Raw genomic sequence first — 135,404 nt, 5'->3', positions numbered from 1 at the left:
GGACACAGCACTTGACATCAGGCTAGGGGTGAGGGGAAGACAAGCAAAGTGGAGATGTGGGGGCATGGGCAGCTGCTGGTGGAGGTGTGGGTTGAAGGGGACACTTCCACTGGACCCAGGCTGCCAGGTGCAGCAAGCCTGGGCCACTCGTGGCCAGGAGAGACCATACCTTTGCCCTCTGCTCCGCGGCGGGAGCTGGCTGTCACCAGAACCACAAGGGAGTAAAGCCCCCCCACCCCGTGCGCCCCCACAGCCTGGCTGCAAGCGTCCAGGAGAAGCTGCCCCCTGCAGCGCTGTCCTGGGGGCAACTGCACTGGGTGGCCCCGCTCAGCTAGTGAGCCCCACGTGGTCTGGGGGACGGTGGGGTGACCATCCACGTGGGGCTGCGGTCCTGTCTGGGAGCCAGCTGGGGGACACTGTGCCCTTCTCATCTCCTGCCTCAGTTTGCCCAGAAGCCCCACTGCACCTGAGCTCCCCGGTCCCGCTGTCACCACAGGCAACCGGGGGTCTCCCCACCCCCAGACCAGGCCTCCAGCCCTCCCCCAGCACTGCCCTCCCCCCAGCTCATGGGAGGCTGAGGAGGTCACTCCCAGGTCACTGCCTGTCAGGGCTGTCATGATGGGCCTGGGGGCAGGCGGCCCTTCCCCCCACACGCATTTATACAGTACCCTGGACAAGTCTAATGGGGCCCACAAGGCCAGCCACACAGCCAGGGACATTAGGGTGGGCACAGCGAGGGAATCTCTACCGGGGGTGGCTTGCCAGAGGGAGAGAGGCTCCTGCAGGCATGGAGGACACGGGGTACTGTTGGTCAGAGCTCACCCGCTCAGCGCACATCAGTGTGGGTGGCCCTGGCCACAGCAGTCTGCCCTGCCAGGCAGAGCCAGGTCCTACCTCTGTGAAGACAAGGGACAGCACAGTGTGGGTGGTCACAGCAGAGCCCTTATGGGAAGACTGCGCCTGGGTGGAGAGAGGCCCCGGGCGGGGTGGACGAGGCTTTGGACAGTGCCATCCTGGGAGTAAGAAGGCAGAGATGGCCTGGGGAAGGAGCATCTCTCACCCCACACACTGGCCTCTTGGGGCCCGGGCACTGACCTAGCTAACCTTTGCCCTCTCACTAGACACAGCCTGGGAGGTCCTAACTGGGGTCCCCAAAGGGGCAAGGAGCTACCCTAAACGGAGACCCGGCCCTCACAGTGCAGGCCACCTGCCTTCCTAAGAAGAGGGGAGGTGCTTCCGCGGGTGTCCGAGGCCGGCAGGGGGCACCGCAGCCAGCCCTGCAGCCTGCCCCTTCTTTCTGTGGGGGACGCCAGCCCTTCCTTTCCTGGCCACCTTTGTGTTTGCTGAGGCAGGGACAGGACTCTCCCTAAGCCTCCAGGACAGGGTGGCCACCTGGGTGGTGGGAGAGGGCCCGGGAAGGGGGTCTTGCCAAGACAAAGTGCCCTGCAGGAAGTGGCTACTGGCCTAGGGGTGGTTCCCTGCAACCCCCAGAACCACCCTGTCCCCAGTGTGCACTTCGTCAGGGATGTCATCCCCTTGGGGATGGGGACGATCCTGGCAAAGAAGGGTGCACAGGGCACCGGGAACCACAGGGCTGTCCCCCAGGGCAAGAGGGGACTCAGTTACCATGGGCTTGAGACACACGCAGGTGGCTCCGGGATGGGCCCAGGAGGTGCTGCCCTACGGCTGAGCTAACCAGGAACACGACTTCAAACGTCAGCAGACAGGCCAGAGGGCTCCCTGCAGGACCAAGAGCCAGGCCTAGCCTCTTGGGGCAGCCGCCCACTGCCCACCCCTCTGCCCCAGAGGTCCCCCTCACTGCTCACTTTGCCTCCCTGCAGGTTGCGGCCTGTCACCTGCCAGAGCACTGGCCAGGATTGTGGGTGGCAGTGCCGCAGGTCGAGGTGAGTGGCCGTGGCAGGTGAGCCTGTGGCTGCGGCGCAGGGAACACCGCTGTGGAGCCGTGCTGGTGGCAGAGAGGTGGCTGCTGTCGGCTGCACACTGCTTTGACATGTGAGTCCGGGCCCCCGCACGCTGGCACTGTCCACACCACTGCCTCCCCTTATGGCCGGGATGCCTGCCTTGCCATGGGCCTCTGCCGGCCAGGTCACCACTCCCCAGGGCATCCGCTGGTCCACACCTGGCGCGGCAGAGCCCATGGGGGAATGTCGCGCTCACTTCTTTCCCTCCCCTTCCACCTTAGTGCCCCTCCCCAAGAGGACCTCTCCCTGGCAGGGTGATCAATGGAGGTGAATAGTGCTCCAGAGGGGAGGCCCAGCTCAGGACACGCCCCCCCAAGGGACTTGGCGTCAGAGGGGACAAGCAGGCTGTAGCAGGGGACCTCATGGCCCCCACAAACCCCCTTCAGAGTACCATTTTGAAAATAGGTCCACCCTGTGGGAGCAAACAGTGGCTGACCACATTCCAGGTGTGGGTTCCCCTTCATCTAAAAGGGAGGGAGCACTCTGGCCCCATTTCCAGAGGAACTGCCTTTGGGCAGGTGTGGGGGCACGGGGACACCGCAGAGGCAGGGCTGTGCACCAAGATCTGGGCCGATGCCTGTGCTGGCGCATCCCACAGCTACGGGGACCCCAAGCAGTGGGCGGCCTTCTTGGGCACGCCATTCCTGAGCGGCGCCGAGGGGCAGCTGGAGCGCGTGGCGCACATCTACAAGCACCCCCTCTACAACCGCTACACGCTCGACTACGACGTGGCGCTGCTCGAGCTGGCAGGGCCGGTGCGCCGCAGCCACCTGGTGCGGCCTATCTGCCTGCCAGAGCCCGCCCCGCGGCCCTCCGAGGGCACGCACTGCGTCATCACCGGCTGGGGCTCCGTGCGCGAGGGAGGTAGGCACGGGGAACAGGGTGGCAGGGCTGGGGGCGGCTGGCCAGGCGCGGTCCGCACCGACCCGCCCCCACTCCCCTCGCAGGCTCTATGGCGCGGCAGCTGCAGAAGGCGGCGGTGCGCCTCCTCAGCGAGCAGACTTGCCGCCACTTCTACCCGGTGCAGATCAGCAGCCGCATGCTGTGCGCTGGGTTCCCGCAGGGCGGAGTGGACAGCTGCTCGGTGAGCGCCCCAGGAGGGCGGTCCCACTGCCACCCCACTCGGGCATCCTTCCCCAGGGTCTTGACCACAAGGACGGGCAGGCAGAAAGAGCCCATCCGCAAACACCCGCCAACAGTACCAGTGGACCACCCTAGTGTGGAACCCATTTCCCAGATGAGTGAAGCTCTGAGGAAGCCACTCACTTGGAGTCATTCCTGTAGTGGTCTGTTGTTCAGGGGTGCCCAAGTCAGATGGGCCCTCCCGTGGCCTAAGGGCAGACAGGGAGAGATTGGCCCGAGTAACCCTCTCTTCTCTCCCACAGGGTGATGCTGGGGGACCCCTGGCCTGCAGGGAGCCCTCTGGCCGATGGGTGCTAACTGGGGTCACCAGCTGGGGCTACGGCTGCGGTCGACCTCATTTCCCAGGTGTCTACACTCGGGTGGCTGCTGTGAGAGGCTGGATAGGACAAAACATCGAGGAGTGACCACCATGTGGCTGTCCAAGCCCAGGACGTTAGACAGGGAGGAGGAGACACTGTCCACCCAGTCTGCAGAGAGGATGCTGGGTGGTGGGCAGGCAGGGAAGGAGGGAAGGGTATGGGGGGCAACTGGACAGTGTACTTTGTTCCAATAAACACAGCCTCTTGCCCCTGGCTCCGCACCTCCATGGCACAGGAAAAACCTCATCCCGTCCTTTCCCAAAGGTGCAAGGGAGGGAAATAAGCCCTAGAGAGAGGGGCAGCTCCCTTACCTGGCTGTGGGCCTCACGTGTGGTGTTTGGCAACGCCACCTATGAGCCAGCAGCCCAGAAGCAACAAGGGGAAGCGGATGCCCCCAGGAAGCTGAGGTCCACTCTGAGCAGGGCGCTCAAAGGCATACGGCTTCTCCTCCCACATAACCCTCAGGAAGGAAATTCATGGGATTTTCTGTCCCTCAGTCAGCAATTTATTGGCCCATCCTCAAGAGACCACAACTTGAGTGGGGCCTGACCACCTCCCACCGCACAAGAGGTCCAAACAAAGGATTCTCGGCCCAGGAAAGGCGGCTAACCTAGGTACTCCGAGAGAGAGGCCGTGGACTCCCAGGCCTCGGGAAGGGCACAGACCCAGGTTGCACTCGCTGGCAGAGGCACACCTCAACTGTCCCTGCACTTCGCCGCCCTCATAGACCATGGGCGGTATGCACTGTTGGCTCCCGCCTCGGAAAGCACGTTGATGGATATGAGCCCGGGTGGGCGACTCCCGTGGGTGGACTCCCCGGATGGTGACGTGCCTCCTGATTACATATTGGCTCGTTCCCGCTGCAGCCGCGAGTTGTAGGCGCGGGACACGGTGTTCCAGGCGTCCATATAGCGGTCCATGCACATGGCGATGCACTTCTGGGGGCGGGGAGAGGACGCAAGGCTCGGTTCTGGCCGTGTGTGCAGCGGTTCACCCGCCCCAACTCTAGGCCATAGGGCTGCAACGGCGCACGCGCAACAGCTCCGGCCCCCCACCCCCACCCCGCGCACGCGCAGACGCCTCGCCACCCGCGGCGGGACCCGGAGATCCCTGATCCGGACCCCCGCACGGGGTCTCACCTGCTCCGAATTGTCCAAGGAGCCCCCCGGCTTCCCAATGCACTTCCGGAAACACTTGTCGGTCATCCTCTGTGGACACACGGGAGGCCTCAGTCGCGACGCCACTCCGGGGCACCCCCAACCCCGGCCCCGCGGGCCCCGTACCTGAAGCAGCTCCTGCGCGTTGGCCACGGCAATCTGCACCTTCACCTGCTCCATGATGAGCCCCGGGTCCAGCTTCCCGCCGCCGGAGCCCCCGAAATCCGAGCCGAAGCCGCTCTCCATGGCTTCGCCGTCCACCCGGCCGCGGCCGCGCGCGCCGACCCACAGCCGCCGGAAGCCGGGCGCCCAGGGCACCACGGGAAACGGAGCCCGCACCGTAACTCCCACAAGGCCGCGCGATTCCTACGCGCACGCGCGGGGGCCTAAGTCCCAGCGTCACTCCGCGTCCAGGCCCCGCCCCGGCCCGCCGCGCCTGCGCACCGCGCGGTGGGCGTCAGCCGAGCCCCCGGGGCTTCAAACAGCCGAGAGGAGGTCTGCGCGGCGGGCGGAGTCACGACGGACGCTCGCCTCGGTGGGCCCGACTCTGCGCTGGTTAAAACCAGTGTTTATTGGAGAATCGTACAAAAGTCACCGGTCACAAAACGTGCGTCGCAAACTAGTGGAAGGGGACAGCAAAGCCGCACATTCGACACGCAGCTCAAAACCCAGCCACGCACGCCAAAGGGCGCGCGTCTCCCGGAGTCCACGGCCCAGCCCCAGAGGGCGAGGCAAGCTGTCTCCCAAGAGCGGTGGCCAGGTCCGCCGAGGGCTCAGCTACAGACCACCTCCTGTTGGCCCGGGGTGGGCATTGGGCCAGTCACGCACCTGGGCTCCAGGAGCCCAGGACTCTGCCTGGCGCCCACCCCCTCGGGCGGCTGGCTCCAGCAGGCGGCCCTGACAGGCAGTGAGGCCGGCAGCGCGGGGCCACGGCAGGACAGGCAGTGGTGCTGGGCACGGACAGCAGCCTGGCCTGCCTGGACCTTGCGAGGAACTGTCAGTGGTCACCACATGTGTGGCCAGGAGCTTCTGAAACCAGGAAAGCTGCACGGCTCCGCAGCAAGCGTGGCGGGCACTGGTGCTCTCCCTGCCTGGGGCTCAGTTCCCAAGGGCAGCCAGAGCCAATGACCAGAGAAGCACCACACTTGTCCAGACTGTAGGGCGGGGCTGTTTTGTGTCCCACCGCTACTTTCTGGGGACAGCGCATGAACGTGGCTCAGCATCAGTGTCTGAACTCCAGCTGCACTTTCCGAGGGAGGTCAGCCATGTGAAGGATGGGGTGCTCATGGAGACAGGTCCCCCACCCCATGCCATCCCTGGGAGGATGGCCTATCTGACTGTCCTGGTGGCCCTGGCAACCTGCGTACTCACAAATGTAAAAAAATAAATATCCATTAAAAAAATAACGTGCCTATGAGGGAGTAGGCGGGTGTGACTGTAGAAGGGGCTGCTGGGTGGGCAAGGCCAGGCGTGGGACTCGGCCGTGGAGACAGGAGTCCATTTTCACCTGCATGTCTGAGAAACATTTCTTCACAATTCACCAGCTCGGCATGGTGCACATGGGAGGCAGCAGGGGCCTCCCCCCAGACTCTGGCCAGGAGGCAGACCCACGCTCCTGTGGGAGGGCTGGGAATCTGCTGTCCTGCACTCAGCTTTCTAACACTCATGACCTTTGCTCCCGAGGTCAGCCGTGTTGACCAGTCTTGGGAGTGTCCTCCTTTCCTGCCCTGCTAGCCCTGCAGGATCAGGGTGGCAACTGGAAAGCTTCAGAATTGAGGCCCAGAAAGCCAGGTCGGAGAGTCCCAGCCTGCTGCCCACAACAGGACGGAGGCCAGACCAGCCCTGCAGGCCCTGGCTATGCCAGAGTGCGCCCCCAGCCCCAGGCAGCCCCTACTTCAACGCGCTCAACGCAAGGATGGCTTCCAGGTGGCTGAAGTGGAACCACCAAATCTTGATGTGACAGTGACAGTGCCCCCCCCCCAACCAGGTCACAACCTGGATTCTGAATTTGGTTTTTAAAAAGCGTTCAAGAAACCCTACAGCTATAGAATCCCTGCAGTTTCACATTCTGTCCACCTGAGCCCCCAGCGGTGGTTTCTGTCCCCCCTCAGGCCAGGTCCGCCACAGCACCCAGGCCCAGCCCCTCAGCCCCCAGGGTCCCCGGGGGTGGAAGGCCGTGGGATGGCGAGGGTGGGAGTCTGAAGTGGCAAGGTGTGCCCAGGTGAGGTCAAGGCTATGCTGACCCGCGTGAGTTGGCAGTTTGCTTAAAAATCAGCTAGAAACAGACCAAAGACTAAGGAAAGCCAATGATAGAAAAATAGTTTTCAGTGGCTCTGGGTGAGGAACAGTGTGTGGATGCCGAGTGCTCCGTTACATCAGGCAGCAGCCCCTCGAGGTGGTCCGTGGGTCCCCCTGGGAGGAAGGAAGCAAGGATGGCAGTCATGAGGCCCATCCCGCGAGGCAGGCCTGGCTGGGCTACCCAAGGAGGCAGGGTGTGCTACCGGTCCCTATTTCTAGAACCTTCCATCCCTCCACTACCCTGAGCTACACACGTCCATGTCCCAAACCAGAGGTATTTTAAACGAGCACTAACTTGGCTGCGACTCTGGTGCCAGGCATTCTGCAGGCAACTGGCACCTGAGCCAGGGGACGTGAGACACCCATGTCTTGGGGACCCCACAGCCAGCTGCCCTGATGTCACAGAATTTGCACAGCGGGAAGGAGGCAAGAATACCACCCCAGCCCTGCCTGGGTGGCTGCACACCAGGGGATGGCGGGATCCGGGCCCTGCAGCCCAGCAAGCATGTGAGTGCACGCATGCGTGTACCCAGGGGCTCTGCCCAGGCAGCAAGTGGGCACAAGGTCACTACCTGCTGGTGGAAAAGATCCTCCTCGCCAAACTCGGCTTCCTCTTCCTCTTCCTCCCCGTTCTCGTTCTCCCGCACCACAGAAGACTGCTTCACTGCTCTTGTGGCCACTTCCTGCACCAGATGAGGACCACCAACACTCAACACTGAGGCCGGAGTGTCCCGTGTGACCAGGTCACTGCTGGGCTGCAGCCTCCATGCCGCGGGTATGGCCCCGAACTCCACCCCAGGACTGTGGCCCGTGGAGGGCAGGTGGGGGACGCGCGGTGCACCCCACCAAAGGCTCACACCCACCTCTCCATCGGCGTTGACCAGTACAGTGCGGAAACTCTCGCCCGAGCCCCAGCTGCTCTGGCTCTTCCACACCAGGGTGGCGGGGGGGCTGTGGGCCACCCCAGCACCAGCTGCCCACACCTGTCAACCCAAGAATGCCCTGCTCAGTCTTCTGGATCTGGATGTGGACAGCACCTGGTGCCCAGCCTGAGGCCCTTCAGTGCCCGAGCACTGCAGCCTCACTTGGGCTTGCTCATGGATGGGGGTCCCCTGTGCCCACCAGCCCAAACAGCCAGGTCTCAGCCCTGGCACCTCTCCACGACCCGCAGCTGACCCTGGGGCAGAGCTGGACCCTGCAGCACCCAGACGAGGCTGCTGCCAGCCTCCCACCTGCCCCTCCCTGATGCACCTACCGTGACTGTCTGGCCGGCCCGCAGGACGTACTTGGGTGTGAACTTGTAGGCGATCTCATCGCCCTCGAGGACCTGCCTCTTGATCCTCCAGTTCCCCAGGGACTGATCCTGGAAGGGACACACACACAGGTGACCCGCAGGCCACCAGTACGCGGCACAGGGCTGTGCCCTGCCCAGCAGCTCACCTTGTCCGAGTTGTTCTTGAGCCTCACGAACCTGCCCTCCAGGTCAATCTCCTCGATGCTGACGCTGCCGGTGGCCGAGGCCTGCTGGGCCAGGCGGAAGCTGCTGCTGCTGCCCGAGCCAATGCTGCCCGAGCCAATGCCACTTGAGCCGCTGCCTGGGGGCTCCTCCGCCTCCAGGCGCCGGCGCTTGCTTCGGCTTGAACGCCCAGCTGTGGACATGCTGCTGCTGCTGCTCGAGGTGGCCCGTGAGATGGTGACCCGTGAGGAGGGGCTGGGAGACAGCTTCAGCCTAAGGGTAGTGTGGAGAGGTATGACTGGTGGCCCGGAAAACGCCAGGCCCAGGATCCGCGACCCCCTGCTCCTGCCGCCCACCTCTCCTCCTCGCCCTCTAGGAGCTTGCGGTAGGCGCTGATCTCCATGTCCAAGGTCAACTTGACGTCCAGCAACTCCTGGTACTCGGCCAGCTGTTGCTGCATCATATTACGCATCTCCATCATCTCCTGCTCCTTGGCGTCCAGCATCTTCAGGAACTTCTCCCGCTCCCCAGTCATGGCCCCTTCTAGCTCTCGGATGCGGTCCTCAGCAGCACTGGCCTGGGAGGGGCAGGTGGCCAGGTCAGCCCAGCCTCTTCTGGGGCTGCCCCTGCTGGGACAGCAGGTGAGCAGGCCCCCCAGCACAGTGGGGACAGAGGCTGGGCTGTAGAACAGGCTCCAAAGCTGGCCCGGTCAGCGCTTAGCACTCAGGGCTGCCCCCACCCAGCCTGGCCCCAAGGCAGGACACAGGACACGGGCCTTACCTGCTTCTGGAGGCTGGAGAGCTGGTAGCTGAGGGACTCGACCCGCATGCGGGCCTCCTTCAGCTCCTCACGGGCAGCGCTGGCCGCCTTGTCATTCTGGTCAGAGCTCAGCTTGGCATGGTCCAGCTAGGAGAGACGGGAGGTGAGGCCGGGGATGGGGAGATGGGGAGGTGAGGCCAGGGGCGGGGGTGCGGGCCGCACCTTGGCCTGGTAGGTCTGCTCCAGCTCCAGGCGGTAGAGCCGCACGTGCTCGTCCTGCTGGCTGCGCAGCTCCTCCAGGGCCTGCGCCAGGCGCACGTCGTACTCCTGCTGCCGGCCGCTGTCCACCTCCACCAGGCGCCGCTCGTGCCGCCGCCGCGTCTCCCGCACCTCCTGTGTGGCGACAAAGCCTGCGGTCCTACAGCACTGTGGCTCTGAGGTGGCCACCGAGAGAGAGCCCAGGAGGAAGGCAGGGGCCCAGGGGAGCAGCCCACACCCCAAGCGCCAAGCCTGAGTGCTTAAAAGTGCCCCTCTCAGGTCGAAGGCCAGACCCTGGCTCAGGGTAAATAAAGACAGAGCTGGGGTGCAGCTCGCTGTGGACTCCCCGTGCCCCGTCTCTCCCTCACCAACCTCAGAAGCTCCAGGCGTCTCCCTGCTACTTGTTCACAAATGTTCACAGGAGCAGCCCTGCTGACCACCAAAGAGTGGACACAGCCCAAATGGGCATGGGTGGACGAAGGGCCACGGTGTGGCCCTCCACCTGAAGCGTCACTCAGCCACAAGCAGGAGCCAGGTGACACGGCTGCACTGCACATGGGCCGAGGACCTGGTGCTGAGAGCCCGACAGACAAGTGACAGAGTCAGAGACGGATGTGGACTTGTAGGCGCTGGGCTACGAGGGATGGGGGATGCTCATGGTCTGGGCTTCCTTTTGGACTGATGGAATGTTCTGGAATTAATGGGAAGAATTGATTCTAAAAACACTTATTCTACACTTTTAAAAAAGGTGAACTTTATATCACCTGGGGATCGCTTCTCTTTAAAGTCGTTCTTTGACAGTAAAACAGATTGTCGGCTGGGCTCAGCGGTAAGGAGCTGGCCTAGCACCCGAGGCCAGAGCCACGCCCGCATCCAGCTCAGCCTCGGAGGCAGCGGCAGGGGATGCAAGTCCTGGCTGGGGGATGGCTGGGGGATGGCTGGTCCAGTCCCCAGGACCCCCCAGCACACAAAAGACCACGAATGGCTCGAGCCAGAGGCTGGGCCTCGCCAGAGGCCGGATGGGACACTGGCAGCAGGCCCAGCCAGGCATCTTCGCTGGCCACACCAGGAGACCTGCCCGGGCACAGGGTCGAGCCCTGGGGGCTGCTGGCCTACAGGGACCGTCTGAGGGCGCCCGGGCAGACACCCACCTGCACCCGGTGTGCCCCCTCCTCGGCGCCCCTCCTGCGGGGGCCCTTCCCGGGCGCCTGCGCGGCTCCCCTGCGCGGCGTCTCCCCAGGTGTCTTCGCGGCTCCCCTAGGGGGTCTCTTCATGGGCCCCCTCACAGGTCCTCCCACAGGTCCCCATCCGAGTTTACTCAAGGACGCCTTCCCAGGTCCCCTCGGCGGGTCCCTCAGGGGGATCTTCCCAAGGCCCCTCAGGAACCTCTTCACTGCTTCCCTCAGGGGTCTCTTCACGGGTCCCCTCACGGGCTCGGGGTCCCTCATGGCTTTCTTCACGGGTCCCCTCACGGGCTCGGGGTCCCTCATGGCTTTCTTCACGGGTCCCCATACGAGCTCGGGGTCCCTCATGGCTTTCTTCACGGGTCCTCTCATGGGCTCGGGGTCCCTCATGGCTTTCTTCACGGGTCCCCATACGAGCTCGGGGTCCCTCATGGCTTTCTTCACGGGTCCCCTCACGGGCTCGGGGTCCCTCATGGCTTTCTTCACGGGTCCCCTCACGGGCTCGGGGTCCCTCATGGCTTTCTTCACGGGTCCCCTCACGGGCCCGGGGTCCCTCATGGCTTTCTTCACGCGTCCCCTCACGGGCCTGGGGTCCCTCATGGCTTTCTTCACGGGTCCCCTCACGGGCTCGGGGTCCCTCATGGCTTTCTTCACGGGTCCCCTCACGGGCTCGGGGTCCCTCATGGCTTTCTTCACGGGTCCCCTCACGGGCTCGGGGTCCCTCATGGCTTTCTTCACGGGTCCCCTCACAGGCTCGGGGTCCCTCATGGCTTTCTTCACGGGTCCCCCTAAGAGCTCGGGGTCCCTCATGGCTTTCTTCACGGGTCCCCTCACGGGCCTGGGGTCCCTCATGGCTTTCTTCACGGGTCCCCTCACAGGCTCGGGGTCCCTCATGGCTTTCTTCACGGGTCCCCTCACAGGCTCGGGGTCCCTCATGGCTTTCTTCACGGGTCCCCCTAAGAGCTCGGGGTCCCTCATGGCTTTCTTCACGCGTCCCCTCACGGGTTCAGGTTCCTTAAGGGGTTCCCTTGCAGGATCTCTCACTGGCTCAGGGTCCCTCATGGATTCCATTGTGGATCCCCTCACAGGATCTCTCACTGGCTCAGGGTCCCTCACAGATTCCTCCATGGATCCCCTCACAGCCTCAGGGTCCCTGATGGATTCCATCACGGGTCCCCTCACAGCCTCAGGGTCCCTGATGGATTCCTCCATGGGTCCCCTTACGGGCTCAGGGTCCCAGATGGATTCCTCCATGGGTCCCCCAACATGCTCAGGGGCGCTCACAGATTCCTCCACGGGTCCCCTCTCAGGGTCGCTCACGGATTCCTTTGCAGGTCCCCTCACAGGCTCGGGGTCCCTCATGGATTCCTTCGCGGGTCCCCTCACAGGTGCCTTGAAGGGTTCCTGGGGGGATGTGGGTCCTCCCTCAGGTCCCCTCCTGGGCGTCTTGAGGAGTCCAGGCTCCCTCGTGGCTCTCTCCACAGGTCCCCGCACGGGGCTGGCTCCCACGCAGGGCTGCGTGGTGACTGGTACCCTCGCTGGGCCTGGCCGGAGCCGGGCACGGTCCCTCAGCTGCACAGGCATCCCTTCCTCTGGCAGGTCTTCCCGGCAGTGACCACCAAGTGGCCCCGCCCGGCCCGGCCCAGCCCAAGGATTCCAGGGGCTGTGACAACACAGTGGGCTCTGTGATGGTGGCGTCTGCAGAATCCGGGGGGCCAGGCCCTGCACCCGGGCCCCACCCCAGAGGACACAGGAGCCTGGCTGATCTGCCTGAGGCCCCCTGTCCCCAGTGTCCTAAGAAGCCAGGAACCACGTTAGGAGGTGGTGGGGAGGGGGCAGGTGGCTGGGCGGGGAGAGGGGCCCTGGGGTGGGTGAATGGTGGCCCCCAAAGACGTGTGCGCTTTCCGACCCCCAGGGCCTGCGCCATGCCTTGGGTGGCAAGAGGTCTCTGTGCAGGACCCAGGCAGCAGGTGGGTTCTGGTCCACTCGGGGCCTCAGTCCAACGACAGTGTCCTTACAGAGCGAGGCGGCGGCCGGGGGCGGGAGGACTCACCTCCTCGAACACGCTCCTCTGGAAGTCCAGCTCCTCCTGCAGGCTCTGGCAGCGGTTCTCCAGGTCCACGCGCATCAGCGTCTCCTTCTCCAGCTGCTTCTTAGCCACGGCGTGACCGTCCTCGGCCTGAGACAGAGTGGCGGCTGAGGACGTGCTGGTTGCACCTCCCGCGGAGCCCCGGCCCCGGGAGCTGGGCCTACCTTGGCCAGCTGGGCCCGGAGCTCGGCCGCGTCGCTCTCCAGGCTGCGCTTGTCACTGAGGGCGGCGGCCAGCTCCACCTCGCTCCGGTGGAACAGGGACTCCAGGTCCTTCACGCGGCCCTGGGCCACCGAGAGCTCGCCTTCCCTCTTGCTGGCACTGCAGGTCAAGAGGCCAGGTGAGCCAGGGGACAGCGTGGCCACGCAGTCACAGGGGACCTGGCCCTGGCCTAACCCCCACGGGACACGCCATGCCTCTCAGGGCTGGTGGCGGGCAGGCCACGCAGAGCGGCCCCCACCACTGGAAGCAGTGGCACTAGTGTCCTTTCCTGGGAGTTCTGGGCTGACCGGGGAGTTCACGGGAACGGGGGACGCGGGGTCTTGCCGGCGCCTGCCCGGCTTGGACATCAGGCAGCGAACACCAGACCTCAGACACGGGAGTGCCTGTGGCTTCTGAGGGCTCTGGGGACACCCCGGCTGCGCATGGCTGTGGGGAGGAGCCACTCTCACACCGCGATCCACCGGGGACTCCTCCTAGGTCTCTGCTCAGAGGCCACAGGAAGCCACGCTAGGAGGGAGGCCAGCCCTGGGGACGGTGGGGCTGGGCCACGACCGTTTCTGGGAGAAGAGGTTGGCCTGCAGGATGGAGCAGGGCCAGGCGGCCAGGAGCAGAGGAGTCGGGTCTGGAAGGGCAGGTCCCGCAGCCCGCTGCAAAGAGCAGGGTTCTGGCCATGGCGGCAGCCCCTCCTCTGAGCACCAAGGGGCTGACGCAGCTCCAACCAGGTACAAGAGCTCCCTGGGGCCACCAGGAGCCGGGCCCACTGGTGGCGTCCTCCGTGAGGCCACCTGCCTTTGTCACCATGGATCTTTGGCAACTGATTTGTTAGCAGAAGAAAAACACCAGACCAAACCTGTTAGGAAGGTGACTGAGTTTGGGGACAGTGACCAGATGAGTCGTGATCACTGAGGGAGGCTGGGCATAAAGCTTGAGGAAACTGCGGTCAGGGAACGGACACCCAGGTCAGAGGTCAGAAGTCAGGCCCAGGGTATTTACTATTTGAAAGTAATTTTTTCCTCCAAATTAAGGTGAACTTCACATACTATAAAACTCAGTGTTGCTGCTGCAGTGCTGGGGACAGAACCCAGGGCCTCACGCACACCAGGCAAGGGCTCTGTCACTGGGCAGCACCCTGGGCCAAGATTAGAGGTTGAAGTGGACAGTCCGGGGGCCATGGGGTGGCTCCTGGGTGGTGCAGACCCCTCCAGTGTGCACCACGCAGCCCCTAGGAGTTCCCAGAGTGCCCAGGGCAGAACCAGGCCTTGCAGGCTGGGAAGGGGTCTCCCTCTGCCACACCCAGTCCTTCTATCTTAGGGGCCTAGACCTTGTGACCCTCCAGCCTCAGCCTCCTGAGTGGCTGGGATGGCAGGCGTGGCCACTGCACCTGGCTCAAACCTGCTTATTAACCACAAAGCAGGCTCCCTGGAGGTGGGCAGCTTGATGGCCGCCCAGTGTCCACCTGGGGTCAGCTGCCAGCTGAGGGACGGGTGGGATACCAAATGGAACGTGCAAGGTCCAGGTGATCTGTCCTTGCTCATGCCTGAACTCTGGCTCGTGGTCACTGGGAGGACTCAGAAGGTCCCTTGGAGCCCTGGTTCCTGGGCAGGAGGGTGAGGGGTGCCTGGGCCAACCTGGAAGGTGACCTCTCCTGGCAAAGGGACACCATGAGGAGTAGGACTGCCCACATACCACTTACGGGGCCCAGGCACCACTGGCCACGAGGCCCCGGTGACTACCTGCGCTACAGTTCAACCTGGACATAACACGGGCTCTCAGGCCACCAGCTGCCTATCCCCAAACCAGGAGGATGAGTTACCACCAATTCTGGGGACACCCAGATGAGCAACTCCCTCCAGGAGGCCACATGACCCTCCTACCAGCAGGGAGCGGCGGAAGCCCACAAGTGCCTCTGAAGCTGACCCAGGCCTGGGGCAAAGCAGGAGGACAGGACCGCAGCTCTGGGGGGAGCAGCTCTGGGGGGAGCAGCTCCGGGGGGGAGCACTCTGGGGGGAACACTCTGGGGGAACAGCTCTGGGGGGGAACAGCTCTGGGGGGGAGCAGCTCTGGGGGGAGCAGCTCCCGGAGGGGAGCACTCTGGGGGAGCACTCTGGGGGAACAGTTCTGGGGGGAGCACTCTGGGGGGAGCACTCTGGGGGGGAACAGCTCTGGGGGGGAGCAGCTCTGGGGGAACAGCTCTGGGGGGAGCACTCTGGGGGAACAGCTCTGGGGGGGAACAGCTCTGGGGGAACAGCTCTGGGGGGAGCAGCTCCAGGGGGGAGCACTCTGGGGGAACAGCTCTGGGGGGAGCATTCTGGGGGGAGCACTCTGGGGGAACAGCTCTCGGGGGAACAGCTCTGGGGGGATCACTCTGGGGGAAGCAGCTCTGGCGGGGAGCACTCTGGGGGGGCAGCTCTGGGGGGAGACACCCCACGGGTCCTGCTCAGAGCACTTGGGACCTGTGGGTGGTGACACAGAAATGCCTGCAGAGCCCAACTCCACTAAGAGCTGTCAACTGAGGGAAGTCAAGCCCCCCCACCCAAAAGCCCAGGGTCACACGCCCGAGGCCAACAGGACCTTGTGACACAGGGCCTGTCCTTGCATGTCCCGGGTTTAAGTGAGGCTGTGCACAGCGTGCTGCCTGTGTGAACACCAGGAAAGACCAGGTCGCCTCAGCCCCCCACTCCAGCTTCAGCCGCCCAGTCACCCGCTAGTGTCCAGGCCACAGGCCAGCCCCCCGGCCCTCCTACCTCTTGTGCACCTCTTCCAGCTCCGCGCTCAGCTTGCCCATCTCGATCTGCAGCCGGGCACGCTCCCGGGCAGTCTCGTCCAGGGCCCTGCGGGCGTCCGCCAGCTCCGACTCGTACAGCGCCTTAATGCCGCTCACCTGCGAGACAGCGCACGGTGGGGGGAGCGCAGCGCAGCGCCCAGGCCCTCAGCTGCCCCAGGCGCAGCACACCCGGCAAGACAGCGGCGGCCAGGGTGCTGCCCCACGTCACCCGGCTCACGCGGGGCCCAGTGCCCTGTCGGGCAGCAAGGGGCAGACTCTCCAGCAGGAAAGGTGAACAGCTAGGGCCCAGGAGCCCCCCCACTGTGACCCCTTCTGGAATGATCTGTCTCCCCTCCCACACCCCAGCTCAGGGGACAGGTGGCGCCCAGAGGCCCTGGACTCACCTATGCCCGGAGCACCACATGCCCAGAGGGAACCTGACCCACAGCAAAACAGGCCTCAGCCGGCCTCCTGGGACAGCGATACTCGAGCCCCTGGGCAGCAGTCATGGCCACGTCACATACATTTTTCACATTCTCAGCTTCCAAAATCCAAGAATTGGGGGAACACCTGACCAAGGGTCTCCCCTGGGCACTGTGGACAAGGGCCCAGGTCATTCTCTGAGGTGCCGTCCTGGGCACTGCAGGCTGCTGAGCAGTGCCCCTGGCCTTCGTCCACCCCGTGCCAGTAACTCCCCAATCATGAAAGCCACCAGCGTCCCCCAACCTGGTCCTGGGTCCCACTGCCCGAGCTCGGCACCACTGGTCTGACACCACACTGCCTCTTCTCCAGAAGTACCTGGCCACAAAGCCACTCTGCTGCTTTGCGGGGCCTGTGTCCCCCAACACGGGAGGACATGGGCCCTGTTAAGGTCTGGAGGTGAGGGGTCCCCCAAAGCTCACGTGAGACTGTGCTAGAAGGTTCAGAGGGGACACGATGGGTCATGAGTCCCTTCCCCCATCAGTGTTCTCACCCCAACTGGGTGACCTGGAGGCGGGGTGAGGCTGAGGAGGGGGCCCCGGGTGACCTGGGTGGGTCCTGGGTGCACCTCGGGGTGCATGTCTATCTGGAGAGTGGACTCTCAGGCCTCCTGGTCAGCACCGAGCCGCGTCCCTCCCACACTCCCCGCCCTCCCCCGCCTCCCGCCCACCCAGGGACAGCGCCTGTCTGTGGACTGAGACCTGTGAAGTCCCGAGCCGGGGTCCCCTTCCCCTCTCAGTGTGCCAGCCTTTCGGCCGCAGCAGCACAAAAGCTGACAAGACAGGCCCCTCTGGAGGCAGCGGGCCACCTTCCTCGTGGCTGCGCGGGTGTCCGCAGGCTGGGGTCCTGGCTAGGCACTGGCCCGGCCTTCACGGTGCCTGGGACCAGAGAGCTCTCCAGACGAGCACAAACCACCAGCAGGCCAGGGAGGGGCAGGGTTCCTCCAGGCTGCCTGAGCCAGGCCACCCACGCCATCCCTAGAGGGGGCCTGTGGGGCACTGGGTACACAGGCAGGCTTCTGCAGGCAGCCACCTCAGTCCCGTCCCAGCCCTGTGAGCCAGGGGAGCAGAACTGGCTGCCTGCGGGCCCTCGTGCCCTGTCCCCTGCTGCGCACGCGAAGCTACGCGCTGATGTGTTCCGAAGTATGTGAGCCCGACCGCAGCGAGCTCCACCTCACACCCGCCGGCCGGCGGCCGCGAAGACTGACAGCCACAGGTGTGGGACGGGCAGCTCCCCGAAGCCAGGGAGCCCCTGACCCAGCAGCCTCCTGCCCCACCGAGGGTGCACCTCCCAAGGGAGAGCACCCGCCAGGAGACCCCCCAAGTGCTCGCTGGGCAGCTCTCACAACCACCAGAGCCTGAGGCCCAGGCGTCCACTGACAGACGGGCAGATGGCCCGTATACCTGGAGCGTCCCTCGGCCACAGGCAGGAGCAAAGTGACAAAGCTGCAGCATGGCTGGACCTGAAGACCTGGTGCTCAGTGACAGCCAGATACACAAGGCCATGGTTGTGACCCAGTGACAGGAGACACCAGGACAGGAGAGTCCAGAGGCAGGATATGTGTGGCCTTTGGGTACAGGGCTGAGAAGGCTGGCTTCTCCTTGGCGTGAGGAGCAGGTCCTAGAAGCCGGCACTGGAGGCCGGGCGCAGTCACACCCCCTGTGCTCCCAGCGGCTCGGAGGCTGAGAGTTCCCGCAGCCCCAGCAGCTCAGGAGGCCCTGGGCCCCTCAGTGAGAGCCTGACTCCAGACCAAGAGTGCTGGGGTGCGGCCCAGCGGCTAAGGGCTCCTGGATTCGACACCCAGGACAAAAAGTAAGAGACCTGGTCACTGAGGAGGGCTGTCCCTGGGCGCTGGGACACAGCCCTGCTCACCTGGGCGAGCGCACACGCAGGGCTGCGGCACAGCAGGACCGCGCTTGGCTTCAGCCCACGCGGCGACCTCGGGGCCGTGCTGTGGGGTCAGACAGAGCCAGGCTGCTTGGGGCTGAGTGGACTCTGAAGGCCAAGCTAGGGCACCCAGGACACCCGGGGAGGACTGACGGCAGCAGCTCCAGGCGCCCCCCATGTCAGGGTGGCCAGGCCCACTGCCCAGACACAGGAGGACCTCCTCCAGACCCCTGGGCTCAGGGCATGTCAAGTCTGCGGGACATGGTGTGGGTGACAGAGCACGCCCACCCTCCGAGGCTCTGGCCACCCTCTCCCTGCCTCTGCCCAGAGGCCATCTGGGGCCACCCTCAGCTCCTTCCCGGGAGCTAACTTGGAGAATGAGCTCTGTGTTGACAAAGTGCCACTCCGGCCCCAAGCGGGCACATGCACAACCCTGCTCTCTGCCCCCAACCCCACCTCCCAGCCCAGGGGTGGTGTGACAGGACACCCAGGGAAGGGTGCTAGGTTAGGTACCCAATGTCTCCAAAGGCCCATGTGTTCAAGGCCTGGTGCCAGACTGGAGCTACTGGGAGCGGGTGGAACCTTAAAGGGTGGCCTAGTAGGAGGTCTGAGGTCACTAGGGACCCCTCCTGTCCTCAGGCTGGAGTGACGACACAGGTGTGCTGCCCAACCCCAGGAGCCAGACCACCCAGCACGTGCGGGACCCTCAGAAGGTGACCATGTCTTTAGGAGGCCCTCTCCTCAGGCCTTGTCACATGGCGGAGCTGGCACACGGCATCAGCGCACATCACCTCTGTGCCCACACTGCCCACTGGACCGCCCCAGTCCTGCGCTCCCTCACCACTCCCAGGGCGTGTGGGCCACCAGTTACCAGCAAAGACCAGCTCAGCGCTGGGCACACCAGCAACTTGGACATGCGTGTGTTTAGACTTTTGATAACTTTATTCATCATGGGTTTTCAAATTTGGCTTATTTTAAAAAACATTCTACCAAAATGTTATCTACCTCACCCAACGAGCGAGGGCAGCCTACAAACCCTGACCCATCCTGTTTAGGGCACCCAAGACGAGTCTGGGAAACAGAAGAACCCAGGAGATGTGATGCCCCGGGGCATGTCAGGTCTAGACAGGGCTCTGGGGCAGAAACGGGCATGGGGAGGGGTCAGAGGTCTGCACAAGCACGCTGCCTTGATGAGGCCATCTCCGCCCCACCTGCTTGGACAGCCACAGGAGACCTGCACCTCTCCAGGGGCACAGGGAGCCCCCTGGGCACAGGGCTCTGCTGGCTGTCCACTCGGCATCGCCTGCAGTGGCTCCACCCTCAGCCACAGCTGAGTGGAGGAGATGGAGGCCATATGGTTGGCCCGACCTGCAGGGAGGGTGGGAACAGCCAGGAGGGTGGGAACAGGTGCGCTCCTGGCAGGGCCACCCGCCCCCTGCCCTGGACACCAGGACACTGGCCATTTGACTTGTCTTTCACGGGATCCTGCCAAGCTTGAGGAATCCCAGCAACTGTGGGAGCATGCAATGGCCCGAAGGTGGGGTCCAGACAACCCAGTGGGCTTTCTTTCCCTGGGCAGCATGGACACAGGGTGGCGCCCCTCCGCTGGAGAGTCACTGGAGACCAGCCCCAGTCCCCCAGCAGAACACGGGGCAGGCCAGGTGGGGGAGAAAGCCCAGGCCAAGTTCCTCCTAGCTCCTGCAGCACCGCCCCCACATCTGGGAACCCCACACCTGCACAGGCACGGGTTCCCCTACCCCCCAGCACCCCGAGATCCTTCTCCAACAAACTCTGATCTGGAGCCTGCAAGGCCAGGCGCATGTGGCCACCCATAGTGGCACTGACCACTCCACCAAAACAACACCAACCAAGGCAGCCCGGGGCAGGTCCAGAATCCACACCAAGCCCAGCACTGGTTTCTGTAAGGACAGCGGAAGGTGTACACAAGGTGTGTGGGCAGGAGGGCTCAGGCACCTCACAGCCCTGCCTGCCAGCTCCTACAGCTCTGCAGGCACCCTCAGGGGACGCCCAATCCCATCTCCTCCAGGTCTGAGTCTGACACTGTGGAAGGCAGTCCTGGTCTGAGCAGCATGGCCCCCCGCTGTGACAACCTCTGGTCCCGGAGTCTGCCAAGCTTGCCCTGGAGGCAGCCTCCACCAGGTGCCAGGAGCTGCAGAGGCAAAGCGGGCACGCTGCATGGCACCCCAGTACTCCTTGGTGGGTCCACATCCTTTGGACCCCACAGGACCGCCCCCAGCATCCCTGCAGGGGCTCTACCAGCTATAGTGTGACAGGGGCACTATCAGCCCCAAGCTCTCCCCAACACTGCAGCTGGTGCTAAGGATGAGGCAGCGTGTCACCCCCGCCCTGCACAGCGCCTCTTGCTCCCCTTTACAGGACTGAGAAACAAACACCAAAGCCACACCTGGACACTGATGGCTGGATCAGGCTCCCTCGGGTAGAACTCCAGTGGGGGCCAGCACAGCACTTCCTGTATGCTTGCCAGACCCAAAGGTTCGTGGGACAACAGAGGTCCAAAGACAAGAGACAGCTGCAACCCTGAATGCCAAGCCACTCTGCCAGGCAGGAACCAGGCTCCTGTCCTGAGGATAGCATGTGCTGCCCAGGCGGTGGCCCTGCCAAGTTGGGACAACTCTGCCCCCACTGGACAGATGGCAAAACCAAGGCTCAAAGAGGCTGAAGCCTGTCCAGTCATGCAGATTAAAAAGCAGGTGCCAGACATGTAATCCCAAGCAACTGGGCAGGCTGAGGCAGAAGGACTGCCTGTCTGAGCAACTTAGGGAGATGCTGTCTCCAAAAGAGCTGGGGCCTAGTGGGAGAGCACTCGCCTGGCATGTCTAAGGCACTGGATTCCAACCTCAGCACCACATAATAAAGGCATTTGTGTCCATCTACAACTAAAAAAGATTAGGAAAAAAAGAGAGCGAGCTAGGGATGCAGCTCAGCAGTCTGTGGTCAGCACCTGACCAACACATGAAGGCCCTGGGTTCCATCCCCAGCACAGGACGGGGAAACAAAAGGGAACCTGGATGGGCAGCCCAAGGGTGGCACCACCACCCTTCCAGCTGCCTCCCCCCACCAGGCAGCTTTTTGTGTTTCAGCATCCCTGCCCCCGGCTCCATGCAGCAGAACATGGGTATACATGCCTCCGGGCACTGTCCTGTGTTCTCACTTCATTCTGTAAAACACCTGTTGTGGCCCCACTAACCACCACCCCAGGGGAGGTAGCTCCCAGAAACTCACCTTGCCCTAACCCAGCTTCCCCAGAAGCCCCCCACTTCACCCCCTCTCCAGAGAGGGAAGGCAGGGCCCCTGGTAAATCTAGGCTTCAGTGGCAGCTCTCAGGATGAGACCCTGGGACTCAGGGACCCAAACCTCGGAACAGAAACCAAGTAGTGGGTGCTGCTCCTGCCCTCTGTGTTGACTTGCCCTTGGACTGCGAATGGTGGATGGGAGGGAGAAAAGAGCTTCCAGGGGATGGCAGGGGACAGCGTCCCCACCCCAGGACAGACCCCACCCAGGACCCTGGAGAGACAGCCCTCACCACCCCCAGGGCAGAACTCCCAGAGCCCAAAGCCTCCTTCTGGGTTGGATGGACACCCAGTGCCTACCCCTCCTTCCCAAGCCCCAGGTGGTGCCTGCGAGGCCAGTGCTGTCCTCCAGGCCAAGCTCCGGGCCACCCAGATTCCCCATGGGACCCGGGGAGTTCCCATCAGAGCCCATTCCTCAGATCCCCACCCCTCTGCAGGCCCACCCACTCCAGCCTCCCAGCTCCCACCCCAAGGTCCCTCCAAAGTCCCTGGGCTCCGGGACCACTGTGGAGCCCCCCTCCAGGTCCCAGAGGCCGGCCGCCCCGTTTCCCCCGGAGAGTGCAGCGCCCAGATTCCTCCTGCACACCTGGGTCTGCCGGGCCACCGAGGTGGCGCTGGGGCGCCAGGCCGCCCAAGCCCCCAGGACCCCTCCCTGGAGGGCGGCCCGGGCTGCACCCCGGCCCCGCGGCACCTGTTGCTGGGAGTCCCCCGACGGCCTCCTCCCCGGTGCGCGGTCTGCTCTCTGCCCCTGTCCCTCAGGGACCCCTCAAAACGCCCCTCTCACCAGGGGCACCCCGGACCACCGCGGGCCGCAGTCGCTCCCGGCCGCCCGGTCCCCCGAGACCCCGCGGCCCGCCGCCCGGTGCCCGCCCCTCGAGCTCCCGCAGGTCCCGGAACAGCCCCGGCCCGCACCGCCGCGAGGCCCCCCGCCCCGGGAGCCGCGTACCTCGCGCGTGGTCACCTCCTCCTTCTCGGAGATCTTGAGCAGCAGCCGGTCGTTCTCCAGCTCGAGCGCGCGGACGCGGTCGATGTAGTGCGCCAGGCGGTCGTTGAGCTCCCGCAGCTCCTCCTTCTCCTGCAGCCGCGACAGGCGCGTGGGCGACAGCGGCGTGGCGGGCCCGCCCGCGCGGCCGGGCAGCGGCGAGGCCATGGCGGCGGCGGCTCGCGGCCTGCGCGGCTCCCGACGGCGGCCCAGGCTCCGCGCGCTCATTCAATCCGCGCCGCGCAAGATGGCGCCGCCGCCGCCCGCGGCCCGCCGCCGCGCGGGGCCCGCCGGGAGTTGTGGTCCGACCGCCCCGCGCGGGGCCCGCCGGGAGTTGTGGTCCGACCGCCCCGCGCGGGGCACGCCGGGAGTTGAAGTCTCCGGGCGCCGGGAACCCGAGGGCCGCGCTGGGAGTCTCCCGCCGGCTCCCTCGGGGGTTTCGCTGGAAAGACCGCCGGAGGCCTTCCTTAAAGAGCCACTCCCGCAAAACGGGTGGACTGGAGCAGTTCACGGAGGTGCGCTAGGAAGGCCAAGAAATACTGCATGTTCTCACGTGCGGAAGCGAAAATAGCTGGGCCAGTGTCCAGCGCTCCTGGCCGGTGCCGAGGCCCAGCCGGTACTGGGGAGAGGGGTCACTGAGGGCCAGGGGCAGGGTGGCGAGGGGCAGAGGGAGGGTGAATGGCCAGCACAAAGACAGGGGCAGTTGCACCGTTTACAGGGTGCATTTTATGGAGGACTTGGAGAGAGGGGCCCGGACGCCCGACGCGGAGGGTCAGGAGGCAGGAGGGGGCCTCCCGGGCCGGCTGGGCAGCTCAGCAAGACTATCTCCGAATAAAAAGGGCTGGGCGTGTGGCAGGGTGGTGGAGAGCCTTGGGTCCCATCCCGGGTACCAGGACCTGATGGGATGTGGGGTGCGCCTGCATCCAACTACCACGTGGCAGCCCGCCAATGTCTACAGTTCTTATGCGGCAACTCAAAGCCACAGGGGAGCCACATCCAGCCACCAAACCCACCTCAGCCACTGTGGGACACTGGGCTGCTGACTCCTGCCGGGTTCCCCACCGGTCTAGCCTTACTACCTCACTGGACTCCGGAAAATTGAGGTGGTGAAGGAACCCCACAAACATGCTCAGGGGAAGAGGCCGGACGTGAAAAGCCACAGGTCACAGAGTGCCATAGATAGAAGAGCCCAGCAAGGAGGGCACAGAGCAGGACGCCACAGAATCCAGTGGGATGATGTCATTGGCTTCTGCCAGCAGCCATCTGAATAGAGAGGCACCTGTGAGTAGAGGCCAGGGCCTCTGTCTGCAGAAAGGAGGCCCTGGTGGGTGCAAAATGACTCCCTTGCGGGGTCCGAGCTAGGCGGCCTTTTCAGGTTGACTGGGCCCTGTGGGTTGGTTGCTTGGAAGCTCCTGGGTTTGGGGGAAACGGGCTGATGGGACGTGCAGTTTGGTTGTGTGGCCGGGTCTCAGGGACCCAAGGCGGGAGCTCAGTCCACAGCCAGGGCCTCTGCAGGCGTGACTTGGGAGGTCAGTCTCCACAGTGGGCTTTCTCCAGTTGTGCGCTGCCGGCAGGGGCAGGGGGTGGGTGAAGGGGACCTGCCCACAGTGGGGTGTGAGTGGGCTCCACCTGTTGGATGGCAGAGCCACCTCCCTCCTGCCATGACAAGCAAAATGTCTGTCACAGTGCAGCGGTCCCTGGTGTGGACCCTGCAGATGACACATTGGGAACCGGACCCCGCCCACCCAGCCCTCCGAGGACACTGGCAGGCTGCGCTTGGTGCCCCTGTCCCATGGTCTGAGTGACCCCTCGTCCCCTCCCCACAGGGCCAGGCCTTGGAGGCGGGCTGCGCCCAGGCGGACTCCAAGTCCCAGGAGGCACCACGGAGGGCTGCGGCCTTGGTGTTGGGCAGATGGTGCAGCTCCAGCACCTGCCAGGGAGCACAGCTGTCCCCAAGGCGGGTGCCCACACCGGCAGGTGCCGGCCCTGGTAGACGCCTGGCCCAGTGCCTCTGCTCCAGGCAGGGCTGAGTTTTGGCGCCAGATTTTCAAAATCCCAGGCCAAGGGCTGCTGCTGGTTCCTCGCCGGGATCGCCTTCCAGGATCTGAATTCCGGAGCCCGGAGCTCTGGGAGGCCTGGATTCCGGCATCTGGATTTTGGAGGAGTGGATCCTGGATCTGGTGTAGACCCAGGCCTTCATGCGGAAGTCCTAGGTCTTGGGGTTCCAGAATCTGGAGTCTGGGTCTTGGGGACCCTGATTTTGGAGCCTGGAACTGTGGGAAGCCGTTCCCACAGTTACCTCCCTGGCTGGGTGTGAGGCGCTTAGACACACTGTGTCAGAGCCTTCCCCACCCTGTCTGTGTGGGGGTGTGCCTGACCACTGACCTCAAGACCAGTCACTGACCCTGACCTGGGAATGTTGCCCCCCTCGACCTTCATTGGATGGAATTTTCCTCTGAATTTTTTGTTCCCTAATAAAAGCTCACTCCCTGGCGTGTTCCCCCTCTCTTGCTGGCCTCTTGTGTAAACCTCACTACCGCATGGAGTGGCTGGAGGCAGGAGCTGGGAGGAGCCGTCTCTGAGCTGGGCAAATAAGGTAACGAGAGTCCTGTCTCTTTAATTTGAACTCACTAGTTCATTTCTATGTCTCGAACCTCTGTTATGAAGCTAGCGTGCTGGTCGCCTGGCTGATGGAACCTGGATTCTGGGGTCTGCCTTTGGGGGGTCCAGATTCCGGAGCCTGAGTGTCAGAATGCAGGAACCTGGGTTGGAACCTGTAATCCCAGGTGCAATCGGAGGTGGCCGAGGCTGGGCTGGTGAGCCTGGAGGGAAGTGCCCCCTGTGTGGGGTCAGAGAGGCGGAAGAGCGGGACACACATGATCAGTAGCCAAGCATGTGGCAAGCCGAAGGCGGTTCGCGTGAGGAAGAAAGGCAGGGACCACCTTGGGAGTGTGCGACGGGAGCAGGAGAGGGGAGGACATTAAAGGAGGAAACACGCGTGCTGCCACACCTGTGTATCCATCAGCTGGTGCTGCATAACAAGCAGCCCCCAAGACACACACACGCCCGCGGTGGTCCTGGTCAACAGGGTCAACGGGAAGGGGTGAGTTCAGTGCGATAAAATTTTGAGAGGAGAAAACGCATTTCTCCTTAGAGGAAACTGTCCTGTTCATCACTGTTGCTGGTCTCTGGGCCTCATTCCCACGCTTCCCGGTATCGCAGCGTGTGTGTGTGTGTGTGTGTGTAGGAAAATGTGAGCGTGGGTAGGGCGGGTCCCCGCTGAGCTCAGGCCCTGGGTAAGGGGGCCGACCCGAGTGGCCGAGGCAGTGCACTCTTATGTCGCCCGCACAGGGGTCAGCAGGAGGAGCAGCTTCGCTGGGCCTGGTGGCTCGGGGCTGGCCCCACTGTCCACACTGCTGCGGGACGTGCTCCTGGCCAGGCGCTGGGCTGAGAGCTGCCGCCCTCGGGGGCCTTACCACCTGAGGAGAGGGTCTGGGGAAGCCCTGGCGTTGGTCATTGCAGGGAAACCCACCCAACCCACCCAGAGTTCCCCGTGAGACCAGGCCACCAGCGGGGCCGCGGGCAGCCCCAGAGACTGGACGCAGGAGGATCATCCCCTCTCAAAACAAAATACTAGAAGGTGCTGGGATGTGGCTCGGGGTCGGGCGCCTGGGCTCTGTCCCCCTCGGGACAGAGATAAAAACAGGTGTTTAGAGTCTCACACCTCCGGCCACGGCGGGGGGCAGCGTGTGGAGTCAGAGCCTCCGGGACACGGCGGGGCGAGGGCGTGTGCACGCGTGTGTCTGAGTGCATTCACGTGTGTGCGTGTGTGGAGGTGCATGTGGGGGGCACACGTGTGTGTGCGTGTGTGAGGACTGGGTGTGAACACAGGGACTCATGCGTGCTAGGTAACAGCCACCACTGAGCTCCACGCCAGCCCGTTTTGGGTGCAGTGGCCCAGGCTGGCCTTGAACTGGACCCTCCTGCCTCAGCCTCCAGCATGGCCTTGAACTGGACCCTCCTGCCTCAGCCTCCAGCATGGCCTTGAACTGGACCCTCCTGCCTCAGCCTCCAGCATGGCCTTGAACTGGACCCTCCTGCCTCAGCCTCCAGCATGGCCTTGAACTGGACCCTCCTGCCTCAGCCTCCAGCATGGCCTTGAACTGGACCCTCCTGCCTCAGCCTCCAGCATGGCCTTGAACTGGACCCTCCTGCCTCAGCCTCCAGCATGGCCTTGAACTGGACCCTCCTGCCTCAGCCTCCAGCATGGCCTTGAACTGGACCCTCCTGCCTCAGCCTCCAGCATGGCCTTGAACTGGACCCTCCTGCCTCAGCCTCCAGCATGGCCTTGAACTGGACCCTCCTGCCTCAGCCTCCAGCATGGCCTTGAACTGGACCCTTTCTCTTTTCATGAAGCCACCAGGATCCGATGGGGGCTCCACACCAACCACCTCAGTGACCTTGTCCAACCCTCATCGCCCCCGGCCACCTCTGAACACTGTGGTCAGGTTGAAGCTCCTCCCTCCTGACCACAGCAGACTGGACTCCCGCTGTGTTTCCGAGGACGCACCCTGCTCAGACCCACCGAGTCTGAGGGCAGGGCACAGCGGATGGCCCCTCTCCAGTGCCAGGGCAGGGGGCTCTCTGGCTCTAGGGAGAACCAGCCCTTCCTTCCATCTGGCCTTTACCTGGGTGGACGAGGCCCACCACTCCAGGGAGGCCCTCCCCAGTTACCGCGTCACCTGAACCCCTCGCCGACACGTCTGGAACCATGTTGGACCCAACTTCTGGGCACCCGTGGCCCAGCTGTGTCGACTCAGGGAGGGTCGCTGGACCCTGCTGGCCACAGGAGCACACCGCGTCCCCGTCCCGGAGTCCTGCCTGCCTCGTCGTCTTGGAGGGATTTTACAAGTGTGGACAATACAGGAGGTTCCCGCCCAGCCTCCCCAAGGCTGGCCTTTGTCCCCAGCTGCTGGGAGGTGACCTCTAGGCCCCAGGAATGTCCCTCCTGAGGGGTATGTCTCTGTTGGCCTGGAGTCTGTGGCCTGGGATAGTCCCATCTGACAATAGGAGGAACAAGGGTTGGGGCCAGGCTCTCTGGGGACCAGCCTCCAGGCAAGAGCTCAGCCAGGCAGGCTGTGTGGAGGCCGGGGCTGGGCTTCCCTGCTGGGGAGGACTCCTGGGGACAGTGACCAGACGCTCCCCCGTGGGACCCTCCCGGACTTGGCTTGGTGCCTGGCCTTCCTTGGTCAACTGGAATTTGTATCCTGTAGCCACAATAAAACCGTGAACATAGATGGACCATTTTTTTGGGTGCTGAGAGGACCTGAGGAGTGGTCATGGGGTCTGTGAACTCGGTCAGCTGCGCTGAATGGAGGGCCCAGGGAAGCCCTGGACCTGTCTGCAGAGAGAGACCCTCCGACCAGGCAGTCGGTCAAACTCTGCACATCCACAGAAATCCAAACTGTCAGCTGAGCATGGCAGCCCCACGTCATTCCAGATGCTCAGGAGGCTGGGGCGGGAGGACGACACGTAGGAGGCCAGCCTCAGCAATCTGGGGAGACCCTGTCCCAAAATAAAAATGGCTGGGGATGTAGCTGAGGGGTGCAGGGCTTCCAGCGTTCTGGGTTTCATCCCCCATCCAGGAGAGAAACAAAGGAAAGAGGAAATAGAGGCAGAAGCCGGCTGGGGTTGGCTCATGTGCGAGGAGCTGGGTTCCATCCTCAGCGCCCCATAAAAGTTAACTAACTGAACAAAGGTGTGGTGTCCCACTACAACTAAAAATATATTTTAAAAAGAGGGCTGGGCTGGGGCTCAGGGGCAGAGCGCTCGCCGAGCATGTGTGGGCCCTGGGTTCGATTCTCAGCACCGCATCTAAATAAATAAAGTCCATTGACAACTAAAGAAATATTAAAAAGAAAGAAAGAAAGAAGCCGGGCACAGTGACACATGCCTGTCATCCCAGCTCCTGGACAGGCTGAGGCAGGAGGATCTCGAGTTCATGTCCAGCCTCAGCAACTGTCTCAAAAAGAGAAGCCGGCCCGTGGCCCACGCCTGCCATCCCAGTGGCTCAGGAGGCTGAGGCAGGAGGATCTTGAGGACTGTGCCTGTGCGGAGTGGAGTCCATCCTGGCATCCTGACACCTATAACGCAGTGTCCTCTGGACTCTGACCAGCTGTGACATTGTCCTGCTCTCCTCGCTGATGGGTGGCTGGGTCCCTCTCCGACGCTGTCCCCTGGTGTGCCTCTCCCTCCTCTAGGTCTCCCAGGGACCCTGTAATGCCTGCTGGGACCTGGAGTGTGTCGGGACTCAGCCTCGGGCCCCAGGCACCCGGCACGGAGCAGAGGGAGGCTGGGCGGGGCTGCCTGCCCACAGAGGCTCAGCCGTCACTCTGGTGGTTTCAGTGCTCAGAAGAAAAACCAGAGGAAGAGAAGCGCCGCAGCTCGGCAGCAGGAGGCCCGCTCACCGCCCAGCACCAGAGGACCCCAGAGGAGCCGGTGTGAGGGCCAGGTGTGAGGGCCGGCCAGGGGAAGGCCACGGTGGGGGCGATGAGAGGACACCAGCCAGGACACGGAGGACGCATCCGAAGGTCTGCAGCGTGCCATATTTCTGGAGGGCGCATGGAGGAGGGACTAGGCACAACTTGGCTTTTGGAAGTGGCTGTGGCAGGGAGAACCAGGGGGTGGGGGTTAGCTTAAGGGTGTCCAGGGAGGGAGGGGGGACTTCAGGTGGCCACAGAGGGGAAGGCATGAGGAACACCTATGCCAAAGCCATTCTCAAAACACCATTTTGAGTGTTCCTTCCCACCACCTGATTTTCCCATGAAAAGAAGGAGTTTAGAGAGGTTAAGTCACCCACTCAAGGACACACAGCCCAAGGTAGGGGAGGTAGGAGGGTGTCCTCAGATGTCTCGCAGCGCCCAGGCCCCGCCAGCCACCCCGCCACCTGGCATGCTGCTCCCACCTCCTCCCAGCCCTTCCTGCCTTACAAACGTCTGGACCTTCACAGGATGAGTCACCCCCACCCGGAAACTTCTCCTTGGGGACAGGAATCTCGTCTTGTTCATTTGTACAAGAAAACATGAGGTCATAGCCCACCCTTCCCTACTTCAGACTTGCCAGTGGCTTCCTGGCCACACCCCGAGGCCCACCCAGGCCTCCCCTGCAGCCCCCCAGGCTGGCCCCCTTCTCCTCCCTCCCTCCTCACCGGGTCTCCAACACAACCCGGGCTCTCCTGCCCCAGGGCCTTTGCGCAGCTGTGCCCAGGGCTGAGAGTATTCCTCCCTCAGAGCCTCTCAAGCCTGGATTTCCCGAGCCACCAGGTCGAGCTCAAATGTCACCTTCCCAGAGGGGCCACCCTGACCCCCTTGAAGGAGCCCCATGCCCCCCAGGAGTACCACATTGGAGACACCAGGGTTCCTCAGTTCTTTGTCTTGCAGATTCAAAGAAGGAGATCCAGGGCAGGAAGGGGCAGGGAAGCAACAGGATCCACCAAGAAGGGCAGCCGCGCTCCTCAGGGAGGGGTCCCGAGGAGGTGGCCAGGGTGGCCAGGGTGGCCGCGGCACCTGCCATCTAGAAGTGTACATGGTCAGGTTGGAGGGGACCGAGGTGGCCTGACCGCAGGCTGGAGGCTTCAAAGAAGGGGGTCTCTGAGTCCAGTCGCAGCAGGACCCCTGTGTCCTGTCCCCTGTCCAGTCGGGGGCTGCTGGGGCCACTTCATCTCAGCTCTGGCTCCAATAGCGCCTGGGTCACGAGCGGCCACGCACTGCCAGCTCCTGGGGTGCTGGGCCTGTCTGCCGACCCCCTTCCTGCCCTGCTCAGAAGCTCCCGCCAGGGTCTGAGGTCAGGTGGCGCCTCACGTGGACGGCCCCCAGCAAGGAGGGAGGAGCCCACTGGACGCCCTGAACATCGGGACCTTCCAGAGACGCTGCCCACGTCCGTTTTGCAGAAGGGCCATCGGAGGCACAGTGAGGGCCACACAGCTGGTCGGCAGGAGCTGGGACTCAAGCCTGGGCGGGCCCTGCCCTGCCACGTCCTGACACTGTCACCCCAGGGCATCCCTCCCGTCCGGGTCAGCGCCGGCTGCTAGGAGGCCACCCTCCCAACTCCGCAGCCTCCAGACCCAGAGTGACTTCTCACGGCTCTGCAGCCAAGCCCAAGGTCAAGGGCCTCCCACCCGGTCCCACCGAGGGCTCTTCCTGGTTGATGGCCTGCTGGTGTGTCCTCGCAGCAGCCAGCTCTGGTCTCCGTCCCTCTTCTTAGAAGGACACAGGCCCGATCCTGAGGACTCAGCCTCGGGGCCTCGTGGACACCCACGTCCCTCTCCGGGCACCCCGGTGTGGATCTGGGGGACAGAGGAGGACGCTTTCCTCCTGTGAGGTGGCGGGCCTCCACCTCTGCAGCCCCCCTCCAGCCCCAGCCGCCCAGCTGCGGGCACCCTGCCTCCCCCAGCAGGTGCCATCTGTCTAGCAGCGGCACCCTCAGCTGGGCTGGGTGGCACAGGCCGGGTCTTACGCACCAGGTAAGAGGAGAGAGTACTTCTGCGGGGGCACCGTGTCAAGGGGGCCCTACAAAACTCAGCCAGGACGGTGAATATTCTTTTTTAAAAAAAGTATTTTCAGGGGGTGGGGCTGGGGCCCAGGGGGAGAGCCCCCGCCTGGCACGGGCGAGGGCCTGGGTTCGATCCTCAGCACCACGTAGAGACCAGTAAGTGAAATATCATGTCCAGCGACAGCTGAGAGCACTTTGGAGATATTCGTTTTAGATGTTGATGGACCTTTATTTTATTTATTTCTATGCTGAGAACCGAAGCCAGTGCCTGGCACAGGCCGGGTGGGCGCCCGGGCCCGGTGGGCTCGGCCAGCGCTCTGCCCCTGAGCCCCACCTGGCCCAGGACCCCTTCTGAGCTCTTCTCATCCCACCCGCTGTGCCAGCCCCAGGATCACACAGGGGCCGCGGTGGAGGGGCTGTCACTCCTGTGCCCACACTCACACACCATCGGGTTTTGAAAGAGGCTGAGCTGCTCCATTTTAGCAGCAAGAGATTTCAATTGCAAGACTCCCATTCAGGTGGAGGGTGGGCTTCGGGTCCCAGGGGAGACAGGGTGGCCTCTCGTCGGGCTCCCAGAGGCATCTCAGGGCCGAGACTATGGTGAAACCTCTGGGGGGTGGTGACAACTCCACCCCAGGATCATGCTGTGATGCAGAATTTTCAAAAGTCACCCTGAGGGCTGGGGAGGGCTCAGGGTAGGGCTGGTGCTGGGTGAGGTCCCAGGTTCGCTCCTCAGCACCCACTCGGGGAGAACACTCAGGGCTGGGCTCGGCCGTAGAGCACCCGCCTAGCACGGGCGGGCGGGACCCGGGTTCGAGCCTCAGCACCACATAAAAATAAATAAAATAAAGGTGTTATGTCCACCTACGACTAAAAAACAAATATTAAAAAGAAAGAAAGAAAAATTCACCGTGAGGACCAAACTTCTGTGCCCAAGACAAGTGCCTGGCTGGCTTTGCCCCCACACCGGCCCTGGGTCTAACAAAACTTTATTCACAAAAGCAGGCATCCAGGGCTGGGGATGTGGCTCAGCGGTAGCGCGCTCGCCTGGCATGCGTGCGGCCCGGGTTCGATCCTCAGCACCACATACCAACAAAGATGTTGTGTCCGCCGAGAACTAAAAAAAATAAATATTAAAAATTCTCTCTCTCTCTCTCTCTCTCTCTCTCTCTCTCTCTCTCTCTCCCCTCTCTCACTCTCTCTTTAAAAAAAAAAAAAAAAAAAAAAAGCAGGCATCCACAGTAGTCCAAAGCCAGCCAGTGCCACGGAGGGACGAGGTGGTCCTTCCAAAGGATGGAACCCTGTCCTTCACCCTGGAGCAGAAGGATGTCCTGGCCGACGGGCCACATGGATGAGCTTCCAGGTGTCCTGCGGATGACCCACCAGAGTCACAGAAGACAGCACTGTGCCTCCTCTCCACCGGTGGAATAGGAGACTCCAAGCGGATGGAAAGGCCGTTCAGGGTCCAGGGACTGAGGACAGGGCATGAGCGATGAGTCTGCAAGGCATGATGGGAACGCACCTACCTGCACAGGTGTGGCTCAGAGGGAGGGCACTTGCCTAGCAGGCACAAGTGGGTAGAGCTGGTGACAATGGTCACACAACATTGTGACCGTATTTTTGGTATGCCACTTTGCACTTAGAAACGGTTGAAATCAGGAATGTTCTTATGTATATTTTACCGTAATCGTAACAGTAATGATAAAGATTCCCAGGCAATAGTTTGCATATTCGATTTTTTAAATTACTGCATCAGCTGGGAGCGGTGGCACCCGCCAGTGATTCCAGCGGCTCGGGAGGCCGAGGCAGGAGGATTTCAAGTTCAAAGCCAGACTAGCAACAGGAGGCGCTAAGCAACTCAGTGAGCCTCTGTCTCTAAATAAATAAAATACAGAATAGGGCTGGGATGGAGCTCGGTGGTCGATGCCGCTGAGTTCAATCCCTGATACAAAAAAATAAAAAATTTTTAAAAATAAAATAAAGTACTGCAGGGACTGGGGATGTGGCTCCAGCGGTAGCGCGCTGGCCTGGCATGCGCGGGGCGCTGGGTTCGAATCTCAGCACCACATACAAATAAAATAAAGACGTTGTGTCCACCGAAAACTTAAAAATAAATATTAAAAATTCTCTATTAAAAAAATAAAATAATAAAATAAAACACTGCATCTTCAAAATAGAAAATAGGCGCCTCATGCCATAGTCCCGGGACCCTCTTCACCTCCCTCACCCCGCCCCGCCCTTCCGGCTCTGCGGGAGCAGGGTCCTCGGTGGCCACCAGGTGGCGCCCTCGCGCCTCGCCGCGCGAGGGACATTTCGCACCCCCGCGGTGGGCGGCGCGGAGGCGGCGCGATGCGTCAGCTGGACCCGCGGGCCGCCGAACCGAGGGAACCGAGCCGCCGGGCCGAGGCCAGGCCGGAGGATGGCGGGGGAGGGGACGCAGATGTGAGTCACTGGGAGCCCCCGAGGGGCCGTGGGAGACAGTCCCACGCGGGTCTGCCCGCCTAGCTCGTGCAATGCCTGGCCCGCACGGTGGCTCCGACTGCGCTGCGACAGCCTCTCCAGGCCTCGGCTTCCCCTTTTTCCCCGCTCCTGGATCAAATAAAGACTCTGCGACACAGGGAAGGGGTCGGTTACACACCACGCCTCCATAAGGGCCACCTGGGGGCGAGGAAACGAAAGTGACCATCATCACTGCGACCAAGTCCCAGTCACTGGCGTGCAGCGCAAACCAGAACCGCGCTCGCCAGGCCTTCTCCCGGGCCCAGTTTCTCCTCGCAGGCGGGTGGCGAGACGCGGTCAGAGGGTGGACCGAGAGGCGGCCGGCAGGGGGCGGGATCCGCCAGCACAGCGCCTCCCCGCAGCGCCACCTGCGCCTCCCACGCGCACCCCACCCTGAAACTTGCCCGGGGTGCGGAGGGGGCGCCCGGTCTCTTCCCCTGGGTGCCCAGGGCTTTGCAGCCCCTGCAGCTGGGGACTTCCAGGTGCTATCGCGACCTCCAGATGACATTTATTGAGCGCCGTGTACCCTTCAGGCTCCCTCCAGCCCCATGAGGCCGGTGTGCATTGATTCTTAGGGGACAGGTGGGGACCAGAGGTTGCCTTTGCAGCCCCCGCTTTTGTAGAGGCCTCCTGAGAACTACCAAGCTTATGGGGTGCTTATTGTATGCCCGTAATTTTACACCATGCACCCATGAGGTCGGTGCCGCTTTCCCCAGAGAAGTCAAGTCACCCTGGGTGTGGGGTACCCACGGCCCGGAGAGACCCACCTAATGACCTCCTGGGAGGGATCAGTATGCAAACTGAGCCCCTTCCCCATGCGATCCCCCAGCACAGCTTGGAAAGGCTCAGGCCGGGACTCTCCGGGGATAAGGAGGGGATTCCAGGTCCCCCCCCGCGCCCCGCCCCGCGAAAGTCCAGGCAGCCTCGCGCGCTGGAAATCCCGCGCGCGCCCCGAACCGCGGCGCGGCTGCCGGGAAATCAGAAGAAAACTTCTGTTTTTTTTTTCTTTTCTGGCACTCGCGGGCTCCCACCCGGCTCCCTCCTCCCAGCTCTCGCCCCCACGTGGGGCATCCTAGCGCAGCGCTCCGCCCCCTCCACGGCGGCGGCCAACCGAAGCGCTTGCTGCTCTGGCCTTTGTTTTTCCGCCAATAGAAGGGAAGAGTAGTCTCGTCGTGGCCACGCCCCTGCCTTACAAGGCTATAAAAAGCGGCGCCGGTGGCCGCGGGCTCAAATCGCCAAGCTAGGGTGCCGAGCGTGGATCTTCAACCTCGTGGATTATTTCTCGCTGAGGACTTTTGCTGTCTTTTCTTCACCCATTTTTACTGAAGGAATTCTTTTACTTCCCGAAGTTCTTGGACAGTTCCGGCTCCGTGGGAAGGTTTTGGGCTCTCTGGCTCCGGTTTTGCAATTTCTCCTTGGGATTTGTCGTGGGGTTGCGTCCACTGTGGATTATAACTGCAACATGACGCTGGAAGAGCTCGTGGCGTGTGACAATGCAGCTCAGAAGTAAGTAGCTGGGGCCCCGCCGCCTGAGGGGTGGACTGTGCGGCGGCGCTAGGTGGCCCGCCCGGCGCTGACTCTCCTCTCCCTGGCTTCAGGATGCAGACGGTGACCGCCGCGGTGGAGGAGCTGTTGGTGGCCGCGCAGCGCCAGGACCGCCTGACGGTGGGGGTGTACGAGTCAGCCAAGCTGATGAATGTGTGAGTCAGACCCCCTTCCTGGGCTGGGTGCAGTGGGGGCGCCCCTCTGCTTTGCAGTTCCCTATGCCCTGTCTCAGGGCTGAGACTTAGCGAGTGCCCCCCCCCACTATGCATTCGGGGTTCCTCTGCTTTTTGGGGGATAGGAGTTGCAGCGTCCTGACATGACAGTGCATGGCTTGCAACCCCCCTTTTGAACGTCCTATTCTCCATATTTTGATTCGTGCCCCCCTCCCCAGTCAGCATGCGGATGCCAGTCTCCACGTCCTGTAGTTTCTCTTTGCTCTTGCAAACTCCTCGTGCTTGGTGGCCTTTCCATGACCCTCACTTGACTCTCTTAACTCCCTCAGGGACCCTGACAGCGTGGTCCTATGTCTCTTGGCTATTGATGAGGAGGAACAGGATGACATCGCCCTGCAAATCCACTTCACTCTCATCCAGTCCTTTTGCTGTGACAACGACATTGACATTATGAGGGTGTCCGGCATGCAGCGGCTAGCACAGCTTCTGGGAGAGCCCACTGAGGTGCAGGACACCACTGAAACCCGGGACCTGCACTGCCTCCTGGTCACGGTGAGCTGGGTCCATGTTTGTCAACAAAGTCGGGCTGACCAGTCCTGTACCAGCTCAGGGCTCAGCCATGCTTGGCATGTCCCGTGGGCAGCCCTGCCCTGGCCTCATCACCCAGGCAGCTATTTTGAGCTGGCCTGTTTTCCCCAAAGGGGCCCCAGAGAGGGAGTCTCCCCATCTCCTCCTGGGGCCCCCACTAAACCATTCCTTTTTCCTCCCACAGAGCCCTCACTCAGACACCTGGAAGAGCCACGGCTTGGTGGAGGTAGCCAGTTACTGCCAAGAGAGCCGGGGCAATAACCAGTGGGTCCCCTATATCTCTCTCCAGGAGCGCTGAGGCCCTTCCCAGCATCAGGACCTGTTGAGTTGCTGCCAAAAAATAAAACACATTTGACCCTCCCCCCCAGAACAAATCCCCCAGAACCACCCACCCCATGAGACCATCGGGGGCAGAGTCACTGAGACTGAGGACCAGGAGGGGGAGTGTGCGGCCACCCCGGCGGCTATCCAGGAACAGCGCCAGAGGTGGCCTCGAGAGAGGAGAAGAGGGGACCCAGGCGAGCAGGAGAGGGGACCCTGGACCAGGTCTCCTGAGCAGAAGCTGGAGGGGGAGCTGCTGCCTCCCCCATCGTGGAGGACCTGGACTCTACACTGCAGGGTTGGGTGAGACTTATTGTCCCCCACCCTCCTTGAGACTGTGGCTGATATCTGCAGAACGTGGCTTGCAGGGCTGAGGGCCCACACCCTCGCGGGAGCTAGGGCTGATGCCACGCTGTGCCCTTGAGCTCCCAGGTTGCGAGCGACAGAGACCATCTGTTACGTGCACTCGTTACTCAACCACTGAGAGACTGATGCTCAGACAGATTTTTATTTCTTTGATGGCCTTGTAATAAACTTCTCAAGCCTCTGGGTCCTGGTGTGTATTTTCGGCTTCTGCGAAGGAAGACGGCCCCGCCCCCCGCGCTGCGAGCCGCGGCGCCCTCCCGCCCCCCGCGCACCAGGAAGTGTGACTTAGTCCCCCTTAGAGCTCCCGGCTTTGCAGGAACAGTGCCTCTTCTCTCTGCAGCAGGCGCCACCACCCAACTCCAGCAAATCTTGGCCTTTTTTTTCCCTTCTACCCTGTAGCAATTAAGAGACCGGTTTATTACGAAACCTGGCCGCCGTGCCACCGCTGGTACCGGCCGTCCTGGAGCCTGGCCGAGCCCTGGGCGCACTGACGCACCCCGGGGCGGGGGGGGGGGAGCTGGCTGCAGCCCCCACAACCCAAGGTCCGGAGGAGTCACTGGGGCACCTGGGACCACACAGCGAGGTGGCCCGAGCTGCCGACTTGTCCCCACCCCCAACCACCCCCCAGGGTCGTCTTCCTCGCAGGGCGGCCTCTTAACTTGCACCAAAGGAAAAAAAATTTACCCAAAGTAAAATCAACAAGGAGAAAAGGTACCCCAGGAAGTCGGCCTCCGGCCCGCTGGGCCTGGCCGCGGGTGCGCTTTGCCTCCCAACCGAAACTGCCAGCCGCCGCCGGTCCTCCCGGGCGACTCCCCCGCCCCGGGGCGCGCCGCCCGCGCCGGCCTGGGTCCTCGCGCCCCGCGTCTTCAGGGAGCGCGCGGGCGGAGCGGGGAGGCCCGGCCGCTGGCCGCGACCTTTCCCCAGCCCGGCGTGGGCGCCGAGGAAAGCCCCGGCGGTCCCCGGGAGGAGGAGGGGGAAGTCCTGGCGGAGGAGCGCAGGGGTGGACGGAGCCGCGGGAGGGCAGCGGGGTCCGGCCGAGGGGCGGGGTGGGGGGCAGGGGAGGGGTCCCTGTCGGAGGTGCAGGCGGGGAGAATGGAGGTGAGCCTTCCAGAGCCTGGGGGCAGCGAAGCCGGGGACCCGAGAGGCAGGGGGTTGGGGGGACCCCCAGAAGCAGCCAGTGAGCGAAGGGGACCTGGGGAGAGGGAGCAGGAGACTGAGAGGCTCCTGGGGGCCTGGGAGGACTGGGGTGGAGGGTCGGCGGTCCCAAGTTCCACGCTTCCCTGCAGGCCCCGGTGGCTGACGCTGCTGGCTCCACCTGTGGCGTGGAACCCGCCCTGTCCTCCCTGACCCTGGCCTTGCACAAGGGCCCTGTGACCTCTGACCCTCTCACCCTGGGCCTCCGGTGGTCCGATGTGAGCACCACCTCAGGACCCCAGCGACATGTGGGATAGCTGGGCCCCAGGGGTGGGACCCTCAACCAGGGGCAACCTCTCAGGGTCTTGGTCTCCCCTCTGAAAAACGCGGGCAGTCATTTCCCACTTGACTATTGAGAAAGTGAAACCCTCCTTCTTTGACCAGCTTCCATATTTCATTCCTTCTGTGATCCCTGCCCTCAGCAGGCAGAGTCACACCGGCCCAGGCCACGCTGCTGGTGTTCACCTGCCACCACACCCGTGGGTTCCCAGAATCACCCTCTATCCCCGTGGCCGCTGGGAGTTGGCAGAGCCTGAATGAGCAGGAGAGGGCAGCCTTCGGGGCACCATGAGCGTCTCCAGACAATATTTTAAAAATTCAAATGAAGGGGGAAATCCGTGGCAAGCAAAGTTTCAAAATTAAAAACCAGGACAGGGTGAGGATTCCCGGTCGGTCCTCATGCCTGGGATCCGGCCCCCACACTGCTCGGATCTGCCTTGTTTTCAAGTTTTGGCGTTTTGTTCCACCACTTTGCAGAGACGGTGAGGCTCTGAGGCGGACCCCCGGAAGCCCCCAGCTGTCTCCACCGCCCCCAATGCAGAAGCAGAAGCACAGCTTTCGGGGTGAATTCTCTCCTCATTGCTACCTTACAGTCACTGTCATCCACACACTGTCCCATGGTCCTCCTGCCAACCCCACGTGTGGCCTGTCCCTTGAGTTAATGACTAATGATGGTGCGCATTTCTTAACTCCTCCCCAGGTGACCCCAGAAGCCCCTTTAAACTTGACTGTGGTCCCAGGAGGAAGATGTTGTCCCATTTCCTACCAGACGCTGAGGCTGGAGTGGAGGGCCACAGGCTGGCCAGGACCTCGGGCTCCCACCCGGCTCCGCTGGAGGTTAGCCCTGGCCAGGCTCCTGCCCTCAGGACGGGATGCCGGGAGACCGTGCGTGTTCTTTGGCAAACAGGAGCGAGACACAGGCACACAAGCCCGGCTCATACTGCACAGGTAAACGCACACCGGCCCCCACACGCCCACCCACACACTCCAGGCAGAGAGTTCCAACTCCAGCTTCACCCATGGCCTTGGGCAGGTGACTAACTCACCTGTCTGAGCTCACGCTGCAGGTGTGTCAGGGACACGGCCTCCCTTAGCACAGGATCCTACAGATGAGATGTCCACACACGAGGCCGTGTGCATGGACACACAATCACACGTAGTGGACACATGCATCAGCACAGGGGGACTCCCTAGCCGTGCCTGAGCCGTGTGTGTGCTTCTTGGTGTTTCCCTGACCCCCCTCCAGGGTAGCAGGGGTGGCCTTGTGGACACGTCATGAGGCACACATGGTACCCACATCCCTGGGCCAGGCAGGGGGGGGTGAGACAGAGCCAGGTGGAGACCCTGGAGGACACCTTGCAGTGGATGGCCTCGCGGGCCTGCTGTGCCCGTCACCTGTTAGGCCTTAGTGACCTGCAGGGTGTAAAGAGCACAGCGTTCCGAGAGGCACCGCGGCTGGACGGCAGCTGGATGAGGAACGATGGCACTGCACAATGTGTGACACAGACTCCAGCCACTTACAAGGGGAGCTCAACACACCCATGACCTCTATGTCCTGGCAGGGACGGACTGTTCTGTCCCTAAGGGACACATGTTGGCCTTAGAGTGCTGGATGCTGGCCATCTCCATAACACCACCCAGCTCGGAAAACGTGACCCTGTGGAGGTGACAGTCGTGTGACCTTGGCAAGCGGCTCCTCCTCCTTGGGCTTAGTGTCCTTCCTAGGCAATGGGGATGCGGATCCCTGGGCCCGCTCCTGGGGGTCGTGAGCATTAATTAAAACACGTCCCACACTCAGGGCGGTCCATGTTGGCTCTTCTAGGGGGGCAGAGTGTGGCGGCGCCCGGGACTTCCTAGCTGAGCACAGGCCTGCCTGTCTCTGTCCCTGGGGAGGGGACCTTGCAGCTGCACGGGGCACACCGGGCCTCTGGGAGTGAGCCCTGGCCTGGGCACTCCTGACCAGCGGTGTCTGGGGGACACCCACAGGAGGGGCAGAGGTGCCGTTGTGTTGTGTAGAGAGCTCTGATTGCCCTGAAGGCTGTCTGTGTGTCCTGGGCTCTCGGCCTGGGGGCCTCCTTACACACTCCTCACCCATGGGCACAGCACCCACCAGAACTCAGGCCTGCAGATGATCACGGACACACACACCACCACACCCCTGCGTGAGCATCCTGTGGCTCCCAGTTCCAGAGCCAGAAGTCCAAGGTCAAGGGGCAGGTAGGGCTGTGGGGAGACTCTGTCCCCGCCCTCCCCCAGTGTCTGTGGCCTCAGGTGCCACCTGGCTTGTGGGTGGCCATCTTCTCCCTGCGCCTCAAGCCCACCTGCCTCTGCATGTGATGGTCTCAGGGTCCACTGTCCACATCCCTCCATTTGGGGGCAGTGCTGGGGTGGACCCCAGGGTCTCCCACCTGCCAGGCCAGCACTATCCACTGAGCCACACCCCAGCCCAACTTCCCCCTCTTATGAGAACACCAGCCATATTGGGGTTCGGGTCCACCTGATGATCTCATCTTCCTTAAGGTGGCAGAGACGCAGTCTGTGTGAAGTCACGTGGTGTCAGAGCCCTGACTCCTCTGGCGGGATGCAGCCCACCCGCAGTGCCCTGGCACGCACCTGGCACGCGCCCCCAGCCGCTGCTGAGACGTCCCCTTCAGCAGACCTGGAACCCCACTGTGGTGCTCTTTGCTGTCTTCCTGCCATGGCACAGACCTTGGCACACGGCAGGGGCTCAATGCACACTGAAGGGATCAGAGGTGTCCTCTTCGCCCTGCCAAACACCTCCCAGGGGCTGGCCATGCCGGCCCCCCAGGCCCCGCCCCAGGGAGGCATGGAACAGAGTGGCCGCTGGGCCGCCACTGGCCAACCAGGGTGAGAGGGCTTGGATCCAGGGACTCTTCACCCACCAGCTCTAGCCCCCATGTTTGAGAGCTGTGGCTGGGGTGCCTGGTCCTCCCACTTGGGACTCACATGGAGGAGTCCCGAGATCTTGCCTGTGAGAAAGCCCTACCCAGGTGGAGGGATAGGGAGCTGTGGGGGGGGGGGCAGGGAATCACCCAGGCTTTGTCCAGGGTGGCCAAGGGGACATGGCATCTCTCTGTACCCCCAGGTCCATCCTCAGACTCCCGCGTCCTCTGCAACTTTATTATTATTTTTTGTTTGTTTTTTAACTCTTTTTTTAATAATACTTTTTCAGTTGTGAATGGGCCTTTATTTTATTTATTTATATGTGGTGCTGAGAATCAAACCCAGTGCCTAGGCAGGTGCTCCACCACTGAGCCACAACCTCAGCCCCTTAACTATCTTTTAAAAATATATATTTTATTTATTTTTACATGTGGAGCTGAGGATGGGATCCGGTGCCTCACACACGGAGGCATGCGCTCTGCCACTGCTGAGTACCAGCCCTGTTTGTGACTGTTTCTGAGGTTCTGGGGTGGAACCCAGGGCCTGGGGCATCAGACAGGCATTGACCACTGAGCCCGCTCCAGCCAGCTGTCCTGGGCCCTGGGCAGTGGTTCTCAGGGCCTTGGGCACACTGCCATCTGGCTGGTTGTTGGTGTCCCAGGGATCCACGGATCCACCTCTGCTGGACGCAGCTCCCCCTTTCTAGGGTGCAGGGGATCCAGAGGACCTGGGAGAGCCTTTGGAGGATCCCCACACTGTCCTCTGGCCTTCTCCCAGGTCCCTCCCTCCATGACCCTGCACCAAGAGTCCTCCTGGCCTTGAGGGCCCCAGAGCCCCCCCAGTTTCTCAGCTCCTAGCTACTGTCCACGGGTCCCCTCCAAACCTCTCTCCCCCATGGGTGCGCACTCTGCTAGATGTCCTGACCCCAATGCTTGACCCTGGGGTAGGGAGGCAAGTTAGGGTGTGGTTGGGTGTATTTGAAGGAAGGGGGGCCTTGGAAATCTGCAAGGAGGGACCTCATAGACCAGTGTGGGACCCCAACCCACAGTGTGGTGAGGTCCACAGGATGGGATATTGCACCTGTGACAAACAACTGTGCAATTGTCCAGGGACCCACTCCCACCAGGATTGCTTCCAGAGACCCTGAATGGCCCCCAGGGGCACAGAGGCCAAGGGCTGCCTCCTCTGCCCAGGGATGCTGGGAGGTGCAGTCCCAGCCACACCGGAGCTGTGGGAGGAGCCGCAGGGGGCTTCCTCTGGCCTCCTCCCTATTCTTTCTCTGCATTGTTCCCACCCCACCCACCCCACCCACCCCAGCCTCCTGGGGCGGCTGTTCCCAGGCTCTGGGGGTGAGGGGCGCTGCAGGACAAGAGGCAAAGAGCCCCGTGCACTTGGGTGTGCCAACTCCAGACGTGAGTGCACACGTGGGAGCAAGCCTGTGATCACAGGCGTGCGGCACGTGGGGCGGTGTTTGTGCCACCTCGCACACAGCTGGCGCCATGAATGCCCATTGGATGGCTCCACGGCGTGGAAGGGCAGAGTTCAGGTCTTACAGGGAGGGCCCGCGGTGGAGCTTCGGGTTTGACTCTCCTCTCTCCCACTGACTGGCCATGGCAACTCAGCAGGCGTGACTCCGTTTCCCCATCCATAAAAGAAAAGCCGAACGGTCCTCCCACGTGGCGAGGTGAAACCCGCGGGAACCTCGCTGCACCTTCCTCCACCGCACCCTCTCGCCGGGCACTCCGGGGGAGGAGCGGGCAGTGACCCAGGCCCTCCCCAGCAGGACCCCGGCTTCCCCGTTCCTTAAACTGGATAATTGGAGACAGAGGCGGTTTGCAGGGTCTTGTCTCCTAGGTTCCCCACCTTAGGAGCCCCCCCCCCCCCGACTCTCACCAGCGCTTCCTCTGGCGCGCCCTGGGCGCACAGCCTGTGCGCTCCGAGCCCCCAGCGCCAGCTGCTGACCCCCTCCCGTGCTGGGCTGTACCATCCTCCCTCTGGTGCCCGCCAGGCGTGGTGTCTGCGGCCGCCCCGCCGTGGGACGGGGTGGGGGGGTCCGCGCCGGCAGCGGCCCCGGCGGCGTCTCCCTCCCCCAGCCCCTGGCGGCGGGCGGCCTGGCCGAAGGCGGGGCGTCTGCACAGACCCTCCTTTTGTGAGCGGCGCCTTCCCCGGGCGGCCTGGCGCGCAGGGCCCGGGCACGGCGCCAGCGCCCGGAATAGCCTCCCTGCCCCGACGCCCGCCCAACGCCCCGGCGGAGCCGCCTGACCTGCCCGGCCAGGCGAGGGGGGGGGGGGACCGCGGCCCCGCGGCGCGGAGCCCCGGTTCGTGCTCAGCTGCACGGTGCTGCGGCCGCCACCTAGAACCTACTGTGTGCAATGCCTCTCCTGCGTACTAACGCCCGCTGTGTGCAGACCCCTGAAGGCGTGCAGGACCCACTGTGCACAGTCCCTTTCTAGCATGCAAGGCCTATGTGATGCAGACACCCGCATAATTCATGCAACACCTACTGTGTGCTAGCATCCACCGGTAAACAAACTTCTGCAGAGAGCAGATGCTCTCAGGCATGCAAACACCTAGTGTGCCCAGACCCTGACATTAGACTCTCAAATGACTCTGAGGGAGACGCCCTGTACTTTCAAACAGCCTCCCCCCTCTCTGTAGGCTCACGTGGGTAAAGCCCTTGATGCACGCGCACCTGCATTCTGACCTAGTCCAACAGCACACATTTCTAAGTTCAATGCTTATTGTGAGGCTGGGGCACAGTTCAGCAATAGGGTGTGTGCTTTGCATGCATGGGAGGCCAAGTTCAATGCACAGCGGGGGAGAGGGCACTTTACTGCGGACCCCCAAGCCTGCACACTCCTGCTGTGCCCAGATATTCACTCACCCTGTGGAAGTGTGCGTGTGCCAATTTGGGAGGGGAAAAGGATGCAGGGCATTACCCCCTCCAAGGTGCCTTTCTGTGTGCCTCAGTTTACCCCATGTGTGCAATGTGTGTGTCCAAGCCCTGTGAAACTTGACCCCCAGATTTGGGGCAAAAATACCTGGGACACACATTCAGAATCTCTCCTGGCTCTGACTTTGAGGGGCTTTGAGGTGTAGGAACTGGGGGACTGAAGACCCCTCCTCCTTGTGGGTGTGGGAGGTAGACTCAGGCAAGCAGGGCTGGGGGCTGGGCTTCTGGGGCCTTCCAGGAAGCCCAGGGGGCAGGTGCAAGGGCAGGCAGTCTCCATCGGCAGGGTGCCAGTCCTTGGCTTCCCTGAAACTGGGCACAGCAGCTGGGAGAGGTTTCCGGCCCGCCCAACCCCACCTGGCCCTGGGCACTCTCGAAGATGGGCTGGGCTGGTGGGCTGGTATCCAAGGAACAGCCAGGCCCGGCCTGCACATGCCCGTTGCACCAGAGCCACAATGGAACTGTGCACACACATTTGTGTGTGTGTGTGTGTGTGCATGTGCAGTCCCACGAGCCATGCTGGTGTCAACGCTGCCCCCTGCACACCAGCGTGTGTGCTCATACACGCAGGCTCACACTTGTACGTTGAATATTAAACACAGACAATGGGGGTGGGCATGTCCACCCACACATTCCACAGAACAGATACTTTTCTGCTTTGCTCACTGAGTCTCTAGTGCCCAACAGTCCATGGTTGGTCACTGTTTGTCGAGTGGACAAGTGTGTGAATACATGGACATGTCAATTTGCAAGTGTCTACGGAATGTCTGTTTTGCACCAGGCACTCGTACATCCGTGGAAAACCAAAAGATCCTTGGAACTGATGTCCTGGACCGGTGGGGAGGGGCGGGATGAACCACATCTGCACACACCTGTGGGTTCCCTGGTGCGTTGGTCAGGAAGCAGCTGGCTTCACATGAATTCACTCACCTGCAGAAACGAGAGCCAGGTGTCTGCAAGCCTCCTCCAGGGTCAGCACACACCGTCTCTCCTCTTCTCTCCCTCTCCTGGTCTCCCCTCCTGAGGCCACAGGGTGTCCAGGCCTGTGTTTGGAGGGCTTCCCAGGCATGGTGAGCCCCACGCCCCTCTCTGTAAATATTTTCCATTATTTCAGATTCTCCTAGGATTTAGACTGTGGCCTGTAGAAAGCTCCAGACAACATAGAGTCAGGGCTGGCCAGCTGTGCAGGGTGGGGACCCTTGGAAAGGGGTGCCAGACACCCCCAGAAACCTTCCATTTCACAGTGAGAGAAACTAAGGCCCAGAGAGGGGAGGTTCTTCCTGTGTAGCTGGGGAGGGAGGAGGCAGATCATGAGAAACAGATGCCCCAGCTTTGTCCACATTCCCTGCAGCCAGCAGCAGCAGGTTCCCATGGCCACAAGGGTGGGGACAGGAAGGTGGGGGACCCTGCTAGGAGGAGGGGGTGGGGCCATCAGGGTGGGAGGAGGGGTGACCTGGACAGACCAAGAGACATGCTCCGGCAGCTGCCAGCAAAGACCCAGGGTGGGATACAGTCACATTTGGTCTTCCTGCAGTAGATGCTGTTCCCTTCCTTCAGACGGAAACCCTGCCCTGCTGGCATGTGTGTTTGTGTGTTGTGCAACTGTGTGTTGCATGTGTACATGCAGGTGCAGGTGTGTGTTTTTGCATGAACGTGGGTATATTTGCGTTTGGGGTGTGTTACTGTGTGTCTGTACTTACATGTTGATAGGTGCCTGTGGGCATGCATATATGTGAATTTGTGTTTATATACATGTGCATTGTGTGTGTGCACCTTTTATGGGCTTGTGTGTTCCTGTGTTTGTGGGTTTGAAGGTGTGTGGTTTACTGAATGTGTATTGGTGTCCGGGAGAGGGATGCTCCAGGACTCTGGGTGTCCCAGGTATTTATGCTCCCAATTTGGGGACCTAGTTTCATGGGGCTTGGACACACACATCACACATGCACATCCACAACAATGGCAACAATAAGGAGAGCCCTTGTGTTTTTGCTCTTTTGCTAAGTATCAGGCATTTTTAAAAACACCATACACTTGTTTGTTTTAAAGATAGGTTTATTAAGGCATAACTCATAAATTGCAAGCTCACACTTTAAAGTGTACAACTTGATGAGTCCTGACCAACGTCCACAGGGAGACCCATCACAGTCAAGAGGTGAGGGCTTTCTATGTCCTGCAGTCCCCTCCCTTCCCTTGGTAGTGTGTCCCTTCTGGCACCCAGCCTCTGGCCACCACTGACCTGCAGTTCAGCCTTTTCCAGAAAGATAAGCAGAATCACAAAGTGAGTAGTCTTGCTTTTCTCCCTTCCTCCCCCCCCCCCTTCCTGCTGAGCTGGGGAAGGAACCCTGCTGGCAGGCATGCTACCAACATGTCACATTCCCCAGTCTGTATGCAGCCTCTGAGTCTGTCCTTCCACTCAGCATAATGCATCGGGGACTCTTGATATTGCAAGTATCAAGTTCTTTTTTTTATCCTTTAAAAGAAGGGTAAACTTCACATAACATAAATTCACCTTTTAAAATGTACAAGTGCAGTAGTTTTTAACACAGTCACAGGGTTGTGTAGCCTCACCACTGTCTAACACCAGAACATTCCATTACCCCAAAAGGAAACCCCATTCCCAAGGGCAGCAGTCACGTGGTCCTCTCCCCCAGCCCTGCATCCACCAGTCCACTTTCTGGGCTGGACGTTTCCTATCAATAGAGTCACACGCTGTGGCCTTTGGGATCTGGTTGGCTCAGGAGATGTCTTCAAGGTCGCTCTGTTCCCCGTCACAGTACTTTTAAAGAGAATTCTATTCCATCCATCAACCTGGACCTCGGTTTACGGGCTCACCTGAGCACAGAGGTTTGGAAAGTTCTCGGTTTTCCGTGAGGAGGAATAGAAGCTCTATGGGCATCCACGCCAGGTCTTGGTGTGGACCGAAATTCTGATTACTCGTGGATAATTCAGGGCGTGGGCTGCCAGGTCCTCGAGGACTTGATGGGGTAAGTACTATTATTAGACCCATTTTATTTATCAGGAGACTAGCCTGCCACATGTCCGTCTCTCGCTCACACACACCAGACTGGGCCACCATCCCTCGCCTAGTCCCTCTAGGACCCGCGCGGGAGCCCAAGGTCTCCTTCCCACAGGCAGCACCAAGGTCGTCCTGGACCCCACCCAGCGCGGCGTCCCGCCCCACAGCCCGGGCACCGACAACCGTCGCCGCAGGGGCCTGGAGACCCAGACGCGCTGCAGACACTGCGATTTGTTCATCTTGCCAGCCAACCCGTCTCGTCCTGACGGTAATTAGCTCCCAGACTGGTGGGGAGACATGCACAGCCTCCCCGTCATCGCGACGGCCCCACGCCCACAGGCCACGGGCACCTGCAGGGAGACCGTGTGGGGCCGGGAGAGCAGGGTGTGGGCCGGGCGGTCCCCTGGGCCTCCTCCTCCTCCCAGCCCTGCGCTGTGCGTTCCAGGGGGCTCGTGCCCCGGGGGTCCCGGGCCTGGCACACGCAAGCCCGCGAGCTCGTGCAGGCCGACACACGCCAGGCACGCCCCTGCGTCGGTGCAGGCGAGGCGCGCGGGTGTGCACGCGGGGGGTGGGAGAGCGCGGCGCACGCGCACGCGGCTGGAGCGAGGACGCCCCGCCCTCCGCCGGCCCCGGCGCGGGCCGGAAGACCTGCGGCGGCGCGCGCTGGCGTCACGGGTTTCCACGGCCCCCAGCGCGGGGGCCGGGGTTCCCTGGCGCAGGAACGCCCGTGACGGCGGCGCCGGCCTGCGTCGGGCGCGCGGGGGGCTGGACCCGGGCTGCGGTGACGTCAGCCCCTGGCGTTAGTGGAGCCGGCCTGCGCGGGAGGGAACTTGGAAAATGAAAGTGACACTAACTTATTTGTAGTGACAACACGTGAAGAGCGCTTAGGAGGGGGTCTGCCGCGATGTGATTCCTCATTCACGGGGAAACTGTGGCCCAGGCACTGCCACCCCCCCCCCAGCGCCTGCCTGGCACAGAGTCGGGCTCAGGTCTCATCTCCGCAGGGTGTGGTGACCAGAGGTGCTGCATCCTTCTTCTAGAGCTCTCTGGAATCCAGACCCCCCACTCCCCGCTGGTCACCCTCTCTTCTGCACAGCCAGGCACAGAGAGAGCCTGTGGGTGTCCTGTGCCACCCAGCCAGCCGGGAGCTGAAGCCAGTTCTGTCCACACTGTGGGTCTCGCCCCATCTCTGGCCTCTGTGGTGGCCAGAGGCGGTGCCCGCACCCGAGCTGCCCGGCGGGGTGTGCCCACCGGCTGCCTGAGTGCGGACGCCAAGGCTAACAGACTAAATATAGCCTGGGAGGAGGCTAGACCTATTTTTAGCCTGGGGAGCCTGGGCCCTCCGGTTTCCCAGGTCGGCAGCCCAGGGCCTGGACCTGGCGTTAGGAAGAAGGGGCGGCTCCACTTTCCGGGGTCCCCACCTCCTCTGGAGCTGGGTAGCCCAGCCAGGCTTTCTGCGCCACCTCCGCACCCCAACGCTGGGAGGAGGGTGGCGGGGAAGGTCACAGAGGGGCCTGGGTGTTGTCTTGCGGAGGGGTGGCACGCCGCCACCTCTCCTCAGCCGCCCCTCTCCTGCTGCCAGCCCGCGCTGGCCTTTTGTGGGGCTGGGAGGCTGCCTTCTATTTTGGGAAGGTGCTGGAATAATTTCCCTGGCTATTTTTAGCCAGTTTGGGGATTCCTCCACCCTGGCTGCCCGCCCCGCCTCTCCACCTCCTCCCTGTCCTCTGGCTCCTCCGGCTGACCGGTGGCTGGCCTCCCACAGAACCGGGCTGGCCCGGACAACCAGCCTGGGGGCAGCCCCAGGGTGGGGAGACCCCCAGATCTCTCGGTAGAGGGAAGGGAAGATTTAAAGGGCGTGTCCTTGTTCCAGGTGAGTGAGATGTCCGGCCTCCAGGAATCCGTGACTGCCTCACACCTGACTTCTGCCTGGGGCCGGGTGGGGCTCTCAGAGCCTGACCTTTCACCTCCTTTCTGGGTTGTCACGTGTCTGCCTGCTGAGAAAACATCTTAATCTTGGCACGCATCCCTGGATTGGGGGTTCGCATGGCCCCAGTGGGAAGAGCTGCACCGTGAGGGGAAACTGAGGGCAGAGAGGGTGCTGGGGGCGCCCGTGGGCTCTCCCTGAGGGTTTCATTCCTATGCACACTCTCCCCCTTAACAGCTGGATAACCTTGGGGCAGCTACTTCACCTCCCTGGGCCTCCTTTCAGGAAACAGGGTGACAGTCACAACCCAGTGAGTCTGCCAAGGCACAAGCCCTGGCAGTGGAGGGGCTGGTCCCAGGGAGGTCGCTGAGCGAGGTCTGGCCGCAGCTGGGGGGCCTCCTTCCTTCTCATCTTCTGCGAGGCCGGCAGAGCCACCCCAGGTTACAGATCAGGAAACCCAAGGCCTGGACTGATTTCAGAGGCCCGGGGTCTCATGACAAATGACACATGGGAGGCCAGGCTCCTGACTTTTTTGGCTCTGACCCACGTTTCCAGAGCTGCCTTTGTGTTCTTCCTGGGCCTTCTGGCACTCACAGATGTTTTCTGGGTACTGTATGAGTGTCCTATGGCTGCAGTAACAAAGCCCCACCAACTCAGTGGCTTCAGATAACATGAATTAATTCTCTTACAATCTGGAGGTCAGGGCCCATAACCGATCTCTCCAGACGAAAAACCAAGAGGTGGGCAGGGCTTGTCCCTCCTGGAAGCTCCAAGGGAGAGTCCTTGTCCTTGTCCCTTTTTCCAGCCCCTAGAGGTGTCCATATCGCTGAGCTCCTGGCTCCTTCAGTCTCTGATTCCGATCCTCCTGCTCTTACCCTGCCTTGATGTCCTCACTGTGTGTACTAGGTCTAGGTGGCCTGCTGAATTTCTGCCTTGCCCTGATCGGACTCATCATGTGGGCTGGCTGAAGCTGGCTGAATAGGAACAGCGAGGCCACCAGACTAGGTCTGACGTCACCAGGATCTCATGTGCATGCTGGGTGGCCCCTGCCCTGATAGTGGACAAGTACCATGATGGTGACTGGTGAGGTCCACAGTAGGAGCGCAAAGAAGTGGCACCTAAGGTCCGGGGAATCCATGAGCTTCCTCCCCTTTATGAGCCTTTCTCTCCCCTTCTTTCTTTTTTTTTTTGCCTACCTCTGAAACCCCCGACCCTTACAGGGCGGGAAGCTGATTTGCAAGTTTATCTCCCACTTCTCCTTTTCTGGGCCAAGAATAAAATTCTCCTGCTCTGCCCAGTCACGCTGGGCCTCATTCCTGGTTCCACAATCTGAGAGGGAAAGGACCCAGCCTTTAGGGTCCCAAATTGCAGCAGATTCTGCACGATGGTCGGGAGGCTCTGTCTGTTTCAGTCTGGAGGCGTGGCCACCCTCGGCTGGCGGCCTCCAGCTTGAGAGTGGGTATTTCAGTGTCTCCCAGCCCCTCTCAGACGGACCCTCTGGCCTCCCTCTATGAAGACCGAATTGTGAAGGGCTTGGGATTTCCAGGAGGCAGTGTGAAGACTCCCCCCACCCCAGAAACACCTGATTCTTGTGATCAAGTCAGGAAGATTTCAGACATGCCAGAGTACTGGGCCTGAGTTTATGAAAGAAATAGGAAAAGGGGGCACTCTCAGGGAGAGAGCAGTCCCCGCAGAGAGGAGGCAGACAGTGTGCTTCCCCTGCACTTCATTTTGTTGGGATCCCAGAGAAGTTTCCAGGGCATCCAGGTCCACCTCTTGACTTCTGACCGATAGCAAGATGACATCAGACTCTCAGGTCCCCGCTGCCGTGACAACTGTAGGGTGTTCGGGGTTATTTTGGCCCATGCTGACCAGTTCTAATTGGATTCTTAACCAGATTCCTAGAGATTTTATGGTTAGGAGGAATTATCCTGATCTCCCTGAGTTTTGGGATCTGGTCTGTGAAGAGTCACAGAGGTCTGCCCCTCCAGGGTCACCTGGGATCCTCTTGTCAACACCACTTGGGCCTGCATTTCTCCTGCAGATAACAGGTCGTTTGCCAAGGAATGTGACATGGCCTGTCCACTTCAGCCAGGCAGGGCTGCAGGTCAATTGCTTCTTGGAAAAGGAAGTGGGCAGGTGTCAGCACAGTGGGCCTGTTTCATAGAATTACTCCCTTAACCTAGAGTTGCCACCCCTGACGGCTGACTGTCCCCATCACCATGATGAAATTGGCCCCCGGAGAATTCAAGATGATCTCCATCTCAGTGTCCTTAACTTAATCCCATCTGTAAACATTTTTCACAGGTTCCATGGATTAGAAATGGGTGTCTCTGAGTGACCTGAGTCTGCCTCAGCCACCTTCTTTCAGCACCCTGCTGGGCGCTGCCAAGAGGAACAAAGCCCGAGGGGTGCCTGCTGTCCTGGAGCTTCCCTTTGCAGGACTGAGGTCAGCATGGACGTGTGGTCACATAAGGGACAAATGCTTACAAGTAGGCTCCTGAGTAAAATATATTTGAATCTTGAAAAACAAGTAATTTTGGGTGTGCCATGTAATATTTAGAAAATAACATAGTTTAATATGCCCATGTAATATTTGAACCACACCAAAAATAGCAGAATATTACTCCAGTGTGCGTGGACCACGTTATAATTTATCATGGAAGGGATCTAATTGTAAGTAATGAATAAGCTCATGGACTGGATGAAAGTGGGTGTAGGGCCTGGTGCCGGGGTGCACGCCTGCAATCCCAGCGGCTGGGGAGGCCGAGGCAGGAGCTTAGCCATGGTGAGGCGCTAAGCAACTCAGTGAGATCCTGTCTCTAAATAAAATTCAAAATAGTGCTGAGATGTGGCTCAGTGGTCAGTGGAGTGCCCCTGAAGAAAGGAAAGTGGGCGCAGGTACAGAGGCACCCTTCTGGTTCCATTCTATAGCCCCCAGAATACGAAAGGCTCCGCCCCTCTCGCCTGCACATCCACCTTAGCATCCCGGGCAGTGGACCAATCAGCAGCCGAGTCTTGGCGCCAGGTTCTGAGGTCCCACTCGCCCCCTCTCCCGGGGCCTTCTGCGCAGCAGCACGGGGCGGAGCCTCGTGAGGGGCGGGGCATTGCTGAGGTTTCCCGGGCGGACTCCGCCCCCTCGCCCCTCCAGTGGCCTTAGGCCACCGGGCTGGGCGTCCCCAGGCCCCAGCCCCTGACTGCTGGAGTGGCCCTTAGGCCACCGGGCTCCCCCTCCCTCAAGCGTCCCAGGTCAGGACTGTTGGCCTCTCGGCGTCCCCAGGCCACATCCCTGGCCTCTCAGGCGTCCCTGGGCAGGGTCTGAGGCCAGCCTGGGAGGCAGGCAGAGGTGCCAAGACCCAGCCAGGCCCCTTCGGAGAAAGGGGCCGGGTCCTCTGGCGGCCAGGCCCTGGTTTCGCAGAAAGGAAGCAGGACGCCCTCTGGCCAGCGCGGGCTCTTCGGAGAAAACAGCCGGAAGCCGAGGAAGCGCTGGCCGGCGGCGCCTGCAGGAGGGTGGGCTTGTGCGCCTGCAGGGCTCCTGGGCTGCCCCTTCCCCGCGGGGGGCAGCCACCTTTGAGGCTGGCAGGGGATCTTTGTCTTTTAAGACCTGTTTTCGGGGTGCGGGTTGCCTGGGCAGCTGCTCTTCTGTGCGTGGGGAAGGGTCCAGGAGCAGATGGGATTCCTGGGTGGATGCTCCTGGCGCGCAGAGGAGAGTGAGGGTCGGCATTCCTTGGTGCTGGCCGCCCGGTGGACGTTGAGGACACTGCAGTCTGAAGACCTGGGCCAGTTTCCCTGATGCTCGTGATTGACTTTGTCCTTATTAACTGCCTCTCGGCAGCCTGGCAGCGTCAATCATCTCCCTTTTACAGACCAGGAGACAGGGACCGAGCCACGCGGCTGGCCGTCCAGGGGCTAGGTTGGTGGCACGGCGGCCTTGCCTGTTCCTTTTTGATTTTGCTGCCTCTTGGGCGCAGAACTTCAGGGGCGCCCAGTCCTGCTCCCGCCTCCTCCTCCGCCGTCCGCGACAGTGGGCAGACGGTGGGCCCTGGTCCGGGACCAGCACAGGCAGCTCTCCCGGGCTGAGGTGTCTTCTGGAGTAGGGAGCTTCCCAGAGCTGTTCCCCCAGGGTGGCCAGGAAGGAGACCCGCAAGAGGGACCTCTCCCCCTCACTCTGCTCCCAGCTCCAGAGGTGGCCAGGAAATTCCCTTGACCCGAGGGATGGGACTTTGGCTCCCCCCCAGCCAACCTGCTGCGCGTCTTTCTGATGGGCAGCCGCCGCTCTGACCCCTGGAACGTTGGGACCTGGCCTAGAAGACTGTTTTCCAGAGGTGGCTCCCACTCCCACTGGCTGCAGAACCCCCAGCTGCCCAGTCGGGTCCCTCATCTCTGAGGCTGGGTGGAACTGGACCTCGGCGTCGGGGTGGCCTGCGGGGCTGTTGCCGAGGACTGGAAGGGAGAAGTGAGCGGATCAGGACCCTGGACACCTGTGGGTGGCCCGGCCTCTGCCTCGCCCTGGCCGGCCTCCGTGCAGGCGGGACAGCCTCTTGGCAGAGAGGGGCCTTTCTCAGTCTGGGTTTGGAGCTCTTCCCAGAGGGGTAAATCCCGAGGAGAAGGAGGGCTCGCGTCACCCTCTCCACTGAGACTCCCGGTGACAGGGCACTGGCCCGCTGCTGCCTGGGGCCCCTCCAGGGATCTCTCAGCCTGCCCCCTTGGCTGCCCAGACGCCACACCTGCCCTGGCCAGGAGGGACGGGAACTGGCCGCAGGAGGGTCTGAGGAGAGGGAGGCTCCCCCGAGGGATGGAAGCTGGCGGCCGGTCCCAGGGAGTGCACACTGACCCCGTCAGGGAGGCCACTGGACCCCCCCAGGCCTCGTCAGGCCGGGCCTTCTCTGCCCTGCGGGGGCAGCTGTCCATTCTGCGGCGCACAAGCCCGGTCCACGCTCCCGTCAGGGCCCACTCGTGCTGCTCCTCGTCAGTCGGCCCCGTGGATACCGGCCCGTGTCCACCAGGACAGCGAGCTCAGGAGCCCTCTGCACTCCTCCCGTTCACCCTCTCCCTCCTCCTCCCCAGCCCTGGCCACCACAGACCCCTTGGCCACCACCCTGCCTTTTCCAGGAAGTCTTGAGGTTGACCGCCGCGGAGGCCTTCCCGTGGGGTCTGCCTCTTCTGTCTGTCCAGCTGTCAGGCCCTTCTGCCCTCCTTGCCCGGGGCCTCCCGCCCTCCTCTGACCCCGAGTGCTTGCTTCCCCCTGCATGGGCCCTGGAGGACATGGGGCTCCAGTGTGACACAGGACGATTCCCTCGGGTGCTTCATGCCACCCGCTGAGGTCCTGTCACCCCAAGCCGCAGTGCTGGACTGGGATGCGCAGTCTCTGGGCAGTCTCCCTTCCCACGCTGCCCGCGCTGGTCTGCCCTGGTCTGCCCTGGCATTCGCAGTGCGCGGGGCATCGCGTTGCGGGCAGCCTGGGTCCGCGGCCGCCCCTCCTCAGGCGCTGGCTGCACGGGGCTCCTCCTCGCTCCTTTCCTTGCTGTCCCTGCCGCTGACACCTGGGTGGCCCCTGGAAAAGCTCCCTGGGGTCAGCCAGCGCGAGAGGCGTCCCAGGACGCTGCAGCCTCCAGTCCCGGGCTCCCCTGCCCGAGCGTGGGTCCCTCGGTGGACCTTGGGAGAGCCTCTGCTTCCTTCTGTACCCAACATCGAGGTGCCCCTCTGTCCACTGGCCGCTCGGCCCTCCCCACCTGGTCCAGAGCTCTCCTCTCCCGGCTCTGTCCCCAGACACCAGCCTCTGGCACCGCCCTGGGCCTCCTGCCCAGCCCTGACCACTCTGAGGTGCCTTATCTGAGACGCTGCGTGTTAACTGCTTCGGTCCACTGTGACATGTCCCCATTGTCCTGGGAGACATTACACAAAGCCGCTCCGAAAGCTCGAAGGAGGTTTTGGTGGGTGTGTGACCTGTGAGTCACTGGGCCGTCCCAGGCTGTGCTGTCATCGTCCTGAGATGCTCCTGGTGTTTGGGAAGGGCCCTGCATTTCATTTCCTGTGGAGCCTGTGGACCAGGGGCCACCACTAGATGAGGCCCGTTGCCTCCTGTGGAGCTTCTGTCCAGCTGTGCATGGAGCACATGGGGCTCCAGCGGGGACTGGACCAGGTCACAGGCACAACCTCCTGCCCCTGGGCATTGGCCCTGCACTCGGCAGACATGCTGGGCAGTGCAGGGTGACCCCTGCTGCTGGGGAGCCAGGGGTCTGTCCTCCCCTCGTCCCCACCCACCTGGCCCCGGATGCCATCTTGGGGAGTCTGTGGGAATGGGTCCCCAGGTGAGGCCAGCGGCTCACTGAGCCAGGCTGACCCCCCCACGCCCTCCCACACCTGCCCTCCCCCCGACTCTGCTGTCCAGGTGGACCCCCAGACGTGGACCAGCCAGACTCACCCAGGGACAAAGCACAACCCTCCCTCCGGCCCTGCCCCTAGGGAACCAGGCTGCAGCCCCCGACACCCTCAGGCAGCCCTCACTACCTGCGGATGTCACCTCATGGGACAGAGGGGACTCTCTGGGTGGAATTAAGTCAGGGACGCCGAGATGAGTCCGCCCTGGTCATCAGGGCCCAGGGTCACCACAGGGTCCTCCTGAGAAGAGGCGGGAGGGTCCGAGTCAGAGCCGGCAAGACGCGGCGCTGCTGGAGGTGACAGCTGCAGCGTGGAGGGACCTGAGGACCTGGTGCTCAGTGAGAGCCGGACACACGGCCACAGGTGTGACCCAGCGGCAGGACACGTCGGGGCAGGACACGTTGGTGGGTACAGGGCTGAGGAGGGGTGCCGCCCTCGACCAGCGCGGGCAGCTGAACCAAAGGTCACTCGAGGGAATCTCCTGGACCTGGCTTACCTTAGATGGGGCTCCTGGCCAAGAGGGGCAGGTCACAAGGACGGCGAGTCACGCCCCCGGGCTGCGGGAGGCCACGCCGGCGCACAAAGACACGTGCTGCTACTTGGAGGATCTGGGCATCGCCTTGGGCCACTCCGAAAGTGACCGACAGAGCCTCCTTCAATCATGGGAAGGAAATGCCAGTCATTCAGCATGACAGCCCCCCACAGAGGGGACTCCTTTGAGGATGATGGATTGTTCTAGAACTAGACGGTCATGATTTCATGACAAACTAAATTTTTATTTTTAAATGTGTTTTGGTACCAGGGATGGCACCCGGGGGCACTTAACCACGGAGCCACATCCCCAGCCCTTTTTGTTGTTTTGAGACTGGGCCTTGCTAAATTACTGAGGCTGGCCTTGAGCTTGGGGTCCTCCTGCCTCAGCCTCCTGAGTTGAAAGGGTGACTTTTACGTTTTGTGATTTTCAGATTTAAAATCATGAACGTTTTGAAGGCTGCACATACCCACATCTATGACTGTAAGTCACAGTGAAATAGATCACGGCTGCTCTTGACAGTGCGGCAGGTCAGTGTCATGAATCGCCCACCCTCGGAAGCAGATGTTCCTGGGTGCTCACGGCGCACTTCCTAGGAAGCCCTCACCTCTGGAGGTCCCTGGCAGCAGGGGACAGCCCATATCCCGCCTAGCAGGCAGGGAACCCGACAGCTTTTGTTAATCTGGATGAATTTTGAAGCAAAAGGATATCATTTCAGTCAATTATGAATCAATACTGATTTTTACATTTATTTTTGGTGCTGAAGGTGGAACCCAGAGGTGCTCTACCTGGGAGCTACCCCTCCAGTTTTATTTTTTATTTTGAGACAGGGTCTCAGTAAATTGCTGAGGCTGGCCTTGAAAACTTCTGATCCTCCTGCCTCGGCCTCCTGAGTTGCAGTGATCACAGGGCTAGCCACCATGCCTGACTGGTAAATGCTTTTGCATGTGTTCGCTGCACATATTCTGGGTCTGTCTCTTGAATTCTTAGCCTTTTCCTTCTAATTTGTAGGAACTGGTTTTTTATTAGGGTAAAATAAGCATGATGCAAGATTTATAGGCAGAGCTCAGAGTCAGCGAGCACAGTCACAGGGCTGTGCAGCCAACCCCACCACCACCTCCAGAACTTTCCACCTCCCCACCTGAGCTCTGCCCCTCCAGCACTGACCACGGCCCCTCCCAGCCTGACTCCTGCCTGCTGCTTCCTGTCTGTGGATCTGAGACCCCAGGGATCTCTTGGGTGGATGCTGCAGCCTGTGTCCCCTTACAACTGGCTCTCTGCACGGGGTGCCCCGTCCCCAGGTCTGTCCTTGTCCCTCCCTCCCCTGCCGAGCGGGGGCTCCCTCCTCGGGAGGGGACACGTGTGCCCACTCAGCTGTGGATGGACATGGGCTCGCTGCCCGTCCTGTGGTGGCGGTCTGTGGTCCAGGCAGGTGCCGTGGGTTCCGGGCCCTGCTCCCCACACCCGCGAGGGCAGCTGCCGCGGTCTCCACTCTGAGCTGCCGCCCGCCTGTGACTGGGAATCGCCTTCAGGTAGTGCAGTGCGCCAGCGTGTGACACAGAGAAGCTGCTCCCTGCTCCGTGGCCAGAGTGACCTGTGTAGATGGTACTGTTCAGCCTCACGGGTGACGGTGGCTCCCACCCGGCCTCTTGCCCAGGAGTCGGTCGGACTTTGGCGTTGAGAGTGGGGTCCACGGGTCACGAAGCGAGGGGCAGGCCGAGGACCTTCCCACCTCCTGCGCCCCAGGAGAGCGCTGCCCCCCACCCAAACCGGAGCCCCCGTGTGCAGGTGTGCAGATCCTTAAATAGCCCCTGCCGCAGACCCGAAAGCCCCTGGGGCCCCAGGCCACCTGTGTGCACCCAGCGGTGACTGGAGGGGGTGGCCAGGGAGGGAGAGGGAGGAGCCGAGCCAGGGGAGAAGCACTGGGGCCTTTATTGAGTGAGAGTCACTCTGGACCAGGGTTCCACAAGGCGTCAAAACAGGCGGAGGGTGGGCGTGGCACAGCTGGGGTCTTAGAAAACAGAAAGAGACCACCCACGTCCAGGGGCTGGGCCGGTGGAGCTGCTGGGGACGAGGGTCTTTGGGGCATTTGGCAACAGAGTCCAGACGGGAGGGGCTGGGACCACCCGAGTCCCCTGGCTTCGGGACTGGGCCTGGGCGGCTTGGCAAGCCGGGGGCAGAGCTTTGGCTGGCCTGTAACTGTCCTGTTCCCGGCTCCAGCCGGGTCTGAGGTCCTGTCCTGTCCCGTCCCCCAGCTGGGGTGGCAGGCCTGGGTCAGTTAAGGACCAGCCGGAGGAGCTGGGATGAGCTGCCTGGGGGCCCAGCGTCTGCCTGGAGGAGGCCGCTGCTGGACCATCAAAGGGACAGGGCAGAAAGACGGACAAGCACCTTCTGCCATCTGCCATCCCTGGAGGCCACTTTGTTCTGGGGTCACCTTTGGGGACTGAGATGGCCAGGACCGCTCAGATTCCCCAGGTGGGGACTGGACGCGGATCCTGAGGTCAGCGACCCCTCTGGCGGGCGCCCTCGCCGGCCGGGCACCCTGGAGCAGGCCGGGAGACAGTGCCCGCTGCTCCCGGGCGCCTGCCCTCTGGGTGGGTGGGCCGAGGAACCTCCCCAGAGCTCCTCCCCGACGCACGCGAGGGACCTGAGGTGCCCAGAGCAGTGCCGGGGACGTGTCCCACGGGGCGCCAGCGGCAGCCCGGCTGCGAGGGAGGCTGTCCTGGAAGCTCGGGAGTCACCTGCAGGGTCAGGAGAGGCCCCGGCTCAGAAGGAAGCTGAGATCCTGCCGGTCGCCACCTCCCTGAGGCCCAACCTGTGGGCACCTGGTGACCCGGCTCGGGGACAGGGCAGGGGCACCTGGAGGAGGAGGCGGGCAGATGAGGAGCCTGAGTCAGGCAGCCCGTGCTTCCCTCCAGGCCAGAGCACATCCCGACCCTGTGAGGCCCTGCAGGGCTGGGCGCGGGGACCCGCTGGCCGGAGAAGCCTCGTGTGGCCGAGCCCGGAGGCCCGGTCAACCCTGACCCTCCGCCCGGGGCGTCCCGCTGCCCAGCCTTTCCCTGGGGTTACGGCTGTGGGCACGTCGCGTGGGCCTAGGCTCGGATTCCCAGTGCCCGTCCTCTGCCCTGGCGGGGCGAGTGGGGGGACAGGGGTTTGGCCATGGGGGGCTGCCAGTGCTGGGGCCCGGGTCGACTGTCCTCCTTGGAGACTGGTGGCTGGGGACCTGGACAGTGGGGACAAAGGAAGAGGCCGGCCATGCAGGGACAGACACCAGCTCCAGGGTTAAGGCTTCTTTTTGAGAGAAATGGGTGAATTGTTCCCAGTGACCCAGGCGGTCAAGCGGGGGCCGGTCTCCCCCAGGACACAGCCCTGCCCTGCTGCCCTCGAGAGGTCGCTCTGGGGCCTCTGCCGCCCACCCCGGCCCTGGCACTCTGGCACTGGCCCTGTCCTTTCCCGCCACCTGTCGGGTGGGGCAGAGGCCGGCTGTCCTCTTCTGGCCCACCACAGGAGTGGGCAGCAGACCCCGAGCCCCGGCCTCCTGGACCAGCCATAGAGAGCCGGGAGCTGGACAGGCCTGCCCTGCGCCTGTGCCCTCTGGGAGCCGCGGGGAGGTACCTGGAGGGCCGCCCAGGCCCCCCGCCACGTCTCCTGACCTGGGTCCCACCCAGTGACCTCTCCCTCATCCCCCGCCCCAGGAGGGGGCTGCCTGGGGAGGCTGCGGGCCCTGCCCCACTGGCCTGCAGGGGCGGCCGGGCGGGGACCGTCCTGGCGGGCGCCCCGATGTCTGTCGGGTCACAGGGGCAGCCTGGTGGGTTTTCTTGGCCCGGCTCCTGGGCCGGTGCTGTGGCGGGAGGCGGCCACTGGAGGCTCCTGGGCCCAGGGCCACCAAGGTCCCTGCTGCTTATCACACAGCTCCCGAGTGGCTGCAGGGTGGCAGGAGGGTGCCCCGCCCCTGACACCCCAGCTCCCCAGGCTGCGGGGAGGCAGGCGCACGGGCCCTACCTGGGTCTCCCTCCCTCCCACCCAACGTGGAGAGCTGAGCTGCTGCTGCCCGCCCCGGGGCCACAGGCCTGGCCTCCGAGGTCACTGGACGGTGCTTCCCGGGCACCGTGCAAGGGGCTGCACCCACCAGGCCCAGACCCCCAGCCTGCACTTCTGTCTGAAAAATGGCCACATTGACTGGGGAAGTGAGGACGGTCCAGGGAGCGCCACCGAGCAGCACAGCGCCCCACAACCACTCCCCACCTCAGATCCCCAAAGCCCGTCTGTGCCGGGTGGGCCCCCAGGGACAGGGTGGGGCCGAGTAGCAAATGCCACACAGGGAGTGACATTTGGCATCACAGGGTGCGTTTCACAGACGAGCCCCTCCCCGCCCTGGAAGTCCACCTGTGCATCCTCCCACAGCTCAGCTTGGGTCAGCCATGAGCAGCGGGTTTCAGCGTGGGGAGTGACACTGTTTCAAATGGAAGGGAGGAATATCGCCCCCAAATCTCATGTCAGCCTCGTCCCACCCCAACTTGACCTCTGCTCGTCACACGAGGCGCATCCCGGCAGCCCAGCGTGGACTCTCTGCAGACGCCCCACTTGGAGGGAACTGCCCTGTCCGCCTCCCCACTGAGCCCGTGACACTGAGGGTCCTGGACCACCGCTGGCCGCGGACTCAGGCCCGCGTGTGTTGGCGACAGGCAGGGCTGTGCGTCCAGTGTGGCCTGGAGGGGCCGCCAGCCCTGCGCTTCTCAGGCTCGGGTCTGGGCTGAGCGCGGTGGTGGTGCGGGCGCTACAGGATGGTGCAGGGCTTCTTGTCCTTGAAGGGGTTCTCGGAGGCCGGCACGCCCACCAGCAGGGGGTCGGACCTGGCGTGCTGCTCACAGTAGCTCATGAGCTCCGAGGACGCTTTGGAGACCTGGGTGGGCAGCAGAGAGGGCCGGTCAGGGCCAGCACACGGCCTGGCCACGACACCGGGGAGCCACCCGCAGGGGCCAGGCGGCAGCTGTGGTGAGGGACCCGAAGACCTGGCGCTCGGTGAGAGCCAGACACACGGGCCACAGCGTGTGACAGTGACAGGAGGGTCCAGGACAGCAGGGTCCAGAGACGGGACGTGGGCTGGGGGGGATGGAGGCTGCTTTGGGGGTCAGAGTTCTGGAACTGGACAGGTGACAGCTGCATGACACCGTGAATGAATCCAATGTCACCAAAGGGCTGGGTGCACTCAGCAGAGGAGCGCGCCCAGCCTGCGTTGGCCTGGTCCCACCCCGCACCGCCACAGAGAGGAGGTCCCAGGGCGAGGTCTACGCGGGGTGACTTTCCCCGTTTTACTTTGTTTTGTGCCAGGGATTGACCTCAGGGCCCTGACCACTGAGGTCAGCCCTGTTTTGAATTGTATTCAGAGACAGGGCCTCACTGAGCTGCTTAGCGGCTCACGGTGGCTGAGGCTGGCTTTGAACTGAGATCCTCCTGCCTCAGCCTCCTCCTGAGCCCCTCATCCGGCTTTTTACCATGTTTTAAAAAAAAGATTAAAAATCAGCCTCACAGATAAAGAGCTGAGCATCCAGAGGCAGGACTGGGCTGTGAACAGAGGGACCAGGGAGACGGGCCTCTGGACTCAGGCCACACTCAGCCACCCAGGGAGGGATCTCGTGGTGTGGGCACGACCCCGTGGGTCCTGTGGGTCCTTTCTGAATTGTGTCTTTCTGTTGCAGCCTGAAGCCCCCGGGGCCTCCGTGACCCTGACGGGGCTGGCCCTTCTGGTCACTGCGGGGACGTGCCTCGAGGCCACGCTCCCTGTTTCTCTGTCTGCTTCACTGTGCTCCCCCCAGCAGGGCTGCAGGGCTGGGCTGCAGGTGTCCCGACCAGTCCCCAGGATCGCGTCCGTCTGTCCTGGATCTCGGCCTGGTGGTGCTGTGACTTCAGGACCCGGGACCTCCCAGGCTCCTATTCTTCTTTGTTTTAAACAATTGCTGTGTGTCTGGTCCTGAGGATGGAACTCGGGGGGGGGGGGGGGCTGAGCCACCGAGCTGCCCTCAGCCCTTTCTAGTTTCTGAGATGGGCTCTTGCTAAGTTGCCGAGGCTGGCCTGGAACTTGCCCTCCTCCTGCCTCAGCCTCCAGAGTCACTGGGTGACAGCTCTGCGCCCTGCACCCAGCGCGCAGCCTCTGGTTTCTGTCTGGGAGGCCTTCCGCCTCTTCTCAGTCCTCGCCTCCCTGGGACCTGGAGAATGCTTGCGCCCCGTCCCCGGAGCCTGCTGGGACAATCTTCTAAGTCGCCAGGGCTGGCCTGGACCTGGTGATCCCCCTGCCTCGGCCTCCAGAGCGGCCGGGGTGGCAGGTGAAGCCACCGCGCCTGCTCTGATGATCCTTCCAGTCACTGACGCTGAGGGAAGCAGGGGACCCTCCGTGGTGAGGGTGGGCCTGGGCCAATCAGCCGAAGCCTGGAGCCCCTGGAAGGGTCCTGCCTCAGACCTCCCCCCAGCCCTGAGCTCCGGCCTGGCCGCCCACCCTCGGGCCGGCTCCTCGCAGCCTCTGAGGGCGCCACACAGGCGACGCGGCACTGCTGACTGCAGGACGCCACTGACACCCGTGTCCTGACAGCGTCATCCCGCAGGATCCAACTCCTCGCGAGACCCCAGGCGGAGGCAGGCGGGTCTGGCTGCCCCCTGGCAGCCTGGCTGCTGGCCCTGCTCTGGCTAGTGCAGCAGGCGGCTGCAGCTGACCCTCCAGGGCCATGCTGGCCACAGGGCCTGTGTCCCGTCAGGCCTTTGGGAAGTGCCCCACGGTGCTCTCTGCAAGGGGGACGCAGGTTTGGGTGCAGGCGCCCCTGAGAACTGCCACTGTCCACCTGCTGGCCAGCATGGCCAGGGTCGGCACCGGGAGGCGTGGGCGTGAAATCCACCTGACGCGCTCCCCACCCCTGAGCGTCCCCACCAGGCAGGAGTCGGGTGACAGCACAGGGCTGGTGGCCGAGACCCAGGGCTCAGTGAGAGCACAGGCCACGGCGTGACCAGTGACCGCAGAGGCCAGAGGCAGGATGTGGACCTGTGGGTGCAGGACTGGGAGGGGACAGGGGCTGCACGTGGGGACAGGCTTCAGATGTCCCGGAACTGGACAGTGGCAGCTGTGGCCTGTCCTGTGGCCCCACCAATGGCCACTGAGTTGTGCCCCGGGGACAGAGCAGACTCTGCCCCATGGACAGGCCTGGACGCCCCGTGCACAAGGTCCTGCTCTTCCCTTAGAGGAAAGGCAAAGCTTCCCAGAGGCAAAGCTGACCCAGCGGGGGGCCACCTGTGGGTGGGGCCGCCTGCCCCTGTCGGGTCCCATGCCGTCTGCAGCCACGGACGCCACGTCTTCAGTCACATCCGCTGCTCTTTCTGCTGTGAAATGGAAGCTCAGAGACCTGGAGTGTGTGGCCCCAGGTCACACAGCCAGACGCGGGGGCAGAGCAGACCTCCACCCCCTGCGGGGCCCAGGGGCCACACCACCAGCTGGGGTGTCCCTTGTCCCTGGCTCACCTTGATGCGCTCGATCCCGGCTTCGATGCGGAGCTGCTCCACCAGCTTGCGGGCCTGCGCTGTGTTGTTGGTGGCTGACATCATCTGCCATCAGCCCGGGCCAACGTCCAGGAGCTGTGGGGACAAGGGACGTGAGCCAGCTGGCCACGCCCAGGACCACGCCCAGGGAGGAGAGGCAGGAGCCCCTCCCAGAAGGCTGCCCGCTGCTCCCTGCAGAAGAGCTGTCACGGAGGAGGGACACCATGGGGACAGGGTCAGGCTCTTCTCTGACCTCTGCCCTGCTCCGGCGACCCCTGGGCACTGTGGACATGGCGGGTCCTCCTCGGGGGCCTCCTGGCCCAGCAGCTGCCTCTACCCTCCGGGCACGGCTTCCCAGCTGTGACCAGGCATCCCTGGTCAGCAGAGTGGCCCCTGGGGCAGGAGGTCCCTGGGCCTGCTCCCCTCCCCCCTTCCCTCAGCGCACCCCACAGGGAACTGAGTGTCCCCAGGACGCAGCACTGGACGGCTGACCCCCGCCTGTCCTGGAGCCCGATGGGGCAGGCCCAGGTGGGGAAGGGAGGGCTGGCTCTTCCGGGAAGGCGGCCCCGGGGCGGGCTCCACCAGCAGCTCCAGGCACCCGCTGAGGTCCCCGGCCGGAGGGTCCACTCAGCTCTGCAGGGACGGCCGGGCTTGGCACGGGGCCTGTGCGAAAGGTCCTGCTAGTGTCCTGGGTCTGCGGCCCCAGGTGGCCCCAGGGGCTGTCCTCGCTGGCCCAGGAGCCTGGCGCGCAGCACCCCGCCCCGGGCCTGTGGCCGCAGTATCTGCCGCTCTTCACGGGCCATCTCCAGGGGCTCCTGCCCAGGGACCCTGCCACCGCACAGGCCACTGTCCTGTGCCTCCTGATGACATCGGCAAACGCCTGATTCCAAATGAGGTCCCACTGGGGGACACGTTGGGGGGACACTGGTCACCCCAGGATGGCCCCCTCGAGGGAGGGGCCTTTTGCCTGAACAGAAGACCCCAGTGAAGCCACCTCAGCCTCCCCAGGGAACCTCAGCCAACCAGCTCAGGGGGACACCAGGCTGTCCCCACCGCACCAAACCACACCTGTCTACCTGGCAGCAGGCCTGGCGTCTGTCCCTAGGAATGATAGGGATGTAATATAGAAGGCACAGGAGGGAGGGGGAGGGAGGGGAGGGGGAGGGGAGGGGGAGGAGGGGAAGGAGAGGGGGGGAGGGGAGGGAGGGGGAGGGGGAGAGGGAGGGGAGGGGGAGGGGAGGGAGGGAGGGGGAAGGAGAGGGAGGGGGGAGGCGGAGGGAGGGGGCGGTGGCTCTGGGCCCAGGGCTTCTCGGCCTGCTGAGGTCAGTCCTTTGCTGTCACAGGGTTGTGCTGGGGAGGCCCTGGGCGGCCAGTTCCCCCCCACACACTTCTGTTCTCTCTCCTCTTCCTTATTCAGAGGCGCTGGGGATGGCACCCGTCCTCACGCAGCCAGGCAAGCTCTGCCCCGAGCTGCACCCAGCCTTCGGTGTCATTTGTGAGTCTCGCTGTGCCCAGGCTGCCCTGGATGGATCCATCTTATTTATTGGCTTATTCATTTATCTTTACGATTTTTTATGCTTTTGGTACCAGGGCTGGAGCCCAGGGCTGCCTAACACGGAGCTGCACACCAGCCTGGATCGTTATTGTCATCCTCGTGGTGCTGGGAATCAAACCCAGGTGCTCAGGGAGGCTAGGCCAGCCCCACCACTGAGCACCCCAACCTCACCGGTTCTCTTCCATTCTGAGACAGGGGCTTGCTAAGTTGCTGAGGCTGGCCTTGAACTTGCCATCCTCCGGCCTCAGCCTCCCCAGCCGCGGGGATTGCAGGTGTGGCCACTGTGCCCGAGACCTCATTTTAAAATCACCTTGGTAATTTTGCGCTCATTGGGTTTTACGTGCAATTTTAAGTGATGCCAGAGCCAGTCTCTGTCCCCTTGCAGAGATCAGTGGGTCCCCACACACATCGCTCCCTGAGGGTGGCCTGGACACAGCGCAGATCCTTTGCCCTGTAGGACGGTCCTCCCAGGCTGGCCTTTACCCTCACCCTCCCAGCCCAGCTGCGTCCCCAACATCTAGAAAACGCTACTTTCTCCTTTCCCACACTTCCGCCATCTCAGGACACTGTGTGAGGGGAAGGAACATCTGGAGTGTGGCCTTTGGGGACTGGCGCCCCCAGGCTGCTCATTTACAGTGCCGAGTAGTACTCCACTGCACCGCAGATCAGGGGCCAGCACCCCCTGCGGAGGACCTCTGGGCTGGGATGAGACCCCTGGGTGCTGAGGCCACGCCCAGCCCTGGGTCTGCCTCTCGCCTGTCCTGAGTAAAGCTGTGTGACATCTGTGTGGTGCCCACAAACACCTCTGCGCCTCTGGGACAGACGCCGAGGAGTGGAATCTCTGGGCCACGCGGTGAATGTGTGGGTGTTTTTATTTAAGAAACTGCCCAAGTGTCTTCCGGGGTGGCTGGTCGTGCCCTTTGGTGGTCCCCCAGCTGCGGGGACACGGCTCAATCTCTGATCTGGGAACGCCCGTCGCCTGTTTATTTAGGCAGCAAAAATCCCACTTTTCCATCCAATTGTTGTTTGGTAAGCGCTGACCCAGGGGTCTCAGCAGGGTGACACTGTCCCAGGACCACGGGGCCACACCTGGGGACAGCGTGGTGTCACACTGCGGTGTCCTGCCTGCAGTCGCTGGGGCTGGGATGCTGCTCAGGACCCACCCCAGATGTCCCTGCTGTCGGTGGGGACAGGCACCACAGGGCCTGGGGGTGGGCGCCCCTGGGTGCTGGGCATCGAGGCCAGCTCCCTCCCGCCCAGTTCCCCTGGGCAGATACTGGCCAGGGGGCTGAGCGAGGCCAGGAGGCTGTTCCCAAGTGAAGGCACCTCCAGGTTCCCAGAGACTCCGGGTGGGGGTGGGGGAGGGAGAGCCCGGCCCCGCACTTCCTGTGTGTGTGTGTGTGTGTGCGTGAGTGTGTGCACAGTGGCCACTCCTGTGAGCGCGCACACACACACACACACACACACACACACACACACACGGACGTCTGTGCCCCTGCCCCTGCAGTGCCTCGGCAGGCGGCCAGGGCCAGGGCACGGCCAGGCAGCTGCTGAAGGAGGGAGAAGGGCCCTGGGGGAGCCCGGAAGGGGGACGTGCGCTTGGGGTGCCCAGGACACGCACGGCCACACCTGGTGACACAACCACACACCACACACTCCCAGGAGGCACAGGCCGCCCCTGGCTCTGCTGGACGCCCCTGGTGGCTCTGCCCAGCGGCTGCCCGGGGGCAACAGGCCTCCCTCCAAGGCTCTGCTGTCAGGGGGACGTGTGACCCTGGGGCAGTGCGGCCTCCCTGGTCTGGGGCTCTGGTGCGGGGCCTGCTGCTGCGTGACGCCCTCCCTGAGCCGGGCCTGCGGCTGTGGCTCCCGAGGCCCCTCTGGACTGGCCAGCACTCCAGCAGGCGGCACCCTGTGTGTGCGAGGGCGAGTGTGCACGTGGCCCCAGGCATCTGCATCTGTGTGTGTGCGCTTATGGGCGTGACGTGGGCGCGTGGCACGAGTGCCGTGTGCACAGCATCTGTGTGTGTGCGTGGCAGGTCTGTACGGGGTCAGAGCGGGTCAGCGCGCTCGTGTGCACACACATGGACGTCTGTGTCCCTGCACCACGCACCTGAGGTGTGACTCAGACGCCTGCATCGGGGCCAGGCATGCTGCCCCTCCTGACTGCCCGCTGCGGCTGGTGTCACCGGCCACCCCTGACTCAGGACAGCCATGCCCCCAGGGACGGGCACGTGCAGCCTGAGTCAGCAGCGCGTTCCTCACCAGCTGCCCGGCCCAGGCACGTGATGGCCGGGCAGCCACCTGGCCAGGCCTGCCTGGGCCTGGTGGAGCCTCTGAAGGCCCCAGCAGTGGGCAGGGCCTCAGGGCCGGTGGGAAGGGTGGAGCAGGGCCCACGGGGCCAGGCCAGGGGTCAGCAGGGGCGCAGGCTCCTGACTGTGGCCTCCGCCTGCCCGACAGACGGCTCAGGCTCCCTCCACCCAGGGCTGCTCTCTAAAAGGAAAGCTCTGACCAGCGCTGCTGCCCGAGGCTGGCCTCGGGGCAAAGGGCGGGGAGCTGCACCCCTCAGGCCTCCACAGAAAGGCGAGGTGCCCGCCCAGGGCCCTGACCACCTAGAGCAGCAGTCCCGGCCCGGACTCCAGGCCCAAGCTCACGGGGCGGGGGTCAGGGCCAGCAGCACGCAGCCCCGCGGGCCCTGGGGGTAGAGGGGCCTGTGGGCCCGGCGGGTCATGGTCCGGGGCGGCCGGTTGCTTTGGGGCTGAGCAGTGTCCCTGGCCTCCACCCACAGCCAGGACCCCGTCCCCATTGAAGTTTCACCCGGAGCTGCAGAAAGAAAATGCGGGGCCCAGACCAGATCCCCCACGATTCTGTCACCGAGAAGCTACGCTGGAGCCACTGTGCTCCAGGCCAGCAGCGGTCCTGGGTGGACATGCGCCAGCACGACGGAGCACCAAGGCAGCGGCCAGGACACGGCGCGGCCAGCGCACCACAGGGGCCCTCTGCACGGCTGACCAGAGGCTGAGGAAGATGGGCACAGCAGGCCAGGGGCCCGTCCCGCCGGCCCCCCGCGCCCAAGCTTACCAGCTGGGCCATCCCCATCCCGCTGCAGACAGGCTGCGCTGACCTCCCTGGTCTCTCACAGTGACCTCGTCTCTGCTGTCCGTTCTGGGGTGGACCCCGGGGGCAAAACCAGAGGCTTCCTGGAAGGCACAGGGCCAGGCACCCAGCAGGTGCCAGCACGGTGGGCGGGATGGAGCATAGCGTGCGGCCACCTTGGGGACGGAGGCCCTGCAGGAGCCACTGCCCCTCCGGCCCACGGCTTGGGTTTCCAGTCTCCGCTGCCCACGGCCAACTGTGGCCAGAACCACTCCAGGAACCCCCAGAGCAAGCCATTCCAGCTCTGTCCCCGCTGGCCGGGCCTCTGTCCTGCGCACTGATCAGCCAGCTCATCTCCACGCCTGGCCCAGGAGCCGCGCTGGGGTCAGGCACCCGCAGGGCCAGGTCGGGCGATCCGACCCTGTGGGCGGCTGAGTGGGAGGAGAGGGTGGCGGGTGGAGGCCCCAGGCTGAGCGGGGTTGTCACCAGCTCCCTGCAGCCGCAGGGCCTCGCGGGTCACCTGCAGCTGCACAGCCACAGGTTTCGCCGGCACAGATGGCGGTGACCGACACCGTCCCCTGGTCCCCAGCTCACCCCACCTGGCCTCTTTGCAGCTGGCCGGAGACTCCCCTCTGTCCTCTGTGGCCTCTGCAGGAAGTCCACACAGGGAGTGGCCTGGGCACCTCTGGCCACCCGGGTCCCCTGTGCCCCCTGGGGCTGCCTGGGCCCTTCTCCGGGCTGAGTGGCATCTGCCGTAGGAACGGAGCACCATGGGAGTCCAGTCACCCATGGGGACAGGGTGGCTTTCAGGTTTGTGACTGTGAGCAAGGCGGGGACAGACACTCAGGTTCAGGCGGCCCTTGGGCTCCCATCTCCCTGGCTGGACGTGGGCAGGGTCCCGGGGTCCCGTCCACGGCGTGTGGGAGGCCAGGTGGCTGCCCAGTTCCACACTCTGGTGGGCAGAGACCCACGGCAGGGCTGGAGCCAGGTCCCCAGGTCACCCACAGTGTGGCCGGCTGTCCAGTGCCCCTGGGCTCAGTGTCCCTCACCACGAGATGTTCAGGGTGGGACAGGGATGGCCCCAGGCAGACCAGCTGCGCTGGCCAGCCTGGACAAGAAGGCGGCCACAAGGTGTCCCCTGACCGGCCACAGCCTCTTCCCCTCCAGGAGCCTGACAGCCGCTGGTGAGCCCTCAGGGCAGGGCTGGTCCCCAGGGCCGAGGTGCAGCTGCTGGACCACAGGGGGGGTCACAAGGCCTGCCAGACCCTGCCTCCAGGCCACACGCAGGTGGCTGCTGGCCCTGCAGGGCCCCTCTGGGCCTGGGAGACACTAGGGAAGGAGCCGCTTCCAGGGGACTTGGGGGACTCAGGCTGCACGAAGCCCACCAGGACCTGACCGGCCCCCGCTGGGCTGGAGTGTGGGACGGTCCAGCCGCTCGACCACCTGGTGCTCAGGGAGGCCCTGTGGGCCTAGGGGCAAAGGCCGTTCCCAGCCACCTGGAGCCACCTCACCCTCCCCTGCCTCAGCTGCCCCGGGGCCCCTGAGCTGTCCCACAGGGACGCAGACTGGCCACATCTGGGTCAGCTGTGAAACAGAAGTGAGAGGCAGCCCCGGGGCAGAGGTCTGTCCCGGGCAGTGGGGGCCCAGGGTCTCAGTGTGGTCTTCGTGGCCCTGGCCAGCACCCGAAAAGGGGCGAGAACCCCACCCGGCAGGGGGATGGGGCCGCCGCACGTGATCCGGGGGTGTATCCACTATGACCCCCCGGCATAGTGGCCACCGCTGTCGGCTTGGGTCCCGTCCACGATGCTCTTCCAAAGTCCCCACACCGATGCCCCATCACGCGCCGCCACCCGCGGGCACACTGCTCCACGCCAGCTGCTCCAGGTCCGCTCAGAGGCACCGCGTGGCCTGACCGTCCCTGCTCCAGCACGGTCAGCGGTCCTCCCCAGCCTCTTTCACGACTTGTTTTGAGACAGGGTCTTGCAGAAGTTGCCCAGGCTGGCCTCCAACTCCTCCGGCCTCGCTCCCAGCTCTCTGGGCGGCGGGCGGGCATTGCCACCCTTAGTAACTGGGAGACGCCGCTGCCCAGGGCCCAGCCCGCCAGCGGCTCCAGAGGCGGGGACCCTGGGGCTGGCGCTACCCTGGGGCTGGTGCTGCCCCGGGCAGCGTGGGCCTGAACCCTGCCTGGGTCCACCCAGCCAGAGGCCAGCGGCCACGAGGACGGGCCTCTGCCCTCCTTCAGAACCCGTGACGACCACCAGGCACAGGCACCGCTGCTGCCCAGAGTGAAAGCGAGGTGACCAGGCCATCTGCACCCAGTGAATGTGGACAGGCAGGTTCCCAGGGCCACTCCCTGAGCTGCCTGGAGGCGGGGGCGGGCGGGGCGCCACGGCCCACCTGGCCTGGGGACCTGGACCCAGCGCAGGTCCTCGAACACCAGGGAGCAAGAAGCCACCAGAGCCAGAGACGGCGCCCGGGACCACGCACCCAGTGCTCTGGGAGGTCCCTCCCTCGCGTCCTCCTGAGGACGTGATGACGCGTGGCCCAGGGGCTGCAGGTCCCGTGACGGGGCCAGGAGCAGCAGACCCGGCCAGCCTGGCCCCAGGACGAGCAGGACGTGTCCCAGGCGCCAGTCGCCCAGCGCCCTCCTCAGGGCTGAGGGCGCCACTGCTCCCTGAAGTAGAGGCTGGTCCAGAACTGGAGGCCACAGGACTCCCGGCTCCGCCCAGAGAGGGACGCGGGGACAGGCCCGCCTTTGCCTTGACCAACCTCTCCCCAGGCTGCCTTGGCCACCAGTGGTCAGCTAACGCCACAGTCGCTGAGGGCAAGGGGGGGATCCTGACAGAATGTGAGGCTCCTGCAGGAGGCCGGGAGTGTGTTCAGGGAAGGAGGACGCCCAGGCTGCCTCCCCACGGAGGGAGGGCTTGTCTGAGGCCCTGTGGCATGGCCACCCACCCCACCAGGTGACAGGCGGCCCAGGGCGGGAGCTGCCGCAGCCAGGGCTGGCGGGAGGCGGGAGGCCGGCAGCCCTCCAGGGGCCGGGATGGGCTCCCAGTCGCCTCGAGCCCCACGTGGGGCCTCCACTCTAGAGGATGGCCTCCCGGGCCTCAAATGATCTCTCGCTAAATCTGCATATCCAACGTCCGACTGGGCGGGGTCAGCACCGCGGGCCACCCACAGAGTGCCACCCACTGCCTGACAGATGGCACTGAAGCGCGAGAACTTGAGGAAAGAAGAGGAAGTGGGTGAAGGGGAGACCCCTGGGGTCCAGAGGGCACGAGGGGAGGGGGGGGGTGACAGGACAGGGCGATGGCCACAGCGCAGGGCGAGGGGCACAGAGTCAGAAGCAGTGGATGGTGGTGACTGGTGACCGACAGCCTCGCGCCCGGGGTTCACGGCCACCAAGAGCCTCACGCAGGACCTGGGCTTACCAAGGGGCCCAGGGGCCCAGATACTGTCACAACACTCATGTCCCCAGGTGGGCGGCGCCCAGCACCGCTGTGGACTTGGGGCCCCTCCAGAGGACGTGGCTGAGAGCCATTGCCAAGGAGGAATGATGCATTGAAATTTCCTTGCCAGCGCACCCCATGTTGCTTAGAGGAAGGACTTGCCTTGGATTTGCAGTGACATTGCATGTGTGTTTGAGAAAGGTGACCCTGCTCAAGGACCAGGGTGGATCCTACTGGATTAGGGCAGAACCAGGTTTAGGGTGTATCCTGCTGGGAATAGGGAGTATCCCGCTCCTTGGGTTTAGGGCGGTTCCAGGTTTAAGGTGTACCCTGCTGGGAATAGGGCGCATCCTGCTGCCTCAGGCACCCCGATCCTTGAGTTCCCATTGGGATTCAGAAAGTACTTGGGATTCAAAGCCTGGTGGAGTCCGTGAATTGGTGGCAGAACTTGGATTTCCCCAGATCCTGTTTGTAGAGGCCGGTGTGTGTTCGGGAATAAAGAATTGCTGTTTGAATCTACAAAGCTGTGAGTGGCTCGTGATCTTGTGCCCAGCCAGACTGCCCCAGACGTGGAACACCTGAGGAACCGGGCCAGCCCTGCTGCACCAGGCCTTTCGGGGGACAGACCAGAGGAGCCCCACCGGTCAGCACGGGCCACCTGTGCCTGGGCGTCTCCCGGAAGCTGGCTGCACCCAGACGCAGCTGCCGAGGAGAAGCCCTGCTCTTCCCTGGACGAGCTCTCCAGGAGACCTGCCCCGAGGAGGCCACCCCTCAGGCCACCCAGGCTTGGTGTGTTCTTTTCCTTAAGAATTGTCAGCGGGCTGGGCTGGGCTGAGCAGTGGACACTCGCCTCGCCCTGTGAGGCCCCGGGTTCCCCTCGGCACCGCGGGTTGGGGACACAGGCCGCGGCACCCACAGGGGTTCTGCCGCCGAGCGCAGGGGACCCGGGACGTCCTCAGGAAGAGTCACAGCATGGCTCTCAGCAGAGCCTGCCCCGTGTCTGGAGAGCCAAGAGCCCAGGTGCTGGGCCTGGGGTAACAGGCCAAGGTCGCGGGGACCCCAGGGAGGCCTGGGGACACACCCCGCCCTGCCCCTGGGCTGCGCGTGGCCGGGGCTCTCGGAGACCTGGGTTTTCCCCACGACAGAGAGCTCTTCCTGCCACCCTCTGCCCGGGCTGCTCACCGAGCTCCGTGAGCCCCGGCTGCTGGACAGGTGCCACGGCCCATCAGGGCACCTCCGGTTCCCTGCTTTCCTGGGCGAAGCAGGGAAAGTCACGTCCTGCTTCTGTCCTGGCCGTGCCCGGGTGCGGGTGGGGAGAGGCGGGGCCAAGGGCAGTTGGATTCTGGGTCTCAAGGGTCAAGATCCCTTTTTCTTGGCAGAGCTGGGATGGACCCAGGGCCTCCACCCAGAGCCACGCCCCAGCCCCGGCCAAGATTGTTAGACTGCTGGGTGCCCCCATGGCCCAGAGGGTGGGCGCCTGGCCTCCAGGTGCCAAGACCTGCCGGGTGGGCTGTCTGGCACCCTGGGGACAAGCCAGGAGGCAGGCGGCAGGCCTGGACAGTTCTGGCTTTGCCGAGACTCGAGGCTCTGGACCAGGCACCCAGAGAGGCTCTGGCCAGCTGGTGTGGCTCGGCCCTGCAGGGCCCACAGCTCAGGGCGCTGGCCAGAGGCAGGCGGCCCCTGGTCCTCCAGACCTGAGGAACACAGGGCTTCTCTCTCAGGCCCGTGAGGCCACCTCCACCCGCGGGGGTTCCCAGGAAGCAGCAACAGCCAGACACTGGGACAGAGATGCCGTCCCTGGATTCCAGGCATAGCTCTCATAGCGGGAAAACGCCTCCCCTCCGCTGCCGGCTGCCTCTCACAGGAGAGGGAACGTGAGCCCAGAGTTGGCGGGGCGGCCAGGACAGGAATGTGAAGAATGTCCCGCCGGGCAGCCCAGCGGCCGCGGGAGGGAGGGGCGGAGGGCAGGGTCCCAGCTGGCCGCAGAGGAGGCAGCGGGCAGGTCCCAGCTGGCGGACAGCCCTCCGCAGGCTGCAGGCTGCACCAGGCTCTCCCGGGCACTTCCTGCCAGGGACGGGCTGGGGCCGCGGGTGTTCAGCTCCGGCCCAGCGCAGCGTGGGGGCAGCTGGCCCCGGGCAGGTCCAGAGGACCACTGCCTCCTGCTGAGACAGACCAGGCCTGGGGGTGGCTGCCAGCCCCCTCACAAGGGTCCCAGGTGGGTGACGGCAGGGGCTCCCCGGGCACTGGAACTGGAGCTGGGTCATTCTCAGGGTGGGTCCTGGGCCCTGCGGGTGCCGAGCAGTGTCCCCGAACAGTGTCCGCGGCCAGCAGCACTCCAGGCCAGGGCAGTCCAGAATTGACACCAGGGTCCCCTGGGGGCAGTCGCTCGGGCCTGAGCCACCTCTCCAGCAGGGACGCGCCCCTTCAACGCATCGCCCTGCGCTTCCTGTGAAGGAAAGTCAGGGACCCGGGGACGGGGCCTGGGCTCCGCTGTGGGGTCCCCAGCTCGGGAGGGGCCTGAGCCAGCAGCACAGGGAACTCGCGCCTCCTGAGGGGCGGCCTGGCAGCTCACAGGTTGTCACGACCCTGGGCAAGGGCATCACCAAGGGCCCCTGGCAGACGCCCCGGGCAGACGCACACAGTGACCCTCCCCTGAGTGTGGCCCTGGGGCAGGCCCCCAGGAGGCGGAGGGGCTGGTCAGGACGCCTCGCCGCTGCCCCTGAGGGTAGGGGAGCCCCTGCTCGGGAATTGGGGAGCCCCCAGGAACGGGGAGCCAGCAGAGGGAGCCGGTCCTGGGCCCAGAACCAGGAAATTCTGGAATCGTCTGAATGGACTCAGAGGATGACCTCACGCACCCAGTGAGTGGGCGGCACAGACCACCTCTCCACGGACCTGGGGAGACCCTGGGCACAGGACCCGGCCTCACGCCCGATGCCAGGCCTCCAGAGCCGAGGGCCACCAGCCCTGGTGTGTGGGCTCTGCTCTGCAGTGTGGACGGTTGGCGCCACGGCTGGCACAGATTGGGGTGACGTCACTGGGTGTCCCCACTGGGGAGGCACTGAGGATGGAGCCCAGGCCTCGCACATGCCAGGGAAGCGCTGACCACCAGGCTGCACCCAGCCCTCAAGGGCTGGCCTGGACCTTGCGGTCCTCTGCTCAGGCTCCCGGGCCACTGGAATGGCAGGCGTGGTCACGGCGCCAGGCGGGGGTTGGCATTTTGCCCCGGCGCCCTCCCTGGGCTCGTCTGGCTCACGTAGCGGGACAGCCCGCGGCTGGACGCCACCCAGCCCCCAGCCTGTGTGGCCCCTGCCCCTGCGCAGGCCCAGGAGCAGCTGTGGCACTGACTCCAGGGCAGCTGCAGGTGACTTCTCCATCTGTGGCCGCGGTTCGGTGCTTCCTGAAACAGGCTCCCAGGGTGACGCGTGCCTCCCAGGGTGACGGGTGGCCCGGGAAGTCGCCTCACGTGGCCGGGCTCCCTGCTGGTGGTTTTCTGCAGCTGCCCGAGGCCTGCTCTGCCACCTCCCGGGCGATGGTGCGGCTGCGTGTCAGAGAGGGCGCTGGGGAGGGGACGGGCAGCAGCGACTCCCCGTCCTCAGGGAGCGGGGCTGCGTTCACCTCACTTGGAAGCTTCCAGAAGGTCGCTCCTGCCCGCCCCCCAGGCCCTGTGGCCTGCCCCGCCCAGCAGCCAGGGGACAGCCAGGCAGGGACGCGGAGCCCTGGCCGTGGAGGACACTGCTGCGGCCCGGGGTTCGGGAACAGGGGCCAGCTGTCCACCCAGGACGAGGTCCACCAAGAGGGGTGCAAGGAGGGGCGGCGGCGCCAGGGGTGGCCAGGAGCAGTTGGCCCCTCGGGCAGCTTCGGGGCAGCCGCCTGGGGCATGGAGGGCCACCTTCTCCTGGGGCGCGGGGTGGGTCGTCTGGCCAGCAGTTTCTGACCTGGTCATGCACTTTCCCGGCTCTTCCTGGGCAGCCCCAGGCCTACCCCAGGGACTGGACATGTGTGTCACACCTGGGGTGGCAGCCAGGGACCTGCTCAGCACCCTGCGTGCCAGGACCCACTGGAGAATGGCCTGGCCCCAGCGTCCACAGCGTCCAGGGGAAACTGTGGCCTAGACTCTGCGACGGTGCCCCTAGCACCAGGAGCAGGCGCGAAGGTGACCCGAGAGAGCCCCGGAAGGCACCTGTCCTGGTGGGTCACCTGGAGCTGCCACACCCTCTGTTCCCAGCCTGCAGGGCCACCAGCTCGAGGCCACGGAGGGGCTGGTGCAGAGCGCGGGCACCAGGCGGGCATCTGAAGTCAGTGCCCAGGGCCGTGGGGACCTAGAAAACTCCCCAGCCCACAGGCGGGTGCTCAGCACCCCCGGCCCCGCCCACACCCAGAGCCTGGGGATCCCGTCCCGCAGCGTCTCCAGGGTCGCAGTCCAGGGGCAGGGTGTGGGGACGGTGGCCTGGTGGGGGCCGGTGGCAGTGGGTCTGGATTCAAGGGGAAACTGGAGAACAGTCCTGTGACTCCCGCCAGCGAGGTCCCCGAGTCAGCTGAATCTGTCCCTGTGGCCAGAGGAGGGGGGTGAGGGGCCCGCCAGGGTGAGAGGCAGCCCCTGCCCAGGAGTGAGTGGCCTGCGATGGCAGGGTGACAGGGTGACGGGGCAGCTGGTGCGCGTGACCGGAGCTGGAGAACAGGCTGCCGTCTGTCCACCACGGCGGCCAGCAGGGGTGGCCTCTGCTCCCCGTTGGCTGGGTGGCGTTGAAGGACGACCGTGTCATGTGAGAGTGTGTCAGCCCGGGCGCAGGGTCGGCCCAGGATGCGGAGCCCCACGGCGCGTGTCACTCCAGTTGGGAGCCTCCCAGCACCGAGCAAGGGCTGTCACCTGGGCCCTGTGCCAGGGCCAGGGCCAGCGCGGCCTCGTCGGCGCCCACTCGGGGCTGTGCCAGGCCTCCTGCCTCGGCCAGGGCAGGCCGTGCCCTGGGGGAGCTCCCGATCACAAGCACCAGGAGAGGCCCGCCAAGGCCCTTCCCGTTGCCGCTCGCGGCTCGGGGTCCTCCTGACACTGCGGCAGGTCACCAAAGTGGGTGACGGGACCCCGACCATCTACCCTCTCGCGGTTCTGGGGGGCCAGACCCAGTGTGGCAGCTGGCCTCCCGAGGCCTAGGGACAGTCCCGACCCCTCCTCCAGCTCCAGGGCCAGCAGCACAGCGTCGTCCAGCCCCCTGACCCCGACCCTGCCTCCTCCTCTCGGAAGGACCCTGAGGTGACCCTGGGTGACCCCTGCTCAGGGCCTCCCCCGATCCCACCTCAGAGCCCTCTGCCCTGGGAGGTGCCAGGCCACAGGCACGAGGATCTGGGTGCCCGGGGGCTGTTCTTCTGCTGACCCCAAGAACATTCCAGAAGCTGGTACCAAAGTGGCTGCCATCTTCAGTGTCAGGGCCAAGACCCGAGGGACGCCGGGTCCCACCAGGCTCCTGGGCAGGCCGGCCGTGTCTGGCTGAAGCTGGGCCCTGACACAGGGAAGGCCAGAGGACCAGCGTCCAGCCAGGGTGCAGCTGCCAACCGGGCGGCGGGCAGCGGGCAGTGGGCAGGGGACAGCGGGCAGGATGCGGGCAGGGCCTCCCTCCTGGAGCCGGGGTGGCCAGGACTGTGGCCCCAGCCCATGCAGCATCGCAGCAGGTGGCTTTGGCACAGGAGAGCTCCTGCTCACCCCCGAGGAGGCTGGACGTGAGGCCACCCGGTGTCTGCCACCGCCTGCAGCCCTTGTCGGGATGGGGCCAGGTGTCACTAGGGCCACACGGGTCCCAGCCTCTTTCCTGACCAGGAGGGGCCAGGGCGATGCTGTCGCGGCACCTGTCGGGGCTCGGCAGCACTCACGCACCCGCTTTGGTTTATTCCACGGAGAACGCTGTCCTCTGGGCTTGTCCGTGGAGCACGGTGGTGTCCCTCCTCTTTGAGGCTGCATACTATTCCAGGCCCTGGACGTGCCACGTCTATGTGTCTGTCCACTGTTGGCGGACACCAGGGCTGCTCCGTCTGGGTTTTTTTTGGCGGGGGCCAGTGTTCTCCACTGAGCCACACCCCAGCCCCTTTCATATTTTTTTTTAATGTCTTTTTCCTTTTGGGTAGCTGCAGAAGGACGCAGGCCTGTGTCTCACTTGTTGGTTTTTAGGTGGTGCCGGGGTTGAACCCAGGGCCTCACGGGCCAGGCAAGCGCTCTGCCTCGGAGCCCCAGCCCCGGCCCGTGGTTTTCATTTTGAGGCAGGGTCTCACTAAGCTGCCCGAGGCCGGCCTTGAACTTGTGACCCCCCACCTGGTCTCCGGCAGCTGGGCTGCAGGTGGCCGCCGGGCTTGTGCCTGTGGGTGCCAGAGCTGCACTGTGCAGGGACCACCTACAACTAGCTCTTCCCTTTCAAGCCGCGCCCCTCGGCCCCCCAGGAGAGTGGTGCTGAGGGCCAGGGGCCAGGGCAGGTGGCTGGGCCACCCGGGGGTGTCAGACCAGGCGCTCTAGCAGGCGGGCAGGTCTCCTCCACTGACCGTTTCAGCTATGACCAGGCCCAGCGGGCTGCTCTGGGCTCCTCGGAGAACGGACTCCTGCCCAGCAGAGGGCCAGGTGGGTGGGCTCCAGGCCAAGGTGCTGAGTGGGGACAGGAGGGGCCTGCAGTGACCTGTGCACCCCAGGGGCTGTGCTGGGGGAAGGGCGGGGCAGCTGGCCGGGGGTGTCGCCGTGTCCAGCGGGAATGCCCGATGTTGCTGGCAGGGACCTCAATCTCACCCTCTGGCCAGGGCTGCGAGGTAGCCGCCTAATCCCCCTGCACGTGGCCACGTGGCCTGCGGCTCGGGCAGCACGTGGATGACACCCGACCCTGGCCGCAGCCCAGGCCCCTACCATCCACCCTCGGGCAGCTGAGCTCTGGCCTTCCCAGCAGGAGAATGGGGGGGCCAGTCTTCGCCTGAAGGTAAAAGGAGCCACACAGATGTCCGGCACGTGGCCCCCCGCCCTCGGCCTCACTGTCCCTGTCAGGCGTGGGGGCTGGGCTAGGACACGGTGCTGCGTCAGGCACTGGGCTTGGGAGCAGATCTAAGGGACAGCAGAAAGCTCGGACCTTGAGGAGGCCTGCTGTCACGCAGGGTCACAAAACCCCGAGATGAAAGCAGAATAAAGCCTGGGAGGAAGCGCCAGCCGGGATCCCAGGGCACCGGGCGGGGCGGGCAGCGTGGGCCGGGCAGTGTGGGGCGGGCAGCGCGGGCCGGGCAGTGTGGGGTGAGCAGCGCGGGCCGGGCAGCGCGGGGCGGCGCCCTTCCAGCTCCCCAGGCCCATGTAGAACCGCGGTCTCACTGTGACTTAGGGGGCACTGGTTCTTAAAGACCTCTGTGTGGACTTCAGCTGTGGTGGACACAGGACAGGCTTCATTTCTAGGTGGTGCTGAGGTCCACCTCAGGCCTCCCGCAGGCCAGGGGACGCTCTACCCGAGCCCCAGCAGTAGCCCCAGGGGCGTTGGTTGGAGTGTGCCATGGGCTGGGGTGAGGCTCCGTGCAGAGCAGCGGCCCAGCGTGCTCCAGGCCCTGGCTCCGGTCTGGCACGCGCACACGCACCCACGCGCACACGCACCCATGCGCACACTACGGCGTGACCTGCGGGATTTCCTTCAGCCCTCCGCTGCTGGGACTGAGCAGGCGCCTTGCACGTGCCACACAAATGCCCTGCCGCGGAGCCACTCCCAGGCCTCATCCGACCCACTGGTCCCACTGAAGAGCTGCACCAAGCAGAGACCCCGCCCCTCAGGGGCCCAGGAGGCCCAAGCGCAGGCTGGAGCCAGGGGCCAGTGAGCTTCTGACCCACTGCTGCCCAGACGACAACGTGTGGCGGCTGCTTGAGGGCCTCTGGGGGATGCTCGTTAGGGAGTGGGCGGGCTCCGCTGGACAGCAGGATGGGAGCCGTGGACGGGACCACAGCTGGCCTTGTCCCACCCAGACACAGTGGCCGGGTCTTGGGGGCAGTAGCTGGGCCCAGCCTCACCCCCAGCGGGGACATCACAGGGTGCCTCTCGGGGGCGTTTCCAGGATCCAGGAGACACAAGGGCCTGGACAGGAAGGCTCACGGGGAGCCCGGCCAGGGGTGGACAGCCCGGCCATGCTCGAGAGCACAGAGCAGGGCAGGTGTGGGCCCAGCCTTCTGGCCCGTGGGCTACTCTTGGGCCAAGATGGCCGGCCCGTGCCCATGAGCAGCAGGATGGGAGGTGGCACTTTCTACCTGCGGTGGGCCCCGAGCCAGGGCTTGGGGTGTTCTGACCTAAACCATGTCCCCCAAAAGGTGGTTCCTGGGTGGTGGCCCCAGGAAGCTAAAGAGGGCCCCAGGCTGCAGCCCCAGTGAGAAGCCGCAGCCGTGGCCCATCGGCCTGGTGTCCGCAGCCCTCAGACGGCATGGGAGGAGGTGAAGCCCCCAGCCCCGGGAGCACACGGAACCACCCGGGCTCCCTCCCTCCCCCGTGGCCCGCGGGGACCAGGACCTGAGGCCACCGCAGCCAGCAGGGAGCCAGGAGAGTGCCACCAGACACTCGCTCACGCAGGGGCAGCGAACGGGCTCCATCAGGGAGTCCGGGACAGAACAGGTGACGGAACCAGCCGAGCTTCAGCCAGGCTGAGGAGGGAGAGCCAGGGACGGAGGCGGACGCTCAAGTCAGGTGACAAGCAGGGGCCAGGGACCTGCCAGGTCCGGGCCCCAAACTGTGCGCCTGAAGCGAAAGGGACACGGTCCTGGAATCACACGGACCCCCCTGAGGCCAGCCCTAGCCCCACAGGAGGACAAGGACATGCCCCCTCAGGCCTCGGCTCCCGGGGAGCAGGCAGGACCGCCCTCAGCGCAGAGCAGGTGCCTGGTCTCTGGCCCTGAATCCAAGGCTGCCCCCAGGGTGTCTCCCCGTGTCCCGGGTCAACAGAGGCCTCAGGGCTGGTGACCAGGACTGGGGTGTGCCCAGGGTCAGCACCTGCCCAGCGTTCCTGAGGCCCTGGGTCCCCACCCCAGCACTACGGGAAATAAACATATATATATATCTACATTAATGAAAATGAACCAAACAGACTGGCTTGTCTCTCCCTGAAAAGCAGGAGCGTCCGGCCCAGGGAGGTGGGCTCCCTCACCTGCTCTCCCTGCGCAGGGCAGGGGGTCCCCCACCTCGGGGCTTGGCCTCTGCCCGCTCAGGGCCTGGGTGGTGCACTCCATGCTCTGGATGGCCACGGGGAAGGGGGTCAGCTGGGGTCCACAGCCTGTGCTCTCCCCCTGAGGACACGGGCCCCAGCTGTGCCAAAGTCCACAGGGGCAGGGGCAGGGGCAGCAGAAGCCCAGGCTCCGAGTCCCATGCACAGGCTGGTGGCTTCCGGAGTCCGGGAAAGAGAGCAAGGAGCCGCCAAGCTGGGGGCCAACCAGTGACCTCTGAGGGAGGCTGACCGGGAGACAGCAGAGGGCAGTGGGCAGGGAAGGCCGCTGTGTCCAGCCCAGGGGGGTGCTGGGGCACTGCTGCTTTCCAGAGATTGGCCGGCGGGCGGGTGCACTGAGGTCTCCGTGAGGCCCAGGTGGCCCCCGCCAAGGTGCCTGACCCCCGGCACGGCGGGACCAGGCAAGCCCTGCCCTGCAGCCTGCACCAGCCTCCTGCGACTGGACCGAGAGCAGGTGGCAGAGGCCTGGGGCCGGTGACCAGAGCCAGGCCAGCACCCCACCCGAAGCCGCTCATCCTGAAAGGCCGGGTGCTGGCCGCCCTGCCATGCCCTGCGTGGCCCTGTCCAGGGGATCACTGTGCCGCAGCTGCCCCAGAGGTCCACCAGGCCTGGCTTCCTGACCCACTGCAGGCCTGACCGGCTCCCGAGGTCCAGGTGTTTCCCTCGCCCGGAGGTCCCCTGTGGCCTCCGGGTGGGCTGGCCCCTCTTCCTGTGCACACTCACCGTCCCCACAACCGGCGGGTTTCCAGCTGTATACAGGCGGCCCGCGGCCTGCTCCCGGGCTGGAGCCAGGGCCTCCCACAGCCTCCCTCAGCTTCCCTGGGCCCAGGGCTCAGGCGAGGCCCGGAGAGGCCCCAGGCTGAGACTCGGGGCTGCGGCCTCAGGGGCTCGGGCACCAGCGGGTGGCTGGGGGCTCTCTCTCCGCCTGGGGCTCCCTCGGCAGAGTGACCAGACGTCCTGGACACGGCAGGGCTCTCGGAGGTGTCCCTGTCCTCCACCCACTCCATGCCAGGACACCCCCGTCCCGACAGCCACCAAGGTCCCAGACCAGGGTGCCCTGGGGGACAGTCACCCTGGGTGACCCCCTTCCTTAAAGGCCTGGGGAAACCCGGACGCGAGTCTCGCGCACAGAGGCCCCTGCGGCCGGGGGAGCCGGTGCCGCGGAAGGCGTCCAGCCCGACTGCGCCTGCGCGGTGCAGGGTTGGCCGGGGCTCCGGTCCCAGGACCCGCCCGTCACCGAGCCAGTGTGGCCACTGTGCGGCCTCTGTCCTGCACGCCGTCCTTCAGTTCAGATCAACCAACGGTCCATCATGGCCATCCAGGCTGCTTCCCCCTCTCCCCTCCTTGAGATCACTGCGCCGCGGACACCGCACCCCGTTCCTGGGTCCGCCTCTGTCCCCTCTCCCCCACATCAATTCCCAAGTTGAATTTGGGGTAAAAGCACAGGGGCCGCGGGCGGGATGCAGGTCAGCAGCTGGCTCGACTCCCGGCACCAGACAGAACAGAAAGAAAAAGGGAAGAGAACGAGTCCAGGGTCTTGTCCATCCCCCACCGTGGCCTTCCCAAGGGCTGCCTGGAGCGGTTTGCCCAGCTGGGCGGGCCTCCAGCATGGGCCTCCAGCCCTGGGTGTCACTCTGCGGGTCCTGGGGCCAACACCTTAGAAAAGCACAGACTCTGGTGGACGGGTCACTCTGAAGCTCCAGGCATGCTGCGGGGGCACCGCTGTGCCTCAGACTCCTGCACGGCGGCTCCCCAGCCCCAGCGCCCTGCACCCCTCCCCTCTGGCCTCCGGGTTCGGATGCTGCGGTCCCTTAATGATCTCATTATTCCTGCCGTCCCTTTTATCCTCCGGGATGGTTCCAAGACCCCCAAGAATGGCTGGAGAGTACCACGCCCTGGGTGGACCGTGGGTTTCCCACACTTACACGCCAGTGACGAAGTTCAGCGCGGTAAGTTAGGTGTTGCACAGACGGGAAATAACACCAAAAGTAAAATAATTATGAAAATACAAAATTATAAAATGTGATTTATGATTATAATAAAATGCCAGCATCCCTGTCTGGAGCTTTGGGACCAGTGTGAAGTATAAAAAGGATCGCTCCCACACAAACCCCGAGCTGTAGCTACAGCTGATCTGATAACCCAGATGACTAGTGGGAGGGTATCCTACACAGCACGGATACAGTGGACAAAAGGATCACTCACACTTGGGCAGAACAGAGGAGGACAGCGTGAGATCTTCATCATGCTGCTCAGCACAGAGCACAAGCTAAAACCCTTGAGTTCCTTATTTCTGGAATTGTCCATTTGATATTTTCAGACACAGTTGACCAAAGGTGACCAAAGATGTGGAAGAGGAAACCAAGCGTAAAGGGTGCTGCAGACTCCAGAGGATGGCTGCAGTATGAGATGTTAGTCAGATGGAGGGAAGAACTTCCCAGACAATTCCAGAAGGTTTTAGAAGAGCCAGCATCTGCTCAGAGGGGTTGGGAGGCTGAGTCTTCCAAGCACAAGTGTCCACAGGCGCTCTAGTCCTAGCTCTGCCACCTGCACCGTCTTGGGTCTCTGATTCGAGGTTCCTGGGGCTCCTGCCCCTGTGTGGGGACTAGGTGCTGTGGTCCTCGGGGCCCAGAGCTCAGTGGCTGGCCAGGGGCCAGGGGCCAGTAGCTCTGCAGTGCTTCTGGGGCTGACCTGGCTGACAGCTGGGCAGTTCCAGTGTCAGTGTCCTGCTCTGATTCCCCTCTGGGCTACACCCCAGCCCCTGTCCTGGTCACTCAGATGTCACCTGTGGGGGCTGTGCGGAAGTCACACCTGGCTGGGTCCAAGACACAGTGTTTGCAGCTGGTCCTCTGCTCTCTAGGACACTGGTGGGTGAGGTGAGGCCATTTGCTGACCTGGCCTGGCAGGGCCTCTCTTCTTCACAGGCTCAGCCGCCTCCTTGCTCATGCTGGATGGGCAGGAGGTGACCGCAGAGCCCCTGGCTCTGTGGGGAGGGGGTGACCGCAGAGCCCCTGGTCCTGGCCCTGGGGAGGGGGTGACCGCAGAGTCCCTGGTCCTGGCCCTGGGCAGGAGGTGACCACACAGTCCCTGGTCCTGGCTCTGTGGGGAGGGGGTGACCGCAGAGCCCCTGGTCCTGGCCCTGGGGAGGGGGTGACGCAGAGTCCCTGGTCCTGGCCCTGGGCAGGAGGTGACCGCACAGTCCCTGGTCCTGGCCCTGGGGAGGGGGTGACCGTAGAGCCCCTGGTCCTGGCCCTGGGGAGGGGGTGACCACAGAGCCCCTGGTCCTGGCCCTGGGGAGGGGGTGACCGCAGAGCTCCTGTTCCTGGCCCTGGGGAGGGGGTGACCACAGAGTACCTGGTCCTGGCCCTGGGGAGGAAGTGACCGCAGAGTCCCTGGTCCTGGCCCTGGGGAGGGGGTGACCGCAGAGCCTCCGGGCCCTGACCTTGTGCTCCTCACTTGGAAGGTGTGCTCCGTGCAGGACTGGGGCAGGTGCTCACTTGGGGGTGTACACGCACAGGCAGGAGGTCAGGCAGCACCTGCGTCTCTAGGTCACTAGGTTGCACCAGGGTGATCCTGTCCCCCAGGGACACTGCAGTATGGGGGGCACTGGTGTCCTGCAGGGAGCCATCCAGCCCCATGTCCACAGCGAGCAGGGAGCCCTGTTGGGTCAGCTTCACCAAGGGTCACGTGCAGAGCTGCCCTCCTGGCCTCGGCCTCTCTGTCTCTGGGTCCTTTACGGCTGCAGGTGTCACCGTCAGCTGTGACATGCCCCCAGGGCCTCTCCTGGGGACCTACAGTCAGACCCTCCCCCTTTCTCTTTCCACCCCAGGACCCCCACGAGGAGCTGAGGGCCCTCAAGGCGCCGGGCAGCTGGGCGTCCCCGCCAGGCCTCCCTCGGGCAGCGCTGGGCCTCCTGTGGGAGCCAGCAACCCTACCCCCCCGGGGTTCAGATTCCCAGGTCCCGGCTGGACGCCCGGGTGACCAGCCCTGTCCAGCCCCATGGGGACACACACCTGCAGCGGCCTCTTCCTGTTTTAAGATGACCGTGAGCAGGATTTCTGGTCACCTGAAACCTGCCCTCGGATCTAGCCGCACAGCAAGGCTTCCAGCCTGGGTGCTGCCCGCACTGACCAGTGCCCTAGCCTCAGGTGCCCGCCACTCCAGGCCAGGAGCCCGCCACTCCAGGCCAGGAGCCCCCCCAGTTGTGACACCACACAAGTCCCCAGACATGGCCAGGGTCCCCTGGGCAGTGCCCCTGGCCTGCCTTCTTGACCCGAGCATGAGGATTACTGAGGTGACGTCCAGAGCCAGGGTCTGACTTCTGCAGCCCCCTCCCCAGGTCCCCTCCCTGACGTGAGCTCGCGGTCCCCTGGTGTGCAGGGCTGCCCGGGGCCGTGCACAGCCGTGGGTGGGCCACAGCTCCTGGGTGTCTCGGGGGACAGGCCTCTGGCACCGTGGGGACCCATGTGGGAGGGCTGGGATGAGAGGGCAGAAGGGCCACCACCTCGCGACGCGGGCACACGGACTCGCGGGCACACGGACTCGCAGGCACACGGACTCGCGGGCACACGGAAGAGCTCCCGCAGCAGGAGTCCCGAGCTGGGACTCTGAGCCCGAGGTGGCCTGCAGCCTGGGCGGTGACAAAACAGCCAGTGACCCCGGCAGAAGCCCCGGGAGCCCATGGGGTGGCACACGGAGGGGCAGGGCCACAGCTGCTGCCGTCCTCACACGTCTGGGGACAGCCAGGACGGAAGGCCACCAGGCCTCCGCCTCCAGGCTCCGTTGGGTGTCACCTCTGTCAGCAGGGGACAGTCGGAGGTCAGCACCCGCTCCCCTGGCCCCTGTCTGGGCAGCTGTCTAGCAGCAGCTGAGTGGGGCCTTGGGGGCCAAGGCCACCGTCCAGGCTGTCCCTCACCTCCTGGGGGGACCCGCAGGCCAGGGCCGCAGGCAGCTGGGACCCGGAGCCTCCTGAGGCAGCGGCACTGGCCCTGTCCTTGCTGGCCATGGCTGGGACCAAGTGCCTTCCCCAAGGCCAGCACCGGCAGCAGGAGGGCATCGCCATGAGGTCCTGGCCACGATGGCTCCATGACCCTGAACCTGCTGAACCGTGAGCCACACAACTCTCTCTTCTCGGTAGAGTTGCCTGTCCTCAGGCGTCCAATTACAGAATCAGAGGGCCACCAACACGGGGTCCCTGCCCAGCAGGTGCCCACTCTGCCCAACTGGAGGGGACGCCGGGGTGAGGAAAGCAGGAAGACGCGCGGTGGCCCCCCAGCAGCACCGCAGCTGTGGTCTGGGACAGTCAGGGACGGTCAGGGCTGCATCAGTTTTGTGGCACTGTCATGAAATCGCTGAGGCAAGAACCCTTACAAAGACAGAAGGTTAACTGAGCTCACAGTGTGGAGGCTGACAGTCTGAGCAGTGCAGCACAGGCCCTGGCCAGGAGCCCCAGTCACTGGCAGTGGAGGCAGAGGTGAGGCCGAGGAGGGGGTCCCTGGGTGACCTGGAGGCGGGGTGAGGCTGAGGAGGGCCCCGGGTGACCTGGGTGGGTCCTGGGTGCACCTCAGGGTGCATGTCTATCTGGAGAGTGGACTCTCAGGCCTCCTGGTCAGCACCGAGCCGCGTCCCTCCCACACTCCCCGCCCTCCCCCGCCTCCCGCCCACCCAGGGACAGCGCCTGTCTGTGGACTGAGACCTGTGAAGTCCCGAGCCGGGGTCCCCTTCCCCTCTCAGTGTGCCAGGCTTGTGGCCGCAGTGGGAACAGGCTGGCTAAGGCCCCGGGGTCCCTGGGCCCACAGAGCGTCCTCTGGTCTCTCCATTTCACGCAGAGCAAGCGAGGCCCGGGCGAGCGGCCTGCGAGGGTCCACCAAGAACCAGAAACAGGCCAGAGGCCACATGCCCTCTCCACGCCGCCCCAGGGTGGTCCGGACACGCCGGTCCCACGTCCCCAGCGCCCTCAGGCACCACCTGAGACCCCCAGGCCCTTGGTTCCATTCACCCACTGGCTGCCGGGTGCCAGGGTTCCTGTTTCCGTGGTGACGAGGCCGCGGTCCTGCCGGGGCTGACACGCTGGACACATGTGTGCTTGTGACCCGGGTGCTGCCCTGCGGTGGGCTCTCTGGGGGTGAGGACCCGGTGCTTCTCTCACTCTGCGTCCCCTCGGCTTTAGTGAAGGGGGAGGAGAGTCACTTGCAGAAAGGGTGACTTGGGGCCACGTGTCACCTCTCCCATGCAGGACTCTGAGCAAAGCAAGAGGCCGCAGAATCCCGGGGCTGCCTCAGGCCCCGAAGAGGCTGCGAGCAGCCCTTGGCAGAAGTCCCAGCGCGGCCCGTGGCTCTGAGGAGAGGCCCTTGGGCCAGCCCTGGCCTGGCTGCCTGGCTCCAAGGCTTCTCAGCAAGATGTCTTCTTCCTGGCCGGCAGGAGGGCGGCCAGCCGAGAGCCAGGGAGGGACGCTGTGCAGGAGCCCTGGCCGCGGCCCTCCCAAGCCGCAGAGCAAAGGCAGCGGATCTGCCACTGGACAGCAGGCGGGGCTCCTGGGCTTGGCTCCTGACGCTGTGCGGTGGGTGCTGGGCACCGGGATGACCCGCAGCCAGACTGCAAACTGTGGCAGGAGCGAGCAGCCGCGCAGTGGCCACCTGCCGCCCCTCCCCCCGATCGGAGCCGAATCGCCTTTTATAGCCAGGCTGCAGCGTCCCCCTGGGGCCAGGGACAGACGGCTGCCAGAGCCACGGGTGCGAGGGGAGCGGTCGGGTCAGGCTGGGGTACAGTCAGCCTCACAGGACGGCTGAGCAGGTCGGAGGTCCCAGGGCCTCGCGGGGGGCAGGGGCAGGGCATTGCCCACCCCCGTCCACGCTCACAGAGAGGTCAGACGCCTCACTGGACGTCCAGCACCAGGGGCAGAGCCAGGACTGGGAGAGGACTAGGGCCCCTCCAACTGGCCTTGCTTTCCCCAGGCTGGCGAGGAGACGGCGGGGCAGCGTGGACGGCGGGGCCTCCTGGCAGAGAAGCTCAGGAAAGCCATGTCCCAGGCTGGAAATGCAGGTCGGGGCGGAGGGCTCGGGACAGGGCCCAGAGGCTGGCCAGCAGGGCTCCTCCCGGGGCAGTGGCTGCGCTGCTGCAGAGGCAGACCTTCTCCGCAGTCCGGGAGCCTAGGGGTCCTCACTCCTCCACAGGCTCTGGAGGGGTCCCTCCTGCCTCCCCCAGCTCCCGGGGCCGGAGTCCCTGGATCATGGCCACATCCCTCCAGTCTCTACTTCCATCTCCACAGGCTTGTCCTTGTGTGTCCATCTCCTTTGCCTCCCTCTCACTGGACCCTGCGGCCACGTTTAGGGACCCTGGATGATCCAGATCAGTCTCCCGCCCCCAGACCCTTAGCCCCTCTGCTCATGGCATTCACAGGCCCGGAGTGGGGACACCTCTGGGCTGCTCTCAGCCCACTGCACCCCTCTTCCCAGGTGCTTGTGGGAAACGTCACCGCGCTGCACCCCCCCCCACACGCCCACGCTGCACCCCAGGCACGCAGGCGCTGCACCCCACCACGCCCACACTGCACCCCAGGCAAGCCCACGCTGCACCCCCACTCTGCACCCCCAGACACGCCCACTCTGCACCCCCGCCCGTCCACGCTGCATACCCAGGCACGCCTGCGCTGCACCCCCCCCACGCCCACACACTGCACCCCAGGCATGCCCGTGCTGCACCCCAGGGAAGCCCACTCTGCACCCCCAGGCATGCCTGCCCTACCCCCCAGACATGCTCACACTGCACCCCCAGGCACGCCCACGCTGCACCCCAGGCACGCCCGCCCCACACCCCCAAGATTGCATGTGTGCCCTCAGAGTCCGGAGGAGAAGCAACTGAGGGACAGACCCAGGGCAGGCCGCACTGAGGCTGCTCTGTGGACATTGCAAAACAAAGGGAAGTTCCCATTAAGGATGACAAAAGTGTTCCCAAACCAGACACACTGCCGACTGCACAGGGAGGGGTGGGTGTGCAAGGAGAGGGGGTGTGCAGGTGGGTGGGTGTGCAGGGAGGGGTGGGTGTGCAGGTGGGTGGGTGAGCAGGGAGAGGGGGTGTGCAGGTGGGTGGGTGTGCAGGGAGAGGGGGTGTGCAGGTGGGTGGGTGTGCAGGGAGAGGGGGTGTGCAGGTGGGTGGGTGTGCAGGGAGAGGGGGTGTGCAGGTGGGTGGGTGTGCAGGGAGAGGGGGTGTGCAGGTGGGTGGGTGTGCAGGGAGGGGTGGGTGTGCAGGTGGGTGGGTGTGCAGGGAGAGGGGGTGTGCAGGTGGGTGGGTGTGCAGGGAGAGGGGGTGTGCAGGTGGGTGGGTGTGCAGGGAGGGGTGGGTGTGCAGGGAGAGGGGGTGTGCAGGTGGGTGGGTGTGCAGGGAGAGGGGGTGTGCAGGTGGGTGGGTGTGCAAGGAGAGGGGGTGTGCAGGTGGGTGGGTGTGCAGGGAGGGGTGGGTGTGCAGGTGGGTGGGTGTGCAGGGAGAGGGGGTGTGCAGGTGGGTGGGTGAGCAGGGAGGGGTGGGTTGCAGGGAGGGGTGGGTACGCAGGTGGCCTCAGGACACTCAGGGTCCCCGTTCACAGATCAGCCAACGCTGGTACAAAAATACTCAGAGGGCTGGGGAGGTGGCTCAGTGGTAGCGCACTCGCCTGGCATGCGCGGGGCGCTGGGTTCGATCCTCAGCACCACATACAAATAAAATAAAGATGTTGTGTCCACTGAAAACTAAAAGATAAATATTGAAAAATTCTCTCTCTCTCTCTCAAAAAAAAAAAAAAAAAAACACAAAAAACAAAACCCTGAGACCCAGTTGCACGGGGTTTGGGCTGTCCACCGCCCCACGTGGCTCCGGCACTGGACGTCGTCCAGGGCGCGCAGGACCAGGCTCCAGGTGCCTCCCAAGCCCCGGGCGCCGCAGGCCAGGAAGCATTCCCAGATCTGGGTCCTGCGGGAGGTCCTGAGCCTCTCCCCACAGTGCCACGGTCCCCTGCACCTGAGGCCACCGGGGCACAGACTTGGGAAAGATCAGAGTGACAACTAGAGAAGGCGAGGCCTTGGGCCAGGGCAGAGCTGCTGGTCCCTCGTGGGACCCCCAGGAGGCTCTGGCCTGCCGGGCCCTCCCCAGGCCCCTTCCACCAGCCACCAGCCACCAAGGGCTTGAGGACTGGGCCTGGTGGGCCGCCCCCAAGGAACAGAGGGGCTTTCTGGGGACGTCCTTGCCTGGTGCCGTGGGATAGCCACAGTGACGGGGGCGGCTGAGAAGCCGGCTCCTCCCTGGCGGGGGCCAGAAGGTGAGGCCAGCCCTGCACCTGGCTCAGCGCACCCAGAGGCAGGGGCCGTCAGGTGACAGATGGCATTTGAGCAAGGTGAGGTCAGGAGAGCGGGGAGGGCAGGCCGCCCCTGGTTCCACAGCCGGCGGACCCCAGGAGAGGGCGGCGCTGGGACTCAGCAGAGGTCCACCCCACTGCCCCCTCTTCCTCCGCAGGCCACAGAGCTAAGGCCTGCAGCGTGAAGGGACCAGAGCCGGCTGAGGGCCACGGGCCACGGGGACGCTCTGAGCAGGTCACTGGCCGGCCAGCAGTCTGGGAGCCACAGGGAAGCCTGGGGGCTCCCCCAAGGGACCCTGTTTGTGATCCAGACTCGGAGCCAGCACCGTGTCCCCATCAGGCACCTGTGCAGGTCTGGGACACCTGCTCTCCCTGCCTGACCCCGGGCCAGCTCCTGCCGCCAAGCAGCGGCGAAGCAGCCACGTCCCCACGTCCTCCGGGGGACCTGGGCCACCCAGGCCTTCAACGGTAGGACGGGGCCCCTCGGGGCCAGACACCTGGCTGCCCCCCGTCCCCCCAGCCCCGTCGCCCTCTGCAGCACAGACCCGCCCTGTACCGTGGCGGGTCACCTCCCGCCTGCTGCGAGGCCTCCTGCTTCCAACACTTCTTACCAGATCCAAGTGAGACCCGCCAGACGGGGGACGCGATTCAGGACCGGCCAGCTCCGGGGAGAGCCCTCGTCCACGCCCGGGCCGGCCACCCCGGAACCCAAGTCAGTGGCATTCAGCACATTCACAGCACGGTGCCACCTTTATCTAGTTCCAGAACGTTCCTTCACCCCAAAGAAGCCCATCCTCATCGGCAGCGCCCCCTCAGCCCAGTCCTGCACCCACGGGTCCACGTCCATCTCTGTAGTCTCCTGTCACCGTCACATGCTACGTCCTGTGTGTCGGGCTCTCACTGAGCACCAGGCCAGGCCCTGATCTCTGTCCACATTGCAATCGTCACCTCCTCCTGCTGGTGGCCAAGGGACACTCCCGGTGGATGGATTACGACACGTTTATTCACTCATCCGCCAATGGACGTTTGGGTTGTTTTCACTTCAGGGCTGCTACGAGCAGAGCCGCGTGTGTGCGTGTGCATGTGTGCTCTTGCAAGTGCATGTGTGTGTGCATGTGTGTGTGTGCATGTGTGTGTGCACGTGTGTGCATGTGTGTGCACGTGTGTGCATGTGTGTGTGCATGTGTGTGCGTGTGTGCATGTGTGTGCATGTGTGTGTGTGCATGTGTGTGTGTATGTGTGTGTGTGTGCTGACCTGTCCCACACACTTTCGAGCAGAACTGCTGAGTCATCCGATCCCCTTTTTCCTGTCACCGGTGGCCAGGCCACACCTCCTGGGGCACCTCTGTGCCTGGCTCTGGTGACCGTCATGACTGTAACTGCACAGCAGCTATGTCCTTGTCCTAAGCCCCTGTGCTGGGTCACGTCCCCTGGGGTCAGTGCCTCAGCTTCCTCAGACAGGAGCACAGCACCGTGGAGGGCAGGGTCCCCCTGGATGGTCTGAAGGTCCTGGACAGCGGGGGCTGGGCGCGGGCCCTCCCCACGTGGGCAGCCTGGCTGGAGGCCTCTCGGGCGCCAGCTCTGTCCGTCCCCCTCGAGCCAGGTGACAAGTGTGCCGGGGCTGGAGTCCTGGCAGAGCACCTGGTCCTCGCCCCAGTTCCCACGTGAGGGTCTGGCCCAGCAGCCGGCCGGCCTGGGCAGGGTCCTGCACAGGGAGCAGCTGGAGGTCCTAGGGGGCAGGTCGGCTCGAGGGAAGGGGCCCCAGGAGCAGCCCTGCCCACACCTGGTCCTCCAACTGACCGCTCACAGAAGCTGCCCAGTTTGTGTTCATCATAAACCCACAGGCTGGGCAGAGGGGACCGCCCTTCAGAGCCAGCAGCCACCAACTGGCCACCAGGACAGTTCAGGGGACCAGAAGGTGCCCCTGGCCGCTGGGTAGCCCTCAGGGGACAGGAAGGAAGGGTCCAGGAAGAGCAGGTCAGCAGGTCATGGTGGGCTAGCTCGGGCAGCTTGAGGGCAGAGGCGGGAGGGTGAGGGGTGAGGCCTCGGGCAGCACGGGCGGGGTCGGGGGTGACCTGGGGACAGCGAGGGGTCTGGCCAGGGGCCTCAGGCTGTTCTGGCGACAGCCCAGCTGGGGTGCAGACACTGGGCTCCTGGAGGGTGGGCGGCCGCTGGGGAGCAGCGCCGGGAACATTCTCAGGATGACCACCCAGCCAGGCCCACTCAGACTGCCCGCCCCGCAGCGTGTCCCACAGGCATGGGCAGCCTGCCAGGTGGTGCCCCCTCCCGATCTGCTTTCCGGGCAGCCGGGCTCCCCACCCTGACCCTTACTAAGCCACTCCGCGGAGGATCAAGGCGAGACGGCGGGAGACGCAGGGTGGGGGCCGCCGGTGGGCGCTGACTTCAGGGCAGAGGAATTCACCCGCCAGCGTCTAGACCGCGGCTTTCTGGGCCGAGGGAGCCAACAGGACGGAGCTGCAGGCAGGCTGTGCTGCCACCCAGTGGCCACGGCCCCAAGGGCCCTGCAGGGTCTGAGCACATGGCAATGGGGGGGGGTCTTGGCTGGGGGCGCTGCCCGTGGGGGGCTCACACCTGCGTCTGTTTAATGATTTGATGGAAAATGACCAGAACAGCTTTCTGCTTTCACGATTGGATGGCCACTTGGCCCTGGAGACCAGGGCCAGCTCACTCCTGTCCACTGCATCCCTGCCTCCACCGGCTCCGGGCCAGGACACCCCAGGCGTGACAGCCACACACGTCCCCAGATGTGGCCCATGTTCCCTGGGGGCTGAATCACCCCAGTTGAGACACCCACACGCAGGGATATCGTGATGGGTCCTTCAGGAGACCCTCTGAATCAGGGGACAGCAGACCAGTCCCCGCACCGCCCGTCTGGATCTCTGGGTCTCACTGGCCCACGTCACCCGCCCCCGTGCACTGTGACAGCCCCGATGGGCTCCAAGGCGGCTGGCAACGGTGACAGAGGCCTTCTGGCCCACAAACCCAGGGCTATTGATCACGTGGCCCTTAGGGTCAGAATCTGCCAGTCCCTGGTCTAGACGATGCCCGGGAGCTGGCCCTCAGTCACCGTGTAGGAGGCACTCAGTGACTGGGTACGCCCTGGAGGAAATGAGATGGCCCAGAGGGACAGGGTGGGGTGCAAAGCAAAGAGCTGAGGTCAGTCGTACGCAGGGAAGGTGTCCGCGGAGGGGCAGCCTGCGCAAATGTCCTGCAAATGTCCTGCACCAAGAAGATGCCACTTGGAAGGGCAATGGGCAGTGAGGTCCATGGCTTACCTGTGGCCTGTGGTGGCTTCCAGCCTGCGGGCAGAGTGGGCGGCTAGGAGGGTCCGCCCGCCTTCGGGGTCTGGCGTACTTACAGTCTGTCCCCTCGGGGCAGCCTGCTGTCCACGTTCTAGACGACAGCCAGTTTGTGGCCCGTGCTCTTGACAATCGTGACGAGCCTGACCCAGGAGCAGTGTCCTCAACCATCAGATGACCATGGAGGGTCCACCATGCACCACCTCTTAAAACAAGTGTCACCGTCCCTCAGCCACCAGCAGGAGCCAGGTGACACAGCTGCAGCGTGGAGGGACTGAGGACCTGGTGCTCAGTGAGAGCCAGACACACCGGCCACAGCATGTGACAGTGACAGGGGAGTCCAGGACAGGGGAGTCCAGAGTTGGGACTGGACTCCCGGGCACAGGGCGGGGTGGGAGGAACTGCCTGTGGGGAGGGGCTTCCTTTGGGGGTGGAATGTTCTGGAATCAGTGGTGATGGCTGCACAAATCTGCAAATGTGCTAAAAACCACGGGGTCACCGGCTTTTAAAGGATGAACTTTATCGTGTGTCACACGAGGCCGGGTGACGGGCCCTCAGAGGCCTGCTCCTCCTCCGGCCACACCCAGGCCCTGAGGAAGGTGGCCGCACACCCCTGAGGCCCTCGCACTGCGGAGGGTCCCCGGGGCCCAGGCTGCCCCCAGCGACCCCCGTCTTCCCGGGGTATTTGTCTCTTGCTGACGGAAGATTATTGTCACTGGACAGAGACCAGCTCCCCGGGCCGGGAAGGCCACCACACACGGGGACCAGAACCCCGGAAGGCCCGTAGTTCTGGGGGACCTGCCTGGCCTGTGTCCCTTGAGACCGCACGCTGGGTGGTCAGCAGTGCCCGGAGCTGGCTCCTCCTGAAGTACGTGGGCCCAAGTGAGGGGACGCTTAGTCCAGGCCCTCGATTCTGCTGGCCAGGGATGCCCATGTCCTGAGAGGCCAGCTGAGGCCCAGAACCTGGGCAGAGGTGTGGAGCCGACCACAAGGTGGCCCCAGCCCCAGAGCACCGAGCAGGGGCTCAAACAGACGTCTGTGCTCCTGCGTCCACAGCAACGCTGTCCCCTCGGCCAAAAGGGGCCAGGTGTCCATCAGTGGATGTGGGATACTCACAGGCCATCCTGGACGGGCCTGAGGACAGTGCTCGGCGACAGGCACCAGGCTCAGAGGAGGTGCTGCAGGGTCACCCCAGGAGGCCACCTCTTGGCTGTGGCTGCCAGGGGCAGCCACACTGTGCCCTGCCTGGTGGCCTCAGCAGAGCACAGGTTCCTTCCAGGCCCCAGCAGACCTGTGGCGGGGCCCGGTGGTCAGGTTCACAGCCCTCCAGCTGCCCCTCCCAGCATCACAGAGCCAGGGCCCTAGCGGCTCAGGGCTGGCACCCCCCGGGGGCAAGAGTGGGGGCCCCAGCCGGGGTCCTGTTGTTGGGCTGCCTGGGTGTGTTCACCCCCTTCTCTCGCCTCGCTCCAGGACAGGACGCTGGATGGGGATTGGGGACCAGGCTGTGCCCACCACAGGGCTCGGGCTCCCCAAGTCTCCATGGTTACCAGGAAGCCAGGGGCAGTGCCCTTGGGAGGGGGTGCAGGGGGCGGGTCCTGGTGGGCAGGCTGCCTCGGGAGGTGGGGTGCGCCAGGCCCCCATTTCCACGGAGCCTCCTGTGGCCAGGCCGGGGCTGGGGCTCCAGACAGACCCCCGTGCACCTGTTCTTTGTTTCGGTGCTGGGCACTGAGCCGGGCGACAGCCCTGAGCTGCGCCTGCCCTTTTTATTCTTCTACTTTCATCTGAGGCAGATTCTCAGCAAGGTGCTTAGGGCCTCGCCAAGTTGTTGAGGCCGACCTTGAACTTGGCCTTCTCCTGCCTCGGCCTCAGTCCCTGGAGTTAGGGGTGTGTCCACTGCGCTCCTTTTTCTGTGATTTACTCTTCGCCTCGGCCCAGCGTGGCGGGGGCTGTCATCACCCCGGCTTTACCAGAGAGAGACGGTGATGGTGGGTGCACCTGAGGCTGGCTCCCAGGTCTGGCCCCAGAGCCACCCACCCGGAGCCACCTACACCAAGCTTCTGGGACCCCTGCCCCCACGTCTGGGGCCTGGGGTCTCCCTGCGCCTCGGCTCCCTGACTTGACACAAGGAGGCGAGATTCCCGCTAGGCTCGTGTCGCAGCGGGTCGGGATCCCTGTGGCCCCACTGCCCTGGAGATCGAGGGCGTCCTCTGCCCGGTGGCTTCCTCACCCCCACCCCTGGGTGGCTGACTGGCCGGTCCTGTCCCGGGTGGCTCCCTGCAGGGCGGGTCAGGCGGGGCCGACCCAGGCTCTTCTCTCTCCCTCCTCTCCCTCAGCCCTGAGCCACCGGCTGGGCTTGGCCCAGCTCCCTGACCTTAGGTGCTACAGTCCAGCCCGGACGGTGCCCAGGCTGATTCAAATGGCATGGCCAGCAGCTGCCCGTGGCCCTGGGACATGCCTAGGCTCCTGCTGCTAGGATTCTCCTCCCGGGAGTGGAGACGTGAAAGGCAGACGGCATCTCGTCTCCACAGGGACGGTGCCTCCGTCAGCCGTGCCGCGTAACAAACTGCCGCTCGCCGGGCAGGCCACGTGGTGCCCAGGTGGGCTCTGGCGGCTCCCCCGAGTCCTGAGTAGGCGCTTGCTCAGCTCAGCTGGGTCCTCTGCTCCGAGTCTCATCGGCCACAACAGGCCCCGAGGGGCTGGGTGACATCGGGAACTTGGGATCCCCTGCCAAGCTTCCTGGCTGTCGCCGGATCCGCTTCCTGGACACTGTGGGAGGAGGTCTGGCTTCTTGCTGGCCACTGGCTGGAGGTGGCTCCTGGCCCCCAGGGGTCCCTCTGGGACTCTGCCAGGGGGCCCCCTGAAGACAGCTGGCACCCTGCCTGTCTGCTTCCCTCCAGCCTGGCAGGGCGACCCGGGGCCACCCGGGGGCCTCCTCCAGAGCAGCTCAAGCCAGGGGTCAGAGAGGTCACCAGGTCCCTGGGGGCTCCGGGAGGCTCCATCACAACCAGGCGCCTTAGGAGGCCTCCGGAGGGGGTGGGCGGCGGGGGAGGAGGGCAGCTTCCCGCCCTGGGCGGCCCCAGCCCCGAGCACACACCCACCACGGCAGCCCAGGAGTTCAGACGCAGGCACCAAGACCTTGGGAGTGACCACTCCAGATCAACAGGTGGACTGCAACGCTGGCCCCGACCAGGTGACGTGGCCGAGTCCCCTCTTGAGAGTCCCTGTTCCCCAACAGCATCCAGCCTCTGGGTCGGGAGCCCTGGGCTCTCCTTTGCTCTAGAAACTTGTTCTCAAAACCAGGCTCAGCGGTGGGCACCAGCCGCCTGGTGCCAGGGCCGCCCACCCCTGTGGCCCACCCGGGAGGGGCCAGCTCTGTGGAGAACGTCACTGTCTGCCCACGAGGCGGGGCTTGGTTCCCCTCTCCCAAGTGCCAGTGGAACTCAGGGAGGGACTGGCGCCCAAAGGGCAGGACAGGCCAGGCTGGCCCTGGTGACCCCTCCTCCAGCAGGAGGTCCAGATCGGTGTCACGGCGACGTCCTGTGGGTCTCAGCACCCTGGCAGGGCCAGGAGGGGGCACCTCTTGGGCACATTTGTCCCCGGGTCTGGTGACCTCAGTCCAACCCTGAAACCAGACGGGCCCCCGTGGAGAGCCTTCTGCAGGACGCCGGCCAGGCCCCGCAGATGGCCAGGCGGCCGGGGACGACCGAGCTGTCACAGCCCAGAGGAGCCTGAGGACCTGATGGCCAAGCACCACGGGGCTCCTGGACCCGAGAGCTCGAGATGGGGAGGGGACACCGTGTGAACTGGGTCCCGCTGACGGGGAGCAGGGAGGCGGCGGAGCTGGACTCTGTAGGTCCACAGCCTGGTCCGGAGCTCACCAGCGCCACTCAGAGACACGTCGGTCACAACAACAGGTGACCCAGGCTGCGTCCTCACTGGCCTTTCCGCTGCGCTCGGTCCTGGGGACAGAGCTACCCGGAGCCACGCCCCAGCCCTTTCTACTTTTTAGGGTTCTGACTTTTTTTGTGGTTGCGACGGACAGATGCCCTGATCTTCTTTACTGATGTGGTGCTGGGGCCGAACCCCGCGCCCCCCACGTGCCAGGGAGTGCCCTGCCCGGAGCCCAGCCCAGCCGCCTGTTTTATTTGAGGCCGGGTGTCCTCAGTTGCTGAGGCTGGATTGAACTCCCGTCCTCCGGCCTCGGCCTCCCGGGTGGGTCTGCGGGATGGCAGGCGCGGCCACCACCCCGCCCTCACAGGACACTTTTGTAAGCTGTCCCGACACACCCAGCCACGTGGGTCCCCGCGGCTGGCCTTCTCCAGCCCCGAGGGCCCTCTCCGCTGCGCCCCGCTTCTGAGCAGATGGCACCTCACCGCTGCAGGCTGCGCCCACCCATCTGCTACCCGTGTGCTCCCCCACTCGGACCCCCACGCCCACCCAGGTGAGTCCCCTGCAGCCTGCACTGGGCTCCCCCGTGTCCCCACAGCCCCTGGTGGAAGCGTGACAGTCACCCCCACGTGTGCCTTGAGTCAGAGGGGGCCGGGGTTCCGTGAGTGCGCCGTGACCGTGACCGTCCTGGGCGTCGCCGGCTGGCGAGGCGGCTGTGGGCGGTTGCTTAGCGACGGCACAGGCCCGCTGCCTGGGCTCCTGGGCAGCTCGGCACCGCCCCTCGGGGGACGCCCTCTGCGTCTGGGGGTTGGCCGTGGTGAGCTGGGAGGTGACAACAGCTGCTGGGGACACTGGCTGGCTCTCGGGGCGGAGGGCGGGCTTGTGTCCCTGGGGCTTGGTGGGGACAGAGACGCCCCAACACAAAAGACAGAGAGCGGCCTGACGGTCCCCGAGGGGAGTCCTGTGGGCCAGAGCCTCTGTCCCCCACACGTGGGCATCTTGTGGGCAGCCTGTGGCGCTCCGGGAGGTGGAGGCCACCACCGCCTGCTCCTGGCTCCCTGGCCTCCACAGGCCCAGAGCCAGGGCCAGCCCGCCACGCCGCGTGCTCTCCCCGGCAGCCGCCCAGCGAGCGTCTGTCCCCACCGGGCACGCGCCCCGTCCCATGTCACCTTCCCACCTCCGCCTGCTCCTGCTGACTGAGGCTGAGGGTCTCTTGGGGCTTTTCCCGGGCGGGTTCAGCACCGTGAGGTCCCCACGCTGTACCCCTGCCGCGCCCTCGTGCCCATGTCCTCCCCTGCCCAGCACTGCCTGCTCCACCGGGGCCACCGTGGTCACCTCCTCCACCAGAAGACGTCCGTGGGCTGAGGCACAGATTCTCAGCCTCGCGTGGCGTCACACAGGTGCACGGCCCAGGACGCCCTCCTGGGGCTCTGGGGCCACAGGTGCCACCTGGCTCTGAAGGGCCTCTGTCACCTCCATCCCCACTGTCACCTCCATCACCTCCATCACCGCGGCAGAATGTGGAGTGACCACAGTCCCAGCCTCACCACTGCCCACCACCCTTCTGTCCCCACAGACATGACCTTTCCATCAGTTTCACACAAGGGACACCCACAGCGCTCGGCCCCGGGCCCCTCCTGTGCCAGCAGCCACCCTGGTGACCACCGAACCTGGGCCTAGCCTCACCCCGTGACCGTCACAGTGGTCAGCGGGACTCTTTGATGTCAGTGTTGAAAGCCGTGGGATTTAAGGGGTGGGCTGAGTGGGAGGGGACCAGGAGGTGACGGTCCCAGGTGGGGAGGGTGGGCTGCACAAGATGGACAGTTTGGCCCAGCGCAAAAGGGCAGGTTGCTATAAGAGAGTGACCCGGCCCTACCCAGGTCTCTTGCATCAGCTCTGGCCACGTCACCTCTGCACACAACACTCCCCATCTCCCCCGAGCTCCCACTACATGACATCACCTGTCCTGCTGGGACACAATACAAGGTACAGTCACCGGATCCTGCCTCCAGAACTGTGAGCCGGAATGAACCTTTCTTATATTTTAAAGTACCCAGCCCTGGGTGCTTTGTCATAGCAACAGAAAACAGACTGAGACGAGTTTCTCATACACTTTCCATTCAAAGACAGCTCTGTCCTTGGCCATGACTACTGTTGGGTCACTCAGGACAAAAGCTCCCTCTTAAAACTCGCTGAGGTGGAGTTCAGATGACCAAAAGGCAGGCGGCACAGCCGTGTGCTCCCTGTCCTGACGCTGTCCAGAGCTCTTGAGGACCAGCCCCACCAGTGCCATGGCTCCACACACAGCAGGACCCGTGGTGAGGAACCCCGCACAGTCCCTGTTCCCCACTGTCCATGCACAGTCTTTGTGGTAAGAAGCCCCCGACACAGAGCCGGTCACAGCGGACGCCACCTGGACAGCCGCCCAACTCCCCTCTCGGCCTGACTTCAAGAGCAGCCCAGGGCAGGTGGCAGCACGTACCTGTGCAGGAGCGCCCTCCACCACGTCCGTCACCAGCGCTCGCTTCCTGCAAGAGAAACACAGCGTGAGCCGGCACCACTCTGTGGGAGGTGCTGGAGGTGGGCGCAGGGTTGGCACGGAGGGGCACGCCCTCAGGGGACGCCAGAGGCCCACCACTCCTGCCTTCAGGTCCCTTCTGTGGACCCGGGGGAGCCTTTGGCCTGTGGGCAGGATCAACCCCAGGGCCACGGGCCCGGGGGGCGTGGTTCCCCTCCCCCAGGGTGTCGCTGACAAAGTCTCCTCGTCTGAGAAGAGGACTCCCGGCCAGGGTGGACCCCTGCACGGCCTTCCTTGTTTGCAAATGTGCTGTCCACCGCAGGAGCCTCGGGGTCCCCAGGTGACCGGCTCATCAGGCTGCCCTGCCCTTCCCCAAGCCACCACGAAAAGTCCAGAGTCCAGGGAAGCAAGCCTCGGTCCCCAGGAGCAGGTGGGGACCAGCAGGTCTCTGAGCAGCCTGAGGCGGGGCTACGAGGCTGGCCGGGCGTCTAGGGACCTGGCCCTGGGGCCTCCACCCCCCCACCACCCCCCGTGACAGGAGGGGCTCCTGGGCCTGAGCCGTGGGGCCAACAGTGTGGCTTCCGCTCAGCCCCTGGGCGCCAGGCAGAGGGCCGCGTGTCCCCCACGGACCCCAGGTGCCGGGTCTCTGTGAGCTCCCAGTGACTTTCCACAGGTGTGTTGTGGGGACCAAGTGCACCCTTGGGACTCCCTGGGAGGAGACTCTGGAGGCCCTGCCTGGTCCCCAAGTGCCCCCACATGCGGTTCCCACCTCTGACTGCTCTGGGTCCTGTCACTGTAAGAACCGCAGCTGGGAGAACGGCCCGAGCTGAGACCTGGGGACCCCAGCAGGCGCCAGGCCGGGGGCGGCCTAGGAACCCCAGTATACAGCTGGGGCCCACTTAGTGCTGGCCCCACGGAATCTGACACGTGAGAAAGGCTCCTCGTTCCTGGGTACTTTCCCAGAGCCCTGGTCTTTCTGGGAAACCTCAGGCCCACCCAGGCCAGAGGGGGCAGGACCTGGTCAGACTGTCGGGTCACAAAACGTAGGGAGACCCGGGCTGCACAGCCGAGGAGCGGCGGCCCCAGGTGCCATGCTGGGTGGGGGAGGGATACGGGGAGAACGGGATCCGAGGACAGTGGAGTCCAGCGATGGGAACGTGTCCCCAAGGGGTTCTGGTTGTCACAGATCCCCTGAGGTTGGGTAAGGTGCCGGCGGGGAGGGACTGCCGAGTTCTGAGGGGGACGGAAGCCCCAGTGCTCTCCGAGGCGCGTCTGCAATTCTGAAACTCAAAGTCACTCTTGTGCCCGGGAGGGGGGCCAGGGCTCCACCCCTGAGCAGACCCCGACCCTTTTCATTTTCATTTGCTATGTTGCAGAGGCTGGCCTTGAACTTTTGATCCTCCTGCCGCAGCCTCGGGAGCCTCTAGGATCACAGGTGGCCACCACGGCCAGGTAACGGCCGATTTTAAAACTCCTCATAGCTTTGAGGATGTGGGCTCCTCGGCACCCAAGGCCAGGAGCGCGCAGCCCCCACGCTGCCTGCAGGTGGCGCCCGTGCCACAGGAACGCCGGGGGCCCTGGGAAGCTGGTGGCCGGACCCTGCAGGACCCCGTCCACACCAGGGCCGGCGGAGGGGCTGCAGTCAGCAGGGTCAGTGGCGAAGGGGCCGGGATGCCAGGCCTCTGCCTCGCGGGCCCCACCCATGCAGACTGGTGGGGGGGACTGGCGGACAGTGCGGGAGGGATCGTGCACCTCTCATCCACCAGGGACACTTCACACACCAGGGACACTGTCCACGCACGCCAGGAAACAGGGTGACACAGGCGCCAGTCAGAGAGGGAGGGTCAGTCTGGACGCTGGAAGGGCAGTGCACTGCTGGGCGCAGTCAGACCTGCACGGCCCAGAACATTCCGCCACCCCAAGAAGCCCGTCCCACGAGCGGCCCCTCCCAGCCCTGTCCCGCAGGTCCACTCTGAACCCCCTGTGGCTGGGTCACATTCTGTGTCTGGCTCTCACTGACCATGAGGTCCTCAGGCGTCCACACTCAGCTGTCACCTCACTGCTGCCTGGAGGACTCTCCCAGTGGACAGAACATGCTGTGTGTCCCCTGACGGGAACCTGGGTAGCCTCTGCCTCTGACCGCTGGGAGCGTCTGTCTCATGAACATGTAGAGGACGCTCCTCAACCGCCTGTCCTCCCCTCCTGCCCAGTGACCTGTCCCTGAGCCCTGGCAGCAGCTCAAGGCTGTCCTTGCCCTGAGCCACCAGGCAGCTGCTGCAGGCCCCGGGTCTGCACTCAGCCCCAGAGCAGACGGACGGGCGGAGAGAGGGACGGGCGGAGGGACGGACGGGTGGAGGGACGGACAGGCGGAGGGACAGACGGGCAGAGAGAGGGACGGGCGGAGAGAGGGACGGGCAGAGAGAGGGACAGTGGGGCAGCAGCTGGCGCCCGGCTGTCCCGTCGACCCTCACCCACCCCCAAGTCAGACAGAAACGCTGCATCCATGTCAGGGACCTCTAGAGTCAGAGCAGGATGGACGGCGGGGCCCTGCTGGACAGCGGGTGTGAACCGGGTTGGACCCAGAGCAGGGCCGGGTGCCACGGGGCAGGAAGGCCAGGTCGAACCGGCCCCATGACCCGAGGGGACAAGCTGTCACTCTGAGGAAACAGACGTCAGGGGACACCCCAGTGCTCCCCTGCCGCCCACTGTGTCCCGGGAAGTGCTGCTGACAATCCGTCTGGTCTGTGGGCTGCGTTTTCTTTCTTCTTTTTAGATCAGGACCTCACCCAGAGGACCCGGTGCTGAGGACGTGAGGGGAGGACAGCCAGGCAGGAGCACAGCGAGCGGGACCCGATACGCAGCCGGTGCCGGGGACGACCAATATGCAGCCGGTGCCGGGGGGGGGGGGGGGGGGAGCCGGAGCCCACGGGCAGGACCCTGCGAGTCGGCGCCCGCCCTCCCTCCCAGGCGCTCCCCCCACACGCGGCAGAGGTCCCAGATCCCAGGCTCAGAGCGCACGGCTCTCAGGCGGCACCCAGCAGGCCCTCTGCCAGGGCATCTGGTGCCCCGTGCCCACGGGCTTCCTGTTTTGAAGCCAAACCCCCCACCAGAGGCAGGGACTGGCCAGCTTTGAGGCCTTCGGCTCACACACGGGGCCACATGCCAGGGCAATACCAAGGGGACCTTGCCCACTGTGTGGCACAGGGACAGCCTGAAGAGCGAGGGACCCTGGAGGGCCAGCGATGTCCCAGGCCCCTCTGCCTCGGTTGACCTTGGCAGCCCTCCTCAAGGGCAAAGTGGCAGCTCAGAGGACAGAGCTGGCACTGTGAGCCCCAGACCCTCCCCAGCAGGAAGGGACTGGCTCTGGCTGGGGACAGGGACAGAGATGGTGGCCCCAGGGCAGACGGCAAGGAGAGGGACAGAGAGACGCTCAGACTGGGCACGGCCATCTCTGGCACACCCTCCTCCCCTCCTGGCAGGGCCGTCCTCTGTCCAGAGCCGTCCTCTGTCCAGAGCAGCCTTTCAAAACAGCAGCAGCCCATGAGCCAGGGACACGGGACAGTCCTGGTCCTGCAGGGGCTGAGCAGCGTCCCTGGGCTCCACCCCCTCCCAGTCATGACAGCCACCTATCCCCAGGCGTCACCAAGGTCCCCATGAAGGGCTGAGCCAGGGCCAGGGGACAGCAGGACCTGGCCACGGCAGCCCCAGCCCACCTGGGCTCTGGCTCCGAGAGTTGCCCCAGAAAGTGCCCAGGAGGCTGTCTCCAAGTCCCCGCCTGGGGACACCAGGTGGAAGGCCCACTGTGCGCGCTGGCTGCTGGGGACCCGCAGGCACCCAGGTGTCCACTCCCCAGCCACCTTCCTGAGCAGCGGAGCCAGCAGCTCGGGGGTCTGCCAGGTCCCGCCTCCCTCCGCCCACGGATGACGATCCGCTGAGACCTGGCTCTGTCCATGGTGACGATCGCGAGAGCGGCTGGACCAAGAGGAGGGACGGTCTCACAGCCCAGCACAGAGGCTGGAAGGTTCTCTGTGACCACCTGGGCCCCGCAGGGTGTCAAGCTGCGTCCCCAACTCCCCCCACTCTGCCAGGACTCCCCAGTCGTGACAGCCACCAATGTCCCCAGACGTGGCCAAGGCTCCCTGAAGCAGAATCTGCTCAGGGCGAGACCCTGCTCTGAGGGTGCCCGAGGGCAGGGACAGGGGGACCCAGCACTGGCCACAGGCCAGCCCTGCCCACTGCGGCTCCTCGGGGCATCACGGGGTGGCCGGGCAGCTCGGGCCCAGAGCCCCCGCTGGCACCCAGCCCGAAGCAGAGGCACCTCGCCTCCCGGGGGCTGCCAGCCGCAGCCTTCGCTGTCACCACAGCAACCGTCTAAATATGTCACCCAGGAGCGCTGACTGAGGGGGAGCAGGGGGGCCCGGTGACAGGTGACACTCCCCCGGCTGGGGTGTAGGCGAGGGGGGGCAAGGGGGTGGCACCAGAGCCCAGGGTGGTCACAGGCCCAACCTGGAGCCCCGTTAGGACCCGGGGTTAAAGGGCAGCAGGCCAGCGGCTTGGTCCACGTCCCTGGTGTTCTTGAGACCCCTGACCCCACCTCCACCCAACACCGAGTGTCCCCTGGTCCACACGCGGCCCGCAGATGCCACTCTGGTGCCTGCTGTGGGCAGGAAGCTAAGGAGCTCTTCCCAAATAATGAACACAGGCCCCTGGGCCCCGGGGACAAGGCCGACCTTCCCTGGGGGCAGAATCGTCCCCTGTGCCCTGCGGTCACCTCGCGCCCACCCGTCAGAACCGTGATGCACAGAGGCAGACACCGAGTTCTGGGAAGAGGCCAACCTGGGACAAGAAAAGAAGGTGAGTACAAACCCATTTCTTCTCCATTCAGAACCACAGCGCTACGCTGAGGCCGGGGAGGGGACAGTCCCGCCTCCCGGTGGCACCCGGCCTGTGGTGAGCCGGCCCCTCCCCAGTCCCCGCCCACGGCTGCGGCCTCATGTCTGAGTCTCCAGGGACACGGTGCCAGTGCCAGCCTCCCGAGTCACCAGGGTGGAACAGGGGCATCCAGCCGTGCCTGAGGCGGGGCGGAGGGGCTCTGTGGTCAGGTCAGGAGCTGCTGTGCCACTTGGTGTCTGGGTCCCCCTCGAGGAGCTGGACCTGGGCTCACAAAGGGCTCCATCAAGGGGCAGAGGATGAGTCTCAGGTTCCTGGCCCGTGGCAGCTGCCACCTGTGCCCTACTGTCCCTGAGGCAGCCGCAGACCCTGCACCAAGAAGGGGCACGGCTGGTGCCAGCCACACTTCATTCACAAAGTCAGGTGGCCTGGATTGGGCCCACGGGGGGGCCGGGGGCAGCGAGACCCAACAAGAGTCCACTCCGACCCGGCACCTCTGTGGGGCGCTGCCAGGTCACCTCCACGTCAGCCAGGCTCGGAGGGCACACCTGTCATCCTAGCTGCTCGGGAGGCTGAGGCAGGAGGATTGCAAGTTCAAGTCCAGCCTCAGCAACTTACTGAGACCCTGTCTTAAAAGAAAAAGAGCTGGGGTGCGGCTCGGTGCCCTGGGTTCAGTCTTCAGGGCAAAAACAGAAAAACAAAACAAATCTGCCCCGTCCAAACAGGGCCAGCCTGAGACGCCGGTGCCGCGGGGCGAGGACAGCAGAGGCCACGTGGGGGGGGCGCTGGGGCCGGGGCTTGGTGGTGAGGCACCCGCCTAAGCCGCCAAGGGCACCTGGTCTGCTGACCGACCAATGACCACATCACCAGGACGTGCACCCGGGGACACAGGTGGGGCACTGGGGACCTCTCTGGACTGAGTTCCCAAGTTCTCTGTGCATCTGAACTGAAAGGAAGAATGTGTTTGAGACAGTGAGGGAGGTGACAGCAGCCAGCCACTTGCTCTGCACATGTGACCAGGAGCAGTGAGACCCGGTGACAGCCTCCTGACGGTGATTACATAAACCAGAGAAGGGCTCTTTCTAAAAGCAGGATATGCAGATCAGCGAGCGAGCGAGAGTCAGGGAGGGGAGGCGGGCACCCGCTCCCTCCGTGTCCCCTCCCTTCGTCCCCTCCTGTCCCCAGCCCAGCTGCGGGGCCAGGTGTGGGCTGCTGCTCAGGGCTGCACGCAGGGCCGCAGGGTGCAGCCAGGCCTGGGCTGGAGGAGGCCTTTCATGGAGGGAAGGAAAGTTCTAGAAGAGGGAGGAGGCGGGACTAACAGGACATGGCCTCCGGTCTTCCAGGGCCGCTCCTTAGACTTCGCTGGGGTCCGCCACAGGGTGGCCCTGCAGGGTGCTGAGCAGCAGCCCTGGCCCCTCCCACCCCAGGCCAGGATGCCATCGTGGGGCCACACAGGTCCCCAGAGATGGCCCGGGGTCTCGGGGCAGTCACCTCCAGGGAGGCCCCTCCACAGGACCCAGGCTCGGCGCCAGCTACCCACAGGACACCTCACCTCAGCCTCCAGCCGAGGCCAAAGTCCCACCCACGGCCGGAGCCGGGGGCAGCCCCAAGGGGAAGGAAGGTCATCATCCGGAGTGCCAAAGGCCACTTGAAGGACGGTATCCCTGGACCGGGAGAGGCTGATGTGACAGAGAGGGGGCACCGCTGGCCCACCATTGGTTTTAGTCGATAAAGTTTTATTGAGACGCGGGTGCCCCTTCCTCCCCACATGCCCTCGTGTCTCCGGGGGACACAGAGCTGAGTGGCCGCCACCGAGGCTCCCTGGCTGCAAAGCCCACAGCAGCCACTGCCTGGAGCTTGACTGACCCCCAGACCCTCCGACCCCCGACCCCCAGACCCCCGGGGGGAGGCCTCCGCCACAGCAAGCCCGGCGCTCCTCCCCACCACGAGCAGCGCTCTGCCAAGGTGACCCCCAGGGCCTGCCTGCCCCTGCTGGGCTGGCGCCTGGCCACCCCCACTGCCCGCCCCACACACGTATGCCTGGTGTGCCCACCAGCCGGGAGTGGCCCGGGAGTGGCCCCGGCAGCAGCTCGCTGGCTGTCCCTGGCTGTCACGTGGGGTGGAGCTGAGGCTCTGCTGCGGCTGGGCTGCGGGGACGGTCGCCTGACAGCAAGGTCAGCCCCAGCCGCAGCGCCCACAGCAGACTTGCTGAGCCAGGGCTGCCCGTGCACACGCTCTGTCCTGGGGCCTGAGCGGCCCTGGCTCCACTCTGTCCTGGTCACCCCGCGCTCTCAGGTCTCAAGGTCACTTTCGCCCGCAGTCTGCCCTCCACGCTGCTCTGACGGCTCTCTGGGGTGGACGTCCTGGCCAGCGACACCCCTTCCAGCACGAGGGCTTCCACCTGGGTCCCGACCCTGGCGGGGAGGCCTGAGCTGGGCCTGCTGAGGGCCACCCCGGGTCTGACACCACTGGCTGGTGGCCCCTCAGGTCCCCCGAGGTACCCAAGCTCTGGGTGCCCCGTGAGACCTCAAGGTGACTTTCACTCCCACATTCCCACACACCCCCTGACTTACTGCCACCTCTGGGACAGGGGACAGGAAGGTACCACCAGGGACATTCGTTCTCAAGAGCAGAGGGACAGGTGGCCCATCCCGGGTCCCCAGCTTGAAGCCAGCCCCAACTCAGCGGGTGCCTGACTGTGGAGCCCTGGAGAGGGGACGCCCGCTCACGGGCCCCGGAGTGGGACTCAGCCCCAGGCCATCAGCCCTGCCAAGTGCCGGGGGCCGCCGTGGCCAGACTCCTGACCTCTAAGCACTGGCAGTGATTCAAATAGAAAACCAGGAAGTGCCACCTCGGCTGGGTGACAGGTCCTCGCCCCCAGGGGTCGGTCGTGTGGACGGCCCCGTCCCGATGTGTTCCTCCCCAGGACCTGGAACCCCAGGCCCCTCAAGAGAAAACACCAGAGACATTCAGATTGGGGACATTTTAAAACCCCTGACAGATCCTTCTCGAAATTTCCAGGTCATCAAGAAAAAGGTCCTCGGCACAGCCAGGTCAGCCCTGTACCCCTGCCATCCAGCTGCTCGGGAGGCTGAGACAGGAGGACGGCGAGTCTGAGGCCAGCCTCAGCAACTTAGCCAGATCCTGGGGTGTGGCTCGGGGGTGGGTGCTGGCCCAGCATCTGCCAGGGGCTGGTTCCCTCCCCAGCGGGGGAAGGGCCAGGGAGGAGGAAGGCGGCACAGCGCCCAGGAGCCGGGGAGGGGGACGAGCAACAGTCCTGCAGGGCCCCAGGAGCCCGGGCGGAGCCTGAGCCGTGGCTGGCACAGACGAGCGACTGGGGACGGTGCCAGTCCTCACTCTTCTGCTGTGTGACGGGCCCAAACCCCGGGCCTCCGTGCGCTCCTGCTGGCCGTGCGAGATGACCCCCCTGCACCGGGCACAGGTGGCGAGGTTCAGCCCTCCGCCACGTCTGCCCACTCCACAGGGGGACCTTCCGGAACCTGTGAAGGAACCTTCCAGCTGGAGCAACTCCGGGTCTGCAGCAGAACACGGGGACCTCAGGGCCCCAGGTCCAGCTCCCTCCCGTGTGCAGCTCAGAACCAGACCCGGAGCCACTGCGACCTCAGGTGGCCGTGTCCTCCCCAGTGACCACCTGCAGGCCAGGCGCCCGACACAGGCCCCACGGTGACAGCCTGAAGGCCTGGTGCCCAGGACGCCCCCCAGAGCCAGCAGCCTCTTCGCCACACGGGGCTGGCCAGGGGATCGTGAGGCCCCGCTGGGGACAGGCCTGAGGACAGTGACCACCCACCCTGGCTCCAGCCACAGAAATGCTGGGAAGCACTTCCCAGGATCCCACAGGACACGGGGACCTGCCCGCCAGGCTCCTCACACGACCCTCAGGGGAGGGTCCGCTCTGGGACCCCAGGGCCTCGACGGGGACTTGTGGGTGTCACACCTGGGGAGCTCCTGGCCTGGAGTGGGTGGGGCGGGGGCTGCTGCTCAGCACCTGCCGGCCCAGGACCCACGTCCACGGCCCCCAGGGACGGGGACCCCGGGTTCATGATTTAGGAGAAACAAGTTTGTGTTGGAGCCTTGAACCTGACCTTGTTCTGGGAACGTCGGTCATCACAGAGGTGGGCCTGAAGAGGGGACGTCAGACACAGGTGCACAGGGAGATGGCCACGTGACCACAGAGGACACCAAGGGGGTCTGCCACCCACAGAAGCCAGAAGGAGCCTGCCCAGGAGCCCAGGGAGCATGGCCCTGCCACACCTGGACCTCAGACTCCTGGCCTCCGGAACGGCTTCTTGGGGTCAGTTTGGTATCTTTGTGGTGCTGGGGTGGACAGGGGCCTGGGCATGCGAGGCACGGCCACCCCGGGCCTCAGAACCCTGAGAACAGACGGCTGTTGTTCTGGGGCCCAGCTGGAGGTCATCAGCCACGGCGACCCTGGAAGTGGACGCACCCTCCAGATGTCCACTCCCTGCCCCACACAGACCCTGCCAGGCAGGCCACACAGCCCCAAGGGCAATTGGATGCCTGTGTCCATCTGGAAGGTTCTGGGAACCCTCGGAGGCCCCCAGGGGTCGCGGTCCCTGCAGAGCAGGGTCAGGGCTTGGTGGCCCCCCGAGGGCTCGGTGGGAGCAGGGTCCGCGTCTCACAGGCAGGACCACAGGGACGGGAGCCTGTGCCTCGGCCCCACGAGGCCTGGAGGGAAGCCACCGTCTGTCACACACGAGCGGTGTTGGCACCGCAGAGGAAGCGGCTGCTTAATTAGACTCCGATGGCCGGCGGCTCCCGGAGGAGCTGTCCCGACCAAGCCACAGCGCCAGAGGCGCCACGCCTGGGGACATGTGTGGTGTCACTCTGGAGCTCCTGCCTCACGTGGGTGGAGACCAGGGTCGCTGCTCAGTACCTGCAGCGCCCGGGATGCCACCAGAGAGACATGGCCCCCAAGTGTTCAGAGTCACGGTCCAGAGAGCCCAGCCAGCCGCACACTGCCATCGTCCACAGAGGTGTCCCCGTGTGAGTGTCCCTGTGGCTCACAGGATAAAGGGCCACGTCTGGGTGACAGTGGAGAAGAAATAATGCGATGCCAGCATGGACTCAGCTACCGACAGGAATCCACTCCAGCCCGGCAGCCTCCGCGCACCAGGGCCCCCATGCGCCAGGAAGCCCCAGGAGCTCCAGAAGGTTCTGGAAGTCTCGCCACTCAGCTGCTGCCGGCCGTGCCTCTCGCACCCCAGGTCCTCCCCTCAGAACAAGGACCGTCCCCCCGCGTCGGCTCCCCGGTCTCTCAGGGCCAGTTCCCTCCATGGAGCCCCAAGTGCCCCGGGGTCGCAAGACCGTGGCCAGTGATGCCACCTGCCCCGTGGCCCTCCACACAGAGGAGCCACCGCCTGGCGCAGACCCGGGGACATCGGAACAGGGTGCGGCAGTGTCCACCGCTCGCCTGGGCGTGACTACAGAGGACTCTGCCACGGGTCTGAAGAGAGACGGCAGCATAACGTGAGACACACTGTCACCTTGTAAGGTGGGCCTCCCCCTGGCACCCAGCACTCACCGAGGTGTGCGGCCTTCAGCCCCAATTCCAGAACATTCCACCACCCAGAAGGAAGCCCGACCCACGAGCAGCCCCCACAGATCCACCTCCCTCTCTGGACTCCTCTGTCCTGGGCCCTGGCGTCACTGGGTCACACGCCGTGGCCTGTGCGTCTGGCTCTCACCTTGCTCCTGTTTGTGGCTGAGGACACTCTGGTGTGCGTGGCCAGGCTGTGTGTCCCTTCCCCTGTTGGTGGACGTGGCCGTCCCTCTTTGCCATCTGTGTCTGCTGCTCTGCACGCACCAGCACAGGCCTGAGGCCATGTCCCCCTCCTAGCTGCACCCCAGGAGGGGCGCTGCTGGACGCCAGGGCAGAGCCTGCGGCCCATCTGCTGGGTGGCCACACTGCTGCAGGCTCCGGCCATCGCACTGGTGAGGCTGCCCCTGCGAGGTTCGACAGACCCTCCTGGTGACGGGGACCCGCAGTGTCTTCACGGAGAGCAGTGGTCAGCAGGAGGAGGCCTCCCGTCTCCCACTCGGCGGCCACGTGCCATGGGCAGTCACTGGCTGGCAGGGGCTGCCCCTCCATGACGGGAAAGGGCTCTGCCAAGCCGGGCGGGAGCCGCCAGCGGCCAGTCCTGTCGTGCGGCCAGGGGGCGGACAGTCTCCCGGCCATGGGCCTCCCCACGAAGTGAGGCCTCCAGGGCCAAGGCCAGTTCCCTCGCCCCAAAGGACCCTCGGGGCACCTTGGGGACGGTGAGGGGAGCCAGAGGGCGCGGCGCGGCCCCAGTCCAGGTGGACGCTGCCTCAGGCTGAGGCCATGGGACCAGCACACACCGGCTGCCACCTGCTGGGAGACTGCACCCGGGGCCCACAGTAACGTCCACCTCTAGATACAGCGCGGCCAGGTGAGGCCGGACGGGCCCGGGCCAGCACGCAGGGGCCCTGGCGCCACAAAGCAGCCAAGGGAACAGGGGGGAGGGGCAGACGTGCCCGGGCAGCCGCTGCATGAGGCGCTGGGCGCTGGCCTGGGCCTGCGGCGGGCGGGAGGGCACGGCCGACCTCAAGCTTCCGGCCCTCCACAGTGTCCTCCTGCGACAGACGGAAGGGCGCACACCCAGGTGGCCGCTGCCCACGGAGCGGTGCTGTCAGCCACGACGGGTCACGGCAGATGGAGCTCGAGGGCCCTGCTCATCGGAGAGCAGATGCGGCTGCGTGGCCTGTGGCCTGCTGAGGGGAGCTGCAGGGATGGTGGGCACCGTGCGCGCTGGGCAGGGCAGGGGCCGGAGAGCAGGGGCAGAGCTCGGGGGACGCTGCCCAGCCCTGCTCGTGCTGCAGGCCCGGGCTCCCCCCGCGGAGACGGTGACAGGGCACGTGCCAGGGTGACTCACCACCCGCCAGGCCAAGCTGCGGCATGTGAGTGGGGGAGGTGGTGGACGCACTCGGCTCACAGCGGCCTGCGTCACGCTGGTCCCTGGTGGCCCGTCAGACCCCTTCCTGGGGTCGTCCACAGCCGCAGGGTGGCACCGTCTCGGGGCCTTGGCCACAAAGCCCATTCGGTGCCCGTGGCCCAGCTCTCCCAAGGCCTTGGGTCCTGGCTGCTGTGCCTGGAGGTCACCCCCAGTGCTGCCCTCGAAACGCCCCAGCTGGGCAGCAGTTTGGCCCCGTGAGGTGACCAGGCGGCCGTGGCGGCTCCCTGCCTGGCTGGTCTTTGACTCGACTCCACCCAGAGACCGGAAGCCCCTGACACGGAGCTGTGCGGACCCCCGGGGGCCTGGCGACGTGCCTCTCTGTGCCCAGCAGCAGGCCTGAGCCAGCTGGCCTCCCACAGCCCACGCCCACCACCACGAGGGGCGCAGCGTCCCCCACCGCAAAGGGGCTGGTTTCCCCGACAGTGTCCTGGGGTAGGGGAGGCCCCCCTGGCCCTCGCCGCGGGTCACAAGGGCAGATCCCAGCCACGGGGCCCTTCTCAGGAAGGGTGGGCCCAGCGTCCAGGGGCAGGCTGCAGTGGGCCTGTAGACCTGGTCCCAGGCTGGCCACGGGTGCAGGGACTCTTGGGAGTCGCAGGCCACGGGGCGGTGCCCTTAAAGGGGACGGTGGGACCTGGGCGCTCTCTCTGCTGCAGATCAAGAAGTGACTGTCCACTCCACGACGTGCGGCCACCCTGAGCCCCATCAGAGGCCCAGTGGAGGGACGCACATCCCTGGGGACCCTGACGGCCCTGGGCCTGGGGCAGCCTGTGCTCTTCAGCCTGGTCGGGCACCTCACGCGGCAGGACCACGAGCACACGGGTCTGTGGGGTGTGCCCGGGTGATGCTCTCCCCAGGGGACATTGGGCCATGTTGGGGACAGGTGTGGTGCCACCTAGGGAGGCCCGGCTTGGACCAGGGAGAGGCAGGGACACTGTGGGGCACCCCGAGTGCCCAGGACGCCACTGGAGAACGACCCGGTCACAGAGCTGAGCTCAGGAGGCCGCGACTCAAACCCTGTCGCCGCGTTCACAGCACTTTGATCCCTCATGTCCTTCCTTCCTGGCGGGGCCTGCGCCAGGTCAGGGCGTCTGGGGCCGCGTGGGGGCCTCCCGGGGGCCGTGAGCTTGCACACCCCACGCCCCCTGCAGCCGCAGCCAGGAGCCATCAGGCAGGGTCCCCGTCCTGGTGCGAGGGTGCCCTGTGATCTTCCTGTGGTGAGGGCAGGCGGGTGGTCAGCTGCGGGAGCCCCGTCCAGAGGCCAGACCTCCCTACGCACAGGGGCCACTTTCCGGGCACCTGCTGCCACCACCCCGTTTAGAAAGGGTCTCTGCAGGAGTGGCAGGACGGGGCGCCCCAGTCCAGTGACCGTGTCCTTCCTGGAAGGCCCTCGCAGGAGGCAGCGTGATGGCGGAGGCTGGACGCCTGGAGCCCCGGACAGGGAGAGGCAGGAGGCCTCCCTGAGCCTCGGAGGGCAGGGCCGCACACCTGGACCTCTGGCTTCGGGCCCCCAGGACCAGGGAGAATCCACCCCTGGGTGGGCAGCCCAGGACACCCTAGGTGAGACCAGGCGGGTGACAGTGGGCCTGTCGTCACCACCCACGACTAAACTGGTCAGGGTCACTCCAACTGGGGGCTAAATAAAGACCCAGACACGGACGGTCCCTTTCCTCTGGGTTCAGTGACCGCCCCTCCGCGGCAGCTCCCACAGGGGGGGCAGGCGGGAGCCAGGGGTCCGGCTGCAGGGGGCTGGGGTGGGGTCTAGCTGTCAGCGGGCCCCTGACCTCTGGGAAGGCCACGCCATCTCAGGGCTGTGTGGGGATCGCAGAGCGAGCGGGAAGGCGCACGGGTGGCCCGGCCAACGGGCAGCGTGGGTCCAGCCCACTGGGCGCTCAGTGCCCACAGCCCCCTGGGCTGGCTCGCCCCTCCCCACCCTCTCACGGGGGTTAGGGGCTAAGGGCACGCGGTTCCCCGTGGCGGCTCCCAGCCGTCTCCGTCCGAGCCCCAGCCCCCTTGTCCGGAGCGCTGCAGGGACCTGCGTCATGGCTGCAGGCGGCCCCTCTGCTCTTCCCTCCTCCAATCAGGGGCCTTCACCAGGGAAGGCCTGGGGACAGCCCTGGACGAGGGGTGCCCAGTGTTGGGGAGCAGAGCTGGGCGGTTCATTCCCTGCCTCCCGGGCCCCTCCCAGCAGCACCAGGACACGGGACCCTGGCACACACACGTGATTCTCAAGGTCCGCGCTCGCCCACGACTACCCAGAGGTCACTTCCCGGCGTCACCTGGCTCCAGAGAAGCCTGTGTAGCTCTGAGGAGCAACAGCTCCTGGGCCCCTCCAACGGCACCCACCCAGGTCCCTGCGGCCGTGCGGAGCCGTGTCCCCACCCCGTCCCGGCCTGGAGCCCCAGTCAAACAGCCATGCACGTCCCTGGACCCGGCTCAGGGTCCCTGGGCAGAGCCCCCAGAATCAGGGCCCCGGTTTGGTTCAGCCTGGACACACGTGTCACCAGGCTTAAGAATGAACGGCTGTGCCCTTCCCTCCTGTTCTATTGATTGATTTTTGGTGGCACTGGGGGTTGAACTGGGTGCTCTGCCACCGAGCTGACCCCCAGCCCTCTTTATTGTATTGACCCGGGGTCTTGCTGACGGCCCAGGCTGGCCTTGGACTTGCCGTCCTCCTGCCTCAGCCTCTGGGGCAGCTGGGATGACGGGCGCGGCCACCACGAAGCCCGCGAGACCCATTCCCAAGGCACTGAGCAGCGGCCGCCTCTCCTCAGCTGTGGAGTCCCCGTCCACACTCTAACCCGCCACCAGACACTTCGCTCTGTGACCAACGTCGGGCCACCTCTGTCACCTGGCTGCGTCTGCTCGGGGACCAGCGTCTCCGTGCCCAGGGGAGGAATCCCCTCCGCCTCTCCGCGGCCGGGCACGACTGGGCCCACACCGTGTGGCCACGCGGTGGAAGTGGCTGCTGCAGTGGCCGACACCAGGTCTGCAGGACCTGCCTGGGGGGGGCCCAAGTGCTGTCCTGGGGGAGCGCTCCAGGGGCACACCCCGAGACTCCTCTTTGAAAAGAAAAATAAATAACTTTTAGTTTAAAATCATCTGTTTGGTCACAGCCTGATCTGGTGCAGTGGTCTCAGCTGGGGACAATTATGGTGGGGACATCTGTCCCTCGACTGGGGCTGTGCTGGCCTGGAGTGGTGGAGGCCAGGGACACGCAGCACCCGCAGCCCAGGAAAAGCCCCTCTCTGGCTGTCAGAGCCCCGTAAGACGAGAGAACCTGCAGGGCACACGTGAAGACGGGAACTGTCCCCACGGGTCACTGTCCCCACGGGTCCCTGGCAGGCTGAGTTCTGTTCCAAGCTCCCTCCTGGCCTCCTCTCCAGACCTCCCTCAGCCTCTTCTCTGGACCGTCCTTGGCTGGTTCTTACCCCACCCCTCCACCCCGAGAGCCGTCCTGCGTGTCGGCTGTCACCTCCTGTGACACGCAGGCCTAACACCCTGACCCGAGAGGCGCAGGCAGCCATGCCCCGGCTCCATGTCCACACTCCCAGGCCCACGCACAGCGTCCACCCACGCGGTGCCAGGACCTGGAACAAGTTCTGAGGCTTAAAACAGGCCCAGAGCGCCTCTGTGGGTGGGAGGAAGGGAGGTGGGCCGCTGCCGACAAAGGACAGGCCGCCGGGCCGCCGGGCAGCCGGGCACGTGTAGGCTGGGCGGCCAGAGGCTCCCAGCCGAGGCCCGGTGGGGCCAGCCCAGGCTGTGCCTCGAAGGCCATGTGAGGCCTTGATGCTGGACACAGGTGACAAGCCGGAGAGGGGGTGTTGGCCGGCTGATTCTGGCCAGAAGGGGCCGCTGTGAAGCCAAAGGGCCTGGGGCCTGCGGGGGACGGTGTGAGCTCGTGGGCAGGAAAGAACAGCAGACAGAGAGCAGGAAGGACCCTGAAGTGGACGCCCCTCGGTGCACTCAGTGGCCCCTGTGCTGAGCCAGAGCCACATCAAGGGCAGCAGGATACCCCGCTGCCAGAAGGGGGAGAAGAAGGCCCTCGGGGGACAAAGGGACACAGCACGGCCACTCACACTGGAGCACCCTCGGCCGCGGCAGGAGCAAGCTGACACACCGCGGGGTGGACAGACCTGAGGACCTCATGCTCCGTGACAGCCAGACACACAGGCCACATAGGGGACGTCCAGGACAGAGAGTCCAGAGACGGATGTGGACCCACGGGAGCAGGGCGGAGGGACGAGGGCTGCTCTTGGGGACAGGGCTTCTCATTGGGGCGGTTTCCAGGAACAGCTGCCAACTCGGTCACCTGCCGCACCTGGGGACTCTGCTCACAGCGGCTGGGTTTTAGGATACGGACGTCGCACCTCCCTGGACAGCACCAAAGCCAGGGCCACCCTCTGTGGCCTCTCAAGAAGATGGGCCACCGTCCAGCAGAGCTGCCCGCAGCAGCAGGACCAGAGCACGAGGCCTCACCCAGGAGCCCAGGGAGAACGTGGCTGGTCCCCCGAGGGCAGGGCCAGCAGCCAGCTCCCCCTCCAGCCACAGATGTGACTCCTCTCCAGCCCTTGAGGGACAAGGCCAAGTCCCAGGGTGGCCGAGCCAGCGGCAGTGTCATGAAACGCTCCCCAGAAGGCGGACTGCAGAAGTGGCCGCTTGGGGACAGCAGCCCAGGAAAAGACTTCCCCAGAACAAGAGCCCAGCCGGGCGCGGCCCAGGCCGCTCCAGCCACCTCCCTGCCCAGCCCCACAGCTGCACGGTGGTCCTCCCAGGAGGCCCCAGAGTCACAGAGGCCGGGAACAGCTGCCCTTTAGACATCAGAGACTCAGGGTGGGTGCAGCCCCGGGGGGCAGCCCAGCACCCCCAAAAAAAGAAAGCCACAAAGGCCCCTCAAACCACAAACACTACGCCATGTCCCCTCCCAGTAAAAGCCACGTGCAAATGAGGAAGTCCGTGAGAACACCTTGGACTGCGGAGAGCTTTCCTGCTGCCACAGTGCACCAGAGGCTCCCCCTTCAGCAACCGCCAAGCGGGGCTGTCCCCGTGCGCGGCTGTCCCCGTGCGCGGCTATCCCCGAGTGGGGCAGTCCCTCCGCTGTGACAACCCATCATCATGGGGGCTATTCGCGTTTAGCTGACTTTCCCTTGGGATGACCTGCTTGATTGAGAAGGAAACAAGGACAGAAAATAATGGCATCACTCAACCGATAGGTTTCTAAATAAAGCTCCTCCACAGACCAGAACCACCTGGAGTGTGGGGCCTCCATAGAATGAGTCTCCAGCCAAGGGGAGGCCAAGGGGAGGCCAAGGGGAGGCCAAGGGGGGGCCAAGGGGAGGCCAAGGGGAGGCCAAGAAGAGACCAAGGGGAGGCCAAGGGGAGGCCAAGGGGGGGCCAAGGGGAGGCCAAGTGGAGGTCAAGGGAGACCAAGGGGAGGCCAAGAAGAGACCAAGGGGAGGCCAAGGGGAGGCCAAGGGGAGGCCAAGTGGAGGTCAAGGGGAGACCAAGAGAGGCCAAGGGGAGGCCAAGGGGAGGTCAAGGGGAGGCCAAGGAGAGGTCAAGGGGAGGTCAAGGGGGGCTAAGGGGGGCCAAGGAGAGACCAAGGGGAGACCAAGGAGAGACCAAGGGGAGGCCAAGGGGGGACCAAGAAGAGGCCAAGGGGAGGCCAAGAAGAGACCAAGGGGAGGCCAAGGGGAGGCCAAGGGGGGACCAAGAGAGGCCAAGGGGAGGCCAAGAAGAGACCAAGGGGAGGCCAAGGGGAGACCAAGGGGGGGCCAAGGGGAGGCCAAGGGGAGGCCAAGAAGAGACCAAGGGGAGGCCAAGGGGAGACCAAGGGGGGGCCAAGGGGAGGCCAAGGGGAGGCCAAGAAGAGACCAAGGGGAGGCCAAGGGGAGGCCAAGGGGGGGCCAAGGGGAGACCAAGGGGAGGCCAAGAAGAGACCAAGGGGAGGCCAAGGGGAGGCCAAGTGGAGGTCAAGGGGAGACCAAGGGGAGGTCAAGGGGAGGTCAAGGGGGGGTAAGGGGGGCCAAGGAGAGACCAAGGGGAGACCAAGGAGAGACCAAGGGGAGGCCAAGGGGGGACCAAGAAGAGGCCAAGGGGAGGCCAAGAAGAGACCAAGGGGAGGCCAAGGGGAGGCCAAGGGGGGACCAAGAAGAGGCCAAGGGGAGGCCAAGGGGAGGCCAAGAAGAGGCCAAGGGGAGGCCAAGGGGAGGCCAAGGGGAGGCCAAGGGGGAGCCAAGGGGAGGCCAAGGGGGGGGCCAAGAAGAGGCCAAGGGGAGGCCAAGGGGGGACCAAGAAGAGGCCAAGGGGAGGCCAAGGGGGGAACAAGGAGAAGTCAAGGGGAGGCCAAGGGGGGCCAAGGGAAGACCAAGGAGAGGTCAAGGGGAAACCAAGGGGAGACCAAGGGGAGGCCAAGGGGGGACCAAGAAGAGGCCAAGGGGAGGTCAAAGGGAGGCCAAGGGGAGGTCAAAGGGAGGCCAAGGGGAGGCCAAGGGGAGGCCAAGGGGAGGCCAAGGGGGAGCCAAGGGGAGGCCAAGGGGGGGGCCAAGAAGAGGCCAAGGGGAGGCCAAGGGGGGACCAAGAAGAGGCCAAGGGGAGGCCAAGGGGGGAACAAGGAGAAGTCAAGGGGAGGCCAAGGGGGGCCAAGGGAAGACCAAGGAGAGGTCAAGGGGAAACCAAGGGGAGACCAAGGGGAGGCCAAGGGGAGACCAAGAGGAGGCCAAGGGGAGGCTAAGGGGACCAGCTGTAAATGTGGACGTCCTTTAGCGCTCGCGGCTGGTCAGTTAGTCCATCAGTAAGGGTCCAAAGGCCACACAGAGCCACCTAGGAGGAGGTCCAAGCTCCTCCAAGCACTCTGGTGTGTCCTCCTCTGAAGTGACAGCACCCAGAACCAGGGGACGTTCCCCGGCACGGAGGGAGCGAGGGGTCTCCACGTGGGAGTAAAGCTAGTTCTGTCCTGAGAACGGCTCTCAGCCGCGGTGGCTCTGCCCAAGGGCCGGGAGGCCATGTCTGGGGACAGTGTGGTGTCACACTGAGAGTCCTGCCCTGGAGTGGGAGGAGGCAGGACAGCTGCTCTGCCCCCTGCAGGGCCCAGGCCCACCCACTCCCCAGAAGGAAAGACCCCCGTGTCCAGGACGCGGAGGCTGCGAAGCCCGCAGGTGTCCTGTGAGCGCGAGTCCAGGTGTGTTTCAGGGGCTCGGTGGCCTTGGGGAGCCTGCATCGGGACCACCCAGGCCTTCTGTGGCCGACGCTTGCTCCTGGCCACGCGAGCCCTGGGAGGCACTCGACAGCTGACCTCCCACTTGGCTCCTTCCTCCTTTTGATAACTGGCTGTCTGTCTTGTGCCTCTGGGTGCTTTCTGAGGTCCTGGGGTGACTCTCACATGCACCCCCCATGAGGGTGACGGAGTCAAACTGCCATTCTTTCTTTTCCCTCCTCTGACAACCCCATCATTCTCCCACCCACCTCCCCCTCCAGGGGAAACTCAATTTAGAACATTCTGCTCTGCGCCGCGCTCCGCACACCCTCACTGTGCCACCAGCAGGGATTCCCTCCTGCATTCCCTCGCCGGGTCCCTGCAGCAACCCTGCACGTCACCTGCTGCCGCCTTCCTCATGCCCCCTAGGTGAGGTGGCACCACGAGGGAACACAGGCCCTTTCCCAGAGCCCCTGACGCCGTCACCGCAGGACCACAGCAGCACACGCGCACACACACAAGTTAGTGAACTTGCCATTTGCCTCGAGGACACCTAGCAACAGTCTACAGACTGAGCTGGGGACCTGCTGCTACAGTTCATCGCACCTGTCTTCAGCCGCCCACCTCAGCCCCGAGCAACCCCCGCTACCCGGGAAAAACAAAGTGCCACCCACGTCCCTCAATGTCATCGTCCCCAAAACTCCCACTGCAGTTCCTGAAAAATTCAATCATCCACATGAGCTTCATGCACCCTAAGACTTGTCCCTTGGCACCCTCCACCCTAGAAACAGACGGAGCAGTGGACCAGCACACTGTTCCAGAGGGGCTTCACCCCTCGTGGTCTCTCACCAAATAATCAGCTCCTCTGACCCAACAGGAGGCAATTCCTCTCCAAATCCTTGCAGTGGATTCAAACCGAGACCATCCCAGCTCCTGCTAACTGGTCAACCTCAGGCCAGACACACCCCCAGGCCTCCCAGCCCAGGGCCCTTCCTCTTCCTCCACCTCCCTTCTCATCACCCACCCTGACTCCTCCTCCCGGACCCCACCCCCACATAAGCTCTCCACTCACCCTGAGGTTCCCTGGACCCCCGTGGCACAGCCGATCCCCTTCCATCCCTCAGCCTCTTCCTGTCCTGACTTTGTCCTTGTCCCCTTCAGTTAGCCCTAAACACAATCCTCAATCATCCCTCTCTGCCAACTTGCTCCCCTCCCACCTTCCCCAGCCCGTTGGCAGCCCCCTCCTCAGCTAACCCAACTTCCTCTGAGCCCCCCTTCAAATTTCATCCCAGTGCCCTCCCCAGCTGACCTGGCCCCCAACTCCATCCTTAGCCTCCTTCCAGCTACCCCAGACCTCTAAACCCACTCCCACCCAGCCCCCCTCCCGCTGACCTCAACCCCAACTCCATCACCTCCCCCTAAACCTGACCTCCAACTGCAGTGGTCTCTCTACCCTGTCTCAGTCCTTGCCAAGGCTGACCCCTCCTCAGCTAACCCTACACCCCAATTCCAGAGCCAGCCCCTCCGCAGCTTACCTCTACCAACTCCAGCCACCTTTCAGCATCCTCCCCATCTAACCTTGACCTCCAACTCCAGCCCCCTCCCCACCTCAAATCACCCACGATGGCAGGCCTGACCCCCAACCCCAGCCTCCTCCCCCAGCTAACCTCGACCCCCAACCACAGTCCCAGCCCCCAACTCTGGCCCCCTCCCCAGCTAACCACGCACCCCACCTCCAGCCCCAGTCCCGAACTCCACCCTCCTCTCCAGCTAACCTCGACCCCCACCCAAAGTTCCGACTCCCAATTCCAGCCCCCTCCCCAGATGAGCTCGACCCTCAATGCAGCCCTTTTCCCCAGCCAACCCCGCGCTCGGCTCCAGCCCCCAGTTGCAGGCCCAATCCCCAGCCCCAGCCCCAGCCCCCCCTCAGCCGACCCGACCCCCAGCTCCGCCCGCGAGCAGCCCGGAGCCGTCCGCTAGCCGACGAGCAAACGCCCTTACCTGCGATCTGGCCCGCGGCCGCCTCAGCCCGCCGCGCAGCCGAACCCGCTGTGCCGGCCGGGGAGCGCTCGCTCCCTCCACGGGGCGGGCCCTGAGCGCGGGGGGCGGGGCCGGCGCCCCGGAGCGACCAATCGCAGACCGGGGCGGCGGAGGCAGGAGCCGGGGGCGGGGCCTGGGGCCGGCAGCGGGGTAGGCTGCGCCCAGGAGAGCGGGGAGGGGCCCCGAACGCTGAGTGGCACCGCCGCTGGCCACCCGTGAACGGGAAAGGAGAGGGAGGGCGGGGCTATACTAATATGCAAATCAGCACGCTGTGGTGGACGGGGCTGCGGGCGAGGGGCCACTCTTCAGAGGAGACTGTCTGACATCAGGGAGGCGCGATGCTTTTCGCAAGTTCGAATCCTGGATGGGGACAGAGTGTTCGCATCCCGAATCCTAACTCCGAGGCTCCCTGGAGTGGCACCGCTTTCTTGAGCACTGTCCAGGCTCCCTCTGCGTAAGGTTTGGAGATTGAATTATCCCCCTTTAATAGAAGTGACACTGAGTTTGGGTGAGGCGAAACCTGAGTCGTTCGCCCAAGCCTGTGTCACAACTCCAGGGGTTCTGTTCCTGACTCCTGGCTCCCCCTAGATCAAAGGACGCAATCCTGCTGGGAGCTGGACCCAGGATGCACATTTAACAAGCCCCTGATGGTGCTGGGAGGCGTGTGCAAGGGCTCCGAGAGCCTCGCGTGGTCCCGGGAGGAAACCCCTTGTGGGGAGCATGGGCCAGCACGTCTGTGACCTCAGGAACTTCCTCCAGCGCTGACATGCTGTGGTCCCCAGCTGCTAGCCAACCCCAGGACTCCTGTCATGCCCCAGGAGCCCCCTGTTCATAGCGGGCTCCAGCTGCTTCCTGCCATGCCCAGAGGAAACCCAGCACCAGGGCAGGGCCTCTCTCCTCCCTGCTGTCCCCCTGGACACGCTGTCCCCTGCTCACACCCCCCCAAGCAGAATGAGGCTGTCTAAACAGGAGTCACACTGGTGGCCCATCAGGAGACGTGGGACCTGGAAATCCTTCAAAGCTTTTAAATTGTCAACGTTTCCAAATCAGGATGTTCAAGGGTCAGTGCAGAGTGTGTGCTTAGCATGTGCAAGGCCCTGGGTTCAGTCCCCAGCACCAAAAGAAAGAGAATTCAGGATGTTTCACAGAAATAAATCCAGGTTTGCAGGCATTCTTTTATTTTTTTAAGATTTGTATATTTTTATTTCATACACTCATAATTTTAAAAAATTTCTTTTATAATCACTTAATTTTTAAGAAAGTATTTTTTCTTTGGGGGATGATGGAAATGTTCTAGAATCAGTGGTCATGCTTGTATAATCTTGGAAATATTGTAAAAATCACTAAACTATATACTTCAAAATTTTGTAGTACTGGCATTTTATGGTAGGTGAATTGCATCTTGATTTTTTTTAGGGGCTGGGGCTGAGGCTCAGTGTTAGAGCGCTTGCCTAGCACGTGTGAGGCGCTGGGTTTGATCCTCAGCACCTCATAAAAATACAAAAATAAAATAAAGATATTGTGCCCAACTACAATATATATATTTAGAAAGGACATTGAACATGGAAGAGGTACTGGAGTTTGAGAACCATTTCCCTACAAAATCACCCAGTAAAGGATTAGAAAAAGAAATCTCAAAATCTAGTATTAAACTTTGGGATGTGAAGGAAAGGGGGACGAGTTAGCCAGGGTCAGCTGGGCCACAGAAGGGGACATGGCTCATTAGGTCCAAGGGTAGGGAATTGAGTGTCCTGCGACCTAAGAAACTGTTTCTCATCTCCCTTTCCGCAAGCTGCGTCTTCTGGGGCTTCTCTCCATCCCTCTGGTGACTCTTACTTTTATCCTACAGGAAGGAGGCGATGATCAGGGTCTTCTTCCTTGGTGAAGAGACCCTCACACATCCATGGTGTCAGCCCAACAGAGGCTGGGGTCCCCAGCATGGGGTATGTCTTCCCAGAGCCGGTCTGCCCTTAAGCAAAAAGGCCGGTGTTGTAGCCTCTAGCAGCTCCAGAGGGTACTTCCGTCCCCGGAAACACCACATCCTGAGATGCACACTGAGGGTCCTCTGGGTTGACTGACCAGTAGCAATAATCAAAGCTGAATGCCGGGACCTTCTCCCAGGAGTCTCCAAAGCTATTTGTCGATGGATCATCCACCTTTAAATTCCTGATCTTTTTCCACTTAGTCATCAACTTCTACAATAATTCTTCCACCCTCTCTGGCCTCCCGATTGCTGATGGGCCAGACCCTTGTGGCCACCAGCAAATTCACCATCCCTCGGTTACAACACAAGCCCCAGAGGTCTGTCCCGTCTAGGCCTCCCTAGCCTAGCCTAGCCTAGCCAGGGCCAGGCCAGGGTCAGGCCCAGCCCCAGCCCCAGCCCCTGCCGACCTTGCAAGCACTCTTGATAAATCAGAAGGCCTCAGGGTTTTCTGCAGCTGTGGGTGTGCAGCTGAGTGCACTTCACTGCCAAGGCCATGACCAGGCCCCAAGACACAAAAGAGACAGAGGTTGGTTGCAAATCCAAAATTTAGTTTTTTTAATCTTAATTTTTGAAATTGACAATCAATAATGGTATATATTTGTGGTGCTGAAAGGGTAAAGTTTCTAAGCTGGAAAGCTTGAATGTAAAAGATTAGGTATTATTAAGTTCCTCTGTTACACCCAGAACCTGAAATTCCTGAGATAGTTAAAACAACGCCCTACTGGCCATTTAGCCTAGGGCCCTGTGCAGTTGTCACAGGGCCCGGACCAATCAGTTTGAATGTGTAACCCGCTTGCTTACGAATGACCAATCACCCCCGCCCGACCTGTTCCGGCCAATGAATGTGCCAATCACGTCTCAGAGTTGTTGTTCAATTTCCCCGTGTCTCATGATGATTTGTTCTGATGTATGCAAAGCCCACCGCCCTCTCCAAAAAGTGTACTTAAGCTCTGCTTGACCTTTGCTCTGGGCTCTGGGCTGCTCTCCCTTCTTGAGTGAGCACAGAGTCCCAGCGCGCTGGAATGGATCCCCAATAAATCCCCTTTTGCCAATTGCATGGAGTCAGTCTCTTGGGTGGTCTCTCCCTCCGACGTTTCGCCGTACCTTTACAGTGCTCAACAAGATGTTTTGAAATAAATGTAGCTGGGCATGGCACACCTGTAATCCCAACGGCTCAGGAGGCTGAGGCAGGAGGATTGAAAGTTCAAAGCCAGCCTCAGCCACTTAGCAAGGTCCTCAGCAACTCAGCGAGATCCTGTCTCAAAATAAGAAATAAAGAGGGCTGGGGGTGTGTCTCAGTGGTTAAGTACACCCGGATTCAATCCATGGTACTAAAGAAAAGAAAAGAAAAGTGATCAAACAATCCGAGATAACTTAATTCACAATTAAAATTCAAAATTTAGATCCAAATTCAAAATTTTATTTCCTTCATACTTTTTTAATTCTCAAATCCAAATTTTAAATAGGGTGGGGGAAGGAAAGAAGAAAAACAACTGCACTATGTTAATATGACATTTTAAATTTGAAAATGAATGCATAAATAATCCATGATAACAAAGGACCCACAGTTTAAGGGGGGCTGGGGGTTGGACCCAGGAGTCTACCACGGAGCCTCATCCCCAGCCCTTTTTATTTTTGACTTTGCGATAGGGTCTTGGAGAGTTGCTGAGGGCCTAAGTTGCTAAGGCTGGCCTTGGACTTGAGGTCCTCTGACCTCAGCCTCCCAGGTATCTGGGGATTACAGGTGTGTGCTACCACACCTGGCTCAAGATAAACTCTGATGGACTCTCCACCTCTACAGGTTTTCCTCAGCTGCCTGGGGGACCCAGCTCTGTCCGAACCGTCTTTGTTTCAAATATGGATCCTGGGCCGTCCTGACCTTGTCTGCGCTCAACGTCGCACCGTACAAAGGCTCCTTCTTGATGACTCCTTCCCTGGCCTCTCGTGTCCCTGGCACGTGCCTCGCCAGCTGCCCAAGTCTTGCCCCTCCTTCTAGTGTGCCAGCCCTCTGGAGGCCCCTGCCGCGCGCCTGGCAGCCGGCACCTGGGCGCGTCGTGACAGCCTCGTAAGAGGCTTGGCTTTGCCTTCGTCCCCGCGGCTGGCACGGAACTTGGTACACAGTAGAAGCTCCATTAATTCTTGGTGACTGGGAGGACTGAGGAGGGAAACCGGAGTAAGACCCAGAAAGGGGAAAGTCGTGGGGCAAAACGGCCACCAGCCCGGCCACGGGGGCCGGGAGGGGGCGTGCGCCCGCCCGTCGGGCCCTCACCTACGCACCGCGGTCCTCCCTACCAAGCCCCCGAGCTCCCAGAGCTCCACCCCCGGGAGTGTGGGCCCGGCCTCGGCGGAGGGGCTATCCACGATGGGGTCTCTAGATCACAGCTGCTCTGCGCACAGCGAGCGACCTTAACACAGTGCCAGCCAGAGCCCGGTGGGCACAGGCAAGAGGGGTGACGCGCCTATCCCTACTTGCTGATTTTCTTGCAGATTTTCCCATCGACTTCCCTTTTCTAAAAATTAAAAATTTTTTAGTTTGAGATCAGGCAATTTTTTAGCTTGAGGAGTCACGTGCAACTCTAAATAGAGAAAGCTCTGGCCCGACCGCAGCGGAGGACAAGCGCCGCAGGCCAGCACCACCCAGGGCCCCGCCGCGGGCCCTCCGGGCCACGCCCCTCCAACCTGTCAGGTCACGCCCTCTCGCCCCTCCCCGGACACGCCCCTCCAACCTGTCAGGTCTCGCCCCTCCCCGGACACGCCCCTCCAACCTGTCAGGTCACGCCCTCTCGCCCCTCCCCGGTCACGCCCCCAACCTGTCAGGTCACGCCCCTCCCCGGACACGCCCCTCCAACCTGTCAGGTCTCGCCCCTCCCCGGACACGCCCCTCCAACCTGTCAGGTCACGCCCCTCTCGCCCCTCCCTGGACACGCCCCTCCAACCTGTCAGGTCACGCCCCTCTCGCCCCTCCCCGGACACGCCCCTCCAACCTGTCAGGTCACGCCCCTCTCGCCCCTCCCTGGACACGCCCCTCCAACCTGTCAGGTCACGCCCCTCTCACCCCTCCCCGGACACGCCCCTCCAACCTGTCAGGTCACGCCCCTCTCGCCCCTCCCCGGTCACGCCCTCCTGCTGCCCCTGCCCCCTTCTGTGGCCTGAGATTTCTGCCATTCCTGGATGGAATTACACGAAGTGTGACCTTTGGGCCTGGCTCTTCTTTCACTTGGCAGCACGGTCTGGAGGCTCCTCTAGGCTGTTGCGTGTGTTACCATTTCCTTCTTTGTTTTTGGCGCTGGGGATGGAGCCCAGGGCCTGGCGCATGCGCTCTACCACTGAGCTGCGGCGCCGGCTGGCAGCGCTGGATTGCAAGTGTCGCGTGGTACTGGGGCCCGTTAGTTTAACCCCATCCCCGAACACCTTCGGTGGGCCTTCCAGATTTGGACTTTTCCAAATAAAACTGCCCAAAATACGTATCTTATGTGTGAACCCACAGCATCCTCTCTCTGGGACAGCTGTCCGCCAGGTCATCCGGTAGTTGCAGGTTTAGTTTTTTTAGAAGCTTCCAGATTTCCTCCCAGAATGTTGATTTTTTTTCTAAGCCTTTTAAGTAGTTGAAAAACACTGAAGAACTGAAAAGACATTGTGTTAAAAACTCACAATATCTTTAAGTTTAAATATTTTATTTATGCCCAATATATTTTAATGATACTCTCCTGCTTTAATGGAAGCAAATTCATTAGTCATACTTTCAAAACTTGCTTCTGGGAAAAAAACTATTAAAAATGCATAAAGACATGTAAAGATGCGTGATATATATAGATCTATCTATCTGTCTATATATATATAATGTAGAGAGAAGAGACATAGAGATCACACAAATTTTTTCTCTTGCCTGAGGCTCACATGGCAATATTGGATCCTGTCTTCATTTAAAATGTTAATATTTTATTTAATGCAGGTTTTTGCATTCATATCAATTTTTAAAGATTAATTTTTATTTTTAAAATAAAAATGCTGCATAAAATTCGTGGGCATGGCTGTAGAAGGGGGAGGAGTGTGCGGGACTGTACACTTGAGTGTCTTGACAGCGCCGGGAAGCTGTGTGTGCAAGGAGGGGGCAGAGGGCTACGCACAATGGTATACTCCAGGTCTGAGTACTGTAGGTTCCTGGCAGAGAGACTGTGCTGTGGCTGCAGGACGCAGTAAGGGGAAGGAGAATCCTCCTGTGTGGTTTCTTTGTACTTGATCTTAAATTAAAAGGTCAAAGGATTGTGCTGGGCATCGTGTTGCATGCCTGTAATCCCAGCGGCTTAGGAGGCTGAGGCAGGAGGATTGTGAATTCAAAGCTGGGGATGTGGCTCAAGCGGTAGCTCTCTCGCCTGGCATGCGTGTGACCCGGGTTCGATCCTCAGCACCACATACCAACAAAGATGTTGTGTCCGCCGAGAACTAAAAAAAAATAAATATTAAAAATTCTCTCTCTCTCCTCTCACTCTCTCTTAAAAAAAAAAAAAAAAAAAAAAGCCAGCCTCAGCAACTTAGTGAGACCCTAAGCAACTCAGTGAGACCCTGTCTGTAAATAAAATACAAAATTGGCCGGGGGTGTGGTGCAGTGGTTAAGTGCCCCTGGGTTCAATCCCCTATACTACTACTATTACTATAATAATAATAATAATAATAATAATAGTTGCACTAGTGCACATTAATCATATTACCAACAAATTTATATTTGATGTACAATTATATCAAGTATATTAAACACTTATTTATCTTTTTTAAATATTTATTGTTTAGTTTTAGGTTTTCACAGTATCTTTATTTTTATGCGGAGCTGAAAATCGAACCCAGAGCCTCACACATGCCAGGTGAGTGTGCTCCACTTGAGCCCCTTCCCCAGCCCTTAAACACGTGTCTATCTTGATGAGAGAGGGTTGTGGGCTGAGACCCCTTAAACTCTGTGCTCAAAGCGAGGGCTTTGCCGACTCCCCTAACCCTGTCCAGGGGGCTCTTCCTGGCCTTTGAGAATACACCAGATGCCTGGCCCCAGCAGGGACGGGATGTGCTCGACACCGAGGGGTGATCCGGGCCAGGAGCCCTGCTGCACACTGGCGCTGGGTACTCTCAAAAATGACCCCTCCTGCCCTAGGTGCAGCTGGGCTCCCCAGTTTTGACCCTACAGCTGTGCCCCCACCCACCTTCCCTGCCCGGGGACCCGGGAAGCTGGACTTCAGCCACAAAGTCGTGTGGTGCAGATGGCAGATGAGGACCTGCGAGTTCCTCACCTTGGGAGTGGGGCCCTGGCTGGGCCTGGGGCCTGGTGTGGAGCGGTGCTCAGCTTGGCAAGGCCCAGGGCTCCACTCCCAGCACCACACACTAAGAATCAAGGGATAGAATCTCATGGGTTTCCCACTGTCCTCAACAGACTGCAGTGAGCTCTAGGCCCTTGTGAGGGCCCTCAGGAAACACCAAATGTCATCTGATGGCCCAGTGTCCTCTGCAGGACACCCTGACTCTCGGTCCCCAGCCCTGCATGACCTCTCTGGCTTCCCTGGCAACCACCCTCCCCTTCCTCTTCTCTGGGCACTGTGGCCTCAGAGGCTCCTGCCCTAGGGCCTTTGCATGTGCTGCCCCCGCTCCCCCCGCCACCTGATGCTCCAACCCTGCCGAGCCACTGCCACCCTGCCTTCCCAGTCCAGCCGGCCCGGACACTCACGCCCACGGCGGTCTGCAGTGCAGGTCGTCTTTGCCGTGTGCAGCACACATCTTGAATGGCCCAGCCAGTTCTCTGTGGGGGCCCTCTCCCCCAGAGGTGAGGAGCTCTGAGAGGGCAGGGAGCCCGCGGTTCATGTCTAGGGCAGGGCCAGGGCACAGGGGTGCCTGTCACCTACTGGATGAAGGGACGGAGGAGCACAGCTCTTCCCGTTCTGTCCCTGAACCAGACCCTCTGGTCTGGGTGAGGCCTGAGGGCTGGTGACCGAGGACATATCTTAAGTGCTGGGGACAGGAGGGAGCCCTGCCGGGTGCCCCCCATGCCCACCGTGAACCTGCCCCTTCCCACCCTGTGCCCTGCAGGGAAATCATCCAAGGTCACAGGAAGCCTGGGGGCCCCAGGCTCATGGTGCAGAGTGAAGGGGGAAACTGAGGCCCTGGGAGGAGTCACGCGAGCCAGCGTGGAGCAGTGTCCAGTCACAGCCCTGCTCCAGGCTCCGCAGAGCCCTCCTCCTCCAAGCCCCACGGCCCCCCACGCATCACCTCCCCGTCCCCGACACTCCCACCTGGAAGAAGGCGCAGGAGCCGCGGGAGAACACAGGATCCACTTCTTTATTGCAGGAAGACTATGTCTAGATGAGCGAGTGCGACACAGACCCCACAGGGGGCGGGGGTCCCACATGCGGGGGGAGGGGCGGGGTCACAGCGAGCCTGGCCTGGCAGGTCCCCAGCACCAGGATGCCCGGGCAGGCGGGCAGCAGTCAGGGCGGCTCGGCCCCTCCTATGGCAGTCCCTCTCCCCAGCGGGGGCAGGGCCCGGGGCGGAGAGGCCTGGGGACGGGCGGGCGGGCCCCAGGGAGATTGTGCTATCAGGGCATGTCCCTGAGAAAGGGCTGAGACCCCTGTCCAGCCAGGGGCCCTGGTGACACCAGCTGCTGGGGGCCCTGGGCCAGCTGAAGGGTCAGAGCGATGCTCAGACAATACCACTGACCGGGGCAGGGGAGCCCTGTCACCCCGCAGCCTCGCACGCACAGGTCCACACACTCACACCTCTCCAAGCGTGCCAGGAACCACTCAGGAGCCACAGGAACACAGAGGACAGCAATCAGCTCAACACGTCAGCCACAGAGGGGCCTCCTGCATCCTGCGCCCCCCTCCCGTCCCGCACATGCACACACAGTCTCCCACCCCAACCCTCGGGGCGTCCGCCTGGGGGACCACTCTCTCCCTCGCACGCTTAGCTGCCACATCTCAAGCCCCTCGGCACGGAATGCTGAGGAGTCCACGGGAGTCGGACAGCACATCCCCCGGGGCCTTCAGATGACCCCAGCCCGGCCAACACTGGGAGCGCGGCCTCGTGGGGCCCTGAGTGGGATCTGGCTCCCCCCACCGGGCTGACCCGGGAACGGTGAGGTGGTGGCGTGTGGAGCTCCGGGTGGCTGCCCTGGCGATGGCTTGCCGGGGTCCAGTTTGTCCTGCAGCCACAAGTCAGCTTGCCACAGACGAGAGTGGACAGGTGACCCTCAGAGAGTCAGAAAAACAGGATCACAGATAGACCACGTCGGGCACCCCCCAGACAACTGTGCCCATACGGACAGACGGTTCAGCAGACACCCCTCAGCCGGCCCCACACACGGGCACCGTCCACGCCACACGCACTACACCTTTGCTTCACGCAGGCTGCAGACACGCCGTCCAAACGACAGACACGCACAGGCACCACCACCCACGCACCCTCCCGCAGTGTCCTTCCTGAAGGACACAGCCCCCGGGGAGTCACTTGAGTGGAGTGGCCCAGACGGTCTCACAGAGACACCCCGAACCTTGAGGCTGCAGGTGCCCCAGACTTGGGCAACGCTTCCTGGGTGGAGGAGGGGACAGGGCGGCCTTCCACCTGGAGCCCCCTCAGGTCCTGCTGGTGTGGAGTGCCATCGCCTCCTCTGGACAGGGCCTTAGCTGACAGGCCCTGGCCGGCCCCGGCACCCTGCGCTCAGTGCCCAGGCCCAGCACCACCACTCCAGCATCTGTGCCTCAAAGGAAGGGCACATCCCCAGGGCACAGTGTCCGGGGAAACCTTCACACTCAGGCCCCAGGGCCCATCTGCCCCTCGGGCAGTCCTGGCTGGACAGTCCCAGGGGTTGTGCTGTGGCTGTCTGCTGGTCGAGGGGTGCTACTGGGGCTGGCAGGGGTGCCCCTACAGGCCCCATGGTTATTGCCTGGTGGCCTGAGGCCCATCCCACGGGCCCCTCCACCGAGGTGAGTGGACAGGGACAGGATGGGTGTTCCCGGGGCCCAGGGAGGGGGCACAGGTCAGAGGTCATGAGGGTCTGGGTGAGACTGGCTGCAGGTCGAACACCAAGAAGAGAAAAACACCACACTCTGAGGTCCATGTGCACTTGGACGCCCCTCCCCCGGAAGGTCACAGTGATCAAAGGGGGGGAGGGGCACGGATCTGGCTGGGGACACTCAGGGTGGGGGACAGAGATGGGTCCTCGGCGGCGGTGGAGGAGAGATGGCCTCTCTGGTCCCCGCTGGGACGCGCAGCTCCTCTGGCTGCCTGCTCCCCACCCCCCCACCCACCCCCCGTGGGTTGAGGGGCCGCTTGGCTGTGGGGGTCCAGACAGGGCAGGGGGCGGGTGGGGAGGAGGGCATAGCGATGTGAGGGGCCGGGGGAGCCCAGCCCTGCCGCCCGCTGGCCAGGCAGCCTCGGTTTCCCCAGCCGAGAGGCGGACGGGAGAGTGGAGGAGCAGGAGGCGCGGGCGGAGGCGGCGGGGCGGGCGGCGGGCGGCGGCTCACATGAGGGTGCACTTGCCCTTGATGCGGTCTGTCCGCTTCTGCTTACTGGAGCGCTTGCCGTCGATGTTCAGGCTCATGCTGCGGCGGGTCTCCAGCGTCAGCAGCTCCTGGAAGAGCTCCTTGACGTTGTAGTTCATCTTGGCGGACGTCTCCATGAAAGCGCACTTCCACTGCTGGGCCAGGGCCTGGGCCTCGCGGGTGTCCACCTCCCGCTGCGTCTCGTCACACTTGTTCCCCACCAGCATGACGGGGATGTCCTCCACGCTGCCCTTGATCTGCACGATGAGCTGGTAGATGGGCCCCAGCTCCTCCAGCGACTGCTTGCTGGTGACCGAGAAGACCAGGATGAAGGCGTGGCCCTTGGAGATGGACAGGCGCTGCATGGCCGGGAACTGGTGGCTGCCGGTGGTGTCCGTGATCTGCAGCGTGCAGACGCTCTTGTCACAGCTGATCACCTGCCGGTAGGTGTCCTCAATAGTGGGGATGTACGTGTCGCGGAACGTGCCCTTCACGAAGCGCAGCACCAGTGAGCTCTTGCCCACACCGCCCGCGCCAAACACCACCACGCGGTAGTCGTTGCTTTGCTCGGGCATCTTCCCCCTGCCGCGTGAGGGACGGGGCGGCTGCTAGAAGCCCAGACCGACCCTGTGTGGAGAGGACAGTCAGACAGAAGGCCACCAGCCCAGAGGGTCGTCAGCTTCAGGCCCTGAGGACAGGCGCTGGCAGAGGTGAGGCCCGGGCTCCCTCTTCCGGGCCCAGGCTCCCTCACTGCTATAAGCCGTCCCCAAGCTGTGACCTCCTGGCAGCCAGCTGACCCGGCTCCTCTGCTGCTCTGACACCTGGACCAGCCCTCTCACCACCCTGACCCACTGTGTCCTCGGGCTCTGAACCCAGAGGGCAAAACACTGCATCCCAGCAACCATAGCTCCCTGCTATGGGCCTGGCCCGTCCTAGACCCCAGGGGCAGTGCCATAGTTTAAAGTGAGGATCTCAGGGCCTTGGCCCCAGAAATGAGGAATCAGTTGGCCCTGGGAACTGCCTCCCCACCAATAATGCGCCCTGACACAGCGGGTCCAAGACCACAATTTGCATATCCCCAGGCGGGACTCCCTAAAGCAGCTCCCTACCTCTGCGTGGTAGGAACTCACAGCCAAGAAGTGGATAACAATGCTAAAGGTCAGACTAAATAGGAAACGCCCTACCCGCACGGTGGCCACACCTGTCCCCCCAGCAACCCGGGAGGCCAGGGCAGGAAGATGGCAAGTTTAAGGACAGCTAGGGTGACTTCGTGAGGCCCTGTCTCAAAATAAAAAATGTAAAAGGGCTGGGGACATAGCTCAGTGGTAGAGCAGCCCCAGTACCACAAAACAAAGCACAACAAGAACCATCCCTCCCAACCCTCCCGCTTTCTAAACTGCATCCCCTGGTGATCTGGCCTGATGTGTCCTTAGGAGTCCTGCTCCCTGGGAGGACTCCTTTCACCATCTCTCTCCTCTCCCAGGCACAGAGGGGCCCGTGGCCTCTGGAGGTCACAGCACACCACCCTTGGAGAGCTGGAGGAGGGGAAGAGCCGTGGGCAGGGGACAGCAGGTGGGAGGCCTGTCTCCAGAATCTATGTCCTCTTCTTCCTCCCCACTGCCCTGAGTGTCCTCGGCACGGGGAGGGCAGCCTGCACCTCCTGGCTCTACGTCCCTGTACTTTGGACAGGTCCTTTCCCTCAGGCCTGTGTGTCTGCAGGGGAGGGCTTGAGGGTGGCCCCAGAACCAGGCGAGGTCTGGGGGTGTGGACCAGGACAGGCAGATCCTGTCCCTGGCCTCTGTTTTCTCCTCTGTCTCCCCGGGGACGCTGGGCCAGTGGGTGATAAGGTGGAAAAGGCCCTGGGGCAGGTGCCTGGCATGGGGCAGTCCCCACACAGATGGATGCCCAGTTCTCACAGCAGTCCCAGGGCTCTGTGGACGCACTGGGCTGGACCCATGGGCCTGGAGCATGCTCTGAATTCTCGGAGGTACCAGATTTGTCAGGAAAAACAAAACAAAGTGATAATGAAAGTGACAGCCAACACGGAGCCCAGTTCCGAGTCCGAAAACTTGGGGAGCTGCAGAAGACTAGCTGGGCCTGCAGGAGGTCTGTGATTCCACGCACAGTGAATCTCAGCATTAGGAGCAGGAAGGGGGCTGGTGGCCTGGGTGCCAGCAGCTCTGCAGAGGTGGCCCCTTCATGGTGGGCAGAGGAAGCAGGCACACTGGTGGACAGCCCCATGCTGCTGCTGCTGACCCAAGGACCTAGGGTCTGTGATGGTGGTGGGGTTCTGCAGCCCCAGATGCAGACCCTGTCTGGCTTTGGGTGCCCTCGTCAGCAGTGGTCTCTCCAGAGGGGCCCTTTGGGGACTGGAATCCCGTGACTAGGACACCCTCACATCCAATGATCCTTGAGTCCATGCCAGCTGATCACCTGGTGCCGTTTGAATCCCATCCCCACCTTCTATTTGGGGAGTGGGTCCTGGGCATGGAGCTTGGGTGGGGGAGGGACTGGCTCAAGGTCACAGAGCAAGAGGAGGCAAAGCAGAGAGGCCTGGCTGTACTGCCCTGGGGTCCTCGCATGTGCAAGGCAGCCCACCCGGAGATGCCCAGGCCAGGGGAACCGGCCACAGCTCTGGGTGGTGGAGCCAGGGCCAGGCCCTAGGACACTGAAGGACCTGCTATTCAAGAAGGCCCAGGGAGCCCTGGCCTGGGGCGGGTCTCGGGGGATGCTCACCAATGTGGGGGGGTGACCTGGGGCACCTGACCAGGGAGAGGTTTGATGGAGATGGGATCTACTCTCCGGGCCCTGAGTAGAGGGAAGCACAACGGGGGGCAGCCCAGGGGCTCCCTCAACTCGAGGAGGAGGACCTGGGTGGAAGAGGGGTCCTGAGTGAGGGGCTTGACTGGGCAGGCTGGGAGCCCGGTGGGCGAGCGTGGGGGACGCCTATGGCCCACAGACGGCTCCGAGGGCGCCCTGGCGAGGGGCTCGGAGTGGTGGTCCCCTGGGGGCGGAGGTGGGAGCTGTCCGCGGTGGGCGAGGAGCGAGCGCCCGGCGGGCTGCAGGGCCAGGGACCGCCCGGAGGCCCGCGAGGGTGGGGCCGGGACAAAGGGGCGCGCGGGAGCCGGGCGCCGCGGCCGGCCGGGTGGGGCCGGGACCCCCTCCGCCGCGCCCCGCCGCCTACCTGGGCCGCTGGTCCCTGCGGCGCCGCGGCCGCTGCTGCTCCGGCTCGTGTCCGCGCCGCGCCGCCCCCCGCCCGCCCGCCCGCCCGCCCGAGCCGCCGCCGCCGCCGCAGTCGCGCCCGCGCTGTCCCCGCCCGCAGGGCCGCGCTCCGCTCCGCCCCGCCCGCCCCGCCCGCGCGCCTGGGACCCGCGCGGCCGCCAAGGTCACCGCCGCCCCCGCGCCGGCCTCGCCCGCCCCGACCCCTGCACCCGGGCACGCGGGTCCTGCTCCCCCAGCTCCGAGCGGGAGCCCCTGCGCCCAGGATGCGCGGGAGCGGGAGCCAGAGGGGCAAGGGGCTGGGGCGGAGCCGCGGGTAGGGCTGGCGGGTCCTGGTCGAGCTCACCCCGACTGCAAGGGACGCCTGGCGGAATGAACACACGGATCAATAAGGTGGAGAGGCCGAGGGGCCGGCCTCGGGTCAGCGGGTACCTGGCCCAGGCTGCCTGGGTCCCCGATGCGCCGGGGTCGTGCCACGGTGGGCCCCACCGGGACACAGTGCGGCCGGGCAGCAGGTTCGCCTTTTCTGCTGGGGAGGCGCTGGTCTTCCCCACAATGTCCGGGAATAAACCTTGGTGCGTGTGCCTGAGGTGTCCCTGTGAGTGCAGTGAAGCACAGCACCTGGCAGATCGTGGAGGAGGCTGGACATTGGGGTCCAGGGAGCACACTGCAGGGTCCCCTGGGGGCAGGTGTGCCACAGCCACAGGCCCCACATGCTGGAGGAAGGTGCCCCTCGTTGGGAGGGGCTTTGGAGGCTGGTCTGGAAGGTGTAAGCTGGTGGTGGGAGCCAGGCGCCCTCAAGCCCTCAGCTCCCTGGTTGTCATTGTCACTTCCAGGCCCTAGCTGAGGTGGGCCCCTGCTGCTCCCTTGGAGACCCAGCACTGCCTCCAGGACCACCCCCTCCTCTCCTGCCAGGCAGGACTTAGCAGGAGGGCTCAGGGGCATCTCTCCCTGACTTCAGTCCTGTCCTCCCATCCCGGCCTCTCTCTGCCTCCTGGTCTGAGGCCCGGGTTCCTTCCCATCCTGCTCTGTGCTGGCCCAGCAGGGTGCCTTAGAGGGTGGCCTGGCCTTCATTTCAGGGTGTGCTCAACCCTGCCCAGCCAGGC

General features: G+C 63.9%; 6 protein-coding genes and 1 long non-coding RNA gene across 10 annotated transcripts in view; 3 read left to right on the top strand and 4 right to left on the bottom strand.

Annotated features, from left to right (window-relative positions):
• The window catches only part of Tmprss9 (transmembrane serine protease 9), a 26,702-nt gene extending 23,125 nt beyond the window's left edge, over positions 1-3,577 (top strand). The window contains exons 15-18 of the mRNA XM_077795863.1: positions 1,842-2,013; positions 2,581-2,846; positions 2,930-3,066; positions 3,368-3,577. Coding sequence (XP_077651989.1) covers positions 1,842-2,013; positions 2,581-2,846; positions 2,930-3,066; positions 3,368-3,529 — 737 coding nt within the window. The 3' untranslated portion in view covers positions 3,530-3,577. The remainder of the gene's footprint in view (positions 1-1,841; positions 2,014-2,580; positions 2,847-2,929; positions 3,067-3,367) is intronic.
• A 389-nt stretch (positions 3,578-3,966) lies between these two features.
• On the bottom strand, positions 3,967-4,977 carry Timm13 (translocase of inner mitochondrial membrane 13). Its single transcript, XM_026414688.2, has 3 exons — positions 4,768-4,977; positions 4,624-4,692; positions 3,967-4,422 (listed from the first exon to the last, which is right to left on the bottom strand). The coding sequence occupies exons 1-3, from the start codon at positions 4,885-4,887 to the stop codon at positions 4,324-4,326; spliced, it is 288 nt and encodes a 95-aa protein (XP_026270473.1). The 5' UTR covers positions 4,888-4,977; the 3' UTR covers positions 3,967-4,323.
• A 67-nt stretch (positions 4,978-5,044) lies between these two features.
• Lmnb2 (lamin B2) lies at positions 5,045-22,580 on the bottom strand. 2 transcript variants are annotated; one of them, XM_026414687.2, is made up of 12 exons: positions 22,317-22,580; positions 15,652-15,788; positions 12,850-13,006; positions 12,650-12,775; positions 9,377-9,547; positions 9,176-9,301; positions 8,752-8,972; positions 8,380-8,668; positions 8,195-8,302; positions 7,803-7,922; positions 7,512-7,622; positions 5,045-7,053 (listed from the first exon to the last, which is right to left on the bottom strand). In XM_026414687.2, the coding sequence occupies exons 1-12, from the start codon at positions 22,578-22,580 to the stop codon at positions 7,012-7,014; spliced, it is 1,872 nt and encodes a 623-aa protein (XP_026270472.2). In that variant the 3' UTR covers positions 5,045-7,011. The 2 variants fall into 2 exon arrangements, with proteins under 2 accessions (XP_026270472.2, XP_077652758.1); XM_077796632.1 differs by lacking the exon at positions 22,317-22,580 and adding an exon at positions 16,076-16,284.
• A 165-nt stretch (positions 22,581-22,745) lies between these two features.
• LOC113201167 (uncharacterized) lies at positions 22,746-32,706 on the top strand. Its single transcript, XR_003303123.2, has 3 exons — positions 22,746-22,867; positions 28,758-28,942; positions 32,132-32,706. It is a non-coding gene; the product is annotated as an uncharacterized LOC113201167 (long non-coding RNA).
• A 1,936-nt stretch (positions 32,707-34,642) lies between these two features.
• On the top strand, positions 34,643-36,577 carry Gadd45b (growth arrest and DNA damage inducible beta). Its single transcript, XM_026414681.2, has 4 exons — positions 34,643-34,907; positions 35,000-35,101; positions 35,449-35,671; positions 35,892-36,577. Exons 1-4 carry the CDS (start codon positions 34,864-34,866, stop codon positions 36,003-36,005), a joined length of 483 nt encoding a protein of 160 aa, XP_026270466.1. The 5' UTR covers positions 34,643-34,863; the 3' UTR covers positions 36,006-36,577.
• A 23,038-nt stretch (positions 36,578-59,615) lies between these two features.
• Gng7 (G protein subunit gamma 7) lies at positions 59,616-120,627 on the bottom strand. Its single transcript, XM_026414682.2, has 4 exons — positions 120,541-120,627; positions 99,409-99,454; positions 63,078-63,191; positions 59,616-60,477 (listed from the first exon to the last, which is right to left on the bottom strand). The coding sequence occupies exons 3-4, from the start codon at positions 63,159-63,161 to the stop codon at positions 60,352-60,354; spliced, it is 210 nt and encodes a 69-aa protein (XP_026270467.1). The 5' UTR covers positions 63,162-63,191; positions 99,409-99,454; positions 120,541-120,627; the 3' UTR covers positions 59,616-60,351.
• Positions 120,628-128,859: 8,232 nt separating this feature from the next.
• On the bottom strand, positions 128,860-134,861 carry Diras1 (DIRAS family GTPase 1). 3 transcript variants are annotated; one of them, XM_026414685.2, is made up of 3 exons: positions 134,731-134,861; positions 131,108-131,706; positions 128,860-129,787 (listed from the first exon to the last, which is right to left on the bottom strand). In XM_026414685.2, exons 2-3 carry the CDS (start codon positions 131,652-131,654, stop codon positions 129,582-129,584), a joined length of 753 nt encoding a protein of 250 aa, XP_026270470.2. In that variant the 5' UTR covers positions 131,655-131,706; positions 134,731-134,861; the 3' UTR covers positions 128,860-129,581. The 3 variants fall into 3 exon arrangements, with proteins under 3 accessions (XP_026270470.2, XP_026270469.2, XP_026270471.1); XM_026414684.2 differs by lacking the exon at positions 134,731-134,861 and adding an exon at positions 134,264-134,346; XM_026414686.2 differs by lacking the exon at positions 134,731-134,861 and adding an exon at positions 134,264-134,346 and having other exon boundaries at positions 129,695-131,706.
• Positions 134,862-135,404: the final 543 nt, after the last annotated feature.

This window comes from Urocitellus parryii, chromosome 3 (genome assembly GCF_045843805.1).
Source record: "Urocitellus parryii isolate mUroPar1 chromosome 3, mUroPar1.hap1, whole genome shotgun sequence".
Lineage (NCBI taxonomy): Eukaryota > Metazoa > Chordata > Mammalia > Rodentia > Sciuridae > Urocitellus > Urocitellus parryii.
The sequence above is the reverse complement of the archived record's forward strand: the minus strand, read 5'-3'. Positions and strand labels throughout refer to the sequence as shown.

Excerpts from the sequence above, each read along its gene's own strand:
- Timm13 (XM_026414688.2), bottom strand. The coding sequence starts at position 4,887 with ATGGAGAGCGGCTTCGGCTCGGATTTCGGGGGCTCCGGCGGCGGGAAG. Across the intron at positions 4,693-4,767 it reads ACGCGCAGGAGCTGCTTCAG|AGGATGACCGACAAGTGTTT; the intron begins GTACGGGGCCCG and ends GTGTGTCCACAG. Across the intron at positions 4,423-4,623 it reads CCTTGGACAATTCGGAGCAG|AAGTGCATCGCCATGTGCAT; the intron begins GTGAGACCCCGT and ends CCCCGCCCCCAG.
- Lmnb2 (XM_026414687.2), bottom strand. The coding sequence starts at position 22,580 with ATGAGCGCGCGGAGCCTGGGCCGCCGTCGGGAGCCGCGCAGGCCGCGA. Across the intron at positions 9,548-12,649 it reads AGAGGAGCGTGTTCGAGGAG|GAGGTGCGGGAGACGCGGCG; the intron begins GTGAGTCCTCCC and ends GTCGCCACACAG. Across the intron at positions 8,669-8,751 it reads CTAGAGGGCGAGGAGGAGAG|GCTGAAGCTGTCTCCCAGCC; the intron begins GTGGGCGGCAGG and ends CACTACCCTTAG.
- Gadd45b (XM_026414681.2), top strand. The coding sequence starts at position 34,864 with ATGACGCTGGAAGAGCTCGTGGCGTGTGACAATGCAGCTCAGAA. Across the intron at positions 34,908-34,999 it reads TGTGACAATGCAGCTCAGAA|GATGCAGACGGTGACCGCCG; the intron begins GTAAGTAGCTGG and ends CCCTGGCTTCAG. Across the intron at positions 35,672-35,891 it reads TGCACTGCCTCCTGGTCACG|AGCCCTCACTCAGACACCTG; the intron begins GTGAGCTGGGTC and ends TTCCTCCCACAG.
- Gng7 (XM_026414682.2), bottom strand. The coding sequence starts at position 63,161 with ATGATGTCAGCCACCAACAACACAGCGCAGGCCCGCAAGCTGGTGGAG. Across the intron at positions 60,478-63,077 it reads CCGGGATCGAGCGCATCAAG|GTCTCCAAAGCGTCCTCGGA; the intron begins GTGAGCCAGGGA and ends CTGCCCACCCAG.
- Diras1 (XM_026414685.2), bottom strand. The coding sequence starts at position 131,654 with ATGCCCGAGCAAAGCAACGACTACCGCGTGGTGGTGTTTGGCGCGGGC. Across the intron at positions 129,788-131,107 it reads CATCGACGGCAAGCGCTCCA|GGTCACCTGTCCACTCTCGT; the intron begins GTAAGCAGAAGC and ends TGACTCTCTGAG.